General features: G+C 44.1%; 10 protein-coding genes across 32 annotated transcripts in view; 6 read left to right on the top strand and 4 right to left on the bottom strand.

The window, feature by feature from the left end:
- smad10a (SMAD family member 10a) overlaps nt 1–1774 on the top strand; it is a 15702-nt gene extending 13928 nt beyond the window's left edge. For both annotated transcript variants that reach the window (XM_023801415.2, XM_023801416.2), the window contains exon 12: nt 1–1774. This exon is cut by the window's left edge and continues 811 nt beyond it. The gene's annotated coding sequence lies outside the window, so the exon portion shown is untranslated.
- Nucleotides 1775–2929: 1155 nt separating this feature from the next.
- syt11a (synaptotagmin XIa) lies at nt 2930–23165 on the top strand. The gene is made up of 4 exons (XM_023801524.2): nt 2930–3188; nt 13749–14671; nt 21391–21511; nt 21864–23165. The coding sequence occupies exons 1-4, from the start codon at nt 3155–3157 to the stop codon at nt 22172–22174; spliced, it is 1389 nt and encodes a 462-aa protein (XP_023657292.1). The 5' UTR covers nt 2930–3154; the 3' UTR covers nt 22175–23165.
- A 4667-nt stretch (nt 23166–27832) lies between these two features.
- rit1 (Ras-like without CAAX 1) lies at nt 27833–33522 on the top strand. Its single transcript, XM_023801374.2, has 6 exons — nt 27833–28024; nt 30513–30620; nt 31282–31338; nt 31448–31521; nt 31799–31990; nt 32491–33522. Exons 2-6 carry the CDS (start codon nt 30527–30529, stop codon nt 32713–32715), a joined length of 642 nt encoding a protein of 213 aa, XP_023657142.1. The 5' UTR covers nt 27833–28024; nt 30513–30526; the 3' UTR covers nt 32716–33522.
- A 231-nt stretch (nt 33523–33753) lies between these two features.
- On the top strand, nt 33754–39993 carry pex11b (peroxisomal biogenesis factor 11 beta). Its single transcript, XM_023801373.2, has 4 exons — nt 33754–34418; nt 36525–36640; nt 38360–38561; nt 38660–39993. Exons 1-4 carry the CDS (start codon nt 34363–34365, stop codon nt 39072–39074), a joined length of 789 nt encoding a protein of 262 aa, XP_023657141.1. The 5' UTR covers nt 33754–34362; the 3' UTR covers nt 39075–39993.
- A 21288-nt stretch (nt 39994–61281) lies between these two features.
- Nucleotides 61282–63328, bottom strand: LOC111838368 (ras-related and estrogen-regulated growth inhibitor-like protein). The gene is made up of 4 exons (XM_023801254.2): nt 63165–63328; nt 62979–63032; nt 62796–62872; nt 61282–62672 (listed from the first exon to the last, which is right to left on the bottom strand). The coding sequence occupies exons 1-4, from the start codon at nt 63274–63276 to the stop codon at nt 62259–62261; spliced, it is 657 nt and encodes a 218-aa protein (XP_023657022.1). The 5' UTR covers nt 63277–63328; the 3' UTR covers nt 61282–62258.
- A 1110-nt stretch (nt 63329–64438) lies between these two features.
- Nucleotides 64439–74614, bottom strand: trim33l (tripartite motif containing 33, like). Of its 4 annotated transcripts, none has more exons than XM_023801470.2 (17): nt 74215–74612; nt 73147–73332; nt 72525–72622; nt 72090–72228; nt 71308–71425; nt 71069–71185; nt 70607–70721; nt 70249–70395; nt 70036–70147; nt 68432–69781; nt 68119–68167; nt 67893–68031; nt 67496–67653; nt 67231–67333; nt 66831–66899; nt 66568–66702; nt 64439–66414 (listed from the first exon to the last, which is right to left on the bottom strand). In XM_023801470.2, coding segments are annotated over exons 1-17 (3282 nt in total). In that variant the 5' UTR covers nt 74216–74612; the 3' UTR covers nt 64439–66168. The 4 variants fall into 4 exon arrangements, 3 of the variants coding, with proteins under 3 accessions (XP_023657238.2, XP_072572253.1, XP_072572254.1); XM_072716152.1 differs by having other exon boundaries at nt 74537–74580; XM_072716153.1 differs by lacking the exons at nt 67496–67653; nt 68119–68167 and having other exon boundaries at nt 74215–74613.
- Nucleotides 74615–77036: 2422 nt separating this feature from the next.
- Nucleotides 77037–87017, bottom strand: dcst2 (DC-STAMP domain containing 2). 8 transcript variants are annotated; one of them, XM_023801218.2, is made up of 15 exons: nt 86842–87017; nt 85657–85827; nt 85043–85144; nt 84572–84766; nt 84258–84323; nt 83764–83977; nt 83504–83661; nt 83143–83307; nt 81963–82130; nt 81076–81176; nt 80550–80680; nt 79964–80091; nt 78485–78578; nt 77728–77931; nt 77037–77578 (listed from the first exon to the last, which is right to left on the bottom strand). In XM_023801218.2, the coding sequence occupies exons 2-15, from the start codon at nt 85787–85789 to the stop codon at nt 77284–77286; spliced, it is 2154 nt and encodes a 717-aa protein (XP_023656986.2). In that variant the 5' UTR covers nt 85790–85827; nt 86842–87017; the 3' UTR covers nt 77037–77283. The 8 variants fall into 8 exon arrangements, with proteins under 8 accessions (XP_023656986.2, XP_023656981.2, XP_023656982.2 ...); XM_023801213.2 differs by lacking the exon at nt 86842–87017 and adding an exon at nt 86310–86780; XM_023801214.2 differs by lacking the exon at nt 86842–87017 and adding an exon at nt 86310–86780 and having other exon boundaries at nt 80565–80680.
- Nucleotides 86786–96396, top strand: dcst1 (DC-STAMP domain containing 1). Of its 7 annotated transcripts, XR_002836865.2 has the most exons (18): nt 86786–87127; nt 87323–87448; nt 87705–87779; nt 87901–88029; nt 88130–88269; nt 88362–88533; nt 88772–88855; nt 88980–89123; nt 89543–89664; nt 89948–90093; nt 90384–90483; nt 90580–90675; nt 91160–91286; nt 91634–91750; nt 92835–92885; nt 94220–94330; nt 94789–94901; nt 95648–95782. XR_002836865.2 is itself a non-coding variant. In XM_023801228.2 (17 exons), exons 1-17 carry the CDS (start codon nt 87082–87084, stop codon nt 95875–95877), a joined length of 2016 nt encoding a protein of 671 aa, XP_023656996.2. In that variant the 5' UTR covers nt 86792–87081; the 3' UTR covers nt 95878–96396. The 7 variants fall into 7 exon arrangements, 6 of the variants coding, with proteins under 6 accessions (XP_023656996.2, XP_072572252.1, XP_072572249.1 ...); XM_023801228.2 differs by lacking the exon at nt 94789–94901 and having other exon boundaries at nt 86792–87127; nt 95648–96396; XM_072716151.1 differs by lacking the exon at nt 95648–95782 and having other exon boundaries at nt 86795–87127; nt 92743–92885; nt 94789–94903.
- A 343-nt stretch (nt 96397–96739) lies between these two features.
- On the top strand, nt 96740–122553 carry adam15 (ADAM metallopeptidase domain 15). Of its 6 annotated transcripts, XM_023801347.2 has the most exons (25): nt 96740–97553; nt 99549–99646; nt 106015–106091; nt 106264–106342; nt 106772–106848; nt 107555–107738; nt 107831–107896; nt 108139–108210; nt 108455–108624; nt 109383–109467; nt 109559–109707; nt 109822–109999; nt 110081–110173; nt 110330–110525; nt 111066–111174; nt 111491–111686; nt 111804–111881; nt 111962–112073; nt 112190–112346; nt 113077–113185; nt 115164–115226; nt 116575–116643; nt 118228–118296; nt 118441–118616; nt 119272–122553. In XM_023801347.2, the coding sequence occupies exons 1-25, from the start codon at nt 97277–97279 to the stop codon at nt 119336–119338; spliced, it is 3006 nt and encodes a 1001-aa protein (XP_023657115.2). In that variant the 5' UTR covers nt 96740–97276; the 3' UTR covers nt 119339–122553. The 6 variants fall into 6 exon arrangements, 5 of the variants coding, with proteins under 5 accessions (XP_023657115.2, XP_023657116.2, XP_023657117.2 ...); XM_023801348.2 differs by lacking the exon at nt 115164–115226; XM_023801349.2 differs by lacking the exons at nt 115164–115226; nt 116575–116643.
- Nucleotides 122554–125942: 3389 nt separating this feature from the next.
- Nucleotides 125943–133545, bottom strand: LOC111838364 (deoxyribonuclease gamma-like). The gene is made up of 9 exons (XM_023801244.2): nt 133364–133545; nt 132159–132248; nt 131895–131983; nt 129286–129372; nt 128742–128854; nt 128518–128630; nt 128090–128247; nt 126555–126651; nt 125943–126413 (listed from the first exon to the last, which is right to left on the bottom strand). Exons 2-9 carry the CDS (start codon nt 132237–132239, stop codon nt 126360–126362), a joined length of 792 nt encoding a protein of 263 aa, XP_023657012.1. The 5' UTR covers nt 132240–132248; nt 133364–133545; the 3' UTR covers nt 125943–126359.
- Between the last annotated feature and the right edge of the window lie 7396 nt (nt 133546–140941).

Below are 140941 nucleotides of genomic sequence, written 5' to 3'. Positions count from 1 at the left end.
CCGCTTGCCAAAACAGCGTAACTCACCAAAGTCAAGATACAGTACCTCAGACCAAGTTAAAACCGCTGCTTCTTAATCCAAAAACTACAGATGAATGGTGTATAAATCGTCTCTTGTCCCTGGTCTGTTAAACCTTTGGTCTTCTTTGAAGAAAGCATGGTCTCTTGCACACTTCTTCAGTGTGTTACCTCTTGAGTTCCTCCAGTAGGAATTCGGTAGAAATTCGGATGCATAAATCGATAAATTTCATTTTATATATGCCCCTGAGCAGGGATGACTGCTTAAAGGAAAAAATATACATGTACAGTGCAAATAGTGGTTAAACTTCGCTTATACATGAATGTGAGAGCTAACTGTTGGTCCAGAGTTACAGTTTGTACAGATCTGTTTTCCGTGCCTGGCTAAGAAGGAGGTGTAACGCCCGCGTTGCGTTGCAGCTCTCGCTGATCTCTTCGTTAAAATGAATGGCTCCGATTTCAGAGCCGGTTTGGGTCTGCGGGTCCTGTTACCGGTGTGGCGGGCACATGAAACCAATATGACCAACAGCGCAATAATATTCGAGCGGACCCCCAGAGGAAGATCAGCCCCGCGATTTCAGTCTGAGTCACGCGGTAGGTCTGTGTCCGCGAACCGCAAGCCGTCGGTCTGGTTGCGCGGTTGTGCCGTTTCTAAACGCCAGCTAACACGGGTCGCCCGAGTGGATGCGGTCTCAGGTGAGAGACGATCAGTGAATCTTAATCCAAGAAACGGGTGACTCGTGTGGTCACCATCAGCTTCGGTTTGTCAGATTTTTTTCTCTCCAAATCTGTAATAGGTTCGTGCCTTTACCGTGAAGTACAAATTTCATTATTTTGAACCCCTCACTACATTAGGAAATGTATACCGTCTTATCCCTGTTTTTAAATGTATTGCACTGACTATTTTGTGGAAGCAACCTACAGACTGTATAGTTAGTAAATGGGAAATGTACAGAAAAAGTTTTATGTATGTGCAAACAATTTGCCGAATAGGCTCATGCAGTAATGGACTACAGTACCAGTATGTGTAGTAAGATTAACAGCTTGTGAATCTTTAAAGTGCTATATGCAGCCACAGATTCTATATATTTTGAGTATTTTGTTTTTATTCAGTATTACAATAGACTCTGGTAAAAACATAAACACTATGTTACATTGCTAACAGCTTGTGCAGACATGCATACTAAATATGTTTTAAATTTTTTTTATACATTTTTATTTTTAATAGTGGCTTAGGTGTGGTTGGTACTGAGATACTGATTATGTGCATTTAATTACTGTGGTAAAATGTGCCCCGAAACATTGTAAAGAAAAAATGATGCGATAACTCTACACCATAGTATGCAGTTCTGTGTTATATTAAAGAGTTTTATTTATTGTGAATAACTGTTTGCCTCAGTAGGATACCATCAGTTCCCATATGAATTTGATGCTGTCATGCTATGGTAGCTAATCTGAAATGTATTTTTTTATTATAGTATCTGGTTTTAAAATTTACAATAAGAGTATTATTTCATTGAAATGCTTTGCGATATATAAGTGAGACTCGCTCATCTTTGAAGCTACATTTATGGCTTGTCTGCCTAAAGCCTGTTTCGGTTACTTTAAAAAATATATAACGATCTATAATCAAGTGTGAATCAATTCAATTTGGCTTTAAGATTTTTTTTTGTTATTACTGTTATAGTTAAATATTGTAAAAATGCTGCTCTTAGTGTTTACTGTACACCAAAGTCAATTAAAAGTACTAGGAAAAACTTTTGATATAAGCTGTAATGATCTGATTTCACTACTGCAGAGAAAGGAATTGAGTGTTTGGTGTGTGTGTGGGGTGTGTACAAGCGCTTGATTTATCCTTGCTTGAATATGGATCAGAATATTTTCAAACCAGATGCGACTGTAATATTAATGGCCTTCATAAAAGTCATGGAAATTTTACTTGGTGTTTTACATACACAAAGTTAACTTTTGTATTAGTTAAAAAGAAGAAAACGGTTTGAAAACATGATTACACACAACATTTTCCAAAAATCTCTCCTACATCAAATCAGTAGAGTGCTATTATCATGCTTATATATTGGAAAAACAAAGTGTAATCAAACATTTATAACCATTTATAGATGGTTTGGTGGGTCACATGCTGTTTTCACTTCTGACAGGCTGAAGACTTGGATGATTTCTGTGTCAAGTGTCTTTGTGGGTATATATTTGTTTGTTTCCAGTGGTGGACTGAAATCTCCTGCTCCGTTTTCCCCTCATCTATATAGTCTCCCCACGACCTTTCACAGTATAAATAAGATTATCTCATCCTTCTTTGCACATTGATAATATTTTTTTTTTTGTGGGAATCAAACGTTAATGGGCACGGCAAACAATTATGCATTAAGACTTATATGGCAATTGTTAAAGAGACCAAAAAAGTCTTTTCATATACGAATACATGTGCTGGAGCGCGAGGCGGCTGTTTTAGTTAACGAGCAGCCAATGGGACATTCCCTGGCAGGCTGCTGGGCTCCCAAGCCTGTCATTTTCTTTTATGTTCAGCGAGTAAAACGTATAACCTGAACACAATTTTGATGACTGGTACTTTTCATGACCTCCTAACCAACAGCTGTCGGCCAAGAGCTTTCAATAGACCGTGATGCACAACCTGGACCTGGACCTTACGCCCGTGGTCTTGGGCCATCGACGGCTGTCTTACAGGGCGTGGCCGCCTTTGTGATAGCCGGAAGGTGGGCCCTGCCGCCATGATTGACGTGCTCGTCTTGCCGGAGGGGGCGTCGCTGCCCTTATTTCAGCGAACGCGCTCCGGACTCTGGGCGTGTCCAAACCGGCTAATGAGCACGTGGGCGGAGCCTGACTCCCTCCCCGTACCAGTGCCGTGCTGCAGCCGCATCCCAGATTGAGCATCCCTGGCTAGGAGCTAGAGGGAGCACCATCGCATCCTTCGGAGCCACAGTACCGTTACCGGTGCCTCTCAGCTCGGAGAAAGGCAGCGAAACGCCAGAAGCCGCTTGGAGTAGCTTCATTCACACGGGTCCTAAGAACTATATAAAGATTTTTTAATTTAAAGATGAAATAAATACGTATATTTTTTATTTCATTTCTAACAGCATCACAACATTCGCAATCTCAAAATGGCTGAGATAACCAATTTGAGACCGACGTATGGTAAGTAGCAAGCTTACCCACTGATATCGTCTCTAAATCTGCGCCGTATAATATGTAACAGGCGGTCTATGGCTACCGTTATGAATGAAGGTTTTCAGATCGGTTAGAGGTTTTAGATATTCCCCTGGCATTTCGAGCAGGAAAGGCACCTAAAAACTGCAAGCCACGTGATGTGATGTCATGTCCATTATGTGTTTCTAATAGCAGGCAACTGGGTTTATCAAAACACTAGTAAATGAACGAATAATATGTCCGTGATTAGGTCGGGGATTTTATATTCTCGGATTTTCCTTCTCCGTTTCATTTAACACAATGTAAACTCATAATTACCACTTGGATCGATGTCACCAGGCTAAAAAACTGAATGTAGAAAATCTCGGTTTGGGCAATTTGGCACTCTTCTAAACCACACTGAATACATTAATAATCGAGTGGATATTTAAATTACGAAAGGTGAAATAGCATTAAAATATGTGCTGTTCTTCCTTCCCGTTCTATTTAGGCTACTTGTTTATCAGTGTTTATAATCTATCGTAGGGGATCTTTACAGTAACTCTTACCAATTGTAACTATGTTACACCTTAAAAAATGAAAATAATATATTTCATAGTTAAATATTTCATGAAGTATAATTTTTCCTATTTTACAGATTTTTCATGTGTCAGGTCGCTGCCACTTGCTTCGTCATTTGCGCCCTAGGAGGGTGTGGGAGAAAATATTGACGTATTTGCCCGTTTGTGTGGGGTGGGGGGCGGCGGTGAACGCAATAGGATGCGTTTTAGATTTTGACTAATTAAGTCGACGAATGTTTTTAAATGAGCAATTTAGATCTGAAACCGTGAAGCCGTATAAGCTATGCCCTGTGACCCCTCCACTGCTGGTTGTACGTGTGCGATGCTTTGGATGAGTATGACGTTATGTCTATTCCTAGTCAGGCGTCGCCTATCTCCGCTTATCTATTGTTTTTTGTTAAGACACAGAAACCTCGTACATTCGCATATTTTTCATCTTATATATGCATCTGTCTCAGGTCGATTTCTATGTATATAGTTAATTTCCAGCCACTTAAGTGCGTTCTCTATGTGGCAGAGCACACTTATAACAAAATGGAGTAATAGTACAGTGTTATTATAAAGTGATGTGGTGTTTTACGGTATTGGGCAATTCACGCAAGCTGGTTGGATAGACGAGGGCGGTGAATTGTCTTACGCACAGTGGTGAGGGCTTTTAACAGAGATGCTCAGTAGGTTTAACACTTAAGGAAGAAACGCCTTAAGTGCCAAATGCGCAAGAAATAAAAAATGGGCCTTTTGGTGTTAATACTGCTGTATATATTTCCTGGACTCTGCTGAGTGGAATCCTTTTATAATATGGGCTGTAATCAGAATGGATACTGGTCTTGCTCGTGCTATTAGGGTGCTATACCCACCACAATGTATGAGGATATTTGGGGAAAAAATTCACGATAACGCGATCGTCTCAGGTGTCAGGTTCTTTATACGATCCAATATCTGAAACGTGCTGGGCTGCGATGGCTCCCAGTTTCTTCAGTTTGATGCACAGTGGGGAGATATTGGTGCGGTTTATAACAATCCTATCAATTACTCTGGTAATTATCCGTCTAACAGCTGCTTATCTAGACCAGAGCGCAGCAAATGGCACGAGGCAGGGGAACACCCTGGATGGGATGCCAGGCCCTCACAGGGCGCACGCACACCCAATCGTACGTCTCTGCTAACGTAGAGACGCCAACTCGTCTAAATCAGTCATCCACGATGCCACCCTCTAGAAATTGTCACATCATTTATTTAATAAACGGTGATAAGTACTGTTTACTGATTATTGATTGAATTTTATTGTACCTATTGTGTGCATTCTATTCTATTCTATTGTGTTTTATGCGATGAAACATTCTGGATGAAACTACTTTTTGAAGAGGACGTAGCAGTCTGCTGGCACCCCTCCCTCAGTGTTTCCCAGCCTCATGTCCTTGGCTTCCTAGCAAGAGTCTCAGGCTCTCCGCAACCCCGCATTTGAGTCGGTCTGCGTGTAATTTAAACACTCGATATAACAGATGTCAGGAAGAACTTCTTGCAGTGTGGGTGATGTCTGGAGGGTGGGCAGGAGGGACCGTTCAGGCTCTGTGAATCACTATCATAGCTTCCAAGTTGGCAGAATTTATCTCCTTATCCAAAAATACATTTTTTAGCAACAAATTTTATCCGAAGTCGACTGCCTGGTGAATCGTTTGGGGGACGATTGGCTTGACTAGGTTACAGAATCAGCGTCAGAAGACTGCTGTCTTGGTTGGGTCCAGCAATCTATAAGCACCGTGTCCTGATCTCTGTGAATCTGTGCTGCGTTTTGGTCTGGTTAGGTAGCAAAAAGCTGCACTGTGGTATTATGTTTTGTCCTTAATGTGAACTGTAAATCACAGGCAGTTATTTTGGTTATGCTACGGCATTAAAGGTCATTAGCCTGTATTGTGGCCGGCAATAGGGCTCACTGAGGGGTTTCACTGAGGCCCTGAGCAGGGCAGTATGCTCTCTTTTAATGGATTTTTTTGTTCAGGCGTGGACAGACCATTAATCTCGGGGAGCCTCGGGCTTCCAGCTGACCCGGCTCTTACCTGGGGTGCTTTTTTCTGGACACACTGCGGTAATGACTGGTCAAACAGTGGCAAGCAGGCTGAGGGAGAGGCGGGGCTGTGCCTCATAACGCAGTGTCCTCAAACAGCCCTTCGCTGCCATGGCGTCTCGTAAACAGAGCTCTCTGCTGAGGTCACACCCGAAAGCCCCGTCAGAAAGCGAGCGGAAAAGATAGGGGTCTCCTTAAAAGATTAAACGCTTGGTCAGCATGTTAGGGGACAGGGGTGCGGTCTATGGTTAGCATTTTTTTTCTGTAATAATTATTCATAAAGACACATAATAAAGCATAGAATTAGGACTTTTATGCAAGATGTGAATGATGTCTGAAATCGATAACCGTTTTGTTCATGAAAATATGAAAATATAAGCATCGTATTCTAGTGGTGCTGAGCAAAGGCCTTCCTCCACGCCGCTGTGGGGGAATTTTCCCACACTAGCTGTGGATTTTATGCTTTTTGACTCTTTCTGGAGGGTGAGCTGCCTTGTAATTACTTGTTGCGTTATGGAGGAATACAGCATGACTGATTGACGGGTGAATTTAAGGTGTTGAAGCCGTGTTCATCTGTACTGAGCCGATCCGCTTTCCTCTCCCGTTCAAACAACTAAAACCACCGTCACACATTTTCTTGTGCGTCATTCCCTGGCCGAGCGTGGGAGCTGAACATGTACTCGACTGAAAAAAGACGGAAATGATAAAAAACGGAAACTTGTGCTCGGTGCTCAGGAGGCGAAATGCGCGGATGCAGCCATGTTTTCTCTGTATTACGACAATTGCTAATTAAAGATAAACCTGCAAAAATGCTGTTAGCAGAATTAGTCACGTATCTGGCTAATGAAGTGACTTTTAATTCTCAATCAGTTAAAAATCTGTCAGCCTTTCAGTTGTATGTGTATTAATTGTACTACAAAGAGGAATTCCAGTTACAATTTTTTATAACGCTCAGCTGTGCAGCTGTCGTAGTACCGTTCCAGCAAAGCACCAGATATTTTTTGTCACAAATAATTATGTTAACAATATTCACTGTCCTTACTGGTGCTACAAAAATGTTCACTGGCTTTATAAAATGTGATAACACGGAGAATGTAATACTTATGCTGGACATAACCATACCAGATACTTTTCAGGCACACTTCTTAATAATGCTTATATACAGTTACTGCAGAAAGGGAAATAAAAAGGAATAATATTATTCAGTGTTAAAGTATTTAGTAGTTTAGTATTTTTATGTCTGTATGCTAAGTAATAAGTACACCTTTGAAAATAATTATTTGCAATTGAATGACTTATGGATCTAGCTGTTTATTATTTATGATGAATTTTAATTGCACTTAATTTAACATTCATAATTCTGGCCCTCGCTTCCTGCGCCCTGGGTCATTCCTCAGTACGCCGACGTGTGGGAGGGCCTCAGGTGGCTATTGATATTCAGCACTAAGCCCACGAGTGTTTGGACAGATGAGCCTCCATCCCTAACCTCTACATGCCTTAAGACACAGCACTGGTGCACCACCCGGATTCCCAGGGCAAACCCACCTCCGAAAACTCTCTGCTACTCCGCCCCCTCCGTCCTGCATCCACGCATCTGCATAATTGGCACAGTCCACCTCCCCCGCTTGTACGACATGCCTTCAGCTCATTGTCCCCGAGGTAGGGGTGTGGAGGAGGGGGGGGGGGCGGCTGAAGGGAATCTGAAGAGGTCGCCTTTGTTGTGCGACGCCCGTGAGAATTGGGCGGGGCTTGAAAATGCTTCCTGCATGCCGGTGTAGACGATCCCCCCCCCCAGATACTCTTAGGACAGTGACCGGCGATTGATGCATTCTCTGTGTGCCACATATGATGTGGCTGATTTATAAGCCGTGATGTCTGAGGCTGAAATGAGTCGCTTCTCAGATGGTCGACTCCCTGTAGATGCTGAGGAAACACTAAAGACATACAGGCGGTAGCTGAAGGGGCTTTAGCCTGCAGGGGGGTTTTCTGACTTGTGGCACTTGATGCATAATTATGTGTGTATTTTACTCAGTGTTGGCTTCAGTGATTAATTTCTTTTATTTGATTGATGAGATAGACAGATATTGATTGATGGATGGACGGACGGACGGATAGATAGATAGATAGATATAAGAGCAGTCTGGATAACAAAGCGTCTTGTTGTCATATTAAAAGGTGAGAATTGAAAAATACCTTACAGCACTTTACTGTGGGTGTTTCATCATGTGACGCACCGGGAGGGTGTGGATTCCTCTCTCAATGCCTGTATCCAGTTTTAGCAGGTTTAACGTCGCTGGCTGTGTGTTTGGGTGAGCGGAGAGAGAGACTGAGCGTAACGGCCCGGACCCGGTGGCTGAGCGGGTCAGTGTGTTTAAGTTAGGGATCGAGTTGCTTTAGTTCCCCATGCCGGGATCCCAGGGGTGCCAGTAAAATCGACCCCACTTTAATCTTTGACCCCTGTGTCCCGAGGATTATTTATCTGATCAGTAAAGCTGAGTTTTTCCACACTAAGCAATTTTGTGTCATTATCTGAGTCTATAAACAAGACTTTCCAGTATAACCTTGATGACTTTTTCCTCATAGATTTCATTTATTGCACTTTGCCGGCAGTGAAGGCAGTGAATATGTGAAGGAAGCCTGCTCACTTAACTGGCACAGGGGAGAGGAAGATCGGCCCACACTGGCCGAACACTGGGGCCTCTTGGGACGTCTGGAGCTAAATGGAGCCGCTGGCTTTGATTCCTCTCCAAAGCGTGACATCAGCCGATGGGAATGAGCGGCAGGGGTGCCGGTAGCCAATGAGAGAATGGAAGGGTGGGGGCTTTGTGTGCACAGAGAGAGACAAACAGAGAAATAAAGGGAGAGGGGTAATGCCACAGAGTGGGGGGTGGACTAAAGGAGGAGGAGAATAGGAGATCTTGACAAAAGAAAATGTTGGATTAGCTGTAAAATATCCTTAGGATGGATAATACAGTCTCAGAGAGCCCTTCACGTTCCGCTACTCTCGCTAAATCCTTTCTTTCTGCTCCCGGTCTCCTAGTACTTCGCCCGCTGGTGGTCTCTGGTGGGTTACGCCAGCTTGACTGGCAATCCCCCTCCTCCCCCCAGCGTATCTCTGCATTAGACTGCATTTCGACACCCCTGAGGTTTCCCTCCAGACCTCCCATTGGTCAGATTCCTTCAGGGGCGGGTCCTGACCCCTGAGAGAGACGCCACACTCACCACCTGCCTGCTGGCTTCTCTTGTGATAGTCTGTGTGTTACTCATGACTTCTGTGGTCTCAGTGGGTAACGCTGGTGAAGATTGATGGATGGATGGATGGATGGATGGATGGATGAGGGATACTGTACATGCATAACTACATAGATGGATTTCAGACTTTTTTAATCACAAAGGAAATTGCAACCAGAAGCAGTTTGTGTGTTTTGTGCTGTAATTGTGCGTGAACCCAGTGCACCGTGACCACACAGAGCTGCATGTAGTCTGTTTAGCAAGCTTTTATCACAAACATAATCCACTATTAGTCACGGAATTGCACAGAGAATCGAGCCTACAACCCCCACCCCCCCCCCCCCCCCCCCCGGTGACAAGGAAAAAAGATGAGGAGAGGACCACCCTCTGACCCCCCAGGCGATTTCGCTCATATTGCTGCTTCTCAGTTTCAGCGAATCGACCCCAGAGCCTCGCTGGAGCAGAGGCTGATGCCACCTGCCACTCTGGGATGGCTTATTCTGGGATGGCTCAATCACCGAGTATGGCTGCTCGCGTTTCAGCAATCTGCTACCCCCACTTTAACCCCCCCCCTCGTTTAGTTCATTTTGGTGGCTTTGTTCCCTTGTGGGATCAGTATGTTCTGATGGGGAAGCGGCCGATTCCCATGGCCCATTTGCAGAGGGAACTGAGCCTTGATCAGACCTCGTCCTGGGGGTGCGGTTATGCGATGTATCTCATATATTGATTTATACTTTCCTACAGGTAAAAATATAGCAACTGAACTGGATCGATGGAGATGGAATATTGCAGACAATACTTAAAATATTTCAATTTGTTCATTTATAGTGTATTTATTGTGTGATTCATTGCTATAATGGCGGCGTTGAGCTGGTTGATGCTGCTGGAAGCGCCTTGCTGGTGTTTGTGATGCCCACTTCTGATTTTAAAGACCAAGAAACCTCTGCTGGCGGAGTGGAAGGTCTCTGCAGTAGAACGTAGGGTCTCGTTATGATGCGATTACAGAGATATGGAGCTGAGGAAGGGCGATGTGAAGTGATGCCGGGCTGCGATGAGACGCCATGTCTATTTCAAAGCGATTAAACCAGAGCACCACAAAGCGGAAAATGTCTCCTGTACTCACAGGCTCACGGGGAAAGGTTTCCTCTACCAGAGGGGAACCTAAGGCAATGATTCTTAAGCCATTTCTCGGCAGGGCTGCAGACTTGGGGGGGGGATGTTTTCTCAGGCCCTGCGACTGGAGGGGGTCTGAAGGGAACCCTACTTCCTTTTGACAGAGTGTATCGGGGGGGCTAAAAATTTTTTGTAAGGGGCCTGGAATTCCTTGAAACCCCCTTGAACCTCAGGGACCCCCAGACGGTCCCCATACTTGCCCCTCCCAGCCCCCAGCACACCTGAGCCAGGTTTGCAGTGTTCTTGCTTGATTGTGCGGTTCAAGTGTGCTGTGTAGGGAATATAGCCTGGGGGGTCTCCGAAGACTGAGTGGAGAAGCACTGCTCTGAGGTACCACTGAGCTGATATGGTACCAGAACCCGTGAAGGAGGGCCAGTTCTGTCTCCCCAGGCGTGACATTTTCACCAGCGCTCCCTCTCTAAGCTCACCGGCCCCCTGATCTTCTCATTTCCTGTAACCTCTCTGGCGTTCCAGTTCCCACGTGTGTCTCCTGCCTGAGAATGTCCCTTCTGCAGTGGCTGAACCTCCTTCAGCAGGCAGCCATTTGACGGGCCTTTTCCAGCCCTCCTTTGCTCCTCCATCCCCTCCTTTGTGCCCCCCCCCCCCCTCCCGCCACTTGCCTCAGGCGTCATGGAATAAAGGGAGGCCCTCCTGTCGAGGCAGCCACTGATCTGTGCTCACAGGTGACCCCCCCACTGATCCATGCCAACCCAAAGATCAGACAAATCCTTTTTTCATTCCGTCGGGCAAGCATGACCAAGTCCAATGAATGATTGGCCGCTTAAATGTTTTACACTCTGTGTCCAGGTCACAGATGGCAACACTCTGCCCTTAAAGCACCGTCAGTGTTAAAAGATGGAGGCCGGGCCCTTCTGGCAGACAGTACAGGACAACAAGATCCAGGGGCGGATTTTGCTCACAGGAGATTCGGATCCTAATTACACACCGAATTTTGCTTACAGTTGACACTCAGACACTTCTCCACGTTCTCCCTGCAGTGCACGTGACACTAAACCAGCTATTTTATATAACATTGCGCAGTCTGGGGGGGTCCCCATGATAAAACTACCTCCCACCCCTGCATAGGAAATTGTATCATGGCGAATTGTATCGTATCATATAATTACATTGTATCATGGGGAATTGAATTTCTTTGAAAAATACCATCAAAATTCCATATACTGCGGTACGAAACGTATGACATTGTGAAAAAAGATTCCACCCCCAGACCTCCCATAATCCTGTGCTGCTGCTGTACCATGTGACCCGGATTGAGTAACAGAAGCTGCTGAGTTGCTATTGGCCGCGTGAGGAGTGTGTGTGCCGCATCCGGCATTGTCTGTCAGTGGCATCTTGGACACTACAGTCTGATATTGGGACCCATGTTATACAGACGTACTGTGTGATAGAGATGTACAGTTTGAAATCAGAAATTAGACAGTTTCCCAATATTCTGTAAGATGTAAGATGGGGAAAAAAATCAATATAAAGTGAAAGAGGGCGAGATGTAGCTCCGTGATTTGGAACACTGTGCCTGTGATAGGGCCATTGCTGGATTGAACACTGTGCCTGTGATAGGGCCATTGCTGGATTGAACACTGTGCCTGTGATAGGGCCATTGCTGGATTGAACACTGTGCCTGTGATAGGGGCATTGCTGGATTGAACACTGTGCCTGTGATAGGGCCATTGCTGGATTGAACACTGTGCCTGTGATAGGGCCATTGCTGGATTGAACACTGTGCCTGTGATAGGGCCATTGCTGGATTGAACACTGTGCCTGTGATAGGGGCATTGCTGGATTGAACACTGTGCCTGTGATAGGGCCATTGCTGGATTGAACAATGTGCCTGTGATAGGGCCACTGCTGGATTGAACACTGTGCCTGTGATAGGGCCATTGCTGGATTGAACACTGTGCCTGTGATAGGGCCATTGCTGGATTGAACACTGTGCCTGTGATAGGGCCATTGCTGGATTGAACACTGTGCCTGTGATAGGGCCATTGCTGGATTGAACACTGTGCCTGTGATCGGGCCATTTCTGGATTGAACACTGTGCCTGTGATAGGGCCATTGCTGGATTGAACACTGTGCCTGTGATAGGGCCATTGCTGGATTGAACACTGTGCCTGTGATAGGGCCATTGCTGGATTGAACACTGTGCCTGTGATAGGGCCATTGCTGGATTGAACACTGTGCCTGTGATAGGGCCATTGCTGGATTGAACACTGTGTCTGTGATAGGGCCATTGCTGGATTGAACACTGTGCCTGTGATAGGGGCATTGCTGGATTGAACACTGTGCCTGTGATCGGGCCATTGCTGGATTGAACACTGTGCCTGTGATAGGGCCATTGCTGGATTGAACACTGTGCCTGTGATAGGGCCATTGCTGGATTGAACACTGTGCCTGTGATAGGGCCATTGCTGGATTGAACACTGTGCCTGTGATAGGGCCATTGCTGGATTGAACACTGTGCCTGTGATAGGGCCATTGCTGGATTGAACACTGTGCCTGTGATAGGGCCATTGCTGGATTGAACACTGTGCCTGTGATAGGGCCATTGCTGGATTGAACACTGTGCCTGTGATAGGGCCATTGCTGGATTGAACACTGTGCCTGTGATAGGGCCATTGCTGGATTGAACACTGTGCCTGTGATAGGGCCATTGCTGGATTGAACACTGTGCCTGTGATAGGGCCATTGCTGGATTGAACACTGTGCCTGTGATCGGGCCATTGCTGGATTGAACACTGTGCCTGTGATAGGGCCATTGCTGGATTGAACACTGTGCCTGTGATAGGGCCATTGCTGGATTGAACACTGTGCCTGTGATAGGGCCATTGCTGGATTGAACACTGTGCCTGTGATAGGGCCATTGCTGGATTGAACACTGTGCCTGTGATAGGGCCATTGCTGGATTGAACACTGTGCCTGTGATAGGGCCATTGCTGGATTGAACACTGTGCCTGTGATAGGGCCATTGCTGGATTGAACACTGTGCCTGTGATAGGGCCATTGCTGGATTGAACACTGTGCCTGTGATAGGGCCATTGCTGGATTGAACACTGTGTCTGTGATAGGGCCATTGCTGGATTGAACACTGTGCCTGTGATAGGGGCATTGCTGGATTGAACACTGTGTCTGCGATAGGGCCATTGCTGGATTGAACACTGTGCCTGTGATTGGGCCATTGCTGGATTGAACACTGTGCCTGTGATAGGGCCATTGCTGGATTGAACACTGTGCCTGTGATAGGGGCACTGCTGGATTGAATCACAGAGTTGGCAGAGTGATGTCACCGTTGGGCCCCTGAGCGAGGCCCTTAACCCTCAATTGCTCAGAGGATTGTCTGATCCTTCTTTCGCCAAAAAAAAAAAAATTGATAAAAGTTTGTCATTTTGGGTAAAAGTTATTTGTGAGTGAGAGAGTAACAGCGTACTGCTTGGAGGGTCGAGTTTCCGCTGCCTTTTACCTGCTTCTCATTGGCTGTCTGTCCCTCCCCCTCCCCCCCCCCAGATGTGTCTCCCGTGCTGGCAGGCTTCATTGGGGCCGGCGTCCTGGTGGCGGTGGTGGCCGGTGCCATCTTCCTGTGGACCTTCTGCCATCGGCGCTATCGGCGTCTGACCGGCAGCTACAAGATCCATGGCGGCCACTCGGACGCCTGCGACGCCGCACCCGACCCCCCCTACAAGTTCATCCACATGCTCAAGGGCATCAGCATCTACCCAGAGTCACTTAGCAACAGCAAGAAAATAGTGCGGGTGGGCCGGCGCCCCGGAGACCGGGGGGAGCGGGCCGGGGAATGGGGGCGGCCCGGCAGCACCCACGGGGGTAACGGTAACGTGCTCCTGGTGGATGCGGCCGAGAGTGGCCTGCTCGATGGCGCCGCCCTGCAGATGAACCGACTGGTCCCCAGCGAACAGCCCCGGCTGGAGAGGGAACTGCCCATCCGGGCCGACTACTGCAGCCTGGACAGCAGCAGCTCAGCTAGCAGCAGCTCAGCCAGCAGCAAGACGGCCACGCCCTTCACGCCGGCAGAGGAGCCCAAACTGGGCACGCTCAGTCTGGTCGTGGACTATAACTTCCCCAAGAAGGCGCTGGTGGTCACCATCCAAGAAGCGCGCGGGCTTCCTCCAGTAGGCGAGCAGGCGGGCAATGCCGACCCCTACGTCAAGATGACCATCCTGCCCGAGAAGAAGCACCGCGTCAAGACCCGTGTGCTGCGCAAGACCCTGGATCCCGTCTTCGACGAGACGTTCACCTTCTACGGCGTGCCCTACAGTGGCCTCTCTGAGCTGGTGCTGCACTTCCTGGTGCTCAGCTTTGACCGCTTCTCCCGTGATGACGTCATCGGCGAGGCTGTGGTGCCCCTGGCTGGCGTGGACCCCAGCACCGGGCGTGTGCAGCTCACCCAGCAGATCTGCAAGAGGAACATACAGGTACGAGATACACCGGCCAGCAGGGGGCGCCGGAGTGACACACTTACATACTGGCGGGTGGCCTGAGAGTTGTGCAGGAAGGGAGGGTGTGTGTGTGTGTGTGTGTGTGTGTGTGACATACAGCCCCCCGGGGTAGTGCTGGAGATTATACTTCTGTTGATGTACTGATGGCTACCTTCGCGTAGACACAGATGCGCTGAGAGACATAGACTGTTGATACGGCAGATGGATCGACGCACAGCTCTGAGGAGAGCCCAGCTGCTGCTGACTGGCTTCAGCAGAAATACACACATACACACACACACACACATACACACACAGCCACACACACAAGATTGCAATTATATCTTTCTGGGGACTCTCCATTCATTTCTCTGCAGAAAACTCTATTTCCAACATTACGACCTTAACCTCTACAACTGCCCTAACCCTAACCCTAACCCTAACCATAAGTGACCAAACAAAATCCCATCCACTTAAGAGTGGTCAGCAGGAGCCCAATGTGACCTGCATCCATAAGGATGCTTTGATCAATGCCAGGCCTAAAATAGAGATCTTGTTGTAATATTACTACCTCTGTCCTGGTGCTACTGCAAGTCCCCTATCAGCATCATCAGCAGAAAGCCCCCCCCCCCCCCAGTAAAGATGCCAGGATTCTCTGATTGTGGTCTTCGAAACCCCCTGTGACTTCCTGCATAATGACATTCCGGGTGGTTCCTCGCAGAAGCAGCATGTTTACAGCCTCGCTGTGTTCCTTACGGATTGTTGACATAATTGGCTTCTGTCTGCAGTGTGAAAGTCTTCAGTGTCACTGACAACAGACGCTTCTCTAGTGGAAAATTACAAAAGCACGTCACAGTCGAGGTGTCTTTGGATGAAATAGGGGACGTCTTTGAATATACCAAGGGAACAAACATTCCATTCTAAATACAAGCACAAAAAAATCAAGGCGTGTTAATACCTAAGCTGCTTTGATGTGTGTAAATGATACACTTTGAAGTCTTGGCCGTATATAGCCCCCATACTGATGCATATTGTGAACTCGATGGAAAGCACAGTCTGGGTCTTCGAAAGGAGGCGGTAAGATGTGGATAAAATGTCCCTGAGTTTTACCGGGTAAGCCACAGAGTACAGGGGGGGTCTGTATGTTGCCATGGTGATGCATGCTCTGACACAGTGAGGAGCGGAGAGGCTGATAGACTAATAAGTTTGAGAGGCTGGAGAAGTTTGCAGAAAGGCAGCCGTGTCTCCTGTGGCACCATGTCTGTGTGATGATGAACGTCTCGCTTAAGGTAGGAGATCAGGCATCAATTATTAACGTGCAGGATGGTAATGATGTCCTAGTGGGTATGACACTAATATTTCAGCTTAGCTATCGTCTTGAAGCTCATTCCTGGGTCATAATAGGACATTTTAATGCAGTAATATTCCATATATTAATGTCAGTCACGCTGCTGAGGTAACCTGGCTAACATTTTATTCTTTGACTGACTTTTTGACTATGGTGGTTGTAAAATTAAGAGACCACCCCATATAAAAAAAAAACTGCATTTTTAAATCCAGGTTTATTCCCAGTTCTGCTGGCAGAGGCTACATCGAGCAGCAGGCTGCTTCCAGGCTCAAAGTTTCTAAGAGAGCAGAACGCTAAAACAAGCTGGAACAGGAGACACTGGGAACAACCAAAAACCAGTCAGGTAGAGGATGGAAGTGACTTTCTGTTGCCAGAGATGATTGTCAACTTATCCGACAGTTTCTCATGAATCCTAGGATGACATCAAGTGACCTTCAAAAGGAATGGGACACATTAAGTGCAGGTGTGATGTGCACTGCTAGGACAGGATCGTATCAGGCTCCTAGAAGCAGGACTGAAGTCCCATAAAGCGAGGAAGAAGCCCTTCAGTAATGAGAAACAGAGAAGAACCAGGATACAGTTTGCATATATATATATATATATGTATACACACACACACACACACACACACACACACACACACATATTATTCCAAGACACACCTATAAACTGAGAAATTTGGACAGAAAGGAATTTGGACAGAACCATTCTAGGTTGCACAGATCATATGGTGCCTGTTGTTGATTTTTAGGTTTTATGGCAATAGAATTTTCACCTTTTCTTCCAGATCTATACTTCACACCCCTTGTATTTCACAGCAAGTTCTACTTTAGTCCTGCTAACTGCATCCAAATTTCAAATGTTGTAACAAAATAAAAATTCTTTACATTCAGTCTCTTGCCTTGACTGCACCAATCCGTGGGATCAATAGCTGCAGGATGTTCTGCCAATAAGATTAGGAAGCTAAACATCGGGCACTATGGAACTATGACAGATGGATCAATGTCTGGGCAGGGACTGGCCAAAGAGCAGTGTCAATCAAGTGTATCAACCAATGAAATCGCATCAGTCTCCGGTCCTTAGCTGCACAGTGTTCTATATATAAAAGCAGGATGCCACCCTTGGTTAAGCATTGGGTACTGGCTGCTGCCAGGACTATAGCTGTGAGAGACCAATAGGTGACTTTCCAAATGTACAGGCATTTGCCAGAAATCTGTGTAAATCAGGCATGTGTCGAAATCTGGGATGACAGTTGGGGGAGGTGGTTCCGTAGATAGGAACTGGCTTCAGATCAGCATGATGGGTCAGAATTGGCCTTAGCGATTCAGTCAGAAATCAGTGTGAAGGACAGGAAGGAGGTCACTGCAAGACTGAACCCTGCTGCAGTGCCACTTTGGCGACTTCCATAGCAAAAATTAACACTGCTAGTTCAGCACTTACTACCAAGTTACCCTCTGGCTCAAACATTTAACGTAATGATTGCAGCCCATGCTAATGGTATATTATCAAGCCTAAGGAAGTACCAGGGGGCCAGTGACCCCAAGATGGAAAATGGACTGCATTTATATAGCGCTTTTCTACTCCTACGAGTACTCAAAGCGCTTTACAATACATGCCTCACATTTACACACCGGTGGCAGAGGCTGCCATGCAAGGCGCCAACCTGAACACCGGGAGCAATTTGGGGTTCAGTGTCTTGCTCAAGGACACTTTGATGGGATCAGGAGGAACCAGGACTCGAACCGGCAACCCTCGAGTTGCCGAACGATAGCACTACCTCCTGTGCCACCATCTTCCCCAAGACAACATGCATGCCCCCCCCTGTGTGGCCCCCTAAATACATATGTTACTTGGGTCTGAAATAAATTTAGTATTATTACTATTATTATAATTTACATTTATATATGTGGGCGAAGCACAAACGTGAGCACATTTTCTTGATGGACTCTTATTGTGGGGGCACAGAGTGGACGAGTCGCTTCAGCTGGTGACAGGCGAGGTTAATAACAGGAAAAATAATCAAGTTCGTGGAAGCAAGACAGTTTAAAGAAGAAATTGGAGTGAGTTACATAATTGTAAAAACTGTAAAATGTGACTACCAAGCACTGCATAAATAACTTAACGGTTTTCAGTCTTTCGCTTCCTCTTAATGCTGGCAATCTGGTTGCAAGTCAAAGCTTGGAGGACATTAAGGTCAAATGCACCTGGCCACAGTCTGCCCCCCCCCAGATGTAATGGTCTAGAACCGCCACTGGGAAGTACTGTTAGAGCTTAGAGGATGTGGGTATGTGTTTTTGTGTAAATGTAAAGGTTCCATTTCCAGAAATGGGAAATGAATGAGCATACACTGTACACCTTTTGGTCAGTTTTACTTGGTCCAAAATGTAAAGTATTTGCCATTTAGAATAATAACAGAATATCGTTACTGTCCTTGTACATGTATAACAAAACTCCACCAATGCATAAAAATAAAAGAAAAAAGTAAAGAAAAATACAATAAAATATACAGTAGGCCTATAGATATATCATATACTTTTTAAAAATTTATTCTGCAAAAGAATGCATCGGGATTATCTAAATGCAGAATATTATAACTGATAAACCACATCAGCCATTGGTCACGTGTGAGTGGTGCGTCATCGGGCAGCCAGCATAACGCGCATTAGCGTATTTATGTTAGACTCCTTGGCTTTGATTCACGTACGCTCTTGCTTTGTAGGTTATTCAGATGGTAGCTAATCGGCTCACAGACGCGTCTCGTTTTAGTTACATTCTAACAGGCAGTTCTGTGAGGCAGTCCTTCTGTGTCGTTCCTTATTTGTTCCTGGCGAGTGATCGCAAATGAAGGTAATCTAGTTCAGAAACTAGAGGTAAGAATAATTTATTGACAGGCGTGAGGTAGGAAAATATAGTAACAACAGAATAACATAGACTTTTACGAGAAAAAATAAAGGCATGGATTGTTGCTCATTTTTGCTATTTGTATATTTATATAATCGACAGTTTGTGTTTGGATTTTATCAGCAGCCCAAATGAATTCAGATGATTGTTATTCTTTTGTTAAAATAACCGACCAAAAAAAAAGAAAGAAAGAAATGACCTGACCTTTGAGGTTTCGTTTCAGTAAGCAGTTGGCGTGTGAAGTTTTGCTTTGAGGTGTCACTGTGTTATTTATCTCCGTGGCGATGCGGTTACTCCGCTGTTGATGGAGGTTCAGCCGCACCGCATGGCACCGTGCGAATCGCAGGGGTGACGAGAAAGCTGACTGGCGGGGATTAGAAGAGCACCAGACTGGGCAGCCTCTGCCCAGAGACAGCAGGCCGTGAGACGCAAATGCCAGCGGCGAGAAAGGGGGCAGAAAAACGTCACCCATTTTAGGGTGATGATGCGCTTCATTCAGCATCATTTCACCAACAGTTTGGATCAATGATTTCATGTGATTCGATACCTCTGACTCATGAGGGATTCAAGGAACATTCAGAAAACTGAAAAGAGAATTATAAAAATGTGCAAAGCAAACTTGCGCTGTATGTATTTATATATAACTAATAACTGAAATTTCATTACCGTGACATTTGCAACCTCTGAATGTGAATTGTTTATACACAGAATCTCAAAAAATTCTCCTTTAAAATGTCATTTTTTTCTATTTTATGTATGTCAAATTATTTATATAAAATAAAATTTCTATATAAAATTCTATAATTTTTATAGAATATCCTTCCATCAACCACATTTTATTATCCAGTTATATTAATTATATTGACTGATATCAAAGATTGAACAGGATATATTTAAGGTTATATTTTAAATCTGTGTGGTGTCTTTTTGCTTATGGATGTAACCCTGTCTAACATATTAACTTTGTCTTATGATTGGCCCACAAGTAGGCGGATAGATAGTTTTACTCTGGTAATGTGACGTATCTGCATCGTCACACAATGATAATAAAGTCACGCAAATAGGAAGGAATTGTTTGCAGTGGATATACTATTTATGCAGTATTACACCAGTACAAAGCAGTTTTAAAATGTTGCTGAGATCAATGGGACAGAAAGGTGAGGATGTGTTGAGTAAAACAGGAGCCTAACCCATTATCTTTGAATTGCATTAATATGTTTCGACTGCATACATACTGTGGGTTCATAGTCACTCAGGCACCTGGTCAAAGCCAAGCGATCATCCAAGTCAAACAGTCGCAGGGCTTATGTTTCCAACTGAGCAGGATACAAGCACAGACATATGGTGTCACACACCCTAACCCACCTTCACAGGCATACAAACGCACGCACGCACGCACACACACACACACACACACACACACACACACACACACACACACACACACACACACACACACACACAAAATGCAGGATGACGTCAGTTGGTTGGCTCGCTCTCTCTCAAAACAGCATGACACTCCCAGTTGCTCGGCTAGGTTCAGCATTAGCGCTAGGCCACCACCCCACCACACGTTACCATGGTGACACTTGGCAGCAGCAGAAGAGTCTGTGCAAATAGGGAAGGTGGCGGGGGGGGGGGGGGGGGGTGCGAACCACACTGCAGTGTTACAGCCCTTCCTGTATGTGGCTGCACAGTGTATATGAGTATTTATATATGTATGTATGGGAGCAGCCAGGTGTGCGACACAGTGACAGAGAGGCGGTGGCACAGTGCCATGTGAATGAGGAGGTGCCCGTCTGGAGTAGACCGAGCATAATGGCACAAAGGATTCACGCCCCTTTTAAACGTTATACCAAGGCATACCATTGTTGGTAATATGGATTCTTGGGCAGGTAGGCGACACCCCAACAGAGGACCGTCATTTTCATGCGGCCATCTAGGGATCCAAGCCTGTCTCTGGCTGGCGCTGGCGTGACTCCGCCTTATTAAGTATGTAAGTCGAAGGGAGGTGCGTATGTGTCACCACCACGCAGAGTTGGCGAGGGTGACGTTGTCAGTCAGTGAAGTAACGATTTTCGCCTCCTAGGGGTGGTCTATCAAAGTTCCTATCAAGCCCTTTACCCAATCAGAAGAAAGCCGTTTCGCTGTGGCTCAGGGGTCTTTGTTAGTGAAAGTCTTTTACAGTCCATGTACCTGCAAGCCTTCTATTTCCTGTTGTGTTGGTTTCCCTCAAAATGTACAGATAAAGAAGAACCCCAATCTCCATTCTTTTTTTCTCCCACCTTTTCTCATGACCATCTTGTCTAACCATCATTTAGCGTGAAGCATAATGGCGATCAGCTGTCCTGGTTATGTGGAAATGTGGTTTGTGCTGTGTTGGTGCCAGAATAGGCATCAGGGTCCTGCCGTGCATAACACTGTAGTTAGAGACTATCAGCGCTCTGTTCATTTCTGCTCCCCGCAGTGTGTGAGCCGTGGGGAGCTGCTGGTGTCCCTGTCCTACCAACCCGTCACCCACAGGCTCAGCGTCGTGGTGCTGAAGGCCAAGCACCTGCCCAAGATGGACATCACAGGCCTGTCTGGCAGTGAGTATCTAAATCTGCTTCTCTTCGGCTTCCGTGTGTCAAGTTATTTCAGGAAATATATCCATCCATCCACTTTTCTGTTACTACTTACCTAGTGCAAGCCTGCAGCTTATCTCTGGTACGAGGGGGCAAGATACAAACCTGCCTGCTGCCTGTGCCACTGTCGATCACTCAGACAAGTTCACATTTCAGGAAATTTAGACACACTTATTCACCTAAACTGCATAACTGCTTATTGGATTTTGGATATTCTATAGCATTTATTTTAGGGGTTCAGTGGATTTTTTTTTTTTTGGAATTTCGTTTTATTTCTTGTGGTACCCAGCCAATGCTCTGCCCCTTCTATTCCTAGACCCATATGTGAAAGTGAACATCTTTTACGGCCGTAAGCGCATCGCCAAGAAGAAGACTCACGTCAAGAAGTGTACGCTCAACCCCATTTTCAACGAGTCTTTCATTTACGACGTGCCCGCTGAGCTGCTACCTGACATCTCAGTGGAGTTCCTGGTCGTCGACTTCGACCGCACCACCAAGAACGAGGTGGTGGGCCGCCTGGTGCTGGGTTCACACAGCCCCTGTTCCTCTGGCGCCCTCCACTGGCGGGAGGTCTGCGAAAACCCCCGTCGGCAGATCGCCAAGTGGCATAACCTCACTGAGTACTAGTGTAAGCCCATCCCCCACGCTCACACTCACATACAAAAGCTCAACTTTCAGAGAAATATTTTTTCTCACCTTACAATCTTATTTTAAAACATTCATATGGAAAAAAAAACCTTTACGGGACTTGTACAGTGAACTGTTCTTTGTGCCGTTAATAATGATTATGCGATTCAGTTAAATTATTGCAGGAATTTTGTTCAAAGAAAAAAATTAATATACTGAAATTGTGCAAAAACATTGGGGAAAAAATAAGCCGATTGAATGTGAATAACCAAAATACACAGTGCTGTGTTTGTATTTGTTCTTTATGAGGTTAAATGTTCGCAGCAAGATGGAAAGAATTAGCCCCCCGCAGAGTTCACACAAAAAGACTGTGACCTGTCAGAATTCATGCCCCTCTTTCTCATTCAGTTCCTCTTCCGTAGGTTGTATGTTGGTGGTATATACAGTCAAATTATTGCATGTCTTAATAATTAAGAAAACAACGGCACAAGTGCAAATAACTGGAACTAAACCAGACAAATAACCCATTATTGAAGTGTCCAGTTATTTTTAATGGATATTCAAACTGGTCACATTAATAAAATAAGGTTAAAAAACAGATCTGAAACACAAATCCTCCTAGAGCAATACAGTCTGCGAGAACGGTAATGGGTTACTTGGAAAAAAGTGCATCTTCAAATGGGAAAATACTGTTATTCACATGATGATGATGACGATGACGGTGACATTTTATTTCTTGTTTTTTGAGGATGGCATTGTGCCTCCCCCACTATGACTTATATAATTTGACGATACCGTGAATGTTTTAAGGCATTGTGCATACAGCAGATTTCATGTTTCCATGTTTACGCACAAAACCCATGTGGACGGACGGGACTCCAGTCTACAGGATTAAACCGGAGATATTCTGATATAGGTAGCGCATGAAAGTAGAACGAAATGTATGTGTGCAATAGGTTGTAATTAAACTTTAACCTGTACTTTTCCCGTATTTATTTGCTTTTTGTTTTAATTGCTTAGTGAATCTGCGTCCATGGTTGTGATGTCAATGTGGCTCACTCCTTTGAACTGAAAACCGATGAACTTATCTCCCGGAATGAATTTGAACATTGCCAGTTTACACGTCTATTTTCAAGCAATATGGATTTTCTTGGAATTATTTGCTTGGTTCCAAAGATTTAAGTTATCCTAGCTTTGAAAGAAAAATGTCTATTATACCATATACCCTAGTAATTACTATATCAGACTATCTGCTATTCATAATCAAATCCAAATACCCATTGCCAGATAATTAAAAAAAAGTTATTTTTGTATACATAATTTCAATTTTACATCTTTACTGCTTTGCATTCACATAAATATTGGCACTACCCCCATGTGAACCCACCCAATGCCCACATTCATCGTGTCACCCATGTAAAGAAACGTCCATCTTTGTGTCCATGTGACACTCGCAGAAACACTTTGAAGGGTCTTGGGTGATGATCAGCACGTTGACCAGGCTTCCCTTGGTCCCTGAACATTCTCAGTGTGCTTCGCTGCCTGCGTGGCATTTATTACTCTTATTCATACAAAGTGATTTCTGGGCCAAAGTTGCCTTGGAAAGCTTTGAACTGTTCTAGTCTAAAGCAGCTGATTCGGATCAGTGAGCCTATCCTCTCAACTGATGTAAACTGTAACATGTATGAATCACAACTTAAACAACTATAACTATTATCAGCACAAACAAACATGGATGGACTATTGGTGCACTGGTCTGAAGCTCTGTCACTTTCTGCAGCAGGAACACTGTAATGAAACAGGTTTTGGGTGACTTGCCAATCCACACGAGTCTGACTTCCCGTTAACTCGTCTCGCGATATGGCATCTTGCCCAAGTGTTGCATCCAGTTTCATTACAGCCATCCGTTGGTGATTCGGGAAAATTGAGCTGAATTTAGTATTTGTGCTGTCAGGCAATTACTGCTGATGGGTAATTTGGACACAGGATATAGAGCATCAACAGTCAAACATTAATGCAAAGCAAAGGTATATGTGTGTGTATATATATATATATATATATATACACACACACACACACACACACACCCACACACACAGTCAAAGTCTTCAAAAAATCTGGTGCAATACAGCACCCCTGTAAACTGTGTACAGTATGAACACTAACTAGAACTACAGTAAATTGTTTGAAATGTACTTTGTATGAAATTTGAGGATTTGTTCGGGACAATGGAATTTATTGCAGAGAAGGACATTTGGCGCCAAAAGACACTAGTTACTTGCTAGAGAGTGTGTTGCCTTTGGAATATTCATAATATCTCTAAGAATTCATCTGGAGATGTGGAAAGGTAAACTTGTGTTGCTCTTTTCTTCAGTAAGAGTGTATAGGGTATGTTTTTAAATGTGTTCGTCCTCTGTGTTTTTCTGGCTGAGAGTGTTTTGTCTATTTTACTGCTCTTAAGAAAAGAGGGGCAGGGTATATATATATATTGTAATATACGATGCTGAGATTTTACTTTTCTTTTTTTCTAATGAAGGTGTATATCAAGTATCTACAACAATTTGGTAATATGGAAAACAACACTGATTTTGTTTTCTTGTAGCATTTTCATACAAGTTTTTTTTTTTTAGTTTAGTTTTGTTTTGTACCTTTGTGTTGTTTAGAATGTCAAAACCTCCCTACATAACCTTAGAGGAAATCTTAAAAAAAAAAAATTGTAACCATGAAATATTTCATGGCTCATTGGCTATATTTTTGCAGTATGTGAATTTATATTCTTTGTAGAGAAAACCACAATACTTCCGTGTCCTTATTAAGAACAGCGCGTCTTCTTTGGTTGTTAAGATGCTAACTTGCCCTGACTCCTGGAATTAGTTAATCCATCCTATATGGTGTTACACGTTCACCAGTAACTAACGTGACGGAATGTTCTGCCAGGGGGAGTTGATGTCTGAAGTGATGCTTGCAGAAAAACAATATGCCGGCAGTTTGGACTTCAGATTTTGTACAACAGCTCTGGTCTCTTTGACATGCTGTCTGTTCCCACGGCTGTCATATCTGTTGTACCTAGACGCCGCCTTATTCATGTTCGCGCCATTATTCCGATTTGGCACCGTTTTCAAACAGACCCTTACAGCACAATCGCTAACAGGGCTCCATGAGTTTCATTGCGAAATGAACTTAATTGACAGACGTGTGCATTCAGCTGTAAATTGGTTTGGTGCGACGTGAAAATCTCACCAGAGACACTTAATTTTTCAGACATTGAAGAAATTATCAGTGACAGCCTTTAGGGATGCCTGACAGGAGACCAGAATCCCACTGGACAGTTAAGTGCTTTGTGAGAACAAAAGAAATACTGTTTTTATTACATTAACTAGGTGGTGGACGGTGGGGGGAGGGGGGGTTTGGGGGGCGAGGGACAGCACGCAACAGTTGAAGGTTTATGTACACACTCTGATTGGGAGCAGCAGTGTTTGTACTGGGACATGGTGGGATTGCAGAGAGATTTCAAGGAGAAAGTGGCTCCTTGGCCCAGCGTAGCGGCAGATGGACACGGCGCAGGTGGACGCCCACCACGGCTCCACGGACGTCGCAAGCTGCTGCTTTTCCTTCGCCATTCCTCCGCTTCTTCTTTTTCATCCCCCCCCCCCGTTCCACTTTCTAATCCCCGCCTGAATCGCCAGCTTTAGGGCTCTCTTCACAAGCCGCCACTCAGCCGGGCCGAGTGCGCGGGGAGTTACACCCACCGCTAGTTTGAATTTCTAATGCCTGCAGAGCTTCTCCTAGCCGACACTATCCATGCTCCTAAAAAACATGGTCATATGGTCATACTAAGAAGTACTTAGGGCACTGAAGGGTTTCTATGCTAATCAATGTTTTGTCTGTTTAAGGCATATCCCTGATACCTATTTGTGCAGGTTTTATACTCAATAACAGCACAAGGCTGCTCCTGTTTGAAAATATGTCCTCTTAAAATTGAATAAAGGCGTGTCTGTGTACTTATACAGCCTACAGCTTGAGATAACAGCCATTCCCTAATACGGATCCTTGCGCTGTAGAAAACAAATGATAAAAAAATATCATTTTTGTTCCTTCTTGTACTCTTACATATTTTTTCACCTGCTTTTATTTATTTGACATCAGTCTCTATATCTGCCCTCTATCCCATTTCACTCCCCTACTCTAGATTTCTCTCATCACACTATAGTTGTCTATAGATCACGAAATAGATCACAATAAAATGTAAATTAGCTGTATTAATAGTTGCAACAAACGCTGAACTGGTCTCAATGATAATTCAAGTTAAATAGCGTTTATGTGGACAAACAAAGAGTAACCAAGTAACAAACTATGTTTAAACTGTATGCCACATAATATATTACACTGACTTGTATGTTGAATTTGTTAACGCATATTGAGCGTGCAAATAAAGTCTGACACTCCTGTCCTGCATTTTCCGCATTCTCTGTTTTTTCTGTAGTTTGACAGTCATTCTCCGCTTATAGCAGCACAATTTAAAAAAAATGTTTAAGTAATATTCATTATGAATGAACACAGTCATTCCAAATGTTTGTTTCAAGACTACTGTAATTATAATTTACCTTACATCAAACACTTTTACACTAGGGCCTACAAGAATCAATTGTATATGTATAAGGAGTGTACTTACTGAGATTATATATATATCAGTTTCTAGCTACTGAAATGATCAGGTGCCAAGTCAAGTGTACCTGGGGCTTGACTTATTTTTTAATTACGATGCGTCCATATATATATATATATATATATATATATATATATATATACACACACACACACACACACACACAGCTTGCAAAATTTTTGGGCAGTCAAAGAATATGTTTGATGCTATACATCCTGGGAGTAATCGCATGTTTGCTCAGAAAAAAGCACAATTTAACATTATAATATATGCAAATTGACAGTAACACTAATTAACAACAAAAATGATAACATAAAAAAATAAGAATTTCGTCTGTTTTCCAAAAAGTTTGTGATATCCTGTTGGATAGCTAAATAAAACTACACCTCTGTTTAGAGGGACCTCAGCCATTTTACGTAGTAGTTACATTTCTCCACCGGCTCAAACAATTAATTAACTTGATCTGCTAAATAACTCAATGGGGTATTGTTTATGCTATTGTGTGCTATTGGTCGAGTCAAAAATTACATAGGTGTATTGGACGGTTGCTGCAAATACTGTGGTTATTATAGGATAGGTTTTAAAATCGCTCAGCTGTCACACTTTGACAGACATAACATCATCGTCTTACACAAACATGAAGATTATTTAATTTTTATACCTAAGACTTTTAGGCCTATATATCTTTTCCCCTAGGGCTGATGTCACGCCATTCCATAGGATAATTACGATGCGTCCATCTGCAAAATAACACAGAAATTGAAAAAAAAAAAACTCAAATTATCATAATGCAAATAGTAATATATGGTGATCAGGAATGTTTATTATATTTATTGCCATATTACCATATTGTGTTTTGTTATCCAAGTCTAGCGACCTTAGCAAGTTTACCGATTTACTTGTTGGCAGGGAGTCACAATGCAGGGAAATGCGGAGTGACGCTCGGAGAGGCTATCTGATGGGACGAGCCTATTTATAAAGGACAGCGGGGCGGGCGTTCAGCGCGCCGGTCCAGCCGCTAGTCCGGATCCGGTTACTGGGGGCCGGGCCGCCAGTGTTTACACTGTATGTGGAGCGTACAGTGGCGATCCGCTCCGCAGGACCTCCAACTTTCCGCGATCTTACCACTACCTCCGAGGGAGCAGTGCTTAGGGAAAGTGGGCTATGGGTGATCAGTGACACGGGTGAGTAAGTACGCCTGTGCCTAAGATCCGGCTGTAACATCGAATTTAGCACCCAGCCTCGTTAACCGAAGTAAAGCATTTTCTCTCCATCGCGAAGGCAGAAGTTAGCATTTGCGCCTCCAAATGCTAAGCGGCTACATTGTTACAATGTCGCATCGGCCGCCCTGCAGATGTGTCAGTACACAGTAGACACATTGGTTAATTAGTGCTGTTTGTGCTATAATTGCTCTGTTTACCCCCGTTAACTATGCTATGGTTAGTAAAAGTTGTTTGCCCTTCATAACTCTGCTTACTTCCGTCTCGCCGATTAACTCATACTGCATATGTTAGCGAGTTTCAGTGCCTTTTCTGTTACAAACTTTAATCACACACCGATCGCCCTGTTAGGAGTATGCTTATTGCCTTGTTGATATTTTTATTTAGCTGTTTAGCAGGTTTATCTATAGTTGCACACCGTCCCTCCAAACTTGGTGTGAACTTGTGGGGTTAGCGAACGCAGTATTGCCATATGTGCGCTCATTAGCTAGCTAAGGCTGCCTGTGATCGTGTTAATAACGATCAGGCTGTACAATAGTCTTGTAAACTTACCGTGGTATCACTTTGTTCATGTTATGTATCAGTAATGCATATTAATATTACTCTGCCAGGTTTCTGTTCAGTGCCAACATCTCACCTCGTTTATGCATGATCTGTGTATCGTTTGATCGTAAGAAATATATATCTGAACGCACAATTTCCTTTTTATTGAGTTTTGTCAATTGTCTGCGTAGATGATCGCTATAAATATGTAGTTTTATTTATAGTTGTGCTAACGAACAGTAATAATCGTACGCTCAGGGATAAAGCGCTGTCAGACCGTCATGACTCATTTTTTTTTTTTACCGAAATTTCTACAGTAAAGAAAAGCTGCTTTCTGTCCCACGCCCATATGCAGTAAATTTTACCTTCTAATTAACGTTGGAAGCGGTCTATAATCACTTACAATCACTCGCAGTTACAGTGTAAAATTACGCACGGACAACACCAATGCTTATTTGATTAGCAAACATATTATGTAGACAGTAAAAGCACCTATATATATAGACCCCCCCATATTTCACATAAAATATTAGTTTTAGGCCTAACATAACTCCACAAAGACAAACTTTAATAAAAATGTCTAAATGTACTTTCAAATGTAAATTAAAACAGTACAGAGACCACTCGATTTCCTTGACATTTTTTGACTGGATTGACATAATCTTAAAAATTTGTTGTATCTTAACAGAACAGTTGTGCTGGTTTTATTCAATAATATAAGTAAGCGTACCATTTCTAACAACAACTGTGTGTTATATATTTTTCCTGTCAGACAAAAATTCTAAATCCTCGTGTAAGTGTCTATACACTGAGGCTGGTTCATTTCGAGAAGTTCATCATGTGGTTTTACTGTTCGTCTGCACGAACGAAACTCTTTGGCGTGTTGGTGCACGACGTCTGGATGACACCAGGAGAAATTTGGGGAGGGTTTATTATGAGGAGTAGAATATTATGACAACATGTAATATCTTTAAAGCCCATAATTAATGTGTCTTTATGAATATCCAAAGGTTCATGGTCTTCTCATAAACGTCTTGTCAGTATCAGGATCTGGTTTTCCTATTGCTGACACACAGTTAAATTGAGCCTTGACACATATTTTCTATGAGTACAGCTTCCATGGCTGCAGTTGATTAATGTCTGTGTATGGAAATGGCAGGACTGATTACTGAGGTGGCTCACTGGGCAGATTTTGCAACATAACATGTGATGAAGGCATGAGACAGTGAGTGGAGTATTTCCGACCATCTCGGAGGGTGGTGTCCGTCTGCAGCACGTGCTTGTGGGGTTAGTGGCTGTTGTGTCTCTGTTCTCGACATGATCACATGAACTTCCCCCATAACTCTACAGTTTGACCGACTTCAGCGGTTCACAGTGTGCCGTTGACCTTTCTGGGAAACTGACGCATTAAGCCTCAAGTTTACCCCTTAAGGAAAGCAAATGTTCTTTCAAAAGCCATAGATTGTCGGGTGTTTTTTTTTTTTCTGCAGAGGATCCATTTACATTAAACAGCATAATGTATTTGACCGTATGGATTCAGACTAAGTAGTATCTCACAGATGCATTGTCAGGCTAATCTGTTCATTAGCGAGCTTTTGTTTGCCTGTTTGATGTGTCAGTCATGTTTACCCTTTTGTCTGTCTGTAATATATTCCATGTTGATGTTTAACAGTGGAGACCACACAAATAGCAATGTTTTTAAGTCAAGATGACCCAGGTTTTCAATTGTAGCTTCTTAAGTTCTGTTGTCCCCTTTGTGACCTTTTTGTAAATGATTATTAATAGACTATAGTGTCTGGTTTCCTGGCCACTTCTGTGCAGTGCAGCAGAGAGCATTACTTGTACAACACATCGTGTGCACTTGTGAAAATGCTTGCCGTTTAATAATGCAGTCCTCTCTTACTTCCAGGCCTTGGTGCGTGGATGGAGTCGTCGCGGGGGACGGGAGGGGCCACTGGGGGCCTGTCCCGTGAGTACAAGCTGGTGGTGCTGGGAGAGGGAGGAGTAGGAAAGAGTGGTGAGCCCTTTCGTTTTTAATCTCACAGTTTCTCTCTCTCTCTCTGTCTCTCTCTCTATCTCTCTCTGATGTCCCATGATCAGCAAACCAGCGTGACGAAGCTCGCTCTTTGCAGCATTTGCAACAGATGGCAGGTCAATAATACTTAATAGCCGGGAATATTTTTAAAAACGGTTGCTGGGAGGCCGCACCGGTACCTAGCAACAGCCTTTCTTTGTGACCGGCTGTCGCTATGGAAACAGGCAGGGATTACCTGGCACAGGTAACGGAATAGTAAATATGCCCAAGGCAAACTGCAAAGGCAACATGAGTATTAGTGTTATTGCATTATTAATTTTAATCTTCCCTGTACATTTTGGAGATCTCCAGTGGTAATGTATCTCTGTGATTGTTCTTGGCATAAAGAAAGATGCTGGTAAGTCAGTTTAGGAAAGGATGAAGGGAATATGTTTAATAAGGAAGTGGAGGGCAGGGGGTTCGTTGGTGTGGTTACCCCTAGCGTGCTGTGAAAATGTCCTCCTTCGATCGTCGGGGTATTTTGGTCAGTGTGCTCAGCCTCTGCCCATGCAGCCTTCATCCCCAATTTGGGTCGTTCTGGTACCCGACTCATCCCTGTGTTATAGCCAGAATAGTGATACCATCTCTGTCCTTGTCCCCTCAGCCATCATCATGCAGTTCATCAGTCACAGGTTCCCCGAGGACCATGATCCTACTATAGGTACGGTGGGGGGTGCCTGACCGGCCAGTGTGTGTCAGGGTTCAGGCAGATATTCTCTGAACGGCTCTCTTTCTGTGGGTGCTGTTGCTCATAATCTGTACGTTCGTAGAGGATGCCTACAAGACCCAAATCCGCATTGATGACGAGCCAGCCAACTTGGATATTCTCGACACTGCAGGGCAGGTGAGTCCACAGGGTACTGCGACTTACCCTGGCTGTAAACAGCAGCTCCATCTCATGCTACATCTGCTCCCCTGGGGAGGTTTTTGGATTTATTTAAGAGGTTGGGGAGTGCATAAGAGGGACCATAACCCATACAGATGGGCCAGCCTTATCATTAGCCAATGATATGTTTTGAATTGGTGAGTAATGGGGGAGGGGCACTCCAGGAGCCAATCAGCTTTCAGTTGGCGTCAGTGCCGGTGTGCTCCAATGGGCTCATCTCCCCTGCCCTCTGCAGGCGGAGTTCACCGCCATGAGGGACCAGTACATGCGGGCAGGTGAGGGCTTCATAATTTCCTACTCCATCACGGACCGGCGCAGCTTCCAGGAGGCTCGGCAGTTCAAACAGCTGATCTACCGCGTGCGTCGCACTGTGGACACACCGGTGGTCCTGGTGGGAAACAAGTCTGACCTGACACACCTGCGGCAGGTGAGGAGCAGGGCGCAACACTCATCGAGCAGGAATTCACTCGCAGAATATGCTGCGTGACATATAGACAAGTTTTCATTTATAGAGACAATTAAGTACATAAAATATGTGCTCTGTTTATATGTTTGGATATTTGGAATAGCCTCTTGTGTGTGTATATATGATATAGTGCAGTGTTTCCCATCCTGGTTCTCGGGAACCACAGACAGTCCACGTTTTTCCACTATTCCGGCTCCCGGTAGGAACAAAAACATGGACTGGTAGGGGGTCCACATGGACCGGGTTGGGAAACACTAATATAGTGAACTCAAGTAGAATGTATGTTATATTTGCATGGTTTTTATTTTTCTTTGAGCAGCAGTGTCTCTGAGTCTCTGTATTTGTGCATCTACATTGTCACGGTCATTCATTATGTATGTTAAGTGGTTGTAAATACTCAGTGACTCGTTAACAGCGTGACAAGTTCATCAGTATAAACATTGAGTCCTCCCGTCCACCAGGTGTCAGTGGAAGAGGGACGTGGGTTGGCACGGGAGTTCCAGTGTCCCTTTTTTGAGACCTCTGCGGCTTTCCGCTACTACATCGACGAGGTGTTCGCTGCCCTGGTGCGACAGATCCGTCTGGCTGAGGCCGCGAGGGGGGGCGAGAAAAAGAGCCACCGTCGCCACTCGTTCTGGATGCGTCTGAGGTCCCCTTTTCGGAGGAAACAGCACTCTGAGCACTAAGAGCAGCCGCGTGGGGTCAGAGGTCAGGGACGCAATACAACACCACACCCGTGACTGGAAGGGTTAGGGAAATTAGGAAAGATGTTCTGGAAGGGAGGTCAAAAAGAGGAAATTCGGGACGTTGAAGTGCACAAAAACACATAAAGGTGTATATGAAGAAGAAGATAAGAGGAATATGGAGGGTGGAGGAATCAGAAATTACATTGAAGGAGGATTTGAGTAAATTATATGAGAGATAGAGAGAAAGAGAGAAAAAACCATGGTCTTTAATTAGGAGGTGTTGAGGGAGATATAGGAAGGGTTAGGGCTAAGGGGCATACAAAATAATTGTTGTTTTGTAACATTATCCACCTCTGGTAAATCGTATGACAAAGGCAGATAGAAAGCATTTGAGCTAATGTTCCCTCGTAGTTTTCAGCAGTAGTGCGTAGATGGGTGTGAGTACAGCGCCCGCTTCAGCCGCGGTGGCGTATTTTCCTGCTGTGCCGCGCTTAAGCCTGCTGTCATTTTAAGTTGCGGCTGTTTGTCACGAGTTGAAACTGTCCTTGGCAGGCTGTAGTGCAGTACGGCAGTAAGGCGGCACGTGCTAGGCTGGCATTGTGTTCTCCACTGGAACTGTGAAGGTGCTCTGGAAACACTGTATGCCTGTGTCTTTTTTTTTTTTTTACACATGCGCCTTTTTTAGTTCACTGTCTTGATTTTTTTGTCTGTGGTTCTTTAGTCATCTTTTTACTGTTGTACTTATCATGGTATTTCCCTAATTTATTTTCTTTTAATGCGCTAAAATAAAAGGGTTGAATTTTTCAACGTGCGTGATGTGTTTAATTATTATCATAAGGGAAACAATAAAATGTTAATGAAATAAATACACCGAATTTTGTGGTATTCACTAAAAGACTGGTTTCCTCATGAAAGTCGTGTAGTAGCGCCCTCTAATGGAGTGCCTCTGGATCCTTTTTAATACTTGTTTTTTAAAAAACGTCGACAAATTTCTCAGGGATGCGCTGGAGCGGAGGCTGGGGTACACAGTGCGTGGGAAGCCAGTCCATCACAGGACGCGTACAATCAACAGTCATTTATATTTTACCATTTAGAGACTCACCAAACCACATTACCGAAAGTAAAAAGAAGCGTAATTCCAACGTTGGTGTTTTTATTTTAATTGTTCGTGCCCGGTGTTAGTATATTGCTATAGTTTCTGAATTGCTGCTATAATGATTTTCAGATGAAAATATGTGGAATTATATTATTGAAAAATTCTATTTTACTAGGTTGTTGCGATATTGTTTAAGAAACTTGAATTACAAAACTGGACAAAAGAGTTCGAGAATAGTTTACATAAATGGTTGACTTATTATTGGTATTGATACAGGAAGCATGTTTGTCTGACGCCTCGCCCGAAGCGTTTCGCTATGTTTGTCTCTTATCGGACGCCATACTTAGGAAGTTGCACCAGTCGACCTGAAAATTAGACGGTTAATGCCAAACTGTAAACTGGATTAGAAATGTCTCTAAATTCGTAACTAAACTGTAGCTAGAGGCATTAACCGACTCTGCTGAACCCGACCGTGGGACTGTTGTGCGTTATCGGCGCTCATATCAACGCAGACAGGATTTCAGGTGGAAGTGCCCACGCTTTCGCTCCTTATGGATTCGTGGGTTCGGTTCAGTGCGCAGAGCCAAGCCAAAGATCGGCTTTTCAGGTATAAGCAAAATGCGGAACAGTTTTCTCTTGCATTTATTATCCGTCTGTCTGGTTAAATAGCTAACACGACTGGTTACTGTGCTGCGTAGACTAGGGATAGTTAACTAGTTAGCTGCGTAATTCCTTTTGTTTTGTATTAGCTTCGGACTTAGCTACTGGTTATCCTTTCTCCAAATCAAAGCATGGTCGTTAATTTGGGAAAATCGTTATGAGAATTAGTCATTAGATTGATAGTACAATCAAATCGTGTACGTTAGCGAGCTAATAAAACCACGTCTTGTTTTTTTGTTCTTCACACCACGCTTCGGTACTTTGCTTAAGACGACAATATTGGCAACGTATCATTACTACTATCTTGGAAGTGTAAATTTAAAACATTAGATGCGTTAAATGCTGTCCGGTAAAAACCAGCGGACCTTCACTATTAAAAGGACTTGTGACGGGGACGGGCTGGGATTCACCTCGGATTGTGGGGATGCAGCCGGGGAATTAAATTAACCTTTAGCATAAACGTTGAGCTCATTTGCGTATCATGTGGAAAACAAAAAGTTAATGTAACTACGTAAGCAGTACTTTGCGAAGGAAAATGTCCTAACAATGCACGCTTTCACCACACATTACTGCAGTACATAAACAGCGGCATATAATTCTCGGCTACTACATTATATATAAATTATACTTAAACGCACACCTGCCCTGTAGGGACATAGTAGCATAGCCTAACCTTACTACTTCGGGGAAGATAATTCCCTGTGGAACAAGCCCATGCATCAGCTGGCAGCTGCACAAGGTGCTGACCTTTTATCCGGACTGCAGCTCTGCGTAATCAGAGCCCAGGCTTCAGATCGTCTGCCGGGGCACGCTACGGCGATCAACCAGAGAGGATTCAGGCCAGAATAGGTCGTAAGATACAGGGGGACCCACGACAAATGGATTTCAGCAAGAAACTTTATGATGAGGAGGTTAACAGCAGCTGTGACAAATAGATGGCCTCATCGTTCCTAGTGTGCCATTCGGTGCAGTATGTTTCCAGAGAAGCTTTTCCACATTGTCATTAAAACGGCAAAAATAACTTCTGCACAAATGCTTTATATCACACCTTGAATATGTCATTTTTTCAAAGGTTAAAATTAGCCAAATAAGTAAAAATAGGCCTAAATTCATTATGAATGAGAATGAAAATGTTCTCTCTGCAGAATACTGTCATCCATTTACAAAATGCTATGCACAGAGGAAGCCCTTTGGCTGCCTGGTTTCCAACAATGACTCAAAAAACCTCACTTATGAACAAGGGATGTTTTTAATGAATGATCTTTGTTCACAAATGAAATATCCTTACTTCCTTAAAATTAAATAGTAGTTGATGGCCTGAAGTAGAGAACTAACCCTTGAGGCTAGGAACTGTGCGACGTAAAACCCTGCGTGTGTTGGTCTCTTGGTTGCCTGTGTAACGTGGTGTCACCCAGCGTCTCTATGGTGCACTGTTTGCCGTGGATCAGGCAGTATGATGTAGGCTACTATGTAGTTTATTCCTGTAATTTTCGCTATATTCTGCTGCCCTTAAGAGTTCTTTAACCACTGCCTTGGTTTTACCAATTGGACGGCATGGTGAAATTGGATTTTTACACGTTGTTTCCAAAGACGAGGGATTAAAACATAATGGGTAGGACAAACTGGGATTCTGTGAGCTGTAGCTTTGGGTGGGCCATGTAAAATATTCAAAATGAGTGTCAGAATACTGTCATACTGTAGATAAATTGGGGTAGATAAGGTTTAAAACACACATCCCTGTTGTAGAAAAAAAGCACTAAATTGAGAGTTACTCCAAATTGTCACAGTCTTGCTGGAGGAGCTGGAATCTAATTTAACCGCATTGCAAAATTTATCAGGGAGCCTTCTGCAGTTTTTAAAGCAGATAAAATTATTTGACCAATAATTTCCCAAATCTGTTTCAGGATTATGGATTTATATTTACAATATATATCTGTGAACTGCGCTATGAAATTCAGTTAATATTTAATACTTATAGGTGGCGTGCCTGAAGCTGATGCCAAATTTATGACTCTGGATATGGGTTTAATTGACATTCTTTCCCCTGTGCCAGGGCGGCACAGTATGCCTGCACGTTGCTCGGTTACACCCTCCTCAAGGGAGGGGCCAACAGGGATCTGCTGTCCAAGGTGAAGCTGCTGGAGAGCCACCTGAGCCTGGCGAGGAAGCGTGAGTATGGTGTCCGTGCCGCTGGGATCACAGTGCCACAGACCAGTGGCCTGTACTACGAAGCGGGGTTACTGGCTTGTCGGATTTAAGGTAGTCTGGGCAAGTGAACGAATATGAAGTCCATTTAAACTGTGGTACCTTAAATCCGACAAGTTACCTCGATAAGCCAGTAACCCCGCTTCGTAGTGCAGGCCACAGCTCTCATCGATGGCTGCGTGTGTACATATGCAGTGTGTGCCCCCTTTTCCACATTCCAGTGATGGGTACTTCCTGTTTGCCTCCTGGCTCTTTAAAAGCATTGTGGGGGGTGGGGGTGACTTGACACAATGGGGTATTTGTCTCGCACGCGTTATCTGCAGTTCTGTGAGATGAGTGCCTTCATCTCTAGAGTATCGCTTTCCCTGCTGGCTTGATTTCAATAAACATTCATAATCAGACATGTGACACTTCCTGCTTGCAGTTTTGAAACTGCATATTAATTAATCCTATCAAGTTTTTTTTAAATTAAGTTAATTATCTGTGCAGTAAAGAGCACCAGCCCACACCTCCTCACCACTGTACACTAGGACTTAATAATAAAAAATTTAATTTGCATGTGGCTCAGTGGGCTTAGCTGTGATCCAAAGGTTGCCAGATCAAGCCCAAGCTCGGCACGTCTGCAGGCTCTTGAGCAAGGCCCTTAACCCCCACCCCGGGTGCTGCTATGCGTGGCTGCACCTCTCAGCCAGCTTGCTCTCAGCTACAGAGAACATGCGGTGGGAGACGTAAAGAGAATTCCCCCACGGGGATCAATAAAGTATCGATGAATATTATTATCGTTATTGAATTAGTTATTATACTAACACATTTGATGTAATGTATAAAATAATTTAAAATGAGTTTGACAGGGTGGGATAGACTCTGAGCCTTTTGTGTATCCTTGTACTTGGTAAGCAGATGGATGGATGGATGTGTGAATACTGAAACTACTATAAGTAGCAGTCAATGTAAACATGATAACCTATACAGCTGTAATATGGAACCACCCGTGGTTGCAAAATTGCTTTTTTTGTTCCCATAATATTCCGTTTGTTAAAACGGTAGATTGTTATTTGCCAGCTGGCTCAGGGACACTTGGCACCCCCCCCCCAGAAGGATTTCGAGCCTCTAGCCTCTGCTCTGAGCTGCTGGGCATGCCGCCATGGCGACGGTGACTGGCAGCAGTTTGGAGATGGATGTATACATGGATAAAAAGAATAGCCTGCATTTTCTGGTTTTAGTTTCCAAAGTCTCCCTAAAAGAAAGCAATTTTATGGATGTTATGTGATAGGTGTGAGATGTGTATTTAATATATTTAATATGTATAGGCACGTTAACATGGTCAGATGCCCCTGGGCTGTTTCAGTTGTCAGAAGCCCCCCTGTGACTGGGGGTGAGGGCAGGATGGGGCCCCTGCACTGCGGCCCAGGAAAGCCCATGCATTAATGACAAAACGCCATTCCAAAAGAATTTTTTTTCCTTTGTATACAATCATATCAAACTACTAAATCCACCTTTCGGAAGGTATTTTCTATTACCTCTCTACCTGTACTCAGCAGCATGACAATATAATCAAATGTAACATATTTTAATATTTAAATAGTCCTCATGTCATGCGCAGTGAGGGTGAGGGTTCGGTTAGGGTTTCCAGGTCTTGCAGCCTCTCCCCCCAGTCTGACACCCATACCCCCCCTCCCCCAGTGCTGCGGCTGGGGAACTCGGCCGATGCCCTGGAGGCAGCGAAGCGGGCGGTCCACCTCTCCGACAGCGTGCTGCGCTTCTGCATCACCGTGGCCCACCTGAACCGCGCCATGTACTTCGCCTGCGACAACGTGCTGTGGGCCGGCCGGACGGGGCTGCTGAGCGGGCTGGACCAGGACAAGTGGGGCCAGAGGTCTTTCAGGTGGGGGGCGGCGGCGGCTCTTCCCGGCAGCGTCCAGCACGCCTCACTGCTTTAGCCCCGCCCACCAACATGGCTTCCCCCTCCCCCTCTCCCCACAGGTATTACCTCTTCGCCCTGATCCTCAGTCTGACCCGGGACGCCTATGAGATCAGCCTGCTGATGGAGCGGGAATCCCGTGGCACGGGGGCGTCCTGGAAGACCCCCTCCAGAGGCCTGTGTTCCCCGGCACAGGAGAACGGGGAGGCTCTGGTGGGCGCTGCCTCAGAGCCCCCCTGCCTGCTGGCCCCCCTCCCCACGCACCTGCGCAGACGGCTCCTCCTGCTGGCCGCCGTGCTGCGCGGGAACCCGCCCCTCGCGCTGGACCTGCTTAAGAACCTTCTCGACATTTTCATCCCCCTGGATCGTCTGGGCCTGTACCGGACGGGTCCCGGCTTCGTGGGTGCCTGCGGCCTGGCCTCCTCCGTTCTGTCCATACTCACCATGGTCTACCCCTGGCTCAAGCTGAAGCCGTAACTCTCTGCCCTCGGCTGCTACTGTTTTTTTTTTTTTTATTAATCAGAGGTTGGACTTTCTCAGGTGAAATGGTTTTAAGACGAGTCGCAGCATGCAGTCGGCGGAGAGACGGTGCTGTGCGGTTCGTCTTCATAAAATGTGACGCAACATCCTGTTTGTTTGTTTTTTTTGGTTGCTGTTTTGATGATGTCGTGCTAACGGTCATGTGGGCCAGAGGTCACATGATGTGTCTGATAACTGTCACACTAGGACCCTGAATTGACCAGGAAATGATACTTTGCTGACTGTTGTCACACAAGACATGAGGCCCATATAAAATGATCTGAATTTAATGGATGAAGGCCGGCGTGGACTGATGTGTGGTCTTGATACAGGATGTGTCTGTCTGTAGTTCCTTTGTTACCCCATTAAACACCATTCAGTGTGTTTTTTTTTTTGGGGGGGGGGGGTGTGGGATGAGAATTTCAGAGGAACCGGAATTCATCGCCTGGATGATCAGAAAGATAAGAAACCCAGTAATCATCATAAGTAATGGCATATCCTACGCTGTTAATACTAGTTGCTGTTTAATCTTTAACAGTATTAGTATAGTCAGGCCTTATTCTACGGTATTTTGTGTGAAAAATGTTTTGGCAATTTAATGTTTGAAACTTATATGCAATTATAAAACTGATCCATTACAGATAGTAATTCGGTTAGATTAAATTTCCTTCCCCCGTACCAACAACAACAAAATAAATTTTACACCCAGTGTGTATTGTACATATTTGCAACCAAGTAACCAGGCTAACAGCCTCAAAATAAATATTTTTTTTTAATATATTTTGTTAAAAATTGTATTTGCCTTGCAATGTCCGTTTGAATTAATGCTCGTTTAAATGCTTTTATACACCCTCTGTTAATAAAGGGATGGATAATTTTCTGACTTCACTAAATGGTGATGTGGCCGGACATTTCCCCGGCGTCCTTCCTCCCCCACAAACTCCCATCGGTCCTACAGCCATTTTGGATGATTATGTACTTTAATTGTAGAAAAAAAAAGTATGTACTTCATTTGTTATATATACGCCTCTGGAAGCGGCTCTCATAAGTGAAGTGAATGGGCTCTTTCAATTCAGTCAAAAAGTTTATGAAATTGGGGGCTTAGTATTTACTAGGGTGCTCTGTTTTTAATGTAATTGAACAAGAACACACTATTAAACTAGTGTACATTTATTCTGAAGGGCTAAAGAACATTTACGGGAAGTGGAAGCACAGATAGACTTGCTACATACCACAGGGTACATACTACATGTATGCTGTATAAAGTCACGTGACAAACTGCAAAGCTAAAATAGCCCTAGTGACACATCTGGTTTCCCTGTGCAAATGTGCAAGACATGTTTCTGTGTACAAGTAGCTCCATATTTTTGTGGATATGATTTTGCAGAACACATTTCAAAAATACATATTTGTAGATAGTGAGATATTTGTGGATTATGGGACATATTTGTGGATTCTTGTCTGTGGTTTACAAATAATAAAGTCCAATAAAAACTTCCATACATGCTCAACCCATTAAGCTATACAGCAGCCCAGGAAGCAAGGAAACATACTAGGGGCAGATGGGCTACAAGACAGAGGGGGGAAGCAGGGTGACCAGTGACACCTGCTGGCCAAAAGGGGATAAGACACAGGACAAGGTCAAACGGGCAACGACCCTGCCATTAGGTCCCATGAAAGCATATTATATTTATTATATTCCAGCTTTTCAGTTCACAGCAGCAACAAGAACAGATGAGCAAATGGTGCCCCAGCTTGCAGAAGTGCATTTTTTTTTAGGTTTTTTTTTAGTATTTGACCAACAATTTGTTCTTACGACTATTAAAAACTTATTGCAATTTTGGGTTTGGCCCATTTTTCTGCCCAGAAGTGAATATGCTTTATAAATTTGACACTAATATTATTTCTATGCCGCGGTTTTGAAAGCAATAACATGATATACATATTATGGTTTGAAAAAATTCTTATATAAAATTTTTTAAATAACCCAAATATGATATAATCACAGTCAAACTTTTCAGTTTGAATCGAGGCTGCTGATTGCCAGTTTACATGTCAGTTCCATTTAACCGTATTGCACATCTGAAGATAGTTTTCCATATCAATGCCCATGACCAAGGCCTTGTGTGTGATCATACCGATAGTCTAATTGTAATCCTTGCTTGCGTTGGGTCAATAGAAGATAATAATAATGTTGTATTGGGTCAATCAGAACATTTAAGATTCCACTACGGAGCCAGAGAGAGCAAGTGCACGGGAATGACACACCACACTTAAAATAGTAATTATGTAAGAAAACTAATTTACTAAAATGAATTGTAAGACAAAGAAATGACAAACTGTCTACTTGGGTAGTGAGAAAACATATATACATAAAGACATTTATCTATATTCCTAACCTATGTTACATAAGGAAAAATTTAGTCTCATCATAGTGAGAAATGGGGGGGGGACACATCTGTGTTTTTACAAAGGATGGTAGTCATGTAGCAACATTGAAATACATGAGTTCTGATTTCACCATTATCTCTCCTCTTCTGCACAGAACAGTGCCTATACTCTCATTCCATTATCTTAAATGTCACTTTGATTACTATTCATTATTTTTTCTGTATACTCTTAGGGAATAAGAATTATGATGCTCATGAACAATAAAGTGATGTTGGGGTGTAATGAAAAATCAGAAACCCAGGCTAAAGTTCTCATTGATGTTCATTGGCTTCACTGATTTATAACCCAACCAGATTATTTTTGCAGTGAAAGATACAGTGACTTGTTTGAAAGGAAGAAAAAACTTTTAAATTTGTTTTTATTTCAAAAGCCAGTAATCCACAGGGCCCCAGAATTCTGGGTAATTTCCAAAAATAACATATGTATCTTCAGTTTTTTTAAAACATATTTTTGTACAACTTAAACTGGTCTCATGTCAGATGAGGCTCACGTCAGAGTGGTGAGGTTGGTGCATTGGATGTGATTGGCAATGCAGAGTGTCTCATGCTGCTGCCTGCAGCTCCATATTCCTCCTGCAGAGGCTGGATGTCCAGACTGAGTCCCTAAGGGCCCCAGGGCCCCTCCCACCCTTCTCCTCAATGGAAGAGATCAGTGTGGCAAAGCGATTGGTCACAGTCAGATGAAATGCACGTTACGGCTGTGGGTCAGTGGCTGTGTGCCGGTGACTCTGTCAGTGATTGGCTGCTGCTTAATGGGTGCGTGTCGTCAGCTGAAGGTCAATGGAGGTTGATATCTGCAGACCAGTCACGTTACAGTTCCTCACTGGGACAGAGATACTGTACTTAAGAGGTTCTTGATCCTGCAGTGATCTGCAGAGGAGGGGGTGACCCGCCACTCCATGACCTGCTTATTCTTCTAGACCAGTGTACAGCCTCAACCCATCCCAGGCAGCATGTTGTTGTTGTTTGTTGTTGTTGTTGTTGTTGTTGTTGTTGTTTGTTGTTGTTTGTTGTTGTTGTTGTTGTTGCAGCAGCATTTGGCTCAGTGGACTAAGCATCTGTGCATGTACTCAGAAGGTTGTTGGTTCAAGCCTGGCCTTGGCACGTCTGTGAGCAAGGTCCTTAACCCCCAGCTCCCTGGGTGCTGCTATGGGTGGCTGCCCTTCACAGCCAGCTTGCTCTCACCTACAGAGAGCAAGTTGGGGGATGCGTAAAGGGAATTTCCCCGCAGGATCAGTAAAGTGTCTGTTGTTATTATTATTTAGATTAGCCAAAAGTTTGCAACTATTTAGATCTCCACTAAGAGGGGGGAGTTGCCGACAAAGCAAACTTTTTTTTTGAATATATTCAGAAAATCGTCTTGCAAGCCTTCCCAATTATTTGCCGACTTCCCCAAAGGTCAGCCCACAGCTTGAGACCCGCTATATTAATACACAGCCGAGTCCAGTTGATCAGTAGATGCCACTTCCCTCATATGAGGCCTAGAGGGCGCTGCTGCTCTTTTTCAGCTCTGCTCCTATGGCAGCTTTTACTGCTGTGTAACAACAGCCTGTTGTTAATGATAAAAGAAAATCTTCTCTGCATAATATGAATGTGGTGACTAAATGTGAGTAAGAGACATAAAAACATAAGAACAGAAGAACATAAGAAATTTACAAAGAAGAGGAGGCCATTCGGCCCATCAAGCTCGTTTGGGGATTGCTTAAAGTAGAGATCTGTGGGTGTTAACCATAACTTAGATATGGTCATGCTCTGACACATAGTGAATAAGGTAAGAACTAGGTGCAAAAAGCATACAGAAAAAGGGTCACAGGTCAGGGTCACAGCGGTGGGGGAGCCTCAAGCTACTGATGTTGATCAGTGGCCATAAGGCTGAGGTACACCCTGTATGGTATATCACACACCTGCACAGCCACACAGCTGCACAGTCACACACCTGCAGAGCCACACACCGGCACAGTCACACACTGGCACAGTCACACACCTGCACAGTCACAACACCGGCACAGTCACAAACCTGCACAGCCACACACTGGCACAGTCACACACCAGCACAATCACACACTTGCACAGCCACACACCGGCACAGCCACACACCGGCACAGTCACACACTGGCACAGTCACACACCTGCACAGTCACACACCAGCACAATCACACACCGGTACAGTCACACACCTGCACACAGACTAAATCCCTCCAACCCGCTAAACACACGTGGTGCCCCTACTGTATTGGTGGGGACTCGTCCATACCACCCACAACTAAATATACGTCCTTGCATGGAATTATCCTAACTTTTACATCTAAATCTTTTCACAATTTTATCTTTGTGTAGACTAACAACAATGGCAAAAAGACTATGTAAGTAAACTTCCCTTTTTCCAGCTTTTCAGTTCACAGCAGCAACAAGCACTGATGAGCAAATGGTGCCCCAGCTTGCAGGACTGCATTTTTTAAGTTTTTTTTTAGTATTTGACCAACGATTTGTTGTTAAGACTATTAAAAACTTAGTATTAAATATTTTTTGCAATTTTGTGTTTGGCCCAATGTTTTATTTAATACCCGTGGGATGGTGTAGCGAGAAGGCAAATGAGGCATGTGGGGGTGTGGATGGGTGAAGGCTCCTGACCCCCCATGATGCGATAGCGGCGTGTGGCCAGACCTGGCCGCGCGCATATACCACCACCTCGTCACAGCCCCCCCCCACACATTGGTAATGTCCTTAAGCGTGAATGACAAGCTGTTTGCCACCCACGTGCAGCATGTTTGGCCCTGCAGAGGAAGCAGAACAGCCCAGTCTCCGGCCGGCATCCAGACAGGGCGAGTGAAGGAGTCGTTAGTCATTATTTATGTCATACGGATATCACCAGTAGCCAAAAAGCCAAATCGGATTTATTGACGTAATTTCGGGCATTACGGAGAGGGGAAATCTTGTCTTGTCTAGTTATGTTTAAATGACATCATTTTAATTGAAATGTTACATTTTATCCATTCCTCCAGAGCACTTATCCAGTACAGGGTCATGGTGAGTCTTCCCCGAAAATGGCTTAATGGGATTCCGTTTGACCCCACGGCAGGTATTGTGGGCGATACAGAGACCCAGTGTACCTGCAGGTATGTTTTTGGATTATAGCAAGAAACCCACAGAACATGTGAACTCCACACACACAGACACACACACACACACACACACACAGACCTGTGCTTATATCTTTGTGGGGACCATCCATTCATTTCTGTGGACAACACCCTAATCCCAACAATGACGACCTTAACCCCTAACCAGCCCTAACCTTAACCTTAAGTAACCAAAGAAAATACATTTTTAGTTCTTTTGAATGCAGTCACAGATTTTAATAAAATTGAATTCCCCCTTGTGGGGACTGAAAACATGCACAATGCACGAGCAGGTTTTTATCACATTGTGGGGGCATTTGGTCCCCACAATGTAATGTACTGTATACCGGGGCTACACACACAGAGCCAGTGGTACGGATTGAACACCCGGCACTGGGGCAGTGAGGTCACTGCACCACCCACTGCCCCACCAAGCTGCCCTTATATTTAATGAATTTTTGTTAAACATATTTGCCTGATATTAAGTTATTCTCTTTGCAGCCCAAGTAGGTATAGGCTGGGGATGGATGGATGGATGGATGGACAAATTTGTCTTTGTTTTTACATTTTTGGCTCTAACATTTATTTCTTTTAAGGGTATAGTTTACCCCAGTGGGTTCTGGATCTGTGCCCATGTCTGAAAATTAGTGGGTTCAAATCCCATGGTCGGCAGGGCAATATCACTGTCTGGGGGCAGAGTGTGACTCAGCAGGCTGAGACTTGAGCCTAGTAACTGGCAGGATCAGTAGAATCCTTGACTTTTATAATAATTGATTCCAGTATTTGAAGGTTACAGCCAGAAAGGACAGGTCAAAGGAACACTGTTTGCGTTGCACTTTTTGTGTGGCGCTGATTGAAAATATTTGGACCGAATGGTTCATTGCACTTGATTGATTTGTAGCAACAGCATCTATTGTTTCTCAATGGTCTCCCAGCCTGAACTCTTTTATTCTGACCACAAATGGTGCCTGCAGCGAAGTTCTAATATTTCCTTTTTATTATAGCATGACCACCTGGTTTTAGCTACATTGTGCTACATTGACAGTCGCTTATTACCAAGAAATGCTTGACATATCCCAGGGTTCTGCTTGAAAACGGGAGCAGTGGGCCGTCCCAGGCCTGAATGCGGTGCCCGCCTGTCCCTGTGCCACCCACGCTCGCAGCCATCCAGACCAGGCCGGCACTTTCCTTTATTTGATTTTCTGTATAAATAGCAGGCCTACGTGCCTTGCACCATGACTTCGATGCTCAAATAAGCTTCCTGCTTACCAGCGTGGACGCGGGGCTTTGTGCTGTGAGAGAGGACTCTGGGTAATTATGTGTTCCAGACCCTGGTCCCTGGGGCCTTTTCAGGCTACAAAAAGACAGAGGGGAAAAGCTGGCATCTGATTCCATACAGTTAGACGGCAGGGTCTGGATCACGTCCCCCTTTCTGATACAGTCATATACATTCACTGGACAGATACAGAAACAGAAACAGATATATATGGTCTAACTCTCAGCAATATAACATCCAGTAACAGCTCTCTTTTGAAGTGATGCTGTATTTCATTTCATTAAAATGGTGTGACTAGTAAGGTTTTTTTTTTACACATTAATGATTTCTGAGATGTTCCCCCATCAAATTAAAAGTAATAGATTACTTGCTGTGTGCATATGACACACATAACAGGCTAAAGCTCAACCCAAAAGACTTCAAACTTGAAACAAAATAAACTTTGGAGATATACTATGACATATTCATTCCTTAAAACTGGTCCACTGTACTGTACCCTTTCCTGCTATGGATCTTTGGCTCGTAGCTAGATATTAATTCAGTGGAGGGGTTCCTATATACTTTTTCTTTATATTTTGCCAGCTGGGCTGGTTTGGTCTCCTAATATCACCATCTGGCTACGTGCTTGATTGGCAACAAAGGCTACGTGTCTGAGGAATCTCCACGCATATCAGTGCAAATCTCCGCAGTCACGTGTTTGTTCTGCAGTTGGCCCAGTCGCTAACTGATTGTTTATTTACACACACAGTTTATTTGCAGACATACCCCCTCCCCTTCAGACACAGTAACTGTCACATCAAACCCCTAAAAACCGTCCCTTTCCATGGCTACAATCACGTGCGTACAGAGCACAGTGCATGATCAGCAATAGTCATGCATTGCATGTAAGGTTCAAAACAAATGCTATCCCACGCTTCGTTTACAGCTTGTTACCTAAAGAATGACATATTTTATGTCACCTTTCCCATATTTTACATGATCGCTCTGTATCGTGTCCTGTTTTTAACTCATGATATTGCCTCACTCTCTAACCACAGCTTCTAAATGAGGAGAGCAGAATACACATTAGAGACTATTAGAGACTATGTTCAGTACTATTTGGAGCGGAAATTTATTTTGCCATTGAAATTGTTCTTGGCCATTTATGGTGGATTATTTTCACCTAAAACATTTACCAACGTAGAATAAAGATACTTTACTCGGCCACATGGGGAAATTGCTTTATTGAAAGTCCCAGCTGGTTCTCCATGAGACAGTGAGCTTTGGGGTCACAGCACAGGGTCAGTGAGGGACCAGCACTCCTGTAGCAATTGGGGGTTAGGGGCCATCAAAGGGGCATCATCTACCAGCCCCAGGAACTCTATTTAAGCATTTTGCATGATGCCAATTCCTGGCTACAAAAAAACCTTCTACAGCACCACCGTGGGATCTTTCTGGGGGCATCACAGCCTGGTGCGGCTGCCGCATCTCCGGGACCGCAGAGGGTGATACGGTGAGCAGAGAAAATCACCAGGACGAAACTACCCACCTTGCAGCATATCTACATTCAGAGATGTAGGCCCAGGGCATCAAGTATGATCAGAGACACTCAGCAGTGTCATGCACTGTCCCAGTGGCTGCACTCAGCCAGGCGCTTCCAGAGCCTCATGGCCCGAACCGAGAAGCCGAGGAGGAGCTTAATATACCAATTAAAATAAGCTATAACTGCAACCTACACATTAAATGTTTTTTCTGCAATATTTACTTATCAATCTTTATATGTTAAAAATATTTTTCATATATATTTTATTTATGTAATATATTTTATATTTTTTACATTTGCTTTATATTTAATTTTTTATATTCTATATATTTAGTACTTATTTACTTCTTATTTTGCTATCCTTCTACCTTGTTTTTAGAAATTCATCTCACTGCTGGTGTATCACTGCATTCATGCATGTGGCAAATAAAAATAAATAAAGAGATTTTCTATAAATAGGATTAATGGGGAGAAATCATGGCTCTAACAGTAAAATTCAAGAATGAAGGGTTCTGGCACTGGGGTTTGAACAGTTCTCAGCTGAGAAGATTTTATTTGCGCTTGCTGTCACAAAAAAATGGCCGTAAAGGATTATTTAGGGGCTGAACCACGGAAGCAAAACATCTGCTCTGTGGCCTGTTTTTAGAAGGTGGAAGAATGTGCGATTGTCTGGCCTGATAGGGCAGCCCTGGTTGGGACGGGCCCCCATGGGACAGGGGCCTACGTGAGCGGCCCCTCAGCTGCGGCCTGGGTTAGGCACAGATAGAGGGATAAGGGGAGCTGGAGCTCTGGAGGAAACGTGCCCAGATAGGAGACTCCGGGGAACATGCCGGCACCGTGGCAGCTGAGGTCAGTGTAGCGGGAGAGCAGAGGAGGAGGAGGTCAGGAGGCTAAGACCCGGGTCCTGAGCGGCGTACGTGTGCAGTGAGATAAGAGCTGGAGCTTTGTTTTCACTGTGGATAATGAGCTGAGTGCTGGGTGAGATCTGATAGGTACAGACCAGAAGATTCCAGCTGCACCACTGCAACATTACAAACCTAAATTATCTAAGATGCAGTCGATTTGGTTTGTGTATAGGAAGCACCCTCATAACCCTGCCCTAGATCAGTGGTTATATGATATGAACAGCAATTTTTAGCTAAGCTTAACAGAGGCTGACCTGCAATGGACTAACATGTCAGCTAGTGTGGTCCTTGGCCTTCTCCTTATGCTCCCTGATACAGACTATTGGTCCCCACATCCAGACCCTGAACTGGATATGCAGCTGGAAGGTCAACGGATGGGAAGCATCAATGGAAGGAAAAACGAGAACTTCTCAAGTAGTTTTACTTTTTGTATTGAAATAAATATGTTTATACCTTATATTCAGAGCTGAGTTACTTAAGCGTATTATCAGTCTATTGTATGTATAAGGTGGCTCAGTGGGTAACCATCACCTCACGTCTGCAGGGGTGGGTGTTTGAACGCTGTCCCTGCTCGGTGTGTGTGGACTGGCATGGCGTCCTGGGTGCACCCCCCCCCTTCCCCCCACCCCAGGTCTGTTCTGGATAAGTGGTTAGAAGATGGATCTTTTTAATTATATCCTTGTGTGAAAGGCGGGCAGACAGAGCTGGTTCGTTTTGTCCTTCTCTGAACTGAACATGACGATAGTAAAATCGTCCTATGACAACGTCCACAGAGACCAATACCAGTGAAGGAGCAGGTTGTCCTCGTCTGGTCCGCAGCTCAGGCCGCCTGGCCCCAGCAGGTGCGGCCCCCCGGCCGAGGAAGGTCTGAGAGCTGGAAGAGGGCAGGTGGCATCAATAGCCAACAAATGATCATTAGGGCCGTGAGGTTTGTTTGTTTTCGCTTCTCTGTCATCGGCCTCTATTATCAGAGTCTGAGGCCCTTAAGGTCCACTTTTGCTGCTGGTGTTGCCATAACAGCCTTCAACATGTTCTACTCACAATGCTGCTATCATATACCTGGGTGGAGCATAGGGTGATTGCAGATGTTTTGGGTGGAGGGGCGAGACTTGGGCAAGTGCCTCTACATACCGGTAACTGATTGTTTTGAGAGTATAAGACAAGTTCATTGTATGTGTTAGAGAGAGACTGCATGGGAGAAAAGGTTCCACTGCCCCGGATTAGCAGTCTGGCTCATTTGAGAGAGAGGTATCAAGAGGGTGCTAATGAAATCAGCCAGTCCTGTGCTTCAGTCCTCGTCTGCTGTCAAACTACTCAGTCATGAAGAAACTGTTTTTTCAATGTGAGGCTGCTGCTCTGAGTAGCAGTAGAGTAAATGGAGCCAACACAAACACCCAAGATCTACAGATACCTTAACTGATCTGTGGTAGTCTGCCTTGATAGTCCCCTCGCTACCCAGGAATGAACTTCTGAATCATCTGACCGCGTTTGTTTAGTCTGTGTGGACTGACAGCATTGCTCTTCATGGCAGTTACATGGGAAGCTACACTCGTAAGGTCATGTGATTTTGAGAAAGAAGTTCGGCAATAGCAGGGAGTACTGAGCTTTTGGTTATTCCGAGTTGGCTTCTACCGTCAGTCAATGCCATGAAATAGCCCAGATTCTGTTACTGCCTTCATCTGACACAGCTTACTTCTTCTTTCACCCATTTTTGGTATTATTCCAAGCCACAGAACGGTCCACCCTTCACACAAGAATTCCCATGCAGCACAACGTGCAAAATGTGTAACGATTCATTGTAATGGCTTCAAAGAGCTAAATATATGAATCACCTCGTCTATATCCATGGTAACTTAGAGTAAATGGGTCTGTCATTTCTAAATAAATCATTTTCCATTATCACTCTCATCGCCGTAAAATGTCTGTCCTGAAACCCCACACAGACCTGGGTCCTTTCGATTAAGCCTTTCTATCTCTCCATCTAGGCGGTTGAATCATTAAATGAATCATGGCGGCCATTACCAGCTTGTTCATCCTAACACCTCCCAGAATCCCTGTGGAGCACTCGCACACCGAGAGTTAGCAGTCACTCCGAATGGATCCATCACCACAGGGGTGGACTTGTGCATACAGAAATGAGAAGGAATTATGATTGAGTGAGTAAGAAGGATATAGCAGCTATTCCATTGGGTGGCTTGTTGGCTCATGTGAATTTTCAAGAGGTGATTACTTCTGAAAGTAAGAGAAAATTCTTTTCAGTGGAAATGACCTGTTTAATGCTTTTTATCAATATCGGTATATAATGTTATGCATGCAGAATTAACTTCTTAAACTGGTGTTTCTTTGTGCTCCCTTGGAAAGTAATTTGTCTTAAGGGCTTCCTTCATTCAACAAAGGTTTCAACAAACTTTCAGGTGGCACTGTAGTTATAGAAAAAGGAAGATCCCGGTAACCACTGTGCCCTTATGTGCCCTTGTGGGCAACCTGTGATGCCCGTCGGGTGTCGGCCAAACTGGGGTCCACTGTCTCCTGTGATGGGAGCTGCAGAAGGCAACCACCCCCCAGAGGGGTCAACCGCTCCGTAAGTCAACTGCGGACACAAATGGGGCATGATCAAAAACCGGGGGTGATTGTGGGATTTTTTGAAAAACGGGCAGCGTCAGAGGGGCCGTCATTTATACAGAAGGGCTAATCAATGGTATTTTTTGAATCGGTGAGTGACAGGGGAGGGGGTACTCTGGGAGCCAATCAGCTTTCAGCTGGGGCCAGTGACCTCATGGTCCAGCCCCTAAATTTGCCCCTTTTAAAATCACAAGAGTCTTAGGATCTGATGTACCTGGTGCTGATCCTGGTGACGACCCGTTTCCTTAGAATCAGGAGGGGGTGCAGATTAAGGAACATCATTATATTTACGGTGTTGACCTTGTGTGTGTGTACGTCTAGGCGAGGAAGCCTGACAAAAAACACATAGCTGCCATATGGCCTGTGATAGCTGCTTGTTTTGACTTTGCCTTTGCAAGTCAGGCGTCATATTTTACATTTGCATTGGAGTTTCATCCAAAGAAACTCAGTGACATTCTTGCCTTGAGGTTGCCATGGCAGCCAGTGAGATTCCATGACATCATCGCTTGCTGCCCATTAGAGGGCAGGAGATTTTGAAGCACAAATTCACTAGACCATAAACTTGCTATTTGGTTTTGTCGATTGGTGCGATAAAGTCACATTTCTGATGCCAAATACGTTGACCTATACTAGGGCAGCCAGCTGAAAAAGTTAGACTCACAGAGAGGCAGAACCTTCTGATGTAGCTACAACATGACTTGGTGTTTGAGAATCTGCGTGAGGCTGACGTCACCAACCATTCTCACGAGCACCGGGGCAACCTTGGCTTTTGTGTGGTTATCTGGAGGACAATGTGTGACGATGACTAGGTTCCTGTGACCAGCGAGAAGCATCCCTAACCTCCACTGTAGACCTGCTTCAGTTTAAATCTACACCCATTAATGGGGATTTTTAAAGATGCCAAATACAACACAAAACAGACATCACAGTGTCTCCCCTAGTGTCCATATTAAGATCATCTGCTCGTGATCTTTGAGGGTTTAGGGACTGGCTTACTGTCAGTTTTTGTTACAGCGTGCTTGCATCTGACCTGGATTAACCATGGGAGTCAGGAGAAATGCAAAACATCATGTCCTACAGCAGGGCATGGGAACTGAGTGTTGTGTTTGGCTGTGGTACGTAATTACAAACACCCAGAGCAGCATGTAGATTTATTTTCAGCAGGAGAGAGAGAGAGAGAGAAAGAGAGAGAGAGAGAGAGAGAGAGAGAGAAAGAGAGAGAGAGAGAGAGAGAGAGAGAGAGAGAGAGAGGGAAATCCATTATTGGGGACTGCATGGCTATGAATGTGGCCCCTCCCTCTGCTAGCTTCGTTAACTTCAATCATCCCTGTAGGATAATTAACGATTCAGACTATAGGACAGGTGCAAGTACAGAATACAATTCAATTAATTAAAACGATGGAAAAAAATGCAAGAAAGAGCCTGTCCACTATTAATAAATACACCTGGCTGGCTGAGATCGACAGCTTCATGAAGACCTCCTGGTCTATCAGCCGTCATCTTTCCTCCTGTTCTCTCCCATCTCATTTCTGGTGGTTCTGACCTGCCCAGTGAAGTCTGCTTTGGCACTTTTCCACAGACTGCTGGTCTTCTACATTACCCACGTGCACCAGCTGCATGACCTGGGGACCCTAGTGCTGACCCATCTCGCAGTGCTGACCCGTGAGCTGCTGAAGCTGGGCCCGGTGAGCCGGGCTTTGACTGTCCCGGGGGCCCAGGTCCGGACAAGCCTGAGCGTGGTGTTGAATGACCTGTGGGAGCTCAGCCAGATCCTGATGCAGCTGCTGATTAACAATATTTCATCTATAACATGGATTGGAAGCCTTTCCAGACACGCGTGCCTTTGGGCTTAAGCTCTCAGTAGCAGCTGTTGTGTGTACTTGCTGGCTTATGTTGGGATAGAAGCCTGCTATACACTTGATAGTGTGTGAAACGACCAGGAAGTTGTCGCTCTGGCCACCTGGTCAATTACTCGACCACATGAGTGAATCATATTACGTTGACAATTTCATTTACATTTACAAATTCAGCAGACGCTTCTGTCCAAAGCGACATGCACGTGAGGCAAATAGCACATTACAAATACCTGCAGTCTAAAGAATCAACTAGACATGAGTGCAACTGGGCTGAGCTTCCAATGAATGTCCAGGTACTATGGTGGAACAACTATACACCGGGCCCTGGGGCAAAAATGGACCATGCCACCCCCCCCCTTTCCAAATTCACACTTAAGACCTGCCTACGCCAGTTGCAGCAGTTGCAGTTGATGAAATCTAAGTAGCCTCCAAATATTGTACCCATCATGCCCTGCAGTAGTTAGCATATTCCACAAACATGCTTTTTCGTTAAATACTGTACTCACCTTGACAACAGAGTTTGACTCCAAAACATTACAAACGATTACATTTCAAAATTGTTTTAAGTATTGTACCAAATATTTTTTTTGTGTTATGACTCCCACCATGATGAGACTGTATACATAAAAATGAGAGATATAGAAGTAGCATGTCACAGATTCATGCTGTATGTGTGATATCAGTATCTTACTCCTCATGAATGTTTAGCATATATGTGAAATTTACAGTGATAAAATCTGTCCCTGCAAAGGTAATCAGAACCTGTACAGTGATTTCTAATAAAGCAATAACTTAAGACAGTGAATGTAAGTTAGCAGTATTTGTTACCCCTAAAACATTATTTTTCAAAGTAAAAATTAGTCATCTTTCACCCTTTTGTCCTCCATCTGGGCCAGTTGACGCTTACAGAAAGCAAAGGATGCCTACTTAGACAGGCAGACCAATAAAGGCAGTCATTCGTCGCTTGCAGAAGGGCAGAATGTCACACGCAGGGCTCCGCTGGTATTTAATTGAGGCGCAGCTTGGCCCCAGCAGGTGCAGCCCCCGGGCCAGGCTACCCCATGACTACGATGGGGGCACCAAGGCCCAGGTGCGCAGGGGGGTTACAGGAGCCCTCTGTGCTGGTCCTGGCAGACGCAGGGCACGATGCCTGCTATGACAGGAATGCGAGGCCTTCAGGTGGCCTTCCTACAGCACAGCGGTGGGGGCTGTCTGCTCAGGCACGAGGCCGTCAGTTCGGCCCCGCTGCCCCCCATGTGAAATTCCGCTATTCAGGAAAATGAACTCAGCACTTTTTAGTTAACTCCGCCGTTAATGTTTCTCTCCTGTGAGGAGGCGTGTCGACTCCTTGGATTTCTTCCTATAAAATTATGTCTCACCTTTGCATTCATCTATCATTATAACTTCATTATGATGAAGATATTCATGATCTCGGTTTCTCACAAAATCTTTAAATTAATCATTAGCCTGTCAGGACTGACAGAATTATTTAGTGGCTAAAAGCGTACCAAGAATGAAGACTTAGGGGAGATGGAAGCCATCGGGAGAGATTTTGTTACAGTGCTTTATTTGTTGAATAGTGCGCGCTGTGTTGGGGTGTGAAAGAACAGTAGTAGTGTATCGCTGTGGGGGCTGTTAACGCCGTGTTAAGGGTGTATGATGCCGGTCCCCAGCAGTGGCAGAGAGGTCAGGAAGGTTCAGTCCAGCTCTCTCACCTGGATGACCAGGTTCATGTATTGCTTCCAGAACAACGAATTCTCTTACTTAAGAGGCATAACTAGTTATAACTAGTGTAGCACAGAATTGTTGCTACCATCACAAGAGCACAGGTGCTGTATTGATTTACCACATGCACTCATGACCTGGGCTACTCCAGCAAAATATCCACTTGTATCATTAGTTTAATTTAGTGCGACGGCTAAGCAAGAAAATGCAAATGATAGAACAATCTCTGTATGTTAGGGTGTAAGGAGAGGTTTGGGTGCCTGGAGCAGACAGACCGGTTCTTTGATGGTCCGGGTCTTTGTCAGTGTCCATCAGTAGATTAGAGCAGGGAATAGGTCTGTTTTCTAGGCAACGTAATTATGACTTAGCATTCCTGCTACTCCCACTCCTGTGTTGTATAGATAATGTGATATGTAGGTTCTGCTTCAGCCCTCTGCCTGCATTTTCAGTGAATTTTCTAGAAGGCCAGGCGCATGGGGTGAAGTGTGTGGTGTGTAAACTCGCATTATGAACCTATGTGTGTGTCAGTACACTGCTGGGCAAAAGGAATGGGGCAGATCCAACACTGCAGAGCATTATGCTTTAGCATTAGCCAGAAGACATGCGTTTGTTTGAATAATGATCGGTTGTTAAGACCATTAAAAGCTTAATGTTTTGACATTTTGTGTTTCACAGGTGTGAGCTTCTGCATGGTATGTGGTGTTGCCGCTGATGGCCTCAGCGGAGGCGTGGTCACCTAGGGGCAGGGAGTGTAATCATCCACCCGCACGACCTCCTGGGAGCTGCGCTGGGGGTCCTGGGCTCTCTTCCAAAGTCCTTCAGGAACCTGCTGCTGTTTTGTCTTCTCAGATGCTGCGTTGCCATGGTTTCAGTCACGCGTTAAATGCATGCTTATGAGCTGGGCTCTGACCAGGTACTGCACATGAACTTTCTTGCGTTGTCATGGGAATCTACGCAGCAACCTCTGCAAGGATCTCATATATATGGTATAACGGACATTTTGGGCCACCAAAGACCAAAGCCGTCAGTGTTTTCGTGTTCTTGATGACCAGTGCTGGCTGGGTCCGTGGCTCTGCAGCTAAAAGCCCAAGGTGGTGGGAGCTGGAAAATGATTGTCAGACAGCCGGTTTCTACGATGTCGTCATCAATGAGCTGTAGTCGCAGGCTTGACTTGAGTCCAGTTGAACTGCATGAAACCAGCTGTTTTTCTGTTTACTCATCAGTGAATTAGTCATTGATGTGTTCCAATATGGGAAAAGGGTAACGCAATTATTAACAGAAAGAATAGGGATCCAGCACCACCAGTGCATGCCCCCCCCCCCACCCCCCCATTCCAGGGAATGCAGCCAGAAATGAATGTAATGCGTCATTTGCATTTATAATTTATTCATAATTTGTAATGTTTTGTTTACTGCTATTGGGAGACTGGAAAACCCAGACAAAAGGCAGGACGCTTGATAAAAATGTTGATTCTGTGGTTGCCAGGAGTCGACATACTGCCACCTAATAATTATAATAATAATATGTCTGCAGTTGTGACACCAATAATTAACTTTATGCTTCTGTGTCATCCATGTGTTCTTTTCACTTTCATTTTGTCTCATTTAATCCATTTTTCGTCTACTGTTTGTCTGCTGTTTATGGTAATATTATAGATGACATTTGTCCATCAGGTTTCTCCAAACACGCCGCCCTCATTTATTATTGGACATTTGTAGTTGAATTAACACCTTCTGGCCGTGAAAGGCCGACCCGTGCAGCCAAAGGTCTGATGAATGACTGCCAGCTTGGCTTCATTTCACGCTCGCTTTATAAATGTTTGACATCTCCATGCGAAAGAGCCGTGAGTAAATTAGCAGGCTGAAGCGGCCGTCATTAGTTACTCCTCATTACCGACTCCGTGTGTCTGTATTTCCACACCAGCAGCCGAATGTCAAGCTACGTCAGTAAGTGCACGGTGTCCCCACAATAACCCCCTCGGGCTTCTGCTGTGGAGAACATTATATCCTCTCTTCCCCCTCCCTGGGGTGAAAACCTGTACGATGCTCTGCAGCGTTATGATTGTGCCCAGCTGCTGACACTGTTGGACTCAAGAAAACTATTTATTTTTTGTGCTCATTTTATTTAAGCAAGAGTGGGTCTTTTTACGGATCATGGCTCTTTTAAATATGAAGAAGCAGCAAACTGTCAAAATGAGCCATTTCCGGTATTTTGACAGTAATCACTGTTTTTATAGAGTCAAAATGTTGTGGTACTCTAATTTTTCTTCTTCATTTGCCATATCGCTTGTCTTATACAGGGTTATAGGGGTTTAAAGCCCATCTTGAAAATACCAGTCAGGACAGGGCAAACACACACCATTCACAATATGATAACGCCAATCCACTGTGGCGTGTTTTTGGACTGTGGGGGAAACTGGGGAACGTAAACCCCGCAAACGCAGTGGGGAGTCAAACCTCGGCCTCCAGAGATATAAGACGACCATGCCACCCACCCACTTTACTCTTTTCCATCTTTCCACCCTAATGCTTGTAGTTTTGCTGTCTAATGGCCCATCTCCACCCTACGCCCTCTGGCCAACTTCCATATTCTGTCTTGCGTCTTCTACCTCAGTGTCTCTCAAACCAGTCCTAGGGGACCACCAGACCATCCACATTTTTGCTCCCTCCCAATTCCCTGGTAGTTGGGAGGGAGCAAAAACATGGACCATCCGGGGCTCCCCGAAGACTGGTTTGAGAAACGCTTTTCTGGATATTGCCACCTTTGGAGCACCAGCCTGAGACATTCATAAAGCAGGATGGTCTATCTGACAGCTGCTCCGCCTCTACAGGCTCTGGCTGCACCCTTATCTCAAAAGGCTTCCAAGGTGGATGGGGCCCTTAATGCCCATGCCAACGTCGCCACACAACCTCACCCATCTCTTCCAAAACCTGGAGGGACAGTCACCCATAATGCTACCCAAAGCCAGAGAGTCTTTGAGCACCTCAGCCCCAAGTCCACACTGTGAAGAATCAGCAAACCCTCTTGTGGAACATACATATGACTAAGTTTTACGCCTCTGCTCTCCGCCTCTGTCATTCACTAATTATAATGAGAGCTGGCTGCCAAACAAGCCCAACTCTGTGCTTTATAGACGTCATGGATGTCATAGGTGACCAGTGCAAACGCATTTGAAGAAAACACAAGTTGAATGATTTTCAGAGATGGGCTTTTTTCCGGTTTATGCGCAAGGACAGTGGCAATATCCACCATGTGACGAGATGTGGTCAGGGTCACTGGGGGGGGGGGGGGCGCAGCCTATCAGAGTTAGCAGAGGGCACAAAGGAGGGGGGCACCCTTGACAAGATGCCAGTCTATTGCACAGTGCACACACACTATGGATGATTCACTGCAATTAGCCTAACTGCAGGTGTATATGGGTAGAAGCCTGCATGACGTGAGGAGAACATCCAGTGGAATTTAGATTCTTAAATACCTGTGGTGTTTGCATGGCAGGATTCAGCCCGTCATCTTACCACTGCACCTAGCAACACTTCCTGTCTTTTCCATGGCAACGCTTCCTTTTGCCCATTTTAGGAGGCTTCGCGCCAGATTGCACGGGAGCCTTTAATGTCCCCCACAATCGTCAGCGCAGTAATGGTGAGAACAGACCTGTGTCGGCAGTGAAATCCCTGACGGCTAATCAGATCCCCTACACATTGCTGATGAGCTGATTTACTGTGGGTCGGAGGTTCATGACGAAAGGCCCTCCATCTCGCCCGCCGCCCCCACCTGCCCCCCTCCCGATGCAAAAGACAGCAGCTGTTCCAGGTGTTTTCAAAAAATGCTTAATATTTATGAACTTCGTTTATTCCTGGTGTTGAATGAAGGACTTATTAAAGGTTGTATGTATTCCCTGCAGTTAACGACTAGAACCCAGAATGCAAAGAAACAACCACCCACAGCAGCCCCCACGCAAGGGGGAGGCGCTGGGCCGTGGAAGAATGACGCATCATCCGTATAACAAGGGGCTCTCTCTCTCTGATTGGCTGAGACGTGGGCTGATGTAGGCGCGTGGGAGACACCGGGCTCTCTGGGGGTGACTCACAGCGCTGACAGGCGTAAGGCACGCTTCGATTGGTTGACGTTTGGGATCCCATCATTAGAGTGACAACATTATTGGCATATGTGACATTGTATTGTACAAGGATCAAAGGGAATAGATAAACAGTGAAAGTTAATTGGCTGGAGATGGCTCTCTGTGTACAGGGAACAATGTGTATACAGATTTAACTGGGGAGAGGTTATGGGAAAAATAGAAGAAATGGAACAGATATGTTCTGTATGAAAAGAGGGAACACATATCTAGTTTGGGAGATAGCAAACGTGTGTGTGTAAAAGTCACAGGCTGTTAAATGAAACATTCAGAGCTATTCAGCTGAGTATTAACTGTGTATTTGTTAAGAAACACATTCTGATATTAGAATATATACAAATGAACTTACACAATAAAAAGTAACAAGAATTTCTTCTGTTTTCCTGAAAGTTACTAGTGTCTAGTTGGATATCTAGAAGAACACTGCTTCCCAAACATCAACTTAAATAACTTGGTTGGGTATTGATTAGCCAAGCATGGTGTGCTTGTGGTTCAGTCAATAAGTATATGGGTATATTGGATGGTTACAGAGAGATTTTGAAATGGCGAAGGTAACATCATTTGTCAGAAATCGCAGTTTCTACACCACCATAAACATAATTTTCTTTGACAGCCAAAGACTGGCTGTAGTGTGCATGGATCAATGACATAAAGATTATTATGCTTGGATCTGACTCCTTGTACTAACTGTTCCTTGTTTTTTCTTGAATATTTTATCCGGCATAATTTAACGTTAAGGTCTTGTGGAGAGATTATTGTACAAAGTCAATGACTTTTTTTAAATTAGATCTCACTTAAACCAATCAGTGATATATATGTTTCTCATTGTGTCTCATTAGTTCTGTGTCTGTAAGCCTTTAGTTAGTCCAGTCATTAGTGTTGTGACGTCATTAACGTCGTTGTTTTCTCTTGAGCGTGTTACCCCCGAAATAAATCCCATGTTCCCTCGACTTCTGCTCCTGTGTCTCCGGTCTGTGCCCCGTGCAACGTGACAGAAGGGCAACTAATGAACTGCCAATGCAGTTGTGGGCGCTCAAGGCTCACGGGGGGCAAAGGCTGATCTGTCTGGTCCAGTCCCACAGGAGAGCTACTGTAGCACAAATTGCTGAAAAAGTTAATGCTGGCTTTGATGGAAAGGTGTCAGAGCACACAATGCATCGCAGCTCGCTGCATATGGGGCTGTGTGGCTGCAGACCGGTCAGACATGTGACAGTGGACATGCGAGCATCAGAACTGGACCAGGGAGCAAAGGAAGAAAGCGGCCTGTTCGGGTGAATCAGGTTTTCTGTTACAGCAGGTAGATGGTGTCATGACCTGCTCCTACAATCCTCATGTGTACGACGCCCCCTCATTACCTACGCATGCTACCCCGATTGTGATCACCTGTCTCCTGTTATTTCGGCTTGTCTTGAGTATTTCAGCCCGTGTTCAAGTCTGTTTCCCCAGGTCTGTCGTAAACGTGGTTTGCCGTGTGCTCCCCTTTGTGCTGTCTGCCTTAAATAAACCCTGCTTGATCGCATTTACGGCTCTCTCGCCTGCTTCCCCGCTCGCCCGCACGCCGGTCATCACAGATGGCTGGGTGGGTGTGTGTTATTTACCTGAGCAAGAGATGGTGCCAGGATGCACTATGGGAAGAAGGCAAGCCAGCGGAGGCGGGGTGAGGCTCTGGGCGATGTTCTGCTGGGTAACCCTGGGTCCTGGCATCCACATGGATGTTACTTTGATATATACAACCAATCTAAACTCCCTTCATGGCAACGGTATTCCCCGATGGCAGTGGCCTCTTTCAGCAGGATAATGCACCCAGCCACATTGCAAATGTTGTCAGGGATGGTCTGGGGGTCATGAGAAAGAGTTCAAGGTGCTTGGCAATTCCCACAATCCCCTGATCTCAATCTGATCCAGCATCTGTGGGATGTGCTGGACAAACAAGCCTGATCCATTGAGGCCCCATCTCATAACTTACAGGAATTAAAGGATCTTCTGCTAACATATTGGTGCCAGATACCACAGGACACCTGCAAAGGTCTTGCGGAGTCCATGCCTCAACGGGTCAGAGCTGTTGAGGCAGCACGAGGGCGACCTGCACAATATCAGGCAGGTGCTTTTAATGTTTTTGCTACTCGTTACATAATACTATTAGTATAACATATCAATGCATTGAACTAAATTCCATGGAACGTTCCTTTAGTAAAAATCATAAATTCTTAAATTTTGGCATGTCAGTTCGTCTGAATGGCCTCGGTGGGTAGCACTGTGTGGGCATCATAAGGAAGCACCCTGGAAGGGACCCCCGGTGTTAGGGGTTCGAATCCTGTCCTTGGTGCCCTTTGAGTAAAATTTGCCTACCCCTCTTGTGTTTGCATGGGTATCTGCCCACAGCTGAGCAAACGACATCCCTAAGTTGCACACTATATATATGAGTGTGTGTGTGCGCATGTCCCCCCTGTTACCCTGTGCTACGTGGAATAGGCTCCAAGTGTCCCTGTACTTGATACACAGTGATGAGAATTACACTTTGTAAGATTGTGCTGTTTAAATAAAAACAATCAAAATGACACTCAAAAGTTTTTATTAGAAAAACAAAGCATTCAAATCTAGATTTCCGCTAATATAAAACTTTCACAGAGTAACACTGCACTTTTCCTCTATCCATTAACATTACACTCTGCAGGTCATGGCCCTTCGGTCTCATAGGAGAGGTGTGACCATTTTAAAAAAAAAAAAAAAAAAAGGTACAGTCTCTGCTCCAGCAGCACCTGGGACCACAGCCTATTAAGGTTTACATTTTCCACAGATTACAGCTTAAAATCAGCTTAGTACAGTTACTTGCCAGGCATCTCTGACAACAATCACACCCAGTGTAGCCATTGTCAACCCCTTTAAACATTACTTTAAGGATTCCTTTGATCCTAACTTACACACTGTCGACGGAGAGGCTCATGTGACATTCTGTGCACAGTATAATGTGCAAGTACAATGTTAATCTAATTTCCATCCTGGCAGTCATTTTATGCCTTCATGCTGAGATCTTGTCCATTCCCTCCCATGCTCAAATACTTATTTTGCTGGAATCCAGAAAAGGTACACTCAGATCCACTCCCCCTTAAAGTACTACAATATACTCAGGAAATTCTCCCCCCACCCCACTTTATATAAAGATTCCTGAATCCTTTCGAATTGTTTACGATATGCACCTGCACATTTAAGTTGTTCCTAAACCGTCAGTAGTCAGTGATACTGATCTGGCCGGAATGTCGATATAATAGGCCGATATGGTGAGTTTATTTCCCCGATATATAACCCAGAAATTCTTCTGCGGCTGTCCGCGATCGGGACTCCGGCTCCAGCACCAGTGAATCGAGCCGCATGTTCATCCGCACGGCGACCCATGGATGAACAGGTTTCACCCAGGTTAGGACGCAGCGACTACCGCCCGTCAGTCTGCCTGTCCCCTTGACGTTTGTCGCCCGTATATTCAAAACTGCTCTGCTAGGGTTTATTGCTAGATCGTCTTCTCCACTATCATTCCCTACTCGGCGCGCCTCCTTCCGAAGACCGCAGACACGCTTCTCACGATGCCTTTAATCCCCACAGTTCCTTTCTTAAGAGCCCTGGCGTCCCGTATAAGCTCAAGCAGTTCGTGAAACACCAGCAGCACGCCGTGGTAGTTCTCGGCGGCCGAGGTCTCGAAGAAGCTGCAGTCGGTGGACATGGCCAGCAGCCGGCCCTCTTCGCCGGAGACGGCGCGCTGGTGCTGCAGGTCGCGCTTGTTGCCCACGATGATGATGGGTGCGCCGCCGGAGCCTTTCTTCGACTGCCGAATAAGCTGCACCTGTTGCCGCACCACTTCGAAGCTGGATCGGTCGCAGATGCTATAAACCAGTATGACACCATCGGACCAATGAAGTTGCTTTTCGGTCACGGATTCAGCGGTTTCAGAGTCCTGGGCGAAGGGAAAGGGCAAAACATTTAATTTCATGTCGAAACTCTTAAGCAATGCCACTGCAATGTGAAAAAGCACACATGCACAACAGACTCAGTCCATAATGTTTTACGCGTGACTTACCTGTGGGTACAGCGAGTCCCAGATGTTGAATGAAATTTCCCGTCCATCTATTTTGTCACTGTGACTGTATATGGACTCTGGAAAGAAATCAAACGGAGGATCAACGTATGGCAAATGGCAGTTATTCTGCGCGATAGAGTCGGTATTATTAAGTTGGATTTCCCATGTTGGACTTTTGCTTACCTATATCGCCGTATTCGCCAATGAATCTCCTGGTGAGGAATCGCACGGTCAGTGCTGCGGGAGAAGCGACATCGCACAATCAAACAGGCGCACATGTGTTTGTAAACAGGACCTCAGCATCCACTTAAATTTATACACGTATGCTACTCAAAGCATCCGTTGTAAAGGCAAATTCACAAAGCTTACCTGATTTCCCGACGTTTTCAGCACCAAGTAGCAAAATATTCGCTTCCGTTTTTTGTTGGTTGCTATCCATCGTTTTGCTGTTATTGGAGCTGGGTTTTACTTGAACAACCATTGGTACGATGTTTCCTCCTTTCCGATTCAAACGCTGTAGTGTAAGGTGTGATGAGCCGACGCTGGTTTATATACATTGTAGGCGGGACCCCAAACGAGGTTGATCATATGAAGAACCAATCAGATGACAGTAATATTAGATTCGGTATTAAAAAAAATAATAGCCGAGGTGGTAGAATGGAACACATTGTATTATTAACCACCTACGTGGGGTAACTCAAGTCATTCGGGTTGTTGTTATTTTCATTGACATTCCGGGTATTTTTTTAATTTGACGTTTCACAAGATATAGGACAGCTGGGCTGTATACCGGTATAATTACATAGGCTTAGTATTTCGATATTTATATGTAACTGAGGAAAAATGAAATTTATTGGCGTTTAGCAGGCAACACGAGCACTGTCTGGACATCGTTTTTGGGAAAGACGATCACTAACAGAAACATTTGTAATTCACCCTTTACACACAAAACAGTCCAACTTGTACGTACTTTTAGTCAGTTTTTTTTATTTTTATTTTTTTTATTATTTCTCTGCTGGAATTAAATTAGCGCATTGTGTTTCATCTACCAGAACACAAAAACTAAAGGGCATTTGAATATTTTAATTAGCAGATAATAAAACTGGTATCACCTGAACAGGAATATAAAGTCTAGAAGAAAGGAAATGAACCAGTTCGCTCTTAGACCGACGATTGATATTGGAAATGGGACTGAATTGAAGACATGCTTTCATTACATTATAAAATGTTGGGGGCAATATATTTTTTCTTTTACTGTGCGGGGAGGTTTGTCGGTAGAAATATCAATCTGGGGGCAGTGCAAACAGAAGCATCCCAGTTTTTTTTTACTATTTACCTTGCACGAAAATGGACGGCTGGGTGGATGCCAGAAGGCGGCTGCAATTTTAACATAAGAATAAAAGATCGTTGCCTGCTTCTCAGGAACATTCAGTGGCGTCTCGATAACCCTGGTTTAGACTTTAGAGGAATTATTTCTATTACGGTTTAGCGACATGTAGCAATCGAAGTCACAAAACGGCGCCATCGTGTGGATGTGATTTTCTATGCTCGTTTACAAATGATCTGCAGAGAGGACGTTGTAGGCATACCATTGAAACAATGGTGTAATAACTTAATGATTTACTTTCACAAAATTCACAGCATTGTTTAAAACATTGTGATAGATATTTTATTTACAATGCAGTTATACAGTTATTCCAATGTCTGATTGTACCAAAACTGCTAAATTTGAGGAAACAGATCTGAATGACAGTGGCAGTACACATAATCTTTGAACGTAATGTAGATTTGCTCAACATTAACATGATCTTTTATGTACTTAATAAGAAAAGTAATACAGGTTATCAAACCTTAGTAAACATAACAATCTGACACCACTGGTAAATCCCCAGCTCATCCTACACATTACTTACCAACAAGTCATATTTCATATCAAACATTGTCTTAAACTGATACAAGGAAGAATTTATTGCCAACATATTGCTTAATCCCAGATTCACCTGCATATACTGCCATGGCAGGGAATACAGTCAGTGCTGTAGACTGTCACTAAACCTGACTTTTTATTCAATAGTTGACCATGTTTTGGCACAATTATATATATCTCTAAAAATGCATATCTTTAAATACTGGAGCTTAATTCTTAGACTCAATACATACAAATAGTTTATGTATGTGACCAAATATTTTAATCATTTGCAGCTCTGTTGAAACATTTTTACAATTACAATACTATTTCTGCATTAATATAAAAAACTGGATGTGATTAACAATGCTGATTTAGTAGCATCATGTGATCTATTGATCTTAAAATAACGACAAAAATGATTTTCTTGCATGATCCTTTGTTCCATTTAATAAAAACTTAAAGTTGCATAGTAAATGATTATATTGGCAGGCCTAGGGACACAGATTAGAAAACACTGCAGCTGTGAAAAAAACTTTGATATTAAGGTACTTTTAAGAGGAAACACTATTCATCAAGCCTATTCATTTGTTACATTTATACTTTTGCAGTTACTACTTAAATAGGATTCAGTGAACATGATTTGAACAATGTAAATGTTATATTCCTGCTCCATACATTTGTACGTTTTCTTTACTTAAACAGTCTTTGAATAAAGAAAAAACAAATACTGTTTACAGTAAACTTGAATATGTTTTGTGTATCTGCATTAACAAACATTAAGGATTCTTGGTCTATAATGAGACACAAACTCAAGCATTATGTCCCAGTGGAACAAGACTGGACCTTCAGTAACACTAAAACAGAAAATGCGATACATTTGTATTATGCGTCCTTAAATAATGTCACGTGTTTGAGGTTAAATGAGGTAATTTGTACCAAAGGATTTTTTCTGAGATACATTCAAAATATTAGAATATTAGAATACATCTTGTATAGATCAATGACATTTCCTAACTTTATAACAGCGTTTCCCCAATCTGGTCCTTGGAGACTCACAATCGGTCCTTGTTTTTGCTCCCTCTGAGCTCCTTGCCAGACAGTCCCCACAGTGAGCTGGGAGGGAGCAAAAACCTGGACTGCTGTGAGTGCCTGAGGACCGGGTTGGGAAAGACCATTTCACAGGAAGTCTACACCCAAGCCAAAAAAGACTCTTCCAGTTTGTATAAAATTGCTGTTGATTCATTATTGACTGGCCAATTTTAATGTGTAGCAGACATCTTGTTAGATACATCAAGTTCATAAATTTTTAAAGGACAAATTTACAGCTTAAGATTTCTCAACAGTGCAATTGCATTTCCTCTCCTGGAATATGAACGAAAAACCTCTTCATCAAAGGTACAGATTCTATAGTAAATTAAATTGTTCTCTCTCTCTCTCTCTCTCACTCACACACACAGCAATGATTTAGTTGTCTTCCCTCTCGCATCCGTCATCCTGACGACCTTTCTTCTCAGGCACGTCCTGGGTGGCCGTCGCCATGTCCTGTGTCCTCTTTAGGGTCTCACTCGGCTCCATGCTCTTTGCACCCACCTGACTCTCCGGCGCCTTATTGTCAGGGAACCTCAGGAGGGAGGGGTGAAGTGTCTTACCGAACGTTTTATTTAGGTTTTCCTGGAAAAATCTGTGCAGCTTCTCAATAGAGACGGTTTCCTAAGAGGGATATATCAAGATTAGCTTCGATTAACATCCAGAGGCAGACAGTGATCTGCAAGAGGTTTACTGACTTATAACTAGTGCCTCAGAGGTAAAATGGAACAGTACGAAGAACACGAAAGAACAGCAAAACATGCCATGGTCTCATACCTCGGAAACATCCAACATGGTGTCCAAGAGGACCCAGACGTCAGAGACAAATTCTGAGGGGGTTCGGTATGAAGGTGACAGCTTCCGAAGCAGCCGTCCGCGAATCAGTGAGATGTCTATGTAGTTTGAAGAGAGCTGTGTAGATAAAGACAAAGATTAATTTCACAACAGGTGATGCAAAATGGACTTCATCCCTCAACATGGAAGCTATGCTGCAGAGCGATCCGACCCCCAGTTGTTGGATCTGAGACGTGGGCACATACTTGCGCTGAGCGCTGCAGGACGTCACCATCTTTCTTGCACAGCAAGGTCAGTAAGAGGTACTCGCATTTCTGTCAGCAGGGAGAGACACGTGGAGTGATGCTTCTTAAGACCGGAAAGACCACATGATGGGCCTGAACAAATGATCTGGGTTTCGACAACGAGCTTCAGACCCAGAAGCTCATCAAAGTCAAAGTGAACTTTATTGTGATCCTTCCATATACAAGTATACAGAAAAATGAGATGGCAAGCTCAGACTCCACAGAATATACATCTAATTGAATTTTTACACATAGTATAAGTAGACACAGAATTCAGGAGATACTGAGGAAAAAAAAGACAATGTTCCCCCATTAAATGATTCAGCTGCGAAAGATGGAATCTGGATTTGCATCCATATACCTTCTGATCTACTAGGCTTAATGTGGGCCTCCTCTCTCTCTCGGTGCTGTACGGGTCCTCGTTGTCAGAAAGGTCCTGACACAACAAGCACTTCCACTCGCCCCTGGAGAGACAGAGACATGGACGTTAAATAGGTCGCCAATGGCAATCAAACAAAAGCAGAAGGGTCTGGAACCATCTTGTATTGTTGCCACTGGAAGCATCTCCTTTGTAGACAACAGTACAGACAGACAGCCAGGGGAAACTGGTAGTGCCAACCACCTACCAGGCTATGGAGCTGATTGGTGGGATGTGGCAGTCCCTGTGAAAGCCCCTCCCACATTCTGCACATAGCCAGAGTCGCCCCGTGGTACGGCAAGTGGCACATTCTGTCTCAGGATGGTCGGGGCTGCCTTGCATATAGGGGGCGTTAATCGATATGAACTGGAGAAGGAAACGGAGAAGGAGGTACAGTGGAGCTGAAGTTCAGCTGAAGACTTCAGGGTGAGGGAGTCAAGCGGTGGACCAATGGAGGCACAGCAGTGAAGCACACAAAGGAAGCACTCAAAAGCAAGGAGAGGTTGTGATGTTAATTTTTGTGCATCTATGTAATAAGTACAAGAGCCAAGAACTTTGGGCCTGATTGCTGGAGAGACTACCTACCCAGCCGTCAGTGTACCTACCTGCTGGTCGTCATCGGTAACCTGAAGCAGGACTCTGTTCTCGGTGGAGCCAGGGAGCAGGCGAAACTGGGGTAGGGGGTTACCGGCGGGGGGGAGGAAGATAGGCAGCCGCCACAGGGAGACCAGGGGAAACTGGGTCCTGGAGAAACAAACAGCGACATCAAAGCCAAGGCAGGTTAGAGGCAACTGCTGAGAGAGGAGATACAGCCGCGTAGGACATGCATACCTGCTGAGGGCGTCTGCGACTTCCGGTGCTGCCGAAATAGCCGACAAACCTGAGGCACACGGCACAAGCAGCAAAGCACCGTTTCACTATGACAACCCACCACAATGACATTCAGAAACATGACAGAAACGTGCAAGAAGACATTTTAAAATGTGCTGCCACGGCAACAATTGACTGTACAGTAGCAGGCTTTCCTTGCAAAGATATGCAATATTTGGCCCCTTGAGGCACACAGAATCATATTTACTATAGAACGTGATATGACTAATAATTTCTTTAAAAAAGGCAACGATGAAGACGAATTCAGCCTCACCATCGTCACCATCCGCCGTCTGATCCTGCTGCAGTGAAACAGGCGTCAGACGCGGCATGAGCTCTGACGGGCGTGATGAGCCCGCTTTCCTCGAGTCACCCGTCTCCTCAGAGCCGTCATGTTTGCTCATGGAGCCTGATGAGCCAGACTGGGAGGCGGCCTGTCTGTCTGTCACCAGTAAATCCCACAAACTGGTCGGTTGCTGAAGTTTTAAGAATGCCGTCTTGTCCGGACTGGAGTTCACCGGCCGTTCTAGCAATTCCCGAAAGCTAGACGGGGTCCAGGCGTTCCTGCCGTGTGATTTCTGGGGGGGCTCCGTGGTAGGATGACTTCCTTTGGACAGCTCTGGCCCGCCGGGTGCGTTCCCTTCCACATTGCTGGGACTGAAAGTGCTGCCTTCCTTCTGGCGTTTTTCTGAACATAGGGATTGATCCTCACGCTGATCGCTTTCCTCTACATCCCCTGCATCAACCAGAAACAGGCTCTCGGCCTCCGCCACGGTAGAGGTAGGCTCGTTCTCCGCAGCCTGGGTCCGTTTGTCCACACCAGACTCCCTTCCACTGCCAGCAGGGGGCGCCCTCTCACACGGAGAGTCAGCTATAGCTTTCACAGGCAGGGGACATGGTGGACTCTTGAAAGACATCTCATCTTTGCCAGGAGAATTGTCACTCAAGGACCTAACAGACTGGATGGAGAAGCCCATGTTCCACAGTTCAGGGGCGGTTTGGTGGTGGACGGATTCAGAGGGTTGGAAGGGGCGCATCTTTTTGACATCTGAGCTCACGTTCAGGACGTTAGCGGCAGGAGAGTCCGAGACGATAATAACAGAGGGGGTGACGGGGTGGACCACCGCGGGTGAAGAGAGAGTCAACGGAGGGACAGAGAGGGACGAGCCAGGCGGCTGCAGCCCAAAGCCAAAACAGTGAGAGGGATTGAGGGAGGCAGAAGCTAAGTCGGAAGCAAGTTTGGGCTTTTTAGGCTGATAGTTGTGGAAAGACCAGGTCTTCTTGCTATTCTGTAGTTGGGAAGCAGCAGCGTGATGCCTGATGGAAGGCGAGGGAACCTGAGACACGGGCGGCTGGGTGCTGCGAGCAGAGCTGGGAGGAACAGACGACGGATTGGAGGTGAAAGCAGCCCTAGATGTGGTGGCGGGAGGGGGCGGGGGGGGAGGGAAGGACGCAGCCGCTATCGTGCAGGGATTGGCGGAAGAGAAAGGAAGCACGGAGGCGTAAGGGGTGGACGCCTGGGGGGGGGCGAAGCCGCGGGGGTGGAGGGTCTGCTCTGGAGCCTTGCTGGGGGGGCAGTGGAAGCTAAGACGGGCAAATGGGACCTCCTTGGTTATAATTTTGCCTGAGGATAAAAGAAAAAAAAAATCATAACAGAAAAAAGATCCTTATAGGGCAAAACTCGTTAAAAATACATTGTCTGAAATATGCTTGTTTACAGCCAATAACTTAGAGAGACATTGGTGTCTAACAAGAAACAGTTATCAGCTTTGACAGGAAATACTGAAGGAGTAACAAAAGGGCACGTCTTATTACAAAGAGTTATTTATTTTAGAAATAAAATATCACAGAACAACATGCTCACAGTGAATGACACACCAAACTTAGTGATCCGACTGCAGATTTCCTGGTCACAGTGGAACATCACATCCATCATAGATGTGGCAGGCAAAGAATTCTGGGATAGAATGTCCTCCAGCGCTACCTGAATCTGCAATTAAAGAGGAGATCAGAGGTGCTGACTGGACACCAATACGCTGTGGTCAGGTGACCCCCATCACTGTGGCCCTGCACTGCATACTGTGGTTTCACCTGTCGCTTGTTGGAGAGGAGAGCGATGTCGTTTCCCGTTTCCAGGGCGTTGTCTGTGAAAGCCAGGACGTAAGTCAATCTCGCCTTCAGCTTCTTCAGTGTGGCCTGTCTCTCTGTCACTCGCTCCACCTCACTCCCACAGAGGCCCTGGTTGGAACAGAGCAAACGTAAACTTGCACACAAGCCTAAAACAGTCCCTGAAGATTAAATGTGTCCTAGTGTCGGCTGGGAGAGCTTATCCGGTACCCTGAAGCCAATCCAAGCCAGCACTGAGTACAAACAGCTGAGAGATGCATCACAGGGGAGTAATGTGGGTGGGGGGGGAGATCCGGCGTGACAGAGCTTCATGATGCGGTACCTCCACGTCTTTGAAGAGCTTCACAGATCTCTTCATGAGGATGTAGCGCATGCGGACGAGGGCTTCCTGCATCTCGTCCTTCAATTTGGACTTCAGGCCTGTCAAGTCTTGCAACCTAAGGCAGGACATGCGAGGGGTCAGAGTTCAAGGGAGTTACAGGGAAAGCTTCACCACGGATCATGAAAACCACTGATACTTGACGTTTGCCCTGAACTTTTCCAGCCAAATAAGGTCAACCGAGCTTTTGCATATCAGTTGGTCGCTGAAAATTCTCCACTGGCCAAAATTCACCTTTCACTACAACCCATTTAAACATTATTTTAAAAACCTCATAAATGTCGGCTTCTAGCACTGGTCAGCAATTGGCCCAACCTTGGGGAAGGCATAGCGAGGCATAGACCTTCGAATCCACACAGTGAACGCTCCACGCAGTGAACGCTCCACGCAGTGAATGCTCTGTACCTTCCATCCAAGTCCTGGAGACTCTGGCTCACCATCTCTCTCTGCTGTCTGACTCTCATTACCAGGGACTCAATCTGTTCCCTCTGAGTCGTTACTGCCTCATGGAGAAACTGATATCTGGCAACACAGAGGGAAACAGACAGGAACATGAAAAAACATAAGGTAGAAGCCAAAAGCACCAGTTTGGTTGAGAGTGACCGCCATTGGCGTACAGACGTGGATCCCCGCCCCTCCTCCACCTGTGGTTCCTGTGATAGGTCAGCTGGCAGTCCCGACAAGTCAGCTGGTTGCAGGACATGCAGAAGAGCTTCATCACTTCCTCTTTGTGGGTGGAGCAAAACACTGTTGGGACGGAGTCTAAGGAGAGAGATTTCACACACTTTACATAGTCGCACTTGTTGCAAAGACATTCAGTTTATATTAACTTGTGATGTGTGTAAGAGTGTGTTTGCTCTGCATTGGATTAATGTTCTGTGCTTCCAAAAACAGGCTCTGAATCACCCCAACACTAATGGATGGGGCTCTATTGACAGTGGATTCACAGTTAACAAAATATCAATATTATTAGAGGAAGCATTGGGTTTGTGTTACCAACCAAAGCTAATTACAAGCACTGCCTAATCACCATCCAACCATCTTCCAAAAGCTTATCCTGGACAGGATCGTACGATACCCTGAAGCCAATCCAAGCCAGCACTGAGTACAATGCTGTACACCCTGGATGGGATGCCAGTCCACTACAGGACACATACACTCACAAACTTTGGTGATTAACCTAAATGCATCTCTTTGGACTGTGAGAAGAAACCAGTCTACCAACATGAAAGCCAGGGAAAGCAGGCAAGCTCCACATGCAGCAGAGGCGGGATTCGAACCCATAACCCTACAGGAGTGAGGCAACAGTGCTGTCCTCGGAGCCAACATAATAAATAAATCAGGATTGTCCTGTGTGATGCTTATAGATGACTGGATGATGGCAACACGCAGTTAGCATTAGCTTACGTAGCCTCATCAAGCGCACCTGTAGGTAGTTTCTGGTGAAGGACAGTGTGGTCGCGAGTCACCCTCACTCTCTGATGGGCTGACACACAGATGGAGCACAGCGCCTCCCCACACTCCACGCACCAGCCGCTGACCGCGAAATCCTCACAGCCGGCACACTAAGAAAGGGAGACACCCGCCATTTCGAAATATCAGCCGGAATTTCAATGGTTCTTTTTCGGCTCGTCTATGTACCATTACAACCTTGTCTGTTCACTTATTACTTTTTATAAAAACATTTATGCACTTAATACTTATTCTGATTTGCCAGGATGAAAGAGGAGGACAGACTAGCTGGGATAAACAGCTTTATAGAGGAACGCGATCCACAAGACCAGAAGACGACACTATTTTAGCACTTGGATCACGGACAAGATTTTGAGCAAAAAAAGATGCAGGCTGTATTGCGACTCACCTTGCTGACTTGAGTGCTTGACTGCACTGCCGGACCTTTCAGAAACCGGTTAGCTGTGACCTCTAGTGACGTATACGACCGTTCACACACGGGACACTCTGGGGAGACAGAGACGCCAACAATCCGCTTATTCAGCCGGTTGACACTAATATATATGAATACAGTCCATTATGTCCATTCCATAATGCTTGGCCAATGTTCTCATCACCAAACAAGGGTTTGGAGTTCTTCAACACCATGGACTAAGCTTCCAAAATGGTGCTTAACACTATGCAGCCTAAAAATCAATTGGCTTACTCAGACATAACCACCCTCCTCCAAAACACAAAGTGAACCAAGCTTATAGACACCCTATAAACGTGATCCATGGGTCAAACTATGCATTTGGGAAATGCAGATGTATTATAAATAGAATTTATAACTGAAACACAATATATCTATAAATATTGAGCAAAAAATGCAATAGCTTTATAAAAAATAATCAGGAAAAAGTTGGATTCACATCCCAGGTTAAGGCTTCTGAAGTTGTATATTCAGCTGGGTTAAACACGGTTTTGTGTTACAGCGTATCGTAATGTAACCCTGGGCGATGCCCTGACTAATCGCCCACACGTGCCCACACCTCTCCTGCTGCCTCTGGGTCCCTGCGGCAGCGTGCAGGCTTGGCATAGGGAGTGCAGACAAGGAAGGAGCTGCGGGTTTCTGTCCGGCCCGAGGAAAGTGCCACATGTGCCACAGAACCCGAGCGAATCCGGGCCGGGCGCTGCGCCCGTCGGTGGGGGGAGCGGCTCGGTGCTTCCTGGGTCCACTTTGGTTTTGGTTCGGTTGCATTGAGGGAGAAGAGCGAGAGCAGAAACAGATGTCAGCGCACAGTAAAACAATACGGACGACCTATGGCAAGCCGAGCTGTCTGACTGTCATAAGACTACTCTCCGTAACTTAATTCTTACTAGCAAAAGTAACATTCTTACTCGTAAAAATTCAATTTTTACTAGCAAGAATATGAATTGAAAATATGTACAATGTGATTCTTACTAGTAACAAAGATCAATTTTACTAGTAAGAACTGTAGTTGTAATATTTAAGAAGTTTGTATTGTAGAGCTCTATAATTAAATTTTCATTGACTTCCAAGAACTCCTATTGTAGATATCTGCAAATACATTTTGACTAGTAAGAATGTAATTGTAGAGATCTGTAATGAATTTTTTACTAGTAAAAACGCAATTATGGATATTTGGGCTTGGAATTCTTACTAGTCAAAATGGGATTAGAGATTTCTCTGTAGACTTGTTACTAGCAAGAATACCATAATAGATCTCTACAATACAATGGAATTAGTAAAAACTGAATTCAGAATATGTGAGGCCAAAATACAGTGTAAGTCAATGAGAATATATGTCTAGTTCAAATCGAATTACAGAGCTCTACAGTACGAATTCTTACTAGTAAAAATATCGTTCTTACTAGTAAATATGACCATTCCTACTAGTAAGTAGATATCTTGAATTCATATTTAAAAATTGCGTTTTTAATAGTAAGAATGTTATTTTTACTAGTAAGAATTAAGTTATGCCACGTAAGCCTCACGCTGATAAAATACAATTTGGCTTTGCCATAGACGACCACTGCACGTTGCGCATTCCTAATACGACAGACTATTGCAAAACAAAGGAATAAGCAGGACTTACTTCTGCATGTATCCTTAAGGGAAATCCTTTGTAAAATAACGGGTTGATTGTTGCTGTCCTATCAAGTTACTTAAAGATACATTGTAACAATTACAAATTTTATTTCTTTTAACGCAGAGCGGGGTTTTCAAGTAACCTTGTTGCTTTGATCACAAAATAAATATCCATGTTCGCTACGTGCAGCATAGCATGTAATACGCCAGAACACACCTTACATAAAAATAGAGTTATACACATAACACCGAGTGAATTACCGACGTTAAGTAATTACTCGTCTTTATAGGTACATGCAGCGAATGAGGTAAGACGCGCATAAGTTTACTGGGTCGCCGGGGGATCCTGCTCCGTCACCCGCTCCGACAGTCTCTAAACAGGAAGATCGTTTCTTACACGCAGCAAAGCGACCCGGAAGGCGAGAGGACCGTGAAACCGCCCCCCCTGCTGCTCAACGTCGCTCCGTCCCATATATTATAGCGGATGACAATAACCGATAATTAAATTTTTACACGAAACAAGTTTATTTCTGATGGGACAAATTACCTTTGTCATGGCTATACCTAGGTTATGGGCTGATATTTGTGCCACTAGTAACTGAATATGAATAATGTAGGCCTATATTTGAATCTGCAGTTGTTGCATTAAATATCCGAATCTGAATTTATTAGTGTGAATCTGAATTCCAATTAACTGGAAGCTGCATTTATCCTGCCTGGAACATGTGACGCTCTAGAGTCTATACTTACAAATTATCTTCTCCCAATTCAATTTCAATTCATTGAGACACGTACACTATCCGGGTTCTTGAGGAAAAGTAATCGACCGCGCAGGTTCACAACGCAACTCATTTCCACGTTTACCACAGTTCCGCGGGTTGGTGTGAAGTGGAGGCGCTTTCCAAGGTTTCGCAAGCGCAAATTCAGGATCATGCAGTCATGGGCAAAAATAATGGCACCCCTGCATTTAGATTTTTTTTCCTTTGCTTTTTTTGTGTTCTTCCAGTGCCAACAAAAGAAATAAACAGGCAATGCCAAAGCATTTGTAATTGCGACAATTTTCTGGGAGAAATGGTGCGTTTTCTGACGTAAATGCAGGGGTGCCAATATTTTTGGCTAAGACTGTATTTACAATTTGTTTATTGCTTTTATTTTAATAATATGGCTTTACTTGTTTGTTTTCTAACGTCTTTATATCGCTGTCTCTAGTGATTATATCACAAAATGCTTTGGATAGTACACTCTGTGTGGCAAAGCTAGTGTACTATTTGAGTAAGTTTCATTTGTGTAGGACATACAGAGCCAGAATTCAAAGGGGGTACAATTCCGAGCAGGTACCCCCTGCATCTTTGTTTCAGATGATCATATCATAATTTTTTGATAATACACACAGTGGACCTGAAGTTGTTATCTGAGCAAGCTTCACAGATTCAGTTACAGTGCAGCTAGGTTTGAAAAGGGTGCATAAGGACCCAGTTTCTTAAAAACGAAACAGTAAGCTGCCCTAAACGTCCCCCCGCGCGCTGCACGTGATATGGCATTTATGAAATTCAGTAATTATTATCTATTTCGTTAAATGTGTGGGTTGCTAACAGCATTTCGTGATAGAATCAAAGGAGAGATTGGAAATGAATTTCCTGACAGGTAATTAGCCGTCATAAAGACAAAAATCTTTTTTGTTTAGGTATTTCAGATCACTGCACCAGAACATTCTCTTCATTGTGGAGAAAAATAAATTACTAAATATGTATAAGGAATAATATTTTGTAGATTTCTTTGGTTATTAAAGCCAATGACTTCCTTGTTCACAAACTAGTAAACTGATGACGAGACAAATAAATATAACCTACGTTCTCGTTCGGGGCTCATCGTCTATATATATGTCACGGTTTATCAGTTTTATATGGGTTAAACGCAGCCTTCGTGAAGTGAAACAGTGATAAAGGTCTTCCAAATGTGCAAATGCAATTTAATATTTCTGTTGCCCATTTAGATTGACGGAACTACGTCTTTTCCCCCTCGAAGAAAAGAGCGGTGCGCGCTTTTTTTTTTTTTTTTAGAAACAAACCACATCCTCATATAAAATATTTTAGAATTATTTAATCTAAATATAAATGATCAATAATTAATAATTGAAAATGTACAAATGTAAACTAATTCCAATAGAAAAAGTATCATCTATTGCAACACTATTACAGTCACTTGAACAGACATTATCTAAATTATATATATATATATATATATATATATATATATATATATACACACACACACACACACACACACACATAAGAAAGATCTTGCAGTCTCCCTGCAATTATGTTCACCAGAAGGACCAAGTTCTACACAAGCAGCTCCTGACTCCTGATTGGTTGAGAAATGAAAACCATGATGACCCTAACCGATATGACTGTGTAAAAAGAGATACATTTTTATGTAAAATGGTCTTGTTGGTTTTTGAGTCAAGTAGAAAAAATGTGCAAAATTGTGTTGGTTGCTGCAGTACTGACTGACTTTTGAGGGGCAAGTGCTCAAGGCCTTTGACAGATATTAAAGGGGTAACCAGTATCTGGAAAGGGAAGCACCATTAGATAGTTTTAGGCCAAAGGGACAGGTGTTCAGGCAAAATCCCCCCCCCCCCCCCCCCTCCCAATACATGCCTGAACTGCTGTATGCTATATGTGGTCCACTCTTAAAAATAAAAGAAAAAGAAACATACAGACCAGGTTAAACAACGAACTAGTGTTTATCATAAAGTAAAATTTGTATTTCAGTTAATGACCCATTGTGTCCTGCTGTAATGCAAAATCACACAAACAACAATGCCAGTAAATAGCTCTGCCATTTTTATTACAGTTTATCATTACGTATGATAATATGAACTCTTAGTTTTATAATGGCTTCAGTTCCAGCTCTAAGAAAGCACTTTGGACTGGCTAAAACAACAATCATATTCAGCAGTAAAAATTGTGAAATAATCAAGTGTACCTATATATTACTGCCTTAAAAGTGATATATATTAATACCTGACAGTGTTACATTATTGTTTTCAAAGTTACATATTACCACAAAAGTGTTACATATTACTTGGGGTTTGCTCATCTGTTGGTAAGTCCTGCAACTTAAGTGTATCTGGGACCTCCTGTGTTTGTCCTGAGGGCTTCGGCATCAGAGAGCTGTGCACCATGACCTCATGCAGATGTGCATTTTTGGAGAACATGTCATCATCATGGGAGCTGGAGGAATCGGTGAACACAGCCTGTGTCTTGTCCTCGCGGCGCACACAAGCAGCTAGGAAGGGCTCCAGATCGTGGTCACTGGACTCAGAGTCGTCCCGGATAACCTGCTCCTGGTAGGCCATGTCCGGCCCGCTGTCGAGAAAGCCGTCGGCTATCCTTATTCAGGCATTTCTTTAGGCATCCCCCATATTCACGTGCAATGCTGAGAAATTTAGCTCAAAACTGTGTGTTATCTGTATCTCATTTAAAGAAAGCTTCAGGAATAGATCATCCCTGCGTACCTGGTGCTGCTCTGGACACTGATGTCACTGTTAGTGTCACTGTCTCTTCCTGAGTATTCGGCTCCAGCAGCAGCCGGCTTCCTCCTCAAGGCCTCTCTAATCCTCAGCTTCAGCAGCTGCCTTGTGTCCTTCCCATGGCCATGATGCGACATTGACGTCAAGGCGGCTGTCCACAGGCCAACTTGCTGGTCATCGCTGGAGTCTCTGGGCGGGGAGGCGGGATACAAAGGGGCATCTGGATGCTCCGTGGTCAGTATTCATAGTGACCTTTCCCAATCACAGTGTGCAAAGATATTACCCTCACTCAGGGGTGCATTAATGCAAGGGCTTACCCAGGCTGAAGCCCAGGGGCCTCCATTAAACAGGAGCCTCAACCAATCATGTCTGGAAAAAACATCTTAAACCTAGAGCTGCCACGTCCCATACTTTATGGGATTGTCCTGTATTGAATAATGTTCACACCAAAATCTAATGTAATCTGGACTGGACCATGTGACCGACCCCCCATTAACATTATTTTTTAAATCTTATGTTCGCTAACCACCCCCCCCCCCACTCCCTCAGGTAGACACCTTTCATTGTCTGCTAGGTCAACAATCATACCATCACAGGTAATAACAGAGCGCCATACTAACGTGCCGTTGCCCTCTCGCCAAGCTCATGCACAAGTCCCACCTTTCCAATCTCTCTGCCCAACAGGCCTCAGGATTCACTCTATCATGTAGATGCATCACTCACTGTGCTGGTTCATACTCACATCTCTTCCTCAGAGTCTTCCTGAAAGATCAAAGGCCCCATGCATACGGGGCAGATTTTGCCCAGGCTGTGATGGCACTGGAGACACAGCAGGCCTGTGTGGCATATGGGACACACGCCCCGGAGAGTCTAACACTCAGGTTCCACTTCATATAAATATCAGCCTCAGACTGATCAATTGTAAAATTTAGCCTAAACACAATGCATTTCTTCAATGCTAGAGAGAGAATACTAGGCACTTTTGGCAGAGCCTATAGTGTGCTCTGGTGATGACGTCATAGGTGGCAGGTTAGGGTTAGGGTTAGGGTTAGGGTCCAGGTGGGTTGTTCCTTTATGCTAATACGGCAGGTGTGGAATGATTGACAGGACCCCCTGCTTCCAAGTGATCACCATTTTTGGTATTCAGCTACTAGTTTATTTTAGGAGACCCTGATTCCCATGCGGTAACCATTTTTGGTTATCAGCTAATAGGAGTTTACTATAAGTCTGTCAGGTAGCCTCCTTATTGACAAAAATAACCCCCCATTTAGCTACTGGCCCTGGGTATACGAAGCATACAAACAACGATCCTTCATGGCGGAAAACACTTTGACCATATTTATTAATGCGACTTATTTGTAAATAGTATAAAACAGCCTATTTCATATTAGAACGAAAGACTTGGTCCCGGATTGTTTAATTACATTTAATAGCTGTAGGAACTAGTCAGCTGCATTAGCAGCACGCTTCTAAAACGTATTTTAAAACTTTAAAAGAATAAAACCTTAGTTATTTTAATAAAGACGCTTTTTCAGTAAATGACAGTTTGCACACATTCAAAAGCGAGCGCTCTAAGGCCACTCTTTAACGTCATATCAGCGAGACATGCGTAATTCTGTCCGACAGACGATGCTCACTGACAAGATGTGTATCCCAGAACTCCAGCAACCCAAATCACGCCCCTTAACAAAAAACACCGGACACATATAGCATAAGTTTTAAAAAAAAATGTATGTCTATTTTTGTTATAGGGATATTTTAAATTTGTATGAATGCGCTACAAATCATTCAGGTAATAAGAATTAAGGAAGGATCTAAATACTTTAACACACACGTGTTCTGGCCTGTAATGCTGCGACAAAGAGCTGTAGCACTAATCACAACAAAACCTGTCAATGTCCTGTCAATCATTCCACACCTGCCATGTCAAAATAAAGGAACAACCCACCTGAACCTGTCAATCACCCGGCACCTATGACATCATCACCAAAGCACACTAGGCTCTGGCCAAAGTGCCTAGTATTCTCTCTAATGCTAATTCATTAAAGATGAAAATGACAGTTTCACATTTATTACACTGTAACTCATACTGTTGACTTTTATCTCTAGGTAATGTCCATCAGTTATAATGATTAAAAAACTGACACTATATAAATGCCAATGAAGTGTGAACCACTGAGTTGACCACTGGGTTAAATTAATCATAGTAAAACTAGAGCACCTGTGCATTTCGGAGTAGAGCAGGCAAACATAGTTGGGTCATCCCTCATCTTTGCCTCTTTCCCACAGGCCATGCAGCAAACCATAGGGGCCCCAAAGCAGTGTGCTAAGAAGGACCCTCCAGGGATGCTGTGGACACACTGGGTGATTATGGGGCTGCCTTACAGCAAGACACACTGGGTGATTATGGGGCTGTCTTACAGCAGGACACACTGGGTGATTATGGGGCTGCCTTACAGCAGGACACACTGGGTGATTATGGGGCTGTCTTACAGTGGGACACACTGGGTGATTATGGGGCTGTCTTACAGCAGGACACACTGGGTGATTATGGGGCTGCCTTACAGCAGGACACACTGGGTGATTATGGGGCTCCAGTAGAACAGGGTTCTCCCTGACAATCAATGCCCCACGAATCATACTTTTTGTTTTAAACATTTATCCTTGGGTATACATTTCTGTTATATTGGTGAAATTTTCCATTGAAAACACTGTATACTGTGTACAGCATGGTTAAGAAAGACTAACGGACTGATTTAAGGTAGTAATGTAACACTGATTGAAAAGAAAGCAAAATGATTTCTCACTAGGCTGCTATTGACCTGATTAGGCTGCTGGGTTCTCCATCTGCCCTTCTCCTGGCCACAAACCTTAGCAGTACCTTCTGGAGGGATGCCCGTTGGCTGAGAATGTGGTTGTACAGGAACTGGACTCTCTCCTGCCCAAAAAGTGATGGATAGAAATGCGGTCAATCTTTTCAAGCAAGCTAATGATGTTTTCAACAATGTAATAACTACTTATAAGTACAGTCTATTTGTGATTTTGCCATGATGAACTATCATCCCATCCAGGGAGTATCCATGCCTTGTGCCCTATGCTGTGTGGGATAGGCTCCGCCCCCCCCCCCCCCACTTCTTATTAGATAAAATATATGGCTGGATGGAAGGATAGATGGATGCATGCATCTACTATTTTCATAATTCCTTTTTTTTCACCATTGTGCATTGTGATTTACTTCTTAAAAATAAATAAAGCTTGTGTTACACTTGAAGGAACCACAGTAATCCACTGCGACTGACTTGTTTTGATAGATGCAACATTTGAAGAACTTACCCGTTCCCTTTTGGGGTAGTAGCTCGCACACACAAACCTCCGGAGACGCTTGATGTAGCTACCAGCAACCACAATGAAGAGCGAAAAGCCATAAAGGAGCCCTGTGCCGCAGGAAACATACACCCACTTCAGCTTTGCTGCCAGGCAGACTTTGGATCTGCATCACACCTCCAGCTTTGAGGTTTGAATCCCAGCCCTAGATCTGGGTTTGTGGAGTTTGCATTTTCTCTGTGCATATTTAAGTTTCCTACACACACTCTGGTTCCTTTCTACAGTCCAAAACTGGTGAATTTACAGTGCTGTGTAAAAGTGTTATGCAGTCACAGAAAATATTTAAGGTTAGAGGAAGAACACCAGTTCAATTCCCAAACCTCCCTTCATGGGCACCTCAGCCCTTCCATGTATATGTTAAATTTCACCATCAGCACAAATAATTAATTCAATTAAATGACCCAATGAGATATTGATTAGCCATACACAGTATGCTAGTGCTTGGGGGGTATTGGATGGTTGCTGCAAATACTGGGGTGACTTTAGGAGAGGTTTTGAAATGGTTTAGCTAACACAATGCGACACGAAGGTCATTTACACATAATATTCTTTGATAGCTGAAGATTTCTGCACAGTGCAGTATGTCTCTAGATTGTCCTCAGTGTCTCATCCAAAATGTCCCCTGATTTGCACCCTTTGCTTTCTGGGTTAGTCTCACCACACCCATGTATTGGCTAAGTGGTTACAGAAGATGGACATACATTAGCGGCGCAAAACCTGACCTAAAAAAAAAGAGTCGCTACACTTTCTGTCCACTAGATGTCAGTGCTACCCAAACAGAACTACTGGCTAATGACCTGAACTAGCTAAAAAGCAACAACTTCACGTGGCCCTACCTATAAACATGTACCCATAGTAGTTTGTCTCTGATGGCGCTATCAGGCATTTCTTGCTAAGGACGGTGATGTTGCCTTTCTGCAGAACGTCAAATGCCGCCACAATATCCTTGAACATATCTGAGGCATAGCTTGATCCATTCATGTTCACCGCCACCATGACAGGAGCTGTAAGTTAGCAGGATAGGTAATATACCGTGTCAGTCACATGTTCTCAAAATTAATAAACCATTGATATTTCTTCCGTTCATGATATTTCACGACATTTTTTATTGCTAGCATCATTTTTTTTTTAAATGATCCCCCTGGGGTCAATAAAATATCTTATTTGATGTGGAATGACTATATATTTAAATCAAGTCATTTTATTGTAATTTCACATACATGAAACAAAACTATGATTCTTCAGAACATCGGGTGTCTAGAACAAAGAACAACAGAGTAATAAACACTGAACAATAAATAACAGGGGGGGGGGGATTAAAAAAATAAAACAATACACAAAAAAATCATTGTGCAATAGTACAAGTAAACAGTGCATACAGACACTAGACTGTGCAAATAAAAAAGTGTGCTGAGGTGTATTACTGAAGTGCACGGTTATACAGCTGTGATGTGGTACTTTGCAATGCGGGAATTCTTTAAATTACTGCCAACTTGACCCAAGTATAGATTATTATTACAGTCAGCCCCCCATATCAAAAATACTTGGAGCACATTGAGTTTTACATTGAATCCACACAAATGAAGTGATGTGTAGTTTTGTGTGTGTGTGTGTGTGTGTGTGTGTCTAAGAGACAAACGGAGACAGAGACAGAGAGAGGATGAATTTAAATTTCCTATATTTATATTTTCTATATTTATTACGACGGTTGTGTCTGTACTGACTTTTTTCGTCATTATTCCCTAAACAAAACAGTACAAGAACTATTTGCATCGCATTTACATTGTATTATAAATGATCTAGTGATGATTTAAAGTAAACAGGAGGATATGCGCAGGTTATATGCAAATACTGTGCCATTGTATATAAGGGACTTCAGCATCCGTGAATTTTGGTATCCGTGGGGGATCCTGGAACCAATTCCCTGTGGATACTGAGGGCAGACTGTACTATAAAAGCAACATACAAATTCACGATGGGTCCCAGCCAAAGAGTGAAGCCCCTATACTGCCTCACCCTTGACAAAGATTTCGCGCTGAGCCAACTGGTACACGGTATCAAACATCCAAAAGACCACCAGGTCCAGAGCCACCAGTAGACCTCCGACAGCCATATGCCTAAGAACGGACATGGTGTTGAGCGCTGTGGCACGTCTCTCTTCTTCTGTGAGATACAGGGAACCTGAGAGCACAGGTACACTTCAATAAATGCTGCCCAACTTAAGCATCTTTACTATTTCTTCGTTCATTCTCTGGCTCCAATCATCACACATGGTTTAGTCTATATTAATTCCTCTTACAGGAAGCATATCCAGGCAGATCCTGGCTTCCTCTCAGGCACTCATTCATCCTGTTTGTCCTGCTTTATGTTCACTCACAAGGTCTGATGTAGATGAGGGCCTCTCTCCGGGTCAATGGTAGTAACGAGCTCCTGCCGTCTTCGGACCTCCTGAGGTCCATCGTCACAAATTTCTCCGTAATATAGATGTTATCGAAGTCATCCTGGTGAAGGTACTTCCTTTTATACAAGACAGCTCTTCCAGGAAACCGAAAGCAAAGAATTAAGTCTCGTATGGATTTCCTGACACACCATGGTGCTTGAATGATGCCATTAAGGTCGATCTCTTGAAACACTCACTGCAAGCACGTGAGCCCCAGGAAGACGAGCCCCATGTATGCAAACAGATTCATGTTGTTCCGCCACAAGGAAACCTCAACAGTAACTTCTTCCATGATCTCCTGAGACACCTGCTGCGCCGAGCGGCTGCTGTTCACGTGCATGTCAAGGTGCGCAGAGACGGAGATTTCGAACTCAAACTGCCGCTTCATTTTCTCGAGGGCTGCCACAGTGGCTTAGATGAGAGTTGACAGTGTATGAAATAATGTGCCAGATTACAAGCGGTACGATCCAGACAAAACGCAAGTCAAAGAACAAAAATGAAAAACAACATGCGTTGACATTTTCTTAGGGTGTTTAGGGTGGGTATAGTGCTGTGCTATATTAAATTATAATGCAATTAAAGAGAATGGAAAATATACCATTAAATCAGCAGCTTGGACATTCCAAACACAACTTTCCTTGTTTTTATGGCTGTATTTAAAAAACATTTAAAAAACATTCAGAGAACTCACGATCAGCCAGCTTGGTCTTCATTTGGGTCATAACATATGTGGGGACAACACAAAACACCAGGGTAACTGCAAGGAAGCACAGGCGCAGATCACTAATGCTGGAGTTCGGCCATACATTTAGTCGAGTTATTATATAATGTGGCATTATTGCATTGTAACATGGTATAACTGGTATATGTTTATTCTTTTAAGTTTGCAGGGGACAAACAAGCACAATAAATAACTGAAACCCTGTGTAATAACAGCATGGACTTGGGAGGCATGGCCTGTTTCACTGATAATGCAGATGCGTGGGGAGATAAAGGATGACTGACCTTTTGTGAGGTTGCACAGATCCTGCATGCCAGACACTACGTCACAGATGCCGGATGCTGCGTCCAGAAGTTCAGTGCAGTTTCTCTGAGCATCATTAAAGGCCTTCACGCACTTCCTATAGGGTGAGCCCAGCTTGTCCTCACACACGTCGCCGATTCTGACCAGGAAGTATAGGACGTTCCTCAGCATACGAGCTAAGGGTGTGCAGTAGAGGTTAGGATGAGAGTGATGTGCGTGCGTTTGAGGACGTGGGAGTTACTGTTGTGTAAATACACATGGCTATGACTAGCAGTTAGCTATTCTCCTACAGAGACTTCTAGTTAGTCATGTTTATTGCACAATGCAACTGCATCAAGTTCTTGTGGCAATATCAATGCTGCAATCAAACAAAGCATAAAAATTCCCCTGCTGGACCACAGGAAGGGCTTGGATGTCTCTAAGCGTCACGCCTCGATACCCGACTCACTCACCAATGTGGCTGACGGAGTCTGTCAAGGAGCTTATTAAGCTCTGCACCCTCCCCGCCACGGCATAGGCGTTCTTCGTAATCTGCTTTATCTTACCCAGCACGGCTGCGATGGAATCAAATACAGTGAGGTCAGGAACTGGGAACCCTGGCTGGCTTGCACGTAGACGTGTCATCTGATCACTCACACAAGCAAGTTAACGGTACCTCCTGTCACATTTGTTCATTATGGATCCTTTGGCTTTGTACAAAGACTAAAAAGATAATAGCTGCATATTTGGGATAGGTAATACTGGAATCCCACTAACTGGATTCTTTTATCCTCTTTTGTCTAATCAAGACTATTCACTGTCTCTATTACTCTACTCCTCACTTAAATCATATAAACATTCTCTGTGCTGCAGGTGATGAGATTATTACAGTATGTATTTTCTTCAAAAAATCTTTTATCTATCACAAATAACACAGAAAACTGACAAATTAAGCCTTTAACATTGAACCAGACAGTCTGATTAATCACAGATTAGTGTTTTGCACTAGTAACATAGTGACTCAGTCTTTTCTGTAACAAACCCACGACTGTGTGCTGGGATGGTCACGCCTGGAGCGGCCACTCACGCCGCAGCGGTGCCGAAGCCCGCTCCACCAGCTGCCTGCTCTGGTTCTTTGCCAGTTCAATCCCACAGGCCACGCTTCGCGCTGCACGGTTAAAATTCTCCAGCGTGTTGGCCAGGGGTCCCCGGGTCACCATGGAGAAGATCAGGAACAGAAGCAAGTTCTTCCCATGGGCTAGAAGAAAGCGTGGGAATGCAGATTAGAGAAACCGCACTTATAATACGCTCCGGTTACTTTCAACTGCATACTTTACTTGTGGAAAAAATACAGAATAACCTAAACAGCCATTACAAAATATAATTCACTCATGGTCTGAATTACAAATAATCCAGAAGTGTATGACTAATCACATGTCACTAAAAAAACGAATGGATACAAGTGTGCAATGTGCATTTTAATTGCAGTTTCCAGCTCACACGCATCACGAAATCTTACGGTAAATTTATATTATTTCATTATAAACCTAAAATTAGCTACATCAAAAGCTTTTGGGTAGTTTGCAAACCCTACAGAGTGTTTACAAGTAATAAAACTGTTATATGCATGTAAATTCGTCCTGTCTGGAATTGAAAATCTCACTCCAGCCAGCTGATCAAAGTTGGCAACCCTGATTTTAAGGGATTTCCTTGGGCTCTCATCTGCAACGGGACACTCACAACAACACAGCGCGGGCAGCACAAGCCACACGACGACGCGTGCACGGACGAAGAGGCCCATGCCGAAGGCGCAGAGGGCGGCGATGGTTACTGTACTGCACAGGCAGAACCAGAACCCGTAATGTTGCAGGAAAAACGTGATACATCCGTATACCGAAGCCAGAAACAAGCCGAACATAAACGCGGCCAAACTTCGTACACACTGCCTCAGGGGCGACTTGGCTGCTCGGCGGCGTTTCCGCGGCCACCGCGCCGCATAAGTGCGGCTGTCTGACGAGTCGGAGTCGGAGTCGGTCTCCATCTCCCCAATTCATCCAGCTTTTAGACTAACGGGCTATCACCACTGCAGAATCACGCTTTGGATGATTTATTACTGATTAAATGCACGACTGCTTATTATTAATAAAAACTGACACGCGTCCACGTTGATTTTACCAGCTGTACCCAAATGTGACAAATGTGATCGGAACGTTTATTTTGAATTTTTAAAATTTGAAGATCGCGTGTTGCACTTTCCAGTACGTCTTGTTACCTGGCAACTTGTATATAATATAACTGCCTCTTTTAGAAATGCTACTAGTTCGATCGTTAGAGCTCCTTGTCTATCTTCTAAAAATAATCTTTGTTTTTCGTAAAGCAGAACGTCAGTTCATGCAACTTAATATAGTATATCAGAACTGACTAGCAGAGGACAGTATAATAGTGACTCACGGTCGTTACGTCGGCAAAGCATTACATTTAAAAACGATTAATAACTAAGCAACAGTAAATTATGACTGAGGCAGATGGGCTCAACCGCCGAAAAACACCACATACGAGTAAGTGCATCCACCCATCCTCCAACCGCTAAGAAACACACTCGTAGTAAATCAAGATTTTACGTTTCATATAGAATAGTATTTTAGTACTACTTGGATATTATACTACAGATTACTATGTAGTAGAGATAGAGTATTATAATGCTAAGGAATACCATCCAAGGCCCTCAATGAGTCTAACTTTGGTCCCCACAGAGTTGGAGGTGCTCAGTGAGCGGACCCTCCCTGTTTCTGCACACAGGTTCCTCTTCGGTCATCCTGATCAGTTCCCTGTCGCCCGGTTTGTTGCTGGAGTGGCCTTTGGGGTTTTTGGTGGGCTGGGTAAGACAGAAATGCAGTCAAGAAGACTTTAAATTACATTGTGTCTCACACACACACATACACACACAGATCTGTACTCATATGTTTGTGGGGACTGTCCATTAATTTCAATTTTCAACCCTAATTCCAACAATGATCCCCGCAACATCAAAATAACAGGTTTTTATCACATTGTGGGGACATTTGGTCCTCACAATGTAATGTATACCTAGACCACACACACACACTGTAGTGTAATTCTTGATATTGTTTGTAGGATTATTCATCGGGCTAACACACAACATTCCCATGTCCGCTTTGTACAGATGGATTTCAGGATACGTTTTCGTGGGTAAGCTTATTTCCGCAGTGTTCACTGGAACAGAAATGTGTAAAATATGACAGTAAAATGAAAGATCTCCTTCTCACTGATTGTCACTGCTGTTATATGCTTTCGTCTGTGGATATTTCAGGTCTCTGTATTATTGGTGCGGTAATCTCCTCTTATTTTCGGTGTTCGGTCCTCCTGATGCTTCCCTGCATGCTGAGCTCCCATGGGAGGACCTACATCATGCTCTTAGTCCTGTACGCTGTCTATCAAGGTATACTGCTGGCAGACCGTATCAGGCATACACCTGAGTCCCGGTCTTTCATTTCTTCTTGTCATTCGACTAGAAATCATAAAAGTCTTTATTCTTGAAGGTCCTGTTGCCAACATCCATCGTAATGTCCAGGATGTGGCTTTCTCTATGGGATGCAACATTGACCTTCAGGTGGAGCACAGCAAAGTCATGTGGAAGGCTCTGCTTGATCCTCTCGTGAACGTGGTGCAGAACATTGTGGTTGGTACTTAGACCCGGTCCTGCTTGCTCTGTGGAGGCTCTATCATTTTGTAGCTTTAGTAGAAGTACTGAAGTCCAACTTGCTGTTGCAGGATCACAAAGATGTGCTTCAAGATGAAGCTGAGAACGTGAGCAGGATGTTCCAGAACATCACAGAGGAGATAATGGGGGAGTACGGTTATGACACCAAGGATCAGAAGCTTCCAGGGACAGGGAACAGCACGCAGGAACAGTTTTTTGCCAAGACATTGATGCGCTGTGACTGTGAGCATCAAGTTTAGCTGGGCGCTTCAGCAAAACAAATTAAGTAGCTAATTTGTGTAGTCATTTAAAAAAATCACTTTAAGATCAGTATGGTGCCTTAACTGTAATGTCAGGTACTAAAGGACCATAGAACAATGTCATGAAATAAATACCCTAAACCAGGTCCTCAGGAACCTGCAGACTGTCTGTGTTTTTGCTCCCTCTCTGCTCTCTACCAAAAATGTGGACTTTCTGGCAGGTAGCTGGGAGGGAGCAAAAATGTGGACCATCTATGGGTCTCAGAGGACCGGGTTGGGAACCACTGCCATAAATCTGATATTTGGTAATAAACCGTCGTTCTATTAATTGTGTTAAATGTTAGCCTGCTTGTAAGAATGTTGTGAGAAATTCCAGTAGGAGATGTCTGACTCGAAAGGCTCCTCGTCACATGCATGTGCTTGTGTCAGATGTGGTACAGAATGGGATAACTCAGTGCCGGAACTGGTTCAATTCCACGTGGCAGAAGTGCATGAGGGACGTCCAAGTCCCTGTAATCAACCTCATCCTGTGTGTGCCCCTGCAGCTCGACTTCTTATGCGACGTCATGAAAGGTAGCAGCTTAAAAGGGTCACTCATTTAGTTGGTAAAAACGATACTTCACTACATATCCTCCATTTACAAAGGTGAAGTATGTCTTTGATTGAACCTGGGTGGAAGAATCTTGTAAATTTTACATCTGGTTGATGTGGGTGTTGTGTGGCTCAGTGGGGCTAAGCCTCCGTGTCTGTGATCCGAAGGTTGTTGGTTTGAGCCTGGCCTCGGCAGAACAGCCACGTGTACATAGGAGCAAGGTCCTTAACTGCCCGCTCCATAGGTACCATAGGGGGTTAATCCTTCCCCCCAAGCTTGCTCTCACTTGCATGTGTGTCTCAGGGGAGCAGGTGAAGAGGATTTTACTCCCTGGAGTAATATGAAAAATGTCTCTTGAGGTCACAAGTTTGTGTTAAAGTGTGGGATTCTATCCTTTCAGTTATGATTCCGTGGTGCAGACAGGAAATTCCAGTGGATGTGAATTTTGGGGATGTGTATGACAAGTTAAATGACTGCATTAACAGACTGCGAGGTGATTTCGGCGCCAGTGTGGTCTACAAGGTAGAATTTGTTTCTTCAGGCACACCTTGTATTCTTATTTCTGTGACTCTTCTGTGGGTTTTGCTATATTTTGCTCTACAAATCAGTAGAAACTCTGCACCACCGATAGTAATACTGTTGAACCCCATTGTACTGTAAATACATGCCGCCAATGGATTAAAAAATCAATATGTCAAAGCTTCATTCCAGAAAAGAATTAAAATATTAACTACACAGGGAAGATGCGAAACTGAATGCTGCTGTATATCCTAGTATCTGACAAGTGATGCTATTCTCTTTGTAGAGGACTGAGCAGGAATCAATCCTGTCACAGGAAGAATTTGTGGAGAAGCTAAGTACAGAATTTGACAAGAAAATGGTTGTTTTAGAGCAGATTCTGGATGTCTTCCATGGCCTTCTCTCCTGTTCCTTCATATTCATCTTTATCTCGTAAGCCTGTGTTTCCTACCTAACATTTTCACAGTGGTGCTTTTAAGTTACAATGGTGTTAAATGGGTGCTATCATTTATTGATCTGATGTTTTCTCTGTAAGACTGAAATAATTGTTTCTTTATAGCCTGAAATGTTTTTGCCAGGTATTGACCTTGAAACAAACGGAATGTGATAAGACAATTAGTTGAAACGTAATTTGTGCTTTGTGCATTGGCTTTCTAGGTTTGAAATAAGCAGGACTAATCGGCTACTAATGAATGGCTTATCTGTTTTATATATCTTTGTAGGGCATTTAGCTACGCCAGGCAGTATAACCGTGACATTTGCTTTGACAATATGTACATCACCACTTACTTCAGACAAATCGATGCACGCAGGAGGAAGGCAGTAAGGCACATTGAATAAGGAAGTGTCATTTTCTGTTTAGCGTTTACACAAAAGGAAACTAAAGAAAAAACAGATTTTTCTCCTCAAACTTTTCAGGGCAAGCGATACCTCTTGCCATTGAAGAAGGCTGAACAGCCCTATCTTATCAATCCATGGAGTCTCTGCATACATTCGTGTGAGCTCAAGTGTTTGGTATGCTTTTCTTTTTTCTTTTTCTTTGTACAGATTCATACATAGACTCCTGGGCAAAAATAAAATGGACCAAAACCAAAACTGTAAAAACATTAAGCTTTCAATGGTCTCTCAACAAGTAGCCGGAAGATATTTTGGAAAATTTTGAACCCCCAGACATGTGTTGGTTTGACTCTCATATGATTTTACCTTTGCGTACAAGAACATTGTGTAAGTGAATTTCCCTTTTTCGAGCTTTTCTGTTGCGACGAGCAGAGACGAGCCAAAGGTGGCACAGATTTTGGGAGTGCATTTTTTTTAGTTGTCGCTAATTATCTTTTGCAATTTTGGGTTTGACCCTTCTTTTGCCTGGGAGCGTATCCTCTTTCGGTTTTCCTCAAATGCACTCCACTTAAAAATGCTTTCCCGAATGAGTGTGTACTGGTAATATTGTAAGACATAATGAGTTTTTGATCCCATTTTGAAAACATTTTTTCTTCCACAGGTTCTAGGTTTGTTGCAGGTTCTCTCTTTAGGCACCTGTATAGGATTACTGCTGGTCACCGACTGGGTCCTGTATCGCATTTTTGACATTGTCCGCAAGTACACCCTCACAGAGTTCTCCATCCACAGTGAGTAAGATTGATAGTGACTCACGAATATCGCAAACAACTAGTCACTCACTCAGATGGGCTCGCGGTCACATTCCAGTCGCAATTAGTCACGTCGTGATCATTAACACTTTTTAAAAATCACAGCAAGGATGCACGTCAGATTCATCTAACACTGTTATTTATTCCTGATTTCCCCTCTGATTTGTAATGTACCGTCTCATCTTATATACGGGAGCAGATTAATTAAAGCACAGGATGAACTTCCAGAACTGTACAGCGCAATAGCAATCATTTTGTAGCTTTGAACTACAGTGATTGTATCATAAAAATCTGGAGACATTCAGATGATCTCCCTGACATCACAGGCAGCCATCATATGGAATTCGGCATTGGAGGACAGTCCATGCTCGCAGAACTCTTACGGAAAACCTTTCATGCTTTCAACACCTCTTCAAATTTGGAGGTGAAGTCCAGCAACAAACGTAAGAATCATTTCCCAAATAGTCTCACAAGCTACACAAACTGTACCTAAGTTAGTCAGAAAGTAAGTTAAATTGAATCAACTTTAGGAAAATATACTTTGTTTTTATGTGTCCTGTATTGCAGCTAGAAAAAGTTAGACCAAAGGAAGCTGATTTAAAGGATATTCAAAATAGACCTTTTACAGTGCCATAAAATACTAGATTTACTGTTAGAATGCCAGAATACTTGATTTACTGTAGAAGGTCCATTTGTTATTCATGTTTGTATAATTAAACACTGTTGTAACTCATAGAGCAACCAAGCTGGACTATAAGGTCAGCGTTACATTTATCTAAAGTCAAATCTGTACGTCAAATCTTTTAGGAGAGTTGACGTTTAATTCAGCATGTGCTTCACAAATTTAAAAATGATTACAATGTCGTAAAAGACATTGGCCTGAGTTATTAATTAGTTTGACTTGAGTGTTCTCCAGAGATGTAGCATAAGCTTGTCAGTGACCTATGTCCACCTAATGCCTTTGCCTGGCTTTGGTATTCAGCCAATCAGAACTTTGTTCATGACTGAAGGGCCGCTCATGCTTGTCCTCTGTCCAAACTGCATTTTTCATGATGTTATGATAGTCACAGGTGGCATTTGCATATGTTTTGAAGCAACCTCTCCCAAATGACAATTCTTTCTTGTGACAACTGGAAATGTGTTTTCTTAGACGCTCCTTTTTCAACTCCTGGTTTAACCTGGCCATTTAGAGTATGCGGTCTAATGGAGTGGCACGTGTGAATCAAATTATGTCAGGATTGTAGGGTTTGTCACTCTAGAGTAAACCTCTGGTTGTCTGTACTAGGTCTGGCACCATGTTTCCAAACCCAATCATTGGGGACCCCCAGACAATCCGCTGTGTGGCAGGGAGCTGGGAAGCATCTGGGGATCCCCAAGGACTGGGATGGGCAACACCGCGGTACCATATGATTAGTGGTTTCCACCACCCTTGCAGACTGCCTGCCCAACCCCAGTGCTTTGAGCTGGGAGGAGTATCTGTGGATCTTCTCGCCCCTCTTGGTGATGGCCGCCATGTCCTGTTTGCAGATCTACAGCAATCGCTTACGCCGGATCATCGCCGCGTTCTACTTTCCAAAGGTGAGGAAGTTACACTCTATGGACAAAAGTATCCGGACACACCTCGTAATCATTGAATTCAGAGCCATTGCCACAGGTGTATAAAATCAAGCACCAAGCCATGCAGTCAGGTTTAGAAACATTTGTGAAAGAATGGGTCATTCAGAAGAGCTCACTGAATTCAAGTCATAGCATGCCAACATTGCAATATCAATATGTCAGTCTGTGATATTTCTTCCCTGCTGGATGAATGGGCAAAAATTCCCACAGACACACTACAAGATCTTGTGGACAGCCTTCCCAGAAGAGTGGCAGCTGTTATAGCTGCAAAGAGGGGACCAGCTCCATATTGATGCCTATGGGTTTAGAATGGGATGCCATTAAAGTTGCCGTAGGTGTAATGGCAAAGTGTCCCAATACTTTTATCCATGTAATGTATTCCCACATCCGCCCTTCCCATTCCCAGCAGCTTCAGACACTGTGGTTAAGGCGTCTCTGTGCAGATCACATCATACTTAGCTGTGGTACCGGTGGTTGGGGTTATGTACCTTTTACCTTTCTCAGTACATACAGCAGTTGTAATATGGTGAGCAGGACAACAGAAAGACAAGTAAATTATAGCAGTTACTGCTGGCGGACACCAGCCTTGAAAGAGCCTTACATATGGGCGGTGTTCCCATGTGTAGGAGAACAGCATCTATACTTTACTTGTGAGGGATCTTTTTGCCTCTGTTACCCCTTGCTTGGATGAATGTTGGGGCTGTTGAATATTAGGATTCTTTTTGCAAAGTCAACCAGAGCGACTTAGCCGGGTTTTGACTTCTTGCCGTAGGCTAGAAAAGCTGCAATATTGAAGGATCTTTTCCATCATAAAAGGCTTAAAAAAAATTTAAATGCAATGAAAATAAATGTTTTCAATTATTTCAAAATCTTTCAAATATATTTGAAGAAACATCGGTTGTGTCACATGCCCTTTAGAAAGGATATTAAATCAAAATCAAATCTAGACTGACTATAATAACACACTAGTGCCAACATACACATTTGTATACTGTTTCATCACATAGTGAATTATCTGAGGTGACAATGTGGGTGTTACTGTCTTCATAGAGCATGTGTGTGTGTTTAAAAGAGCTTTATAAAATCAGAGGTAATGAGAGTTGTGGGCGAATAAAATATGTGCAGTAAAATGCAGGCAAATGCAGGGGAGTGTTTGGGAGAGGAGAGGCGCACTGATGCGAGCATGAAGGACCCTTTGATGCCAAACACACACCTCATTGTCTGCCCGCTGTCCCCATCTATCTTTATTGTCATTTAAAGCCTGCACTGCACCTCCCCGTTTCTCTCCTTGCTAGCGGGAGAAGAAGCGGACCCTGTTCCTGTACAACCTGCAGATTCAGAGGCGCATTTCGTACGTCGACACTCAGCGCATCCGGCTCATGAGACGAGGGCGACCGCGTCGGACAGTGAGGCTCCGTCAAACATCCCCTTGACGGCATTTACCAGATTCCAGCTGGCATATCTCATAAGCCTTAGCATAATATTATATTCCGCATAGATCCATGCCAGTGTAGTGTCCTGTGTCTCATGCCCCATATTATGTTGTTTTGTGGTGCCCTTTAAAACATGCCATGGCTACAGTGTGACTTCATTTTGTAATGCAACACCATGTACTTACCTTGCTGCTTGCTGGCCTAGATAGTATATTTATAGAGCAGAATAGCGGTGCTTTGTTGATCCTCATGGGAAAATTGCCTTATTGCCTGTTCCTTGTTCTCAATGAGAGACACAGACACACATACAGGTGTGAGGAAGTTTGGGAGTCGCAGAGCAGGGTCAGCCCGTGTACAGTAGGGGGTTAGGGGCCTAACGGTAGCATCAGTCTCCAGTCCTGGGATTTGACCTGACGACCTTCCGATCACAGGCGGAGGACTAACCTGCTGAGCCGCACACCTCCCCCCAAATCTCACTTTAACTGCATTATCTATCATCTCAGCAGCCCACTGCAGTGTACAGCTTATCCCTTATTCCAGCTACGTAGGTGGATATCTGCTGCCTGAATGCACCTCATGCCGTCTTTCAGTCCCCTGGTATTTATTACAAGGTTTAACTTTAGCAGCTTCTTAATGGTCAAACAGAAAAGGCCAAATTAGCTCCCAGTCATCATAGCATCTCCGTCCCCTGGCAGTGCTGTTTAATACCAGCACATGGCATACAAGCACAAACCCTGAACCTCAGACTGTTGTATGAGCTGCATGATCTTCAGAGGTGGATAGTTCAAGTCCAGAAAGTAAAAATCCAGACTAATATTTTGTTTCAACCAACTAGTTCAGTATAGTGTCACAGTCACAGAGGACTCAACTAGTTAAAACAAAATCTTGGATTTTTATTTCATTTCTGGCATAGCATCCTCCTCTGATGGTCTTTTAATAGGTGGTGCCTTACCGCCATGTGGTTAGTATGTGTTACATCTGTCCTATAATTTAAAAACGTAATACTGTATAATCAAAATAATGAAGATCACTAGCCATTAGACTTTGCACCCAATCTTCAGAATTTTGAGTGCATTGCATTGTTTACGAAACAATGGTATCAATTATCTTAGTAGTGTTAAGCCTTTGCCTTGTATAAAACAAGTAATTTAAGGAATAACGGGTCCCATAGCTAGCCCAGGATAAAGGGTGGATGGATGGATAGATGGATGCATGGATGAGTTAAGCATTGTCAGGCACTCCTCCTCTGCCTCCCATTACAGCTCCTCCTTGTCCTCTCCCCTTCACCAGGTCTTCTCGGCGCTGCTCTTCATGCTCGAGAAGTTACCTCTGAAGCTCCAGCGGTGCTGCGTCTGTGGCGGTCGTCAGGGCAGGAGCCAGGCGGTGCGCTGTCCCGAGGAGGTCTGCGAGGCAGTCTACTGCCCCCAGTGCTGGAGGGACCTCGGCCGTCGCTGCTTCGCCTGCATCCCATACACGCACTTTGGGCCCGAGATGCCGTACGACAGCCATACTTATGCTGAATAAGAAAACACAAGCTAGAATGACCACGTGTGTACAGACAGACACATGATCGTGCCCCAGAAAAGACATACAGATGAACTGAAAAGTGAATCCACATGGCTCAGCAGGTCGACCTAAAACTCCAGTTACATTTAGAAACAGAAACAGGGATATGAACAGTGACGGTAAATCATAAGACACATGAAAGATTATTTGACAAACGCAGAGATAATCCAGCCTTCAGGGTTGTCACACATGCAAGCAAAGAGATTTGCTAAAAGACAGAATATACTGCATGTAGCAGTTACCATGAGATGTGTGTTGTGCTTTTTTAAATGCATATCCACAGTTCTTAATTACATTTATAGGATCCTGTCTGATTAATAATTCATTCTATGCTGTTACTGGATGTGTACTGCAAGCATTTTTTCCCTTTTAATTACCTCATAGTCAGTACAGTACAGTTATTATGACACTGAATGAATTATAAATGTAGGAAGCAATATTTACAAAAAACATTAAAAGTATTTCATATCAAACGCGCAACAAAATTACATTATTGTAATGAGCTATTTAATATCGAGTTTATATTTCAAAATGGAGAACTCAACAAAACAATTCTACAGTTGTGAAACTTGTGTATCACTTTTAGTAGTCCCTAAATAATCTGACATTATTTACTTTAAGGAACATAAATTCATCTTTGTTTGTAGTAAGAAAAATCTCACAGCCATAATGCTTTTATAAAATACCGCTACATTTGTATTAATGCAGGATTATACTGCACATCACATTACAGTAGATTGTGATAATGTAACGTGCACTAAAAACACCTCGGGAACGCAAGTGTTAAAAGCTCAGAGGAAATCCCGCCTAGCCGGAGTCGGCGGTGAGAAATCGGATTACACCATCGCAGGGACCCGAGGGCTGCAGGGCTCGGGAGCTTGGCTGCGGATTGAGACACGAGGTTAAGGTGCAGGTTTCCTGCCGAGACAGCCGCAGCGTTACCGCCAGAAAGAAAACGAGAACGAAAAAGCAGGTGCTTCAGGAGCCGTGATCGCTGGCGGACGCCGGGAGGACGTGACAGTTACTCCGCAACATCGGCCGAGTTGCTCCGTTTCGGTTTTGACACACCAGCTTAGGTTGTGATCGCAGAAAGGCAGGTGGACGTAAAACACGCTTACTCCCGGCGATATTTCGGAGGTCAAGCGTTTTTCAGGTGATATATGTATTTTAGGGCTCGGTTGATTTAACAAAATGTGACACTTGGAACGTAGGACGTTTACGAGGATGCGTGCACTTTGAGGCGATGTGAGGAGCCTCTTCGCATGCATATGGGAACTAAACATCGTCAGAAAAGCCTGGCTGAGAAACAAGATTTTTGCATCTTTCTTTGAACACAGTGATTTCGTATTTACTATGGCGACTAAGACCAGGAAGATGCGCTGCTGTCGCTGCTCGGGACGTGTAACTCCTGCACTGTATTCCCTTCTTTTACTTGAAATTATTCTTACGGTCTTAGTTAGAGGTACCACTTCTCAAACGACAAAGTCAGCTAGTGACGACGGGTTTGCACTACTGCGAAATCGTGATGGAGGATTGTCTTTGTCCGGAGGAAGTCTGCAAAAGGAGAGAAGAAACGCGGGTGGGGAAGATTTTCATTCAGAAAGTGTCCGTCCTAGGACGTCCCATACAAGTAGGTATAATAAAGTGCAAGTGACAAGTGTAGCGAAAGCCTTGACATCTGACGCATTTATTTAAAAGTGGAAGCAAAAGGCAAAGTATTATCAATATTAACTTTATATTGAATTCGCTATTTATATTTCTCAAATTATGCCCATGGAGCCCCGCCCTCCTGTCATGCTTTCAGGAACATTTTGATTACGCTTCAATAGAAACAAATAAATGCATCAATGACTTAAATTACATAAATAACGTTAATAAACACCCAGCACTCATTTATTTGAATTCCGTGCACAGAAGCTTAGATTGTTCTAAAATGAAGAGTGATTACATAATGTACATAATTAAGACATGCGTCTTTATTTCTTTTATTTGGAACTGATTACCTACTGATTTTGTGAGTTCCAGTATTCGTTCTTTAAATGTGATTTATCATGTGTTTATGTTGAAAACCTTTCGGAATTGCTTGTCAGTGTTATGCCCCTGGGCCATCTTGTCACTAAGTTTTTGGAAACAAGGACTTGGCTTATTTGTGCCTACCTAGATGGCAGGCGCCCAGAAGTGAGGGAGCCGTCCTGCCTTTAAATGCTTTGAAAGGCAAGGACAGACAAGTAAGGGCAAAGACTCTCAGCCAGAGAGGGCATTTTACAGAGGACTAAGGAGTCAAACCGTAAAGCTGACTGTAGCACCTTCTGTTTTAATATCCCTGATGACGGAATGCTGCACGCAATAAGTATAAAGAAGCTTCTAAGCATTTCAATGCAAAATGAAGGGAGATTGTGTTTGCATGTCAAAGGACACATGTGAGAGCTGTCAGGATAACATAATACCATAATGTAGACAGCCAGCTGTTTCTTGATGAGTGTGTGGATAACTGAATGGAATCCAGTGACACCTTTCTTGAAGGGAAAAGACTTTTTCTCCATGACTGCATTTGTATTTATCCCGTAATTCTGCATCCTTGGCTCATGTTACTGCTACAGTGTATTCTCCTGATCCATCTTTGTGTAGGCTAAGCCCACCATATTTAGTCTGATTGGAATAATTTCTTTGGGAACTTTGTTAAATGCTGGTTTTGGTCTTAGCAGGCTTGTTATTCTTACATTACTGGAGGTTTTGTGGTCTCTTCTTGGTTGCCATGGTTATAAGTTTTTGAGGAAGGCCCTATTGGAAGCTCTTACCTCAGCAGTTTTCTTAGTCTCAGCAGCATGACAAATATTCCCATTATTAGTAAAAATAAAGCAATTTCTGAAAGCTTCTAATGTTCTGAATTCAGCCCAATGAAGTTTGTGTCTGTGTCTCTGTGTAAGACTGATATTTTCAATTTTTCACTTTCATTGTAGACATCTTTTGGATGCTACTTTTCAGTCCATCAGAGTCAGATAGATGAAAAGTGTTTTTGTTAAACGATTGAACAAGACGGTTCAAGAAGCAACACCTTCTCTGTATGCCAGTACATACAACTTTGAGAAATGGAACACCATTGCACTTAATGTGTCTTCATAGTGCACACAATAGTGTACAATGTGCTCCCTCTTCCTGGACGACAGACAGGCACAGATGCAGGTGGTTAGGAGTGTCTTAAAGAAATGCTTGCTTTGCAGAGGAAGGAAAATTTTCCATGTTGCCATAAGGGGTTGTTAGGCCACTTTGCACGTGAATCAGCAAGATTTCAGGAGATTGTGGCTTGGGGGGGGGGGGACTGTCTTGTCGGTGTTGGATTAGATTTGGTCCTGGGTTTCGAAGTGAGGAGCCACTCGGAAGCAGTCGAGTTCAAACAGATGGGGTAAGTATAGAAGGCAAAATGAGGAACAGTTTTTTTTTGGGGAGTGGTTGGGTTTTTTAAGATTAATGACTCATCTTAAAAAAGCTGGCCACTTCCTTTGCTGGTGTTCAGATGTTCTGATTGTTAACCCAAGCCCCCGTCTGTGGCCTTTGTTAGTCTCTGGTGCCTTTAACAGATGGGATAGCTTTACAAATAACCCATTCTGGCTGCGTCCGTGTGCAGCCCATCGCGCCGGAGGTGGCAGAGGGGAGCCGCTGGAGACGACCAGGCCTTTCGTCGTCATGGACGGTCGCAGGATGCACCTGAGCAAAGCTCTGCAGGTGAGTCACCATCTGTGTCCCCATCTGGGTGGTGCCCTCAGTTCGGTTTGCCCTCTGTTCGGTTTGCCCTCTGTTCGGTTTGCCCTCAGTTCGGTTTGCCCTCAGTTCGGTTTGCCCTCAGTTCGGTTTGCCCTCATTTCGGTTTGCCCTCAGTTCGGTTTGCCCTCATTTCGGTTTGCCCTCAGTTCGGTTTGCCCTCAGTTCGGTTTGCCCTCATTTCGGTTTGCCCTCATTTCGGTTTGCCCTCATTTCGGTTTGCCCTCATTTCGGTTTGCCCTCAGTTCGGTTTGCCCTCATTTCGGTTTGCCCTCATTTCGGTTTGCCCTCAGTTCGGTTTGCCCTCAGTTCGGTTTGCCCTCATTTCGGTTTGCCCTCAGTTCGGTTTGCCCTCATTTCGGTTTGCCCTCATTTCGGTTTGCCCTCAGTTCGGTTTGCCCTCAGTTCGGTTTGCCCTCAGTTCGGTTTGCCCTCAGTTCGGTTTGAACCAGAGGGTTAAATGCTTGAACTTGGACAACGGTCCATTATGTATGTTGTTTTAATTGGGAGAAAGGGGGACTTCTTCCGGAAATGACTTCAGGCCTCCTGACAGCTGCATGGGAAGCTTTCATCCTCCTGAAGCAGACCCCACCAGAGATCATACCTCTCCATGCAGGAAGCTCCTCAGCAAATATGAAAACCCACCAGTTTCCTGCTTTCCTGCCGTACAAGTTTGGGAAGGAAACTGAGCAGCAAATTCTTCTCCCTGGTGCTGGATACGCCTGGCACACGTGACCGCCTGTGTGAATTTGCGGCCTCCGCCACGTTCGGTTAAAAAGTTGAAATTGGTCACCATCCAAAGTAGGGGTCCTTACTGGTGGGGCTGTATTAAACTGCGCAGGAAAGGTGTGGAACGACTGCAACATTTTTCATAAATCTATTTTTCCCCCAGTCTCTCGTCACCCCTCAATAGAATTGGGCGTGGAACCGTTGTTTTAGAAACATTAAACTGATAAGGATCATTCAAGCTTGAGTCAAATCTATACTTATAAATGGGAGGGAAGAAAATCTTTACTCAGTTACTACTCGCAGTAATATACAATAAAGTTGAAAGCTAAATTTCTCTGGTAGTTGAATGTATGCAGGACCCCATACAGGTGGGTGGATGTGATAAGCCATGTAATGTGATATTGGGTGTTTGAATTATGGCATATAAATGAAACCCTTACTATTAGTGTTACAAACAGGGCTACACTTTGAACCCGAGCCAAGCCTCTGCGGGAGGTCTTAACCCCGCTGCTTCTGTGCCACAACAGGCAACCAAAAGCATCCAGGGAATGCAGGATCTTCCATGGAATCTCATCTTATTCTGGATCGGGGAGGTGTAACTCTTTGCTAGTTCAGGGTCTGAGTGCTGGAATAATTAGGGCGTTCATCATTGTGTATGTGCTAAACTGGGGGGGCGTGTTTGAGCGGCCTCGATGGTCTTATGTGTTTGGGGACATGAACACTGAAAATGATTATGGTGATTGACTTGCTAACGTGACTGTTGTGTGTTTGTAGAGCTATGTTACCTTGCCTGAGGGATAGCTTTATTTCTGGATGAGACGGGTGAAAACATTTGTGAAGTCAAATAGAAAATCAACAGTGTTTTTGTTGCATGCGCGTAATATTTGCTCAAGCAAGAAAAGATTCACCTCAGGATAAAGTCCCAAAAGGCATCGAAAAGCGTTTCACTGGGAGCTGGAGTATTACGATTTCAGGTGGAAACGTCTGAAAACGTCTTTAAATTGGGGATGTGGGACCATTATCAACCTTGTGCCAGCATCTACATTCATACGCTGCTGGTGTCTCAGCACGTTAGGGCTCTGTACCTGTGGTGAGAAGGTTGCTAGTTCAAATCCCCGGGCCTGCAGACTGAAGCCGCTGTTGGGCCCCTGAACAGAGGTGCTGCATGTTGGCTGACCCTGCACTGTGACACCCCCCCCCCCCCCCCCAAGTTCGCTCTTGCATGTATTTGTTTGTGTGTCTCATGGAGAGCAGGATGGGGCAGGAGAAAAGCAATTTCTCTGTGGGGATCAATATAGTATCACTGTTCTGTTTGTGTTGAAGTGAAAGATACTAATACCTGTGTCGCCCTGAGGACGGATTGTCTTGTTTGTCAGATGGCTCTCCTGCCCTAAGCATGTCCCCCTGGATGCCATTTCAGAGGATGGTGGACTCACCTGGCTGGGCTCAGTGTCAGTTGAACGTGATCAAATTGTTGGCCACTCAGACCGTCCTGCCGGGCCGTGTGGGGCAATGTGGGGCCGTTTGCGCCTCAGCGGGTTAGACCTCTGTCTCTATCACCGGAAGGTCTCCGGTTTGAATCCTGCCCTCGGTAGATCTCTCTTGAGCTCTTAACAAAGGCCCTTAACCTCCCGAAAAGCAAAAAATGTGCCAGATAAATGGCTGACCAGTGCTCAGACCCCACACTTCACCCTGAACTGTGTGTGTGTGTGTCTCTGTCTGTCTCAGAGAGCAGTAGGAGGGAATTTAGAACAATTTCTAGGACCTCTGAGTGACAGGAGCCTTAAATATTTTGGAATATAATTGAATTGGTCTGGTTTGGGGCCCCAACATGATATACTTTCATGGGGCATAAAATTTCTGGTGGTGCCCTTGGAGAGCAAGAATGTGTCTGTGAAAAGAAGCCTTTCGATGTGCTGTACAAGTATTGCACACAAGCATCACTTCATTTCACTGGTGCACAATGAGCAGTGAGCCTCTGCCTTTACATGCACCCCAGTGGTAATAGGGCCGGTGTTCTGCTGGACGGAGTTGGAGGGAGTCGCAGCTGCCTTGTCCTTTCCGCGGCTCCCTCACCCCTCCTGGCCCTCTCTCCTCTCTGAATGGACCCCGCCCTGCATTCATCTGGGTGTGAGCTCATACTGCTGGCAGCCACACTCACAAGTCCTGGGCCATTACCTCACTGGGGGGGGGGAGGGGGAGAGCGGAACGAGGGTGAAAGGCTAGGAGAGGGAGGGAGGGAGGGGCCGTCTTTAGTGGTGTTTGCTCTCCTGCAATATCATGTCATTCTAGCTTTGTATGAGTCTTGTTTTAAGAAAGGGGAAGTTGGGAGGGGGGGGGGGTGTAAGGGGAGGGAAAGGACACAGGAAGGGAGGTGGGGGTGTCCCTAGCCTCAGAGTCAGACCGTTGGTCCAGTGCTGAAGACTGGCCCCGTCCCCTTTCCCTGCCCCGGAAAGCCCCCATGAATGAGGAAGCAGGCTAGCTGGTGGCTGGCTAAGCCGTTCCTGCTGCTCCTCCTGTTTGTGATCTGCTCCCGGGCTCAGCCTCGCCACGCGGTTTCTGCTCGTTACTCAGTAACCCAGAGCCAGGTCCCCACCCAGCTGCATGGTGTTTTTGATGACCTGCTGGCCATGTGCCAGAATCATAAAAAAAAAACCATAAAACCAGTGCTCTGTGTATCAGTAAGTTACAAGGTTGGTGATTCATCCTCCTTTGGAAAAAGCATAATAAAGGAAAACGGGATATGAAATCTGCCACTGCCACTTGCAGAAAATGTGGAATGGGGTTTTTCAACTGGTGGGTCATGACCCCAAAACCACCCATTAAAAAAATACGTATATCAGTAACAAGCATACAGTTGATGATTCATCCTCCCTAAGAAATCAAATTTTTAAAAAAGGATGTGGAATTAGAAATTGTATTTGATTTTGCAGACCCTGTAGACCGGTATTTCTTATCTGGTGGGTCGTGACCCAAAACCAACCCCCCCCACCCTCGCATCAATTATTTCCAATGAAAAAATGTGGGGCTAAGCCAGCTGAAAACTGCTGATGTAGACCGATTGAAACGATCATCTTCAGAAACAGGCTTAGGAATGCTTCCTGGTGGTTTACTGGTAGCAGTACGGCATGTGAGATCCCAGCGGATCGGCTGCGATGTGCCGACATGCCCCACGTCTGGGGAGGAGGAAACGCAGCTGGAGTCTGCCTGCAGTAACCCTGACAGGCTCATGGCGGACGCAAATGACTGAACCTCCCAGGAGTGTTTCAGAGGAACCGTGAGCTGGGTGTTTTTCTGCTTGGGCTGTTCAGGAACTGCCTGTTTTCTGTTCTCCTCAATGAATTCATGATGTATAAAATCCCTTTTGAAAATAAACGGCGGAAAGCCTGTGGGATTTGAGTATTTTTATCTGCGGGATCTCTTTCATGGGTAGTGATGACAGTGGCTTGAATAATTTAGGACTTTTGAGTGAGTTCTAGCTGTAAATATCCTGCTGTAGTTTAAAGGTCTTTATAGTAAATAATCAGAAAACAGGAACCCCTCTGTTGATTGTAGAGAGATTGTGATCCGAAATCATACCTCGCTGCTATTTTGCTCATATTTACCTGCCATATTTACTCCGTGGTGTCTGTGGTTGATGGAGGGATGTGTTATGTTGAGAGTTTCAGGTCAAATTTAATATGCACACATTTCATGGAAAACGTCTCGGAAAGAAAAATTCAGTCACTTGCGTTTTCTGTGGCAATTAAAATTTTCTAAATAAAATGTGCACATGACCCCAGAACATCTGACCATCTAGCACTGGAAGATTGAAAAAGTTGTATTAAATGTAAAATATAACCCTGAAATGGATAACTGGTATGGAACACAGATGGACGGACGAATGGATGGGTATTACATAAAATTGTGCCTGTCATTTGTCTTGTGTGCCGTCTCCTAACTTTGTGATGACTAAATACGCTACCAGTCAAAAGTTTATGCACACAGTTTTTTTTTTTATCACTTTTCCATTTATTTCATAAACTGCAGACTTTTTTATTCTTGTTAAGCTTTGGAAAGTTGAGTGAACAACTATAAATGAAAATACAAGTCAAATAAAACAAGTTTCCTTTATAACACGGAAAGAGTATGTAACAGTGCATGTCTGACACCCTATTAACGCCCAGAGGCGTGGCTACAGACCATCTGCCCACCCAGCGGTTGGCTGTCAGATTTGTTCTGCCACTGAAAGGTGAGCTTCCATTGGTTAAGTGTTTTCAAGTATGTGCTGTCATGTATGTGAAGATGCCAACCTCTCCTGATGCTGGTGATCAGTCCAGCAACAAAGGTTATTAGCAGGGCAAGTGGAGATATTATGGGCCAGCGCATGGTGTGTGTGTGTATGTGTGTGAACAGGTTTACCTATCCTTATGGGGACATAATGTCCCCATAACGTGATAAATATCCGTTTTTTTTCCCTTATGGGGACCGGTTTCCTGGTCCCCATAAGGGAAAACTCTATTTTATAAAAATCGGTGACTGCTATGAAAAAACTAAAAATGCAAAAACTCTTGTATTTTGTTAGGTTACTTATGGTTATGGTTAGGGCAGGGTAGGGGTTAAGGTTGTCATAGTTAGCTTTAGCATTTTTCCCATTGAAATGAATGAGCGGTCCCCATAAGAATATGTATACCCTACGTGTGTGTGTGTGTGTGTGTGTGTGTGTGTGTGTGTGTGTGTGTGTGTGTCCCACACCCTCCCACGCAGAGGATAAAGCAAGGAAGGGGTGTCCATGCCTCTGCAGGAAGTCCAGACTTCTCGCTAACAGCCTTCAAAGGTGGAGTGGCACAGAATGGCAGGAAGAGGTGTTGAGAAGAAGGGCCAGGCCGGGCCCACCAGGACCGGGCCGGGACAGGGAGGGAAAGCGGCCCGGCCCACTTCCTGCCGTGCGCCACCCATATCTGGTTTTATCCAAACACAGGAAGAGGAGCGATGCCCCTTGTACCTAATCAGAGCTTGGTGACTTACAGAAAGAGTTAGTCCTCTGAGCCCCCAGTGAAGTGAGAAATGGGGGGATGTCCCCCCCCCCCATCATTCAGCGCCTCCTCTGTTCGATCTCATTAGCCTGGTCGCTTGGTTTCCTTTTGTAGTAACATGATGTAGGATTTCCAGTGGGATACCTTTCAGACTCCATCTACCCTGGAGCACTTTGGCTGCTCTGCCTTTAATATTATGTATCTGTTATTATACATAGATTGGTTGTAACATGCAGGTGCAATTACTCATTCGTGTCCGAATTTGTGATGGAGATAGAGAGCTATTTTGCAAACAAGGATGCAGAACATTTCTCGGTCATACAGACTGCTCTTATTCACCGCTTTAAAGTGCTGAATAACTTGCCACGGTCTATACTGCTTGAATCTGATATGCTTGAAGTGTTTAGGAGTCCCCAACGAGATGTTTTCGAACCATTGTATTCACTGATTGGTTAGTCAATCAATGAACTGGTCAACTGAGTGATTAAAGCAACAGCATCCAGGCCGCTACCACGGTCATAGGATCGTTACCAATTGTGTCTTTGTGGGGTCTCAGTTATGAACTTCGGCTCCTGTCTCTGTCCACAGAATGGCCACCCTGATAAGATCCAGTGTGGGCTGCAGTTTGAGGGCCAAACCTATCTGCTGGACCTGGAGAAGAACCAGTAAGGACAGTTCCTACACGCCACACGTCCTCAAAGCCATAGCGACTGTGACTCTGCTCTTTCAGTAACCATGAGTACAAACATCACTGGCTTACAAACCATTTTGAGGCCAGTGTGTCCCCGTAATACACAGTAAACCTACAGAACACCTTCCTATTTCTGTCTTCCTTAGAGGTTTGCTGCCCAAGACCCCGAATATGTACTACTACCTACCAAATGGTGTTGGGGTCAATGCAGAGGACAGGCCAGTGGTAAGTGCCCATGGCCAGCCAAGAACACCATGGATTAGCAGTAAAGTTATAGCAATACACCAACAGATCTGATTGGCTTAGCTTAATGTAATCCCTGCATGTATCTGCCTGCCCATCCCAGCAGTGGTACCAAAGTCCCAAAACTATTGAAGTGACCATTTTAAAATAGAAGCAATACAGAAGAATCAAAGATTACCTACAATGTTTGCTTTGAGCTGTGAATACTTGGTATGTAGTTCTAGAATGTTCCAGCCATTGAGGGTAGTGTTACAGTGAAGCTTACCACCGCTAGTGCTATTGCAGGTCATGAGGCTCATATGCAGACCTGAAGGGTGGGAAACTCGGAGCCGAGTGTCCCTGCTGTTTTCGGTCAAACAGAGACGCGTTTGGTGTGTTTTGGGGGTTTGCGCTCACTGTCGCCTCACACAGGTCAACTGCTATTACCACGGCTCAGTCAGGGGCTTCCCGGACTCTGGAGTGGCCCTCAGCACCTGCTCCGGTCTGCGGTGAGTCCCAGCATGCTCTGCTCTGTGGGCAATACGAGGATTTAAATTGCCCTTTGCCGTGCCATGTGGGTGTGTCTAGCAAGTCACTTTGACGTGAAACATGTTTGGATGGGGTCCATCTCCTTCTCGCATCGCTAATCGCATTTCCCGAAAGTGGCGTTTAGCGGTGAGGCTGGTTTGGACATGAAATGAAGTCCCTGACGGAGCTGCGGTTGCCTGTCTCTGTAGGCACGCTTGTCTGCGAGGCACCGCGGGTCTGGCTCTGTCGTTCAGGGTTTAAAGCCTTTACGAGGTACTGCTCAGTAACATACAGAGTATTCTTGCTAGATGGGATATGTGTCTGGGCTGGTCTGGGCTTATTTTATCTCTTCAGTTCCCAGCAGATGCTGATGTAGCTCTTGAATAATTTATTCCTTATGTGATCAAAGTATAATGATGCTACTGAACATGTACTTTAGACAGATAATGGTCATTAGCTGATTTTGTTTGATTGATATTTTGCTCTTTCTTACACACTGATTTCACTTAAAATGTGCAGGGATCCCTTCTGTAATTACCTCTGTCTCTGAGGGGTCCCATGGCGGAATAACTGTGCAGTTTCGATGTTGAGCTGAAATACCAGTTAGCCTGAGGTCCAGCATATTTATGAATCTTGTAGTAGTGTCACACGCTGTAGATAAGAGTTGTCTGGAATTTTCTGTCCCAGTGGCGTGATCACGATCAACTCCAGCCTGAGTCTGGACATACGGCCCGCAGAGGTGGAGCGAGGTGGACCTGAGGTGGAGGACCTACATCTGCTCTATCCCACCCACCGACCAGGGTCACCTATGGGCTGTGGGGTTTCAAACGATGTGGAGCCTCCTTTGCATCTGTCACCTCACATCCACAGGGTGAGGGTTCAGGGCCCAGAAATGGAGGGATTGAACCACACAGATTTTTCTTTTTTTTAATGTTTTCTTCATGTATTTTTGTATCTGCACAGAGTAAAAGGGACATTCTGTCAGAGACAAAGTACATAGAGCTGGTGCTGGTGGTTGATCACACGGAGGTAAGACTTCAGCCAGTCAGTCAGGGACTGGCTCTGTTTATAGGCTCCAGCTGTTTCCAGTTAGGAGGTTGTGGGAGCCTTTTATGTCTGGGAGAAAAAAAGCAAAAACTGCAAAAAAAAAAACTACATTCACTGTGGATTTTTGGCTCCCCCTAGTGTCACACAATGATATTTCAAGCATGGCTCAGCAGGATCGATACATGGGCTCTAACATTAAAAGCTGGCGTTTCTTGCTCTTTTAGTATGTGAATTACCAGATGAACAACAAGACTATCACGTATCGCATGATGGATGTGGCCAACCAAGTAGACTGGGTAAGAATCACAAACTGTGAAGGCTGTCCATTCGATCAGGTCCATTTTAGAGGTAATGTCTGCCATAACGGGCCCTAATTAATTTTAGGGAATAACTGAAAAAGAAGATTCTGGAAATGGCTTCAGCGCAGTGTGGGATTTCCTGATAGGTGATGTCAGTGTTGGCCTGAGATTGGAGGCCCGTAAAAATGGCCCATGTCTGTGGTTTGGATCAGTACCCCTCTCTCGTCCTGTCACTCTGCAGTACTACAGGCCACTTAACGTGCGCGTGGCTCTGGTTGGCCTGGAGATCTGGAGCGACCGGGACAAGGTCAGAGTGGACAAGAACCCGACAGAAACCCTGCAGCGCTTCCTGGAGTGGCGGCGGCGGGAGCTGCTGCCCCGTCTGCGGCACGATAACGCCCAGCTGGTCATGTGAGCACCGGGAGGGGGGCTGGTTAGGTCCCACGGGACGGGAGTGTGTTTATCTTTTGGGGGAAGGAGGGTGACCTCACACCTTCAGGGTAGAGTGCTGTGGCTTCCTCTCGCAATCCAAAAACAGACATTTAGGTCAGAATTAAATTAGCCGGTTTGTGTGTGTGTGTGTGTGTGTGTGTGTCCTGTGGTGGACTGGCATCCCATCCAGGGTGTCCCCTGCCTTCTGGAATAGGCTCCAGGCTCCATGACTGGATATGGGATATGGAGAGATTTCACTGAAGACAGAGAGCAGCATGGTGGTGGAAGTGCTGAGTAGACTTCTGGAGACCAGAGTTTGAATCTCCACCCCGGCTCCAAATGTTTGGGGTTTGCAGGTCCTCCCCGTGTCATCGTGGGGTTTGCAGGTCCTCCCCGTGTCATCGTGGGGTTTCCTCCAAGTGTTCTAGTTTCCCACCACACTTCGGAAACATGCCGAGGCTAATTGGAGTTACCAGATTCCCCATAGGTGTGTATGTGTGAGTGGGTGGTGTGTTAATGTGCTCTGTGGAGAGTCGGTGCCCCATCCTGGGTTGTTCACTGCCAAGTGTCCATAGCAACCAAGACAGGCTGCAGATCCCCATGGCCTTGAATAGGGTAAACGGGTACAGAAAATGGATGGATGGATGGATGGGTATAAAGAAAACAGATTGGGACAGAAAGATGACAGTACATGCAAAGTAATTCAGAGTCGATTAAACTGTACTTCATGTCTGCAGGGGGGGCTCGTTCGATGGCACCACGGTGGGAATGGCCTCCCAGTCGTCCATGTGCTCCGGGGACCGCTCGGGTGGTGTTAACGTGGTGGGTATGCGTGTCTGGACCCAGGGGCGGCACGTCACTGAGAAGTGGCGATCGGGCGGCAGTGACCGCTCTCTTTTGGTTGCGACCGCAGGACCACCTGGTGAGCGTGCTGGGCATCGCATCCACCGTGGCCCACGAGCTTGGCCACAACCTGGGCATGAGCCACGACACGGACGAGCGACAGTGCCAGTGTCGGAACGAGCCCCGGTTGGGCGGCTGCATCATGGAGCCCTCCACTGGGTGAGTGCTCATGGGGCGGAGCGTAACTGCTGGGGGTGGGGCTTATGTGTGTGGGCAGCGGCTACAGTGGCTCCGCCCCTTCAGCTCACCCACCTCTGCTCTCTGCCCCAAAAGGTTCATGCCAGGCCAGCTGTTCAGCAGCTGTAGTGTGCTGGACCTGTCCTTCAGCCTCCTACACGGGGGCGGGATGTGCCTCTTCAACGTGCCGCAGCCCAGCCGCCTGTTGGGGGGGCCACGCTGTGGTAACCTGTACGTGGAGGAGGGCGAGGAATGTGACTGCGGCCTGGCTGACGTATGTGCTGGGCCGGGGGGGAGTCCATCGCTGTGGTTTGTCAGCATCCTTCCTGTGATCTTATTGGCTCTTTGTGCGCAGGAGTGTAACGATCCCTGCTGCGATTTCTCCACCTGCAAACTGGCTCCCGGGGCGCAGTGCTCATCCGACGGGATCTGCTGCGACAACTGCAAGGTGTCTCCACACTCACCCCTCACTGCCCCTCTCCACCCTCCCAACAGCTATTTTTCACTTTCACTTTCATATTTGACCCCCCCCCCGACTCCCTTCTGAATTTCATGTCTTGCTGTTGCACCTTGCTGACCCTTCTTGACTGACCCCCCCCCGTAGCTGCGCATGGCGGGTTCGGTGTGCCGTGAGAGCCTGGGGGAGTGTGACCTGCCGGAGTTCTGCACCGGCGCGTCCCCCCACTGCCCCCCCAACGTCTTCCTCCAGAACGGCGAGCCCTGCGATGGCGGCGCCTCCTACTGCTCCAGCGGTATCTGCTCCAGTGTGGACACGCAGTGCCAGGCGCTGTGGGGACCCAGTGAGTGACACGGCCCTGTGTCTCGTCCCCGTGTCCCTGAGTGTGTACAGAGATGCACAGTGCGTTTGGACCACTTACCCAGCACAGGGGGCCCGCGGTCTATCCCAGACAGCGCAGGGTGTAGGACATGGGGAACAAGGCACACAGACACACAGGTACACACACACGCCGAACGCCTGTGATCGGAAGGTCAGCCATTGAAATACCATCCTCAGCAGAATAGCCGAATGTCCACTGCCCCCCCAAAAAACTCCAGTGGTTATGGTTAGGGTTAGGGTTAGGTGATGTGATCAGAAGCGTTCCACTGTAGCTGTATGTCTGCAGACAAACAAATAAATCATCCATATCATTATCAAACTCCACACGCATACAAAGCCAGGGGTGGGATTCAGATTCCCAGCTCCGTAGGTGTCGAGGTGACAGTGCTGCCCCCTCCTGGACATCCCACAGTGAGAATGTAAGAACGGAGCACTGCGACCCTAACCCTAAACCTAACCCTAACCCTAAACCTAACCCTTTCTCGTCTTTCCTGCTGTCCAGATGCCACTCAGGCTCCAGACGTGTGTTTCTCTACCGTCAACAAACTGGGCAACAAATTCGGAAATTGTGGGCAGTTGTCCAATGGGAGCTACATGCCATGTGTTCCAGAGTAAGTCCCCATTTCGCTTAGTCATGTCGTACTTTTGAGATCGAGCAGCTGTGTTTGGAGGGGCAGTCTTTTCATTTATATATGGCTAGTCGCCAGTCTCTTTCTTAAATAATTTCAGAAATGAACACCCAAATTTTTTGTCATGTATTGTAAAATGAAATGTAATTTATTGCAGATCAATTGTGGTTCATTTGTATTTGGGGTTCTTTTCGAAGATTTTATATCTTCCCTGTTAGATATAGAGAATCTTTTATGACTGAATGTGTCCCATGAAGAATTCTCTAAGCCTATTATTCTGATCATCCTCCCCCTGCAGTGACGTGCGTTGCGGGAGGATCCAGTGTCAGGGGGGAAACAGCCGGCCCTTGCTGGGCTCTAACACAGAGATTCTCACCACCACAGTGCACTTCAATCACACCAACATCGTGTGCCGTGGTGCCAGCTTCGACCTGGGCAATGACGTCTCGGACCCCGCAATGGTTGCCGAGGGAACTGCCTGTGGTCTGGGCAAAGTAGGTGTTCAGGGCACGGTTACCTGTGAGAAGCCTCAAATATGATTGGTGTGCCCTCAGTCTGTTGTGCACGATCGTCCAATCAGGTCACATCCTGCATGGTCCAATATCTTTCAGATCTGCATGGGTCATCTCTGTAAGGACGTGTCCGTGCTGGGAGTGGAGGCCTGTCGCCGGAAATGCAACGGTCATGGGGTGAGCTCGCAGTGCATGCTGAGAATGTAGGCAGAGATGACTCGCCTACATTACCCACAATTCCATTTTCTTTTCCTCAGGTCTGCAACAGCAATAGCAACTGCCACTGTGACGTGGGCTGGGAACCACCGGACTGTAAATATTCTGGCAATGGAGGCAGCATGGAAAGTGGACCGGCCCAGGAGCCCAGAGGTTTATTTTTTGCTCTCTGCTGCCACCCTTCTGGATGTGTCCGACACCGTACTCAGTATGGCTGTGAAACATCTCTCTCTCTCTCTCTCTCTCTCTCTCTCTCTCTCTGCTGGCAGTGTCCAGTCCGGCTCGAGTGGCCCTGCTGGTCATCTTCCTCTTCATCCTGCCTGTATTGCTGCTCTTTCTTGCCCTCCGCCTCGGTTGGTGTCGCCACCGGCACGCCTTCCAGGTCAGCAGCTTCTGGCACAAGGGCCCAGGACGCCAGCAGAGCCGGTAGGCAGATTTAACCCTGGACCTGGGGTGGTTTCCCACAAGATCTACACCCAGGATATCCGGCAATCTGATGAGTTGAGCATGTGAGCCTCAGCATGGATAAACTTAGTGTCAATGAGTCAGCTTGCGTGTCTTATTGTGTATCCTATTGGGTTGATTATAGACAAATCCTCAAAATTTATATATCAATTTACATGTTATAAATACGAAGCATTTTCAGTTCAGTTTCAGTTCGGTTTCAGTTCAGTTTCAGTTCGGTTTCAGTTTCAGTGTGACATCAAATGAATCTATATGTGGAATTGCCATTTCATCCTACCCACAATGCACTGTGGCCAAGGTGGTTGCTGCAAAAAGTTTGTGTCATGAAATTTAATTGAACTACGGCTGCAATTATAATGCTCAATAATCACCAGGGCTTTAGATGATAGGAGGAAACATCGGTCCAGACTCCGGCTTTTCAGTGCTCTACAGACATTTATTTATGCCTACAGTTTACATTTTATTGCCAAATTTATAAACGGAATACTGATGTGTAAGTGTTATGCTGCTGTGATGGTCATCGTAGAACCTAAAAACATCCCTGTAATTTCTTTAACATGGAACATCTCCATGATGCCCTTCAGAACAAGTGCTGGTCGCTGTTGTCATTTGGCGTCCTGAGTGTTGTACCTTTGCACCATGTGGGCTGTTGAGCAGATGCTCACTGCAGCTTTACTCCTCGTTCCCCCAGAACTCCGGCCACCGAACGAGGTGACACCCGTAACACCGAACAGCTGCAGCCCCTGAGGTACCACTGGCCGAACCAGGTGGACATCCCGATGACCCAGCCGGCTAACAAGGTACCGTACCGCCGGTGTCGCCAAATGCAGGCCTAGAGGCCTGTGATGTGCCGATTCACCTGTGATGTGCCGATTCACCTGTGATGTGCCAATTCACCTGGACGGCAGTTGTCCTGAGAAGCATCTTTGCTCTCAAAAAAGCTGCTGAATGGCTGGGTCATGGCCCATGTCCTGGGTCTGCAAGGTTTAGAGGTTTTTCGTTGGGTGTATTAACTGGATTTGCAAACGCTGGATGTCTACACTTGCCCTTAAATCGTTGCCTCAGTGAGAAATATGGTAGGGTTAGGGTGCATTGTCCCCTGTTTCTTTCGTCAAAATCCAAACTATTTTTATGGACAGGACTGGTTGTCTCCTAATTTAGTCTTGGACTAGTTTTGGGGGAAGGACAGAACCAGTGGGAGGGGTCGTAAAGTCACGTTCATCCGTTTGCTTTTCAAAAACTCAGATAATCTTAATTGCCTCTTAATTTTTTCTAAATTGTCGAAGCCAGCTTACCTCACCATGCACTTTTTTTCCTTGTGATGCATGTTGAGATTAGGCTAATGCTGCCGATGACGTAACAGTCATATCGTAAACAGTAAGTAATCAACGTTATCTAAGAAACTCGGATATAATTCAGGCTTTTATTAATAAAGTTGTATCGGTTTGCATGAAATAATTTGTTGCCGTTTTTTTCGTGACTGTTAATGATGCTCCAAAAATATGGTGCCACATCAGTGTCACAACTAGGGGGCGATAAAACACAAAGTGAAAAATATTAACCTGCAAGTTGAAACATTATGGGAGCACAGAAAGAAGAATTGTGTACTCAATCAATATTGCACTCAAACGATAGACACCATTTTTCTGTTGTTGGGGGAACTGGCAACTGGGCAACAATAATCAGTGAATGCTTGCTTATTAAAAAGAGTTAAAGCTTGACTATTAAATAATTCTTATTATTAGATAGATAATCCATAGTTTGCTTTTAACCTACCAGTCAACGTTCCTCTTCGTCCGCTAATGATGTTTCGGTCACAAACGTGGTGGTTATTAAAGTGGGGCATGACGGGGGAGGAGACGAAGACAAAAATTTCACTCGAACACAGAAGGTAATCCACTTGGCACATGTGGACAGTTATCAAATCGAGAAAGAAAAACATAACATTTGAGAAGGAAAAAAGACAATTTTAGCAAGATGTTATGATTGATGCGCTCGCAATTCTTCTTTCTATGCTCGTGAGTTTCTTGTCTGTGCCCGACAGTGGGGTATGTACACATGTGTAACGTTGAAAAATGCAAGTTTTTACGTTTCATCTTTTGTTTTGTCGCCCTCTAGTGTTGACATTGATGTGGCGCTATTCAAAAGTTACCCCTGGTTCTACCGTGAGTTCTGTAGGTTTGCGAGTGGCCGTGTTTTGTATGTTATCCTTGGATCCTGCGGCATCATTTTCTGAAATGAATCTCTGGCTTTCAGTTGGCGTGAGCTGGTGTTTATCTCTGAATGTATGGTGGTGCCGTGAGCAGGAATTCACGCGTTTACTGTGTTAGTCAGAGCAAAGAGCACAGTGCCTTCATCTGCCGTTTGTCTTGGGTTTTATTTCACAGTGATACTGGTAAAGCAAGTATATGTCCCTAGCTGTCCTTTACAAGTTCTCTTTCAATAAAGCCATCTGCCTACGTCTGACCATTGCATGTCATCCCTCATGCCCCACGTTACTCACCCACAGCACCAAAGCGTTGCAACTTGCCATGACTGACGTAGGGATACTGACTCTGTGGAGAATGCGATGGAAATGCACGCAAAATGCACTTGCTGTACAATTTGCTAAGTTTTGAGGCTGGGTTTGATTAGACTAATTTCTATACCATTCACTAAAACTGCCATGTTACACTAATGATCCCTGACGCTTTATTCTGAAAACAACGCTACTTGCTTAAAAGTGCATGACTTGCATAGGCTGTCACTGTTCCTTGCTCTCTTTTTCTTTGCAAACAGGATGCCAAGCCTCCCCCTCCTAATAAGCCACTTCCACCTGATCCAGTGTTAAAACAAACACAGGTAATTTTCCTACTGCCAAGATGGGTCACTAGAGAGTCTTAGCTTGTCATCATTGAAATATCAATTCTGTTGTCTCTGTGAGAATTTTTCACGTTGCAAGTCTCCATGTTTTTTTCCATGGTTGTGGTGTTACTTGTATGGAATATTTGCTATATATTTGCACAGCAATTCTGCAGACTAAGTGCGGTACTGTATGAATACTGCAGTTTAAAACATTTTTTTCCAGATCATTGATGGCTCAGCAGTGCCACCGATAGGCAGAAGGGTGTACTGCAGGGCAGGAATCGGGATTCTTCTGGGATACTTGTTTAAAAATGCTGGATCTTTGAAAAATACGATTTTTCTTTTCTGTTTGTTATTACCAGCCAGTGACTGAACAGAGCTGGTGTTTATTTTAAGGGTGGATTAATGCTGCGGCAGAATGCTGTGCAAATTAAATTAGTAACATATGGGAGGTATTTTCTGCAAAAAATAATATGATAAAATGAAAATACAGCCTCCACTTTGCAATTTAATTTTCAAAGTCTATGTGCAAAAATGAAAATTAAAATGAAATAGCTACAAATAAGAAGCTAACTAAGCCGCGTGTGACTTTGCCATTAGTGTGGGCGACATGGACAACCACGTACAAGAAACATAACGACAACGGAATCAGCAAACGCACTGAGAAGTGCAGCAGTGATCCGTAGCTCCGCCCACCGCTCCGCTCCAATTAACGTATATTTGCTTGTTGTAAACTTGAAAATGAAAAAGCAAAGCAGGAAATGAAAAGTCAAGTTGGAAAAAGAAAAGACAAAAATGTTTGTTAATTTAATTTTTTAATTTTTCACATCTGATTCATACATGAGTGGAAATGTAAAATGCAAATGGTCCTATTTCATTTTAATTTTAGCAGGATTTTTGTGCATAGACTTTGAAAACTAAATGGCAAAATGGATATCGTATTTTCATTTTCATTTTTTACAGAAAATACCTCCCATAGTAACACTTCATGGACAATTCAATATTTGTACATATTTGATAAATGACAATTTAAATTTAATAAAGTGAAAAAGATTAATTTTTCTAGGTTAAGTTCGTAGGAACTGTGTAATCATTTCTGTCCTTTTTCAGCATATTAACGCTAAAGCACTGACTTAACACTAACAGGTACTAATCACATGAAGCGAAACTCATGCAGTAGGTTTCAGAGTGACAATCTTGGAGTAACTTGTCAGGTACCAGCAGAGTAGTTGGTTGGCCTCATCTGCCTTTGTAGAGATGTCATACCTTTGGCCCCGTTGTAGGGACCACTGAGGGTCAGACACTCATTTTCTTTCTGTGTTTCCTGTTCTGTCTGCTGTTTCAGTCGGCAGGGCAACACCCGACCCCTCCAAACAAGCCTCTTCCCCCTGACCCCATTGCCAAAGTCGGAAAGGTACAGGCCGAGTGGGTCTGTGTGATCCAGTTTGGGTTGCTCAGCAAAGCATGGCTGTGTGTCTTTTTTAAACATAATGACGAGCAACTTCTGTGATGTCTGGCCCGTTATTTGAACGTCGCTCCTGCCGCCGTTCCCGTGATTGAAATTCAGAGTGCATCCACGGTAGGGTCTGGACCAAGTCTGTCTGTGTTTCTGTGTCGGCGTTTGGGATGTTTGGGATGTTTGGGATGTCCTTCTAGACCTTCTGCCCTCACTTCCCACGTGTCCGTTCGGGCTTAACAACGTCTTGCCTTAGCATTCTCACAATATGGCGCTGACTGTTAACATGAGATATAAGTGCATGACTCCACTTTCCGACGATTAAGGAGACGAATGTAAGTGCACAAATGTGACTATGGGCTGGCGTTATCAACCCTAGATGATATTAACGACGGGAAGCTGGATAAGCAATGCCTGATAGTCCTGACTCTTACGGACAGCGTCACGTATTTGAACTAGAACAAATCATGAGAAGTTTACATACAGTACCCCCCGCCCCCCCCCGCCCCTTTCAGTTACCCACAGTCCAAAAATATTAAATGGAAAATTCCAGAAGTAAACAATTCATAAGTTTTAAATTTTGCACCTTTCTTAGTAGTGTGATGTCATTTCACGCCATCCGGGATGTGAACTATCCCTCTGTCCACTGTATCCACACTGCATATGCCAGTTAGTCACTTAGCAGCTGTCACGGTAATAGCAGTGCTTGTGTTCAAGTAACCTTTTTTAAACCTTTTTTTTAAAAAAAAAAAATACTTATGAGGACTTGGCCACTGGTCCTTAGTTTTCTAGGGTATGACTGTATGGGAATGTATATATAGGAAAAACAGTATATATAGGGTTTGGTCATATCTGTGGTTTCAGGCATCCGCTGGGGGACTTGGAGCGTATTCCCTACAGATGAGGAGGGGCTACTGTATACATTTTTACATTTTACATATTCAGCAGCAAAGGTGGGTAATTCAGGCCCAGACCAAGATTTTGTTTCAACCAACCAGTGTCACAGTCACAGAGTACTCAACTGGTTTGTTGAAACAAAATCTTGGTCTGGACTTTTACTCTCTGGACCTGAACTACCCACCTCTGTTCAGCAGATGCTTTTGTCCAAAGCGACGTACCAACAAGACAAATAGCACACTGCAAACATACATGATATTCAAGAGTCTACTAGGCATAAGTGCAGCTGGGCTGAGCTGCCAGTGAATGGCAGTGGTACCAGTGTAGGCAGCCCTGGGGCAGGAGCTACACAACAACTTCTACTGTTTATTGAGTCTAATATGACATTTTCTTCTGTTTCAAGACAAATGGGCCTCAAATTAGACGCCACTGACATTAACATGGCATCCCCAGTCTATGACATGGGTCCTTCACTACCTGGGTGTGTCTCCCAGACTGGCGCTGGGCACATTGTGGGCTCTGGTTGAGCTGAGCTAGGCTATCATCCACCACATTGCTGGGAGGGGAAGCCGATGTTGCAGGAGGTCCCCCTGCTTAGTCTCATCACCTGCTGTCACTGTGTCTGTCACTCGTGTGCTGTTTCAGCTGACGGCGGAGCGCCCAGCACCTCCGAACAAGCCTTTGCCCCCTGACCCTGTCCTCACAGGCAGCCAGGTACCAGGGAGGCGGAAGTGGGGGGGGGGGGGGGAAGTGGGAGTCTGTCTTTCAGACTCGACGTATTTGTGTCTGAGGAAGACGCTTGGCATGGATGAGGCTTCCTGTTGGCGACACCCCAGTACCTACATTTCTCCATTTCAGACTCGCCCGCCCGTGAAGCCGCCCCCTCCAAAGAAGGCCTTATCTACTGAGACCTCTTCGCAGCCCCCTGCTGGAGCCCCCGGGGCGTTTCCCATGACAGCAGGCCCCTCCCAGCAGGCAGATGGCGTGTCTTCGGTGCCCACCTACGCACCACGCATCGCAGTCATTCCTGCCAGGTCTGTCCATTGAAAATGATTCGAAGCCAGCAACCCTGTGTCTGTTTATACAGACCGTTCCTGTGTCTGAGAACATGTTAGAGTGTGTCAGGCAGTGTCAGAGCATGTTAGAGTGTGTCAGGCAGTGTCAGAGCATGTTAGAGTGTGTCAGGCAGTGTCAGAGCATGTTAGAGTGTGTCAGGCAGTGTCAGAGCATGTTAGAGTGTGTCAGGCAGTGTCAGAGCATGTTAGAGTGTGTCAGGCAGTGTCAGAGCATGTTAGAGTGTGTCAGAGCATGTTAGAGTGTGTCAGAGCATGTTAGAGCATGTTAGAGTGTGTCAGGCAGTGTCAGAGCATGTTAGAGTGTGTCAGGCAGTGTCAGAGCATGTTAGAGTGTGTCAGGCAGTGTCAGAGCATGTTAGAGTGTGTCAGGCAGTGTCAGAGCATGTTAGAGTGGGTCAGGCAGTGTCAGAGCATGTTAGAGTGGGTCAGGCAGTGTCAGAGCATGTTAGAGCATGTTAGATTGTGTCAGGCAGTGTCAGAGCATGTTAGAGTGTGTCAGGCAGTGTCAGAGCATGTTAGAGTGTATCAGGCAGTGTCAGAGCATGTTAGAGCATGTCAAAGTATGTTAAAGTGAGTTACAGCACGTTCAACTTCTTGTGCTTCCTTTATCTAGACGACCTCCACCTCCTCCGACTCGGACTTCACAGCCCATTAAGTCTCACTCTCCTCCACCCGTCTAACAAGAAGAGAACCAAGGCATGCTGGGAATTCTGAATCCTGGGCCCTTTGGCGCTGTTTGCACTAATTTTGTGAGAGAGCTGCACAGAGATGTTCTTGGACTGTCTAGAACCTCGCTCATTAACTCCCTCTGATTTCAGCTACAGTCCGTTGTCTTTTCTCGCCTGATGCCTTCCTCCCCAATATGAAGCCTGGACACCATTTTGTGGGAGGTTTACTAGATTAGGGAGTGGTAGAGGTTGGATTTTTGCAGCCATGACTGGATTTAGGAAACTTGAGCTTAGCCTCGTGCCTAAGGCAATGTTCACGTTAAGAAACACCCCCTTTAAACTGCCACATGTTTATGTAGCTCATGTTAGGAACAGCTCTCGTGGTATGGAAACCATCACGGTGAAGGTGTTTGACTAGGAAAGGAAAGTATGGCATAGATTCAAATCACCAATATGAAGATGGTAAGGAGAGATCAGAGCATGCTCCTCTTCAGGTGAGCGTGTGCAGATCATTTCCTTGCTTCTCCATCAGCAAACTGAACATGGATATTTAGAGATTTCTCCTAATTTCTAACGTGTGGTGATGTAACTATTACAACATTTCAGATTAGAGCTTTTCCACTTTGAGGGATGTTAAGAGCATTACAATCAGTTTGGCCAGGCTGAGGATACACTTTCTTAATATATAATGCTGAAACATGAACAGGAAGGTTTGTGAATGTTGTGTATTATCTCTGTAAGGACAGACAGCAGACCCGAATGTAGATTTTAGAAGGGCTTGTGAAACATGGGTAGAAGAAAACTCATGAACCTTAACTTGTCTCATGGCAGAGGAAGTTCCTTTCCTGAAGAGGACAAAACATAATTTGTACAGGATTCTGAATGATTAGTTTTAACACTCATCCATATGTATATATAGATCACGAGGATGGGTACAAAGATGGTCTTGAAGGTATTTTTATATAGCATTACCCACACTACCAGAATTAACTAGCTTCTCTCTTTGACAGTAGTGACAAATCTCTTGTGCTGATGCTGCTTTTTTAACTTATTCTAATGCAAAGAAACGTATGGGGGGGGGGGTCTTCGTGCAAATGTTGAAAAGGCTAAAACATCAAATGTTTTCCCTGTGACACTTCAAGGTGACGTGACATACGATGTTCGCTCGTTCGCCTGTAAAGTTTGCTTCACTTCAGTGTTTACTACTGTACTGTTGCCAATATACACTATATGGACAAAAATATAAGGACACATGTCTTAATCACTGAATTCAGGTGTTTCATTCAGACCCATTGTCACGGGTATAAAATCAAGCACCAAGCCATGCAGTCAGGGTTACAAACATTTGTGAAAGAATGGGTCCTTCTGAAAAGGTCAGTGAATTCAAGTGTGGTGCTGTCATGGGATGCCATCTTTGCAATAAGTCAGTTCATGAAATTTCTTCCCTGCTAGATATTCCACAGTCAACTGTAAGTGGAATTAATGCAAGGTGGAAGCATTTAGGATCAACAGAAACTCAGCCACAAAGTGGCAGATCATGTAAAGTGACAGAAAGGGCTTCACCAAGTGCAGAGGCGCATAGTGTGGAAAAGCCACCAGTGCTCTGTTGTCTCAACCATGAAGTGGCAGACCAGGAAAGGTAACAGAATAAGGTTGCCAAGTGCTGAGGCGCATAGCGCATAAAGGTTGCTAACGTAACTGCAGAGTTCCAGGCTTCCTCTGGCATTAATCCCAGCACAAAAACTGTGTGCCGGGGGCTTCATGGAATGGGCTTCCATGGCCGAGCAGCTGCATGCAAATCTCACATCACCGAGCGCAAAGCCAAGTGTAGGATGGAGTGCTGTAAAGCACGCCGCCACTGGACTCTGGAACAGTGGAAACGTGTTCAGTGGAGTGACAAATCATGTGTCTCTTTCTGGCAGTCTGATGAATGAGTCTGGGTTTGACGGACACCAGGAGAACGTTACCTGCCTGACTGCATTGTGCCAACTGTAAAGTTTGATGGAGGCAGGATAATGGTATGGGTTTTATTTTTTCAGGGGTTGGGCTTGACCCCTTTGTTCCAGTGAAGGGAACTCCTAATGCTGCAGCATACCAAGACGTTTTGGACAGTTCTATGCTTCCAACTTTGTGGGAACAGTTTAGGGAAGGCCCTTTCCTTTTCCAGCATGACTGTACCCCAGTTCACAAAGCAAGGATCATAAATACATAGTTGGGTGTGGAAGAACATGACTGACCCACACAGAGCCCTGACCTCAACCCCATCGAGCACCTTTGGGATGAAGTAGAACAGAGACTGTGATCCAGGCCTTCATGTTCAACATCAGTGCCTCACCTCACAAATGCTCTTCTGGACGAATGGGCAATAATTCCCACAGACACACTCCAAGATCTTGTGGACAGCCTTCCCAGAAGAGTGGCAGCTGTTATAGCTGCAAAGAGGGGACCAGCTCCATATTGATGCCAATGGATTTAGAATGGGATGCCATTAAAGTTGCCGTAGGTGTAATGGCAAAGTGTCCCAATACTTTTGTCCATGTAATGTATTCCCACATCCGCCATTCCCATTCCCAGCAGCTTCAGACACTGTGATGAAGGCGTCTCTCTGCAGATCTCATCATACTTTAATCTAATACTTTTGACCATATAGCATTTATCACAAATGTTGAAAAACTGCACTGGCTGGACTTGACACAGAAAATCTGGTAGAAAATAAGTACTTTGATCAAATTGTGAACTATTTATTTGTATCACTTGATCATTTAACGGAACACTAGGCCTGAACATGAAGCATGTGCGTAAACAAATCCACTACTTCTAAATAGTTCATGGCACCATGCAACAAAGCAAGCATTTCTCAAGGCATATTGGCACTTCTACATTCCCATTTTAAATACTGTTACACTTTGATAAATGTAAATTCATCTTGGCAGATTTCTGATATGTCAATTCTGTGTCAGTTTTATGCTGAATTCCCATTTAAAATCTTGTGACTGTCTGCCTTACATTATAATTGGATTAGTCAGCAGTGATTAATGGCTGAAAGCTCATATTTAGAGGTAAAGGCCATTTAATATAATACTGGCTAGATAGGAATTATACCTGCTGTGTTTGTGAACCTTTATCTACAGCAGAGAATGAGTCGTCAGAGCACTTTCAAGACAGTTTTCATATAAGATTTCCTAAAGTCTGGTTCCGATAAATAAAAATGAATTGCTGTGAAACAACATGGCTGCTCTTTCTTTCTATGACATACCTTCATAATCACAATCATGGCTTTTTAATTTTTCCTTCTAAATATATACTGCTAAAATAAAGCCAGCATGCAGTTAGCATAACCTGCAACAAAATAAGATTGCTTCACATACTGTAGAAAGCGATGCATTTGGTTTATTCTAGATGTCTATACCCCAATGTCATTTTCACACCTATAGTTTGTTTGCTGTGGTACGAATCAGTTGATGGGTTTGTGAACTTCGAACATTTTCCCCTTGGCTTGGTTTGTTTTCGCATAGAGAAAAATCCAAGCAAACCAAAATGCAGCACTACAAACCCCATGAGAACGTTCACTCCACTTATTGGTCAGATTTGTCTTTGGCAGGAGACAGAAGTAAGGAGACATGCACTGATACAGCACACGGCCACACCCACCACACAACGTACCATCTCAGGGCTGCGAACCCAAGGTACAGCCATGCAGTGGGTGATACCTCAACACCACACTAGTCCAAATGGAATAGAACAGTGTGAGTTTTTTTACAGTGGCTGGAGTGCCAATCCCACCACCAACCCCCAAGTTGTAAGTTGGGGGATCTCCTTATAGGGCTGGATGTAGGTTAACATCATACCCAAGACAAAGCAATTGCAGGTTAAGGGCCTTGCTCAAGGGCCCAATGGAGTAGGATCACTCCTGGCATTCACAGGATTTGAACCAGCAACCTTCCAATTGCTGGTACAGATCCCCAGGGTGAGAGCCACCAATCCACCTTGGTGGGAGTAATTAAGAAAATACAGATAGAAGGTAATGCGTTCTGAACTATTGCATATTTCTGTGTTTAACATGGAGTAATGGCAGAAATAGCATTTGTTCATAGCTGTGATAATAACCTAGGCCTTCTACTAGGCTACACCAGCAGAATAGCAAATTCACTTTGAAGGCACATTCTGATAGTGCTATACTGCTTCAGACTTTGCAAAGAAGACCTGCTCTCTTCAAGTCTACTGAGCAGAAGAAGTGAGCTAATGTTGAGCATGATGAACAGCACACTTGGCTACGGGGACCATTTTGCTTAAACTCACGGAGTACACCTGGTAGTTGGACCAACTCAAGGTTGGATCACGGTCCCACCACAAAAGAACCCCTCCAGAGTTCACCTCCCCTCAAGTGTCTCGTTGTGGTTGTTTTGATCCACAATGAGTATGATTACCATGTTTTCACCTCCCCAAATTTCAAGGGCTTGAATTGAGAGCAATTAGACTTTTTTTCAATTTTTTGAAGATGTTTCACTTCTCATTCAAAAGGCTTCTTCAGTTTCACACCTATATCCACACCTTGCCCCAAGTGTCAACAACCACCGTCAAGGTGATAATCCCACTATACAATAAATACCTGGAACTCCCCATCAAACTTTAAGAACTGAAGAGACCTTTCAGGTGAGAAGTGAAACGTTTTCAAGAAATTGAAAAAAGACATCCAGTTACCTTTGCATTTTTAGTTTTTTCATAACAGTCACTGATTTTTATAAAATAGAGCTTTCCCTTATGGGGACAAGGAAAGGTAACTGGTCCCCATAAGGGAAAAAAACGGATATTTATCACGTTATGGGGACATTATGTCACCATAAGGATAGACAAACCCGCTCACACACACACAATGTACAACAACAAACATTCAACACTATACGTGACATAACACAGCACATTTAGCTATGGAGAACTATTTACAGGGATAGCGTCAGTCCAACCTGCAATGCTGTCCTCAGGTACCTCCACACTACAATATGATTGGTTACATTCCACTGAAAGTCATGACAAATCGGTCTGGCTGTTCTGATGTCCAAAACAGAGCCATATATAGAGAGTCGCATTAACTCCATTCACTTCAAACTTGGAGTCTCTCAATAGTTCCTGTAAGTTAGCGTCAAATAAAAGCAGCATTGCGATAGAATAGGCCATTTGTGATGCACTTTAAAAGAGTAAGACTTTTTAATCAGATTGTATATAATCAGCACATCAGTATCAAATTAACACATGATTCAACATCCAAAACATAGACTGGTGAGCCATTCCACAATATTACAGCCCTGTAGCAGAATGCTTTACCGCCAACTGTCACTTTATTTATATGTGGAATGACAAAGAAACCCGCATTCTGTGATCTGAGTGGATGAGGCAGCTTGTAAACTTGAAGTAATTTTGTCAGGTAGGCAGGTGCTAGACCTTTAAGGCAGCTTCAGAGCTGTGTTTCAGACGAAGCCTGACTGGAAACCATGCAATATGTTGTGTGTCTCCAATTATGGGAGAAGTTGAGCAGCAACTGTTTTCTCTAGAACTTTTGACAAGAATGGTACATTAGAGACAGGTCTGTAATTGTTGAGCTCATGTGGATCCAAACTTGGCTTCTTCAGTAGAGGCCTAATTATTGTTACTTTTAGTTGGTCAGGAAAATCACCTGATAACAGGGACATATTCATTATGGCAAGAAGCTTAGTGGGGATTGGGTCCAGCGGACCAGTGGTCGGTTTGGTCTTAGTTAAAAAAGTTCTTAGCTCTTGTTCATTAATTAATTCAAAAACATTAAGAGTGTGTTCATGGTCTGTTTTGCATTGGAGTTAATTGTGAACCTGTTTGAAGCTTAATGTTTGTAATTAATGTTTGGCATATTTTGTAATTAATGTTTGGCATATTTAGGTGAACGGATTAAATTCGAGTTCTGAGGTACCACTGTAGTAACAAATCTCTTGTGCTGATGCTGCTTTTTTAACATATTCTAAAGCAAAGAAACATATGGGGGGGGGGGGGGGTAGTCTTTGTGTAAATACAACAGAAAAGGCTAAAACATCAATCGTTTCCTTGTGACACTTAAAAGTGATGGAACATAATGCCAATATATGTTGCAAATGTTGAAAGATGTTGCACCACCTGGATTTGAGAATTAAACAGAAAATCTGGTAAAAAGGAATCACTTTGATCAAATAATGAACTACTAATTTGTATCACTTGACCTTTTAATTGAACGCTATGCCTGAACATGAAGCATGTGTGTAAACAAATCCATTACTTCTAAATGGGTTATGGCACCATGTTATAAAGTAAACTTATTTCTCATAGCTTGTTGGCACTTAGTCTAAGTAAATCTGCCAGTATGCACTACATTCCCAATTTAAGTCCTGTAAATTCATTTTGGCAGATTTCTGAGATGTTGTGTCAATTTGTGCTAAATTCCCATTTGAAATCCTGTTACTGTCTTCTTTACAGCCTCATTGGTTTAATCAGCAGTGATTAATGGCTGAATGCTCATTTTAAGAGGAGAAAGCCATCCAATACAATACTGGCTAGTTAGGGATTTTAACCGACAGGTTTGTGAGAATGAGGAATCAAAACACAGGCAATGTGGTTTTCATGGAAAGTTTTTTTAAGATTGCTTACCAAAGTCTAAGTTTCTGGTAAGTAAAAAGGAATTGCTGTCAAACAACTTGGTTGCCCTGCCTTTTTTAATGACACAATTTCATGCTCACAATACTAGAATCAGGGCTTTAAAAAAAAAAAAATTCCTAAATGTTTTTCCATCAGAAACATTTTAAAATATATACTGTTAAAAAGATTATAAAAAGATTTATAACGGTTTATCCTGAGCAGTTCTAGAGAGAATTACAGTAGATTCTATACTCATTGTAAACATCCTGCATTTTTGTAGTATGAATGCAGCAGAAATGTCCTATGGGCACATTAATCATCTTGAGTGGTCGTCTTGTCGCGCGCATCTCCAGGCACGCCAGCTCGCGAAGCTTCAGCTTTACTCCTGCATGACTCTCTATGCCGCCTTCAGTTCTACCTCCACAGGGTAGTGGTCGCTCACGTCCAAAGCCTATTTGACAAAGGATGTTGGTTACAATTGGTGTCTTTGGTTGCAACGACAATGTATTTGTTTTACATAAATTAGCATAAAGGCTTAGAACAAGTGAATGGGATTTTGGGATTTGTTGCAGCATTGCGACGGGACGATTACCGTTTCTGCAGTCAGGCGAAATGCTTCTTGAAAGTTGAACGGCATGGCTGAATTTGGCACTATGGAATCCAGCATCTTTTTTCCATAAACCACGATCCTGGAGGAAATGCATACGAGCGGAATTTAAAATTTATGCTTTCGCCTTGTAATTAGCTCATAAATTACACACGCGAGGTTGCTAACTTTGATTGGCTGGCTGGCTTGAGACTTTCAATGCTAGACAACTCTGCACGCGTATTTACATCTATGTAGCAATTTTATTACCTTGTAAATAGTCTATAGATCTCGCAAACTACCCTAACACTTTTGAAGCAGCTATTTTTAGGTTTATAATGGAATAATATAGATTTGCCGTAAGATTTCTTGCGTGTCACGCCAGACACGTGAGTTGGCAGCCCTGCATAAGAAGTAATAATATGGCCATAAAAAACAGATGCGATGACAGAATTGCTGTTGTTAAACATTTAACAGCTTTGCATGGCGTCAAATCCACGCCAAAACTCGGGTACGATAAAGCACAAAGTTAAAAATATACAAAAGTTTTAACATTCCATTTGTGTAAATATCCGACTTGAAAGCGCAAATATGAAACTAAGGAGCACAGAAAAAAGCGTGCACGTCTGTCGTAATATCGTGCTCAAACTTTTTTGTTTCTTTTTTTCCCTCTCAAATGTTATGTTCTTCCTTCTCGATTTGATCATTTTCTGCATGCGCCAGGTTGATTACCATGCTTAAGTGCTTGAGTTTAGATTTGGGGGTAGTTCTAACATTTTGAGGGCAGGCCCATGGTCATTTCTGCCCGTGAATTCTTTTGACTGATGGCCCCGGTACCACATGCTCTGCTTAAAAAGAGCTAAAGCTTTACTATTTACTATAAATTAAATTATTATTATTTATAAGACAGATAAACCAGGGTCTGCATGCTTTTAACCTAGTCACCCGTCGATCGACGTTCCTCTTTGTCCGCTAGTGATGTGTCGGTCGCGAACGAGTTGAATGACTGGAGCCGGCTTCCGTCTAAGCTAATAAATTATTTTATTTTTTTGTTAATTAATATTAGATAATAATAGGATGATCTTTTCACCACACTCGTATGCACTGACTGATCCTGCTGTTTTGTACAAAACCAGGAACCATCAGCCTATAGCATTTGCTGACAGAATCGGCCCGCCCCCAATCTGTCAAAATCACCCCCATGTCAAAACTCAACCACAAAAATGTTACACGAGCACAAAGAGCAGACGAAAATCATCTACTTGGCGCCAGAAGATATCTATCAAATCGAGAAGCAAATAAATATTGAACAAAGAAAACAGATGCAGGCTACAGCTTAAGGGCAATATTATGACAGACGCGCATGCAATTCATGCAGGTTCATATTTATACTTTGCGTTTTACCACCGTTGAGTTCTGACATGGATGTGACGTCGTACATCGTTTTTTTTTTCTAAAAATAGGTTTGCTTTAGATTGAAGAAAAATGGTCACAACCTAATACTATGCAATACAGTACTATTGTGCCGGACATTCATCCACCTGTCATAGGTGTTGTCATTTCCTGTGTTAGCAGTGGTGTCCACGTCGTCCCCAATCAACCAGTTGAAGTTGACATCACTGCGGATTCTGATCTTTTTCATCTTCCCCTTAGAGAGATAGGCACCATCTGCGTTGAAGTCCCCCAGGATCATGATGTTCTGAAAGAGGCGTCGACATGAAAATGCTGTCCAAACACACATGGCCAAACCTCTCATGATATAGATCTACACCAAAAGCACTTTCTTGTTCCCATACTGAAATATACAAATAATGTCAAGCAGTGCGACTTTGTACAGAATGAACCAACTCCTGTTGCTCTGCCAGGGAGATTGATGATTGATGATTTTTAAAACTGGAAATGATAATAGAGAAGAAGCATAGTAGCTTAGTTAGTTAACTTCTCTCCCTGGGCGATGGGTCACACCTACATCAGTTTTCCACTTTTCCCTGACAACCATGGTGACATCATAGAGTTCGTCCAGCTCCTTAAATGTGTCTTCTGGCTTTGTGTGCACTGGGATGAGAACCAGGTCCTTCAGTTCTGCACAGGAGACACGTGGAAAGTGGTTAGGACATTAAGGCGAGCGGATTTGTGGATTCCCTGCGCTGTAAGCGGTGCAGACTGCCCGCTGTCTAGCAGGTGGCAACTTACTTGTTTTCAGGCAGCTGAATCGCAGTATGTACGGCTCTCTGGCAAAGGCATCCTCATCTCCCACCTGGTTATCCTCGTACTGGTATGTGTCAATCACCTTCACCATGCTTTCTCTATCAGAACAAAACATCATTTAACACTTCCGCCACTCGATCTATAGCAATAATAAGAAAAGCAAGAATAATTAATTAATATCTCACAGTTCCCTCTTCATGAGGGGGAATAGAAAACGGATGGATTCGATACATTTTCTGCACCCCCTTATCCTATTTATGATCACAGCGATCTGGAGCCTATCCTGCACTCTCAGAAAAGGGGTAAAAACTTGTACCTATGCTTGTCACTAGGGCTATACCCTCAAGGGTCTACCAAAGGTAATTGTACCATTTAAGGTACAGAAATGGACTCTGAGGAACATCCCAAAGGTATAAACAGCATTAATGTACCATAATGTATTTCTGTACCTTAAATGGTACAATTACCTACAGCTAAGGGTAAAATTGGCCCACTTATCATTTTTAATAAAAGAAAGTGAAATCAGTACCTGTAGAGGAACATGTACTGCTCCTTGTAGGTTTTGCGTCCCAGTCTCATGCTGACCTTCATCGTGTAGGGTTTTGCTGGATTGGCTCTGCAAGCATAGTACAAAAAATCTCCAGTAAGAAACGCAAGGAGGTAGACGGCTCATTGTTTAATGCATATTGCTATAGAATGATATGCCACGCCCCCTAACGCACAGCTCATCACGATGTGACTGCTTTCCCGTTGATCTCAAGTTTCACGTTTTGGCTTTTTGTGTTCCACGGAACGATGCAATGAAATGCGTGCCGGGTGGGACAAGACAGACAGTGCAATACAAGACAAGTGAAATATAAGGATATGAAAACATAATCAGTAGGTAGCCTGGTAAATACAGGCTGTCATACGTCTGTCAGCAGCTGCACCACCTGTAGCTCAGACTAGGTAATCCCTGTGAAGCTAAACAGGTTTGGATCTGGCTAGTACTTGGATAGGAGACACACTATGAAAGCAGGGTTGCCCCCAGAAGCAGTGCTGGTGTGGCCTACAGGTTAGCCCATCCAGTGGTCTGTGCGGATCTCAGTGCACTGACGGGGGTACTGTGCTGTAAAAAAGGTGGTGTCCTTCAGATGAGACATGAAGATGGGGTCCTGACTTTCTAAGGTCGTAAGATATCCCTGGGCATTTTTTCAAAAGAGTAGGGCTGGTACCCTGATGGTCCCACTGTGGTCCTCTCAAATCTGGCCTCCTAATCATTCCCTGTATCATTTATTCATGCAGTATGGGGGTGAAGATGTGCAAATTGCCAATGGTATAGCAGACGTGTCATTAGCCTGAAGCTCTGAATGATTTATTTAGCCCAGATGTTCTAGCAACCGTGCTTTAACGTTTGTGACCCGTCAGACAGATCAGAGCTCTGAACTAAAGCCCCAGAGTTTTTGTGATCCTAGCAACACCCCAGCAATACAGTATATAATGACAAAATGGAGGTTGATACAGTTCCAATCCGTGAGTAACGTCGACCCTTTAAAACGTAGCTGTAAATAGCAATTAAACATGTAGAACAATTTATGTCTACAGAGATTAAGGTAATAACAATTTAGGATTTAGTGCTAATGTGAACAAAATATTAGTATTTAAGGCAAACCATCCAAAAGTTAAAACTGCAAACAAAATAATTATAACAATAATAGTTATTATTGTTATTATTATTATTACTATAATCGGTATCATCATCAACATAATGATGCCTGGGTAGCTCAGGCTTGTTTTGTACTCGGTACGCGAGCACATTGTACAGATTAACTTGGTCTAGCACCTTAAAATATATATGGAATTCAAAGTTGTCACGCCCAGCCCTGCATTCCTCATGTGTGCCACGCCCCTAATTACCCATGTGTGGAATCTGTGCTTTCTTAGTATTTAAGTCCGTGTCTTACCTTTACTTACCAGACTTGTCATTATTGTTCTCTAAGTTCGTGTCTTGTTAGTTTATGTCTTGAGCTTAGTTTTCCCTGTCATTCCCTGGTCTGCTCCCTTTTGTTGTTTTAAACCCCATTAAAACCCCTTATTTTGCTGATCCTCGTCTCCCAACCATTATTCCTCACCTCCTCCCCGGACGTGAACGTGACAAAAGTGAAAAAAGAAATCGGCCAAAAAAAAATAACGTACATCCAACAAAACATTTCTTCCTTTTCTTTGTATGCCTTGGATGTTTAATACCCTATTGCAATGTAATGATGTTATTTATATATTTTACACGCATTCTAGACTACAAATTATCAATGTCTGTAATTAGAATTAATTACAAGGTATTTAAGTATCACTTTATTATGTTCAGAACTACAATTAATTAACATGAAAGAAAACGTGAAATAATTTGGGACCATGTTTAATGTTTCCAATACTGTTGAAGTATGTGAAGAGCATTGTTAAGCTGTAATGAGAATGTCTTTTAACTGGTGAATTAAACCCGTTTGTGAAGAGCACTGGCCATCTGGTGGTAGTTAAAACACAGATTGCGCTTCAGGAGGAAATGTTTTACATCTGAACTAGGAAAAGGAGCAGTTTAAGACGCATACTTGGGACCCTCTAAAATCCTTTGTGAAACTATGACTTTATATCCTAAAGCAACTATTTAGGAAATCCAGATTTCTTTAATACTTTACATGTCATGCACACTGCCCATTGCCAAATGCATGAAACTATAACCCAAAGAAAAAAATATAAAATTCAAATTCTTAAATTCTTTGTAGTCTCCATAGAATTTACAGGAAAACAGCTTAACGGGATTTTTATAATTGATGTACCCAAACAACAACTTAGGAAAACAAAAGCAAATGGTGCTATTTTTTAGCCCCCCAAATAAATGTGTATTTACTGGTTTAAGTCATGAATAGCTTTTTATATTATTTTATATTGCACCCCCCTTATATAGACTCACCCTTCCCCCCCCCCCCCCCCCCCACCCACCCATCTTTAACTACACCCCTGATCGCATGCAATATTTAAGCTATTTTAACCGTCACAGTGGACTGAATATGAAAAAGAATTGCAAAGAACAAACAGGATATGTAATTAACATAACAGTCGAATTTAACTTGGCATTTATGACATTCAGATAGGATTGTTTACTTATTGAGTTCTTCCAGGAATGTCTTCATGGCCTTTCCTTTGGTGTCGACCACCTCAAGGATAACGATGATGTCATATCGCGACACAATCTGGGCGGCAAAGGACACAGGAAATACAATGTTACCAAATTTTCATGCGTGTGGTGACCGATACCACAACCGACACATACCAAATATAAATGTTCTTGATATTTAATGAGAATGTTTTGATGCATTGACATGCATTTTATAGGTCTATTCTTGTGTAATTATTTTTCCTACTCACCTTTATTAAAGTGGAAAGGGTATTTTTGTCCGCCACTTTGTTTTCCCCAAATCTTTGCACGTTAAAGGATGCCACTTTCATTATGACTATCTGAAAAAGAAAATAAATTAAAATAATTTACAGATTTACAAACACGCTACCTTAGTTGTGTTAAGAATATTAGGTTACATTTTATAGTTTATGTCCTGAAGGGAGCTTCAGGAGAGCAAGGGCTGAACCGCGACCCAACTCTCGGGAGGAAATGTGACAACAGCCGTCCGGACTGTTTGCTGCGTGGAATTCAGTGGCCTATTATAAAATGAATTACTTTCGATCGAATAGGGAGTAAGTACCAGAAGAACGCAGATAAGCGAAACCCAAGAAAACCTTAAATTTGCCATTTTACCTGGGCAGTGTGTTTTTCTAATTCTGGAGGAAACTCCGAAGTTTGGAACAACTGATCCGAATGCTCGCACGGAGCACAAAGATATGCGATATCCCAGCCCAGTCACCAAACCCGTTCCATATAAATACTACGTCGTACCTGTTGCATCAAACTCATTCCGTTGAATGAACGCTAAAAGACCACTGTAAAATTAACAAGATACTAAATAAAAATAAAGATCCCATTTTACATACGAACTGAACTGGGGACGAGGATGTAAGCATAAAGCGCAAAGTGGATTTTGGTATGTTCATGGGGAAAACAATAATTCTGTTAGTTTATGCATCGCCATGGATCCTCCCACTTCCTAATTTTGGATAAAAACTTTAAAGCAGAAATAACATCTTAAAAATGCAGAAATAAAAGTCACAAACTTTACACTGCAAACGACATTTTAAAATGCAGCCGCCGAGGCTGACCGCAGACTGCGGAAACCGCTGATCTTTGTTTCTCACGGTGTTACACGTCGCTTTAGTGTGGACATGTCTACAGTAAGAAGAGTTAACGAGTACAACAAAAGCACCCAGCGCAGAACTGTTGAATAGTTGCACCTTAATTAAGTTGCAATCAAAAATCAATTTTAAATGAACAATATGAAAAGCAACTTCATATTCATAGTTGGATTTCAGATTCACTTACAATTTTTTAACCATTTCCTCAGTGCCTGGTTAATATGGATTCGTCAGTGTTTGTTATTTAGAAAGGCAATATTTGGAGACTCATTAGTGGACATTTCAGAAATAAAAAAGCAATGAACAAAGATGTAATGCAAAGCCCTTACCTCTTCCGGAGATCCAGCAAACAAATTGATAGCTCCAACGCCAGCATAAAAGAATACAAACTGTCAGTTATACCGGGGATGTCGCGACGTTTCCTCCTCCCCTATAGTCAAAACCTCTAGCTTATTGGTCGAATGCATAGACGAGGCGAAAGTCAGTCCCCCAGGCAAACAGACACTGCAAAGAAAAACAAAAACAAAACTTGACCGGCAGAACAGGAATTGCAGAACGTTTCTATTTTCATCGAAAGTGTAATAGGCTTCTCCCCGAATAAATTATTCAAATTGAAACAGGTGGACATCTTACACTTTGTTCATAGTCTATTTCATTGGGTTCCAATAGGTTTATAAATATAAGGACATGTCGAAAATAAAATTTTATAATAAGTAATAAAAAGTTACAGTTAAAGTTTATAATAAGTTAATAAGAACTTTACAATGAGTTAATAAGTTAAGTATTAACTCCATGATTGAATCAATAACTCTGTAAAATCACTCATTCCCATTTTAACAAGAAACTCGTGTAAGAGACAAATAACACGCGCGAGCGCGCGCGCACGCACAAACACGTTTGTATTCATATCTTTGTGGGGACTTTCCATTTATATACATAAAAAACCCTAATCGCAACAATGGCTACCTTAACCCCTACCCAGCCTTAATTACCTTAACCATAAGTAACCAAGCAAAAAACAAGACGTTTGTAGGGATTTGTAATTTTGAGTGCAGTAAAAGATTTTTATAAAATTGAATTTCTCCTTGTGGGGACCGAAATGGTGGCCGCCCGCGGCCCACAACGTCAAAATAACAGTTTTTTTTATCACATTGTGGGGACATTTGTTCCCCACAATGTAATATATACATGACCCCCCTCCCCACCCCACACACACGACCACTTCTTCATAACCACGTACCCCGTACAGTGTCACAATAAGTGTGGAGCCTTTCCCAGGAAGCACAGGACACACCGCAGGACATAACAGGCCATTAACCAGCGACATTTCAGAGCATCACGCAAGCTTCTTTGATTGAGCGCCTTTGTTTTTATTTTACGTCTCTTTTGTGGGCGCAGTTTCCTTTGATTATGAACCGAATGGCGCTGGAGGTTAGTGCCATTTCAACAGGGAGTCATTTTTCCTCAGAAAAGAAAAAAATCCAATGCTTCTCAGTTATTTAGTGGAATAGGAAATGAGAGCATGTCTGTACATGTGATGCTATCAGTCATATGTGTTTATACTTTTTTTTTTTTTGCTAGGCAAACATCTTTGTGCTTGTTTTCACATTATAAGGCTTTACAACTCTGTAGGGCGTAATGACCCTGAATGCATTTTGCAAAGATATAGTCCATAGTCACTACTTTCATCACACATATTTCATTTCAGATACTTGTACAACAAAAATGGTTTGCACAGTTGGGCATTTAAACAAACAGAAATGTCACCGGCGTGTTAATTTCGTATTTGTGCGGAATAACCTTTGAGAGCCTGATAAATTAGATTAGATAACTGGAAATTTAAACTTCAGGTTCCCTGTATAGGTCAATGATTAATTTGCCTAAGGGTTACTTTTTAAAAAGTCGTTTAAGAATGAACAAATGTAACTGGCTCCTGTAAATTAACCAATTAAACCACCTTTCTGAAAAATTCTTTAAAGCAGCCCCTTGTCTGTCCACTAAAATGTATTTCAGGTAGCTTGTTGATAGCTGATAAAAAACATAAATCTATTAACGGATTTCTTTATCGCTTAACTGTAACTGCGTTCTGTGCTTCCCTTAAATAAAACCCCTTGCTTTGGTGCCACAAGCGGATCGTCACCTTCCTTTCCCCGCCTGCACCATGCGCCGCACCCACAATACTAGATTACAATGTAAATATCTGCGATTAAAGTCAGTAGAGAGTAATAATCTACAAATATTTACATATACAGACGATCCTCTACTTATGAACGAGATACGTTCTGAACGGCCGTTCGTAACTTGAAATGTTCGTAAGTCGTTATTCAGCATCATTTTAAGGGTATAACATCAAAAATGATGTTGCGAACAGTAAACATGAGCCCAATGAATATATATATATAATTTCAGAGAGTTACATGAAGTTCTGGAAATTTGCTAGTATGGAGAGCTGTGTGAAGATTATGAGAATCTTACTGTGGGTGGGGTTTAATCTTTTCTCTTTCCTTTTAATTTGAAATAGATATCAGTCATGTAATTGTATACACTTTAACTTTTATAATACAGCTACACGTATTACAGTGTCATGCAGTCATATTAAAGTCAAGCCAAATTTTATTAGGTTCTTTATTTTTTTCATATCTATATTTATGATCTCTTTCAAAACATTTCAGGAATCTCACACGTGCGTGAATTGAAAAAGGCAGTCAGAAACACGTCACCATATTCCAGCAAATCTGTACTTGATCTTTTAAAATGGAACAGACTCTTTTCAAGGTGTCTATCTTAGCAAAAGCAGAACATGGCTATATAGTGAACCAGCAGAATGAAAGAATGCTTTAATTATGGTCACCTGACTCTCCGAAAATGGATAGCAAGCCGCCCCCTGTAACACGACACTGACACAGGTATTCTACCCTCCCTCCCCCCACCCACAAAAACATGCAAGTTTCTGCAGGGGACCTCGCAGCTCATCAGCGGCCAACCATAGGTGATAAGAGTCTATGGCTGAAATAGACAAGAAAACTGCCTTGAGCATCAAAGGACCCCTGGAATGACCTGTGGTCTCCACGGCATTGCGCCATCAAAGCAGTTTTGAGATAAAATGAAGGAACTAATGAAACGTGTTTATGATTTTTAAATAAAACATTTTCAGGCAAAAGACTTTAATCTCGATTAATAATATTGCATTAGATGCACTCGTTCTCTGTGTGCAGTACTCAGTGTTCAGTGTGCAGTACTCAATTTTCAGTGTGCAGTACTCAATGTTCAGAATGTGGCACTAGAGCTATATGTTTGATGTTTAAAATTTGTAACAGAAATCTATACTAAGTGTCACACCCGGCTCGTCCGATCCTCATGTGTGCCACGCCCCCTCGTTAACTCATTTTACTTCCCGATTGTAATATCCTGTTGCCTGTTATGTTCAGCCTGTCCTGTGTATTTAGTTCGCGTCTGAGTCAGTATTCCCCAGATCTGTCATTGACGTTCGTCTCGTGTGCTACCTGTTTGTCTGAATAAATCCCCGTTTTACCTTACTTCCTGGCTGGATCGCTGTTTGTCCGCTTACCGGCTCACACAGTTACAACACTAAGATACATGTATTCAGCTGCGGAAAGCTGGGCAAAAGTTCTACTGTTTCTTATGTTGTCTACATTTTTGACACATATTTTGAAATTCTTTGCCTTTCGAAATACCTCTTTGTTGTCTCTTGCAACACTGATACAGTGACAAAGGGATGGATCTGCTGCCAGTGGAAACTAATCAACCTGCTGAGTGGATTAGGGACAGGTGAGGGTGTGTGAGTTTCTGGTAAGAGGTTTTCATCATACGTTGGATTAAAGACCATAATAGGTGTATCAGTAATTAGTTTCTCTCAAGATTTTGATCTTAAAACAGATTTCATCCCAGTTTTGATTGCCTCCACTCCACCCCCAGCCCTGCCCCCAAGTCCTTTGTTATAACAGGGTTGTCAACTTTGGTCAGTTGGCTGGCTTGAGATTTTCAATTTGGGAAAAGTCTGCACACTCACATGTATTATCTTATAAATAGTTGTAGGGTCTGAAAACTACCCTGGCACTACTGATTTAGCTAATTTTAGGTGTATAATGTAATAATATTGATCTGCAGAAAGATTTCTTGCGTGAGCCTGAGATTCAGCAAACAGGAGTGTCACGCCAGATGCGTTACAGTTGGCAAACCTGGTTATAATCAGAGCTGTTGTTAGGGCAGTGCAACGGGTGCGGCCACACCAGGTCCTGCCTCTAGGGGGGCCCCTCTAAAGGGAAACTTACCTAGATCATGATCGGCTACATAATAATAAGTTATTAAATACCTGTATTATTTCTTATGCTCATTTGAGCGTGTTATTCTGGCTAAATAATAGATCTGTATAGTTCGTTACATAATTTTTGGTTCAGTAGGCACAATAAACGACTGAATAGGCCTAACTTTATTGAGACGGATGGAACATAGGTTTACAAATAGATGTCCCACACAAAAACATTATATGATTATGATTGTGAGTTGGTTGGTTACAGTTTGTCAAATCAGCGGTTTGGGAACATTTGGTTTCCCAGTGAGGTACAACGGCATTGGAGACAGAGTGGTACCGGGTACGGGAGTAATCACACTAGTCAAGTGAACAGGACTTTGGGGGTCAGATGTACTTGGGAACGGTATTGATTGGCTGGTTTGAGAACAGTACCAGACTGTCTATTTGCTGTTATACTGAACTCAGATATGTTGCTTAAAACAAAGGGAAACATATGCTAACTCTTTTGAGACAACATCGTCCGAGCAAGGCAGAGTTTACACATGTCTCCCCTTGGCATTTAAAGCAATTTACCATGAAATTCTGATGCAGGTGAAAAAAGAACTATAGGCTACAGGGGTGTTTATTGCTACAGATAAGCCGCTATAGTCGGTAGTAGAGGACACGTGATTTAGTTAATCGTGATCGTTATGATATTATAGTTAGTTAGTTTGATTGATTAATCAATTCATTTAATTTCACAATTATGTTTATACTTTACAGGTAACGCGTAGTGGTGGTCCATTCATTCATTTCATCAGTGGCTGGCTACAGTCCGGTCCTCCTGTTGGACATCCACTCAAAGGACTCATATGCAGAACCCAACACGGACTTTAATTCGTGGGTCTACATCTGTGACGTACCTTTATGTTACGTAAACACAGGAGAAAATACTATTTCATTAGATAATTTAACCCACCTGACTGAAGATACGATAGCACTATATCTATCTTTCGCAAATTAATAGGAAAAACGTACCTTTGTACTGGCCAAAGTACAATTCCAATTTAAAAAATGATCTAACACAATGTATTATTGTAACGTGTAAACTGCACTTTCTTGTAAGGGACCTGTGATAAATGATTTAAATTTAGTTTGAACGTATTTGTACACGACTGTTTATATTGTCTCATTTGCCTCGTTTCCACCAAAAATGGCTCCAACACAAAACCATAGAAAAGCTGGTCTCAGAATTTGAAACCACAACGTCAGTGACAGTGGGACGGGCTATCGCGTCCAAACCTTCCACATTCCAGGACACCGGCAGTAAAACAACTTGGTTGGCCAGGTTATTAGCTGAATAATGTTACATCGTTTTTTTATTCTATGGAAAACGACATATCGATTTGCTGGGCCAAGGCACTCCTTGGGTGTTCTGTCTGTTGTCTCAGTGTGTGTTCCAACCACAGTGAGTGATGTCTCATTGAGGAAGACATTTTACTTGCACCTTTGCTTGGTGGTTGATGGGTGCCCACAAGGTGACACTCGTCTGGTCATGGGTGACTTCAATGCGACCACTGGCACTGACAGGGCTGGCTATGAGGATTGTGTTGGTCCCATTTGGTTTGGTGGCTGGTGTGAAAGTAACTCCTATGTTCCTTGACTTTTTCAAAAGGTCAGGGTCTACGGGTCGCTGGATTCTGGTCCCAGCGCCTTGAACCACATAGTTGGACTGGTACCCCAGTACTGGTGGTGCGGCGGAGGAGATCGATCTCATCCTCGTGGGTAGACTCTGGAGGCAGGCGCGAAGTTGGGTCCCCTTCAGATTCAGAGTGACCTCGATCCGTCCCCCCCACTTACAGGACAAAAAAACAGCATCTGCCGTCTTTGCATAAGGAAAAAATATCCTTGGTCCCCCCCAATTCAAAAGTCCTATTTGAAATCATATAGTACCACCCCTCCCCACCCCCGCAGTTCACTCAAAAACACTACGACATTCCATTTACTGAAGCAAGCATGTTTATTTCCACAAGAATCTCCACACAAATGTTCTTTGTTCTAGTAAAGTAGGGTGACCGGATAATCCATCAGGGGGATGCTTTGAACTACTTGTAAAACTACAGGTTTTACAAACTACTTTAAAACTGAAAGACTGCTGTGCTTGGCCAAATAGTTATTCTTGCACTTTGACTGGTTTGATTCCTTGATTGTAAGACTTATCTAGCTGTGCCATATTAACATTGCACATGTATAATTATAGAAGGTCCTTTTAAATGAAATGGTACTTTACAAATCCTACAACAGCTTGAAGTCTCCTCCCTGACATGGACTGCCTGGTCACCCTATAGTAGCTCAAATAGTAGAATATTGTACTGATAATGCAAATGTTCACAGATCCCAGCGAGCATACCCAAACAGTAAGTCTAACCCTTTCTTTACTGTAAGTTGCTTTAGCAAAAGGCATCAGATAAATTAGCTAAAATGCAAAAAATACATAAATCTTATTTCACATACTTCTCAAATACAGTGTCACCTAAACGGATATCTGTAGAGTATAAATGCAATATACACACAATGTCTAAAGATCGGTTTGCTTATTTTATTATATGTTATTATCATTTATAACAGCGCCAACAAAATCTCATTCAGTGAGATGGTGCTATAATAACGTCAATCCACCAGATGTCGCTGTTTAATTTTGATGATAATTACGGGAGTAATGTGTCACGCTGGGGCGTCAGAAGCATTTTGAATGTGTGTGTGTGTGTGTGTGGGGGGGGGTTCCCAAACGAATAATTTAATGGCGGCGACGCCCAGGGTGTCACGACACAGTTCGCGGAGTCCTGCTGTCTAGCAGAGGTAGTCGGCATTGGCCCATAAAGTAAAAATAATAATAATCGATACTTTATTGATCCCTTCAATAAAGGGCAGCCACCCATAGCAGCACCCGGGGAGGTAGGGGTTAAGGACCTTGCTGAAGGACCTGCTCATGTGCTGAGGCTGGGCTCATTTGTACTTTCTGGGCCTGAACCATCCACCTCTGGGGGCTACCATCAGCCCACTGGGAAATCTTCTTCTCTGAATAGGTTTTGCATAATTAGCAGCAGTGCTCTGGGTTATTCTCCTGTTGTCTTGTTGAACTGGCTCCAATCAAAGTGCTGTCCACAGTCCACAAGGTGTGGCATAGCTTTGCAATATTGTGTAATAGACTTCCTTCCCATTCTCTTCAGAGAATCAAAAGCAACCGCAGACCATCACAACTGCATCAGGCTTGACAGATGCCGTCCACTAGCATTTCTTCATTTGTCACAAATGTTCCTCTCTGTGATCCAAGCACCTCAAATTTAGATTTGTCTGCCCATCACACTTATTTCAAACCCCCCCCCCCCCCCCCCATCTAGTGACTGTGTTGTTTTGCCCATTTTAATTTGTGATCTTTATTGCCCAAATGGGTTTTTCTTTATAACGCTGCATAGAAGATCAGCATCCCAGAGTCGCCTCTTCACTGGTGAACGTGAGACTGGTGTTTTGTGGGATCTGTTTGATAACGCTGTCAGTTGAGGACACGTGAGGCGTCTGTTTCCTCAGACTAGAGACTGATGTTTTAACCTTCTGTGCAGTTGTGCAATAGCCATTTCGATACCATAATGAACCC

This window comes from Paramormyrops kingsleyae, chromosome 9 (assembly GCF_048594095.1).
Source record: "Paramormyrops kingsleyae isolate MSU_618 chromosome 9, PKINGS_0.4, whole genome shotgun sequence".
NCBI lineage: Eukaryota > Metazoa > Chordata > Actinopteri > Osteoglossiformes > Mormyridae > Paramormyrops > Paramormyrops kingsleyae.
This window is presented reverse-complemented; position numbering and strand designations above follow the sequence as displayed.

Excerpts from the sequence above, each read along its gene's own strand:
- adam15 (XM_023801347.2), top strand. The coding sequence starts at position 97,277 with ATGGCGACTAAGACCAGGAAGATGCGCTGCTGTCGCTGCTCGGGACGT. Across the intron at positions 106,343-106,771 it reads ATGCAGAGGACAGGCCAGTG|GTCAACTGCTATTACCACGG; the intron begins GTAAGTGCCCAT and ends CGCCTCACACAG. Across the intron at positions 108,211-108,454 it reads TGGCCAACCAAGTAGACTGG|TACTACAGGCCACTTAACGT; the intron begins GTAAGAATCACA and ends GTCACTCTGCAG.
- LOC111838364 (XM_023801244.2), bottom strand. The coding sequence starts at position 132,239 with ATGAAAGTGGCATCCTTTAACGTGCAAAGATTTGGGGAAAACAAAGTG. Across the intron at positions 128,248-128,517 it reads GGGAAAAGTGGAAAACTGAT|AACATCATGATCCTGGGGGA; the intron begins GTAGGTGTGACC and ends CGCCTCTTTCAG. Across the intron at positions 126,414-126,554 it reads TTCGCCTGACTGCAGAAACG|GCTTTGGACGTGAGCGACCA; the intron begins GTAATCGTCCCG and ends TTTGTCAAATAG.
- rit1 (XM_023801374.2), top strand. The coding sequence starts at position 30,527 with ATGGAGTCGTCGCGGGGGACGGGAGGGGCCACTGGGGGCCTGTCCCGT. Across the intron at positions 30,621-31,281 it reads GGGAGGAGTAGGAAAGAGTG|CCATCATCATGCAGTTCATC; the intron begins GTGAGCCCTTTC and ends TTGTCCCCTCAG. Across the intron at positions 31,991-32,490 it reads ACCTGACACACCTGCGGCAG|GTGTCAGTGGAAGAGGGACG; the intron begins GTGAGGAGCAGG and ends CCCGTCCACCAG.
- dcst1 (XM_023801226.2), top strand. The coding sequence starts at position 87,082 with ATGACTGAGGCAGATGGGCTCAACCGCCGAAAAACACCACATACGA. Across the intron at positions 90,676-91,159 it reads CGTGTGAGCTCAAGTGTTTG|GTTCTAGGTTTGTTGCAGGT; the intron begins GTATGCTTTTCT and ends TTTCTTCCACAG. Across the intron at positions 94,331-95,647 it reads GAGGGCGACCGCGTCGGACA|GTCTTCTCGGCGCTGCTCTT; the intron begins GTGAGGCTCCGT and ends CCCCTTCACCAG.
- LOC111838368 (XM_023801254.2), bottom strand. The coding sequence starts at position 63,276 with ATGGTTGTTCAAGTAAAACCCAGCTCCAATAACAGCAAAACGATGGAT. Across the intron at positions 63,033-63,164 it reads TGAAAACGTCGGGAAATCAG|CACTGACCGTGCGATTCCTC; the intron begins GTAAGCTTTGTG and ends CTTCTCCCGCAG. Across the intron at positions 62,873-62,978 it reads TGGCGAATACGGCGATATAG|AGTCCATATACAGTCACAGT; the intron begins GTAAGCAAAAGT and ends ATTTCTTTCCAG.
- pex11b (XM_023801373.2), top strand. The coding sequence starts at position 34,363 with ATGGATTCGTGGGTTCGGTTCAGTGCGCAGAGCCAAGCCAAAGATCGG. Across the intron at positions 34,419-36,524 it reads GCCAAAGATCGGCTTTTCAG|GGCGGCACAGTATGCCTGCA; the intron begins GTATAAGCAAAA and ends CCCCTGTGCCAG. Across the intron at positions 38,562-38,659 it reads TGGGGCCAGAGGTCTTTCAG|GTATTACCTCTTCGCCCTGA; the intron begins GTGGGGGGCGGC and ends CTCTCCCCACAG.
- trim33l (XM_023801470.2), bottom strand. Across the intron at positions 71,186-71,307 it reads ACCTATCACAGGAACCACAG|ATATCAGTTTCTCCATGAGG; the intron begins GTGGAGGAGGGG and ends CTGTGTTGCCAG. Across the intron at positions 70,722-71,068 it reads CTCCAGGACTTGGATGGAAG|GTTGCAAGACTTGACAGGCC; the intron begins GTACAGAGCATT and ends GTCCTGCCTTAG.
- dcst2 (XM_023801213.2), bottom strand. The coding sequence starts at position 86,610 with ATGGAGACCGACTCCGACTCCGACTCGTCAGACAGCCGCACTTATGCG. Across the intron at positions 85,828-86,309 it reads GCTGCCCGCGCTGTGTTGTT|CCCATGGGAAGAACTTGCTT; the intron begins GTGAGTGTCCCG and ends GCTTTCTTCTAG. Across the intron at positions 81,177-81,962 it reads CTATGGGTACATGTTTATAG|GGCTCCTTTATGGCTTTTCG; the intron begins GTAGGGCCACGT and ends CCTGCGGCACAG.
- syt11a (XM_023801524.2), top strand. The coding sequence starts at position 3,155 with ATGGCTGAGATAACCAATTTGAGACCGACGTATG. Across the intron at positions 3,189-13,748 it reads CAATTTGAGACCGACGTATG|ATGTGTCTCCCGTGCTGGCA; the intron begins GTAAGTAGCAAG and ends CCCCCCCCCCAG. Across the intron at positions 14,672-21,390 it reads TCTGCAAGAGGAACATACAG|TGTGTGAGCCGTGGGGAGCT; the intron begins GTACGAGATACA and ends TGCTCCCCGCAG.